A 144,179-nucleotide genomic window follows, 5' to 3' on the forward strand; every position below is an offset into this window, starting at 1 on the left:
ATGGACGTTTCAGAAAAGAGATTTTACAGTTGATCTATTTCCAAACAATTGCGGACGCCATTTTAGGTTATTATCTAATACGTATATAGATTCCAAGTAATTATTGTTTTTTATCGGTAGTAAAATTTGAAACAGTTCCCATTTTAACACTGCATTTCAAACATGCATCCAGATTACATGTACAAGTACAAAAAGTGCTCACGTAGCTTGGCTGTCAGTATTCATATTTGACTTGATTCGTATTTAATAGGAAATCAGGTTCATACTTAAAATGCGCTTAATTTAGATAATATGTTCCGTCCTGTTGACTTAATTGTAATTGCAATAAATGCATTTCTTTAATCATCCTGCTGTTAATATATTTTGAGTGGGTCAATAGTAGTCATTTGTACATATGATCTTGCCTCAATTTTCATTGCTTAAATGAACGGCCTTTCAGCAATTGCAAATATTTTCCGATGAACTCAACACATTCGGTAACGTTCGGATCGCGAATCATCGCATATTAATATACATGTAAACAGAACATTGTTTATCGTATTATTGTTTGGATTGTTAAATGTTTATCATGTTAGAAGGTGTTAATTAATGACACGTTAAATGTATTGTTCTCATTAGCGTTTAATTTCACGTTTGAAAGTGATTTGAAAAGATATTTTTTTCTCGCGTTATTGTGACGTATACTGACAAACTGTTTCCGGTTACGGTCAAGTCGTTCTATACACGGTTTGGGTGGAGAAAACATTCCTGTAAGGATTTCTGATATAAAGACTTATTAATTGAAGTCCTTTTTTAACAATTCTTAAAGGAAATAATAAACTGGTGTAAATATATATTCCAAAAATAAACCTTTTTGTTGGAAAGCGATACAAAAGGGTCATTCTAGATTATCTAATTTTGTAAAGATTAAATGTGTTCATGCATATCTAACTGTAACATGATTAAAACAGAACTAGGTTTGTTTATACCTGAATTAAGCATGGCTGTGTAAAATATTATTGAATTGAAATTTACTTCATTTTTAAGTTTAAACTGCTAACATGATGTTTTTCAAATGCTTTTAGGATTTTAAAATTAAAGGTATTTTAGAAGTTTAAGCAATCGATTTTTAGATTCTTCTGCCCTATTGTTTGTAATGAAATTAGTATTTTCCATTTAGATCTATACAATACATTTTTGTCATAGTTAACATTTTATAAATGTTTTAACTGGTTTCGGGTTATGTTATTTTCCACTGAGATGTTTGGCAGTTGTAGTGCCAGAGTTGCTCGGCTACATCAAGTTCATTCAAGTGACACTCTTATTCAAAATCAATACATAAACATATATAACAAACATCAACTTTGAGTGATAAACCTTTAACAACTTACTAAATAATCCCTTTATGGACAATATTATTTTTTGATTGTAACCGTGCATTTAATAGCAGAAAGCGCAAAAATATTGAATGATATTTAAGCATGTACAATCAATAATTTCTTCAATGTTTCGAGTCAGACATCCCTTTGTTTCTTTATAAGAAGTAATTGAGGAAATGTTTGGCCGTGATATGCCAACATTTCTTAATGGATATTGTCCATTTAATTCTAATAAAATGTGCAATTTACTATAAGATAATTTGTATTATCTTTTGTTTATAACATATTCTTCTCATGCTTTTGTGTACTTTATCAAATGCATAGTTGCTCTATTTAAGCTGATATGAGAAGGACAACTCAATGTTTGCTCATATATATTAGTATAATATATCGATCATAATGTATACACTATTATTGTAGATATGTCTGTGAATTGTCAACTGCAGGAAAACTGCTTGTTATTTAAAATGGGTTAAAACACTTCCAAGTTGCATTGGCAAACGTTTCCCTTTTACTTTTAGTATGTTTTACTTAGTCATTAAGTAAAAGTGTCCGGCAATAATACTTCAAACCCGTAGCGCCTTGGTTCATATTAAATTATTAAATCACCATAATGGTAGATATTTTCAAACTAAAAAGGGTTCAATTGAACACATTTGCGTAGGACAATTATGTGATCATCAATTTTCATGAAGGATAAATAGCAGAATACTAAATTATTTAAATACATTTACTCGAATAAAAAGTATTGCTTTGGTAATAGTGCATGTTATCCTAAGTAAATTAGAGTAGTGGTTCTTTCTTCACTCATAATAAGGAAGTAAATATCATCTTTTAAAATTGTATAGTTTTACAAAAGTTTAAAAGAACCGATAGTGTTTCATGCAATTTATTTCTCAAGATACATGAACTGAAGTTTGAATTAAAATATGTGTACGATTTTAACGGAAAGTGACTTTGATCAAGTTGAATCCTGGATCGGAACTGGACCAAAAACATTCAATCTGCTGTACAGCATAACAAGGGATGGCTGTGACACGAGTGTGTTTCATCAGAAATGTGACAACCAGGGACCAACACTAACAGTCTTGTACAACAAGGAGGGTTCCGTGTATGGAGGATACACGGGGTTGAGCTTGGAATCGGGTGCTGGAAACAGAAATGACAACTCGGCATTTTTATACCAGTTGTATTATTCTGGCCTGAACACGCCTAAGAAATATTCAGTTAAAATCGGACAAGCAGCCATTTGTTCAGCACCACACTTGGGTCCGTTATTTGGAAGTAATACTGCGTATGACGTATTAACATTTCATAGTATCGTTCAAAAGTCTTCTTCGGGAGAATACAATCTGAATGGTGACATGCAAACATACTTCGGTAGAAATTACGACACTGCGGGAATATCATCCAAGGAATTCAACAACGGACACATTAGAGTGACAGAGCTGGAGGTTTATGCCGTCAAAGGTAATGACTGTACTTTAAATTTGTATTTACAAATCCTCGTATATTTAAAAAGGGTTAAACAAAAGTGAGTCTTTATTGTGTTTTCTTTCCTATGTCAAAACTATATAAATATAAGATATTTGTACTGGTTCTTGCTGGTATCATCCGTATTTGTAATTGTTATTTTATAGGTTTTACTGTTCATGTCCATTCATGTGCAATATAGATACATGCACGTCGTTAAATTATTATCAGGTAGTTAGAATAAAATAAGTATATCCGTATATAACAGTGCACAAAATGTTCAGAATAAAAAAAAAATAATCGTTAACTTAGCTTATAAAGTAATAGAAGACAATTTAAAGAGGTTTTAATATATATTTTTCTTATTAGATGTCAAAAGAAAAACGCCGGCCTTACCAACTCCATGGCGGAAAACTGCTGAATTTGGGACAAAGGTAAATTAATTACGCCAGGGATAATCAAAATAACGTTTGTTTTATGGCCCAATATTTAGTTTTGATTTTGCTGCTTTTGTTGCTGTTATAAGTGGGACTTCCTCCGTTCTAAAACATGTGTAAATAATTTTGGAAACTGCAGGGACAAGCCCAATAGCCAAAACGTTATCAAAAGAAAACCCTGCTTAAAATGTACAAGTCTAATGTATAACATATATTAAAGTTGAACGAGAAACACACAACGTAGAAGCAACACAGACAGACCACATTTCAAAGTGAAAGGAACAAAATATAATTGACTGTCGGGGTCACCGAATCGGTCAGCGAATCAGGAGTTCAGTTCAGTAGTGTCTATGTCAGATAATTTATTCACATCACAAGAACTTGTTAAATATTTGTTTAAACAACTTATTTTAAACAACATCCAAATTTGTTTTACAAACAGCGAGGGATTTTCTATTATCGTTCTTCAAATTATGTGATCAGTATGCCACATTTATGTTCAGACGTATGCAGGGAGCATTGAATGCTACTTTAGAATTAAACATGCCTCATGGTGGTCAAATAACGTAAGATTTCATGCTCAGTAACAATTCGAATCATACTATCTTGAATCTTATGATAAGCAGCGGCATCAAAAAGCTTTACAAACTGTCAACAAGCATAGAACGTTTGACTGTATCGTTCCTATACTTAAGAATTAAACACTGAACAAAGTGACAATATCAAAAATGTTTGAAGTAGTTCGAAGAATAGCGTTATTCTGCTTTGAAGATGATAAAATGAATGTATGTACATGCGCTATCGAAGTCAGTAATAACACAGAAACGTTGTTTTTTGTAGATGTTGGGGTGCTTGAAAGAAGAAGTCAAAGGCATTCAACCGCCAGAAGGACTTGACGTGCCACATTTCAACATTCTATTGTTGGGGCCTTTAGGCTCGGGTAAATCGAGCTTCTGCAATTTGGTGGCTTCTGTGTTTCGAGGGAGAATATCTCACCGCGCAAGAGTAGGTGGTAACGCGCAAACCAGCACAACAACCCAGGTATTTTTATTCCCCTCAGGCGAAATTATTGATATAAGGCTATAGATTTGCGTTGTCCGTCCGTTCGTTTATCTTTCCGTCTATCCGTCTGGATTCATAACTATTGTAATGCTGGATATAAAGCAATATTACATATATACAAAAGTAATTGCCTTTTAATTAATTAACAAAAGCTAATGAGTCGTCGTCGGACGGTTCTATGTGACTATTTGTGGGAAATTAATGAAACTTGGGTGAAGTGTGTATCACAATAGTACGGTGGTGAATGCGCAAGATGCGTCTAGATCGGGTCAGTAACACAGGGGTTATTGCCGTTTAATTAGTGAAAAAGGCTTTAAAAATGTCTGTCCAGAGCCATTACTATGTAACTAACTGACAGAAATAAATATACTTATGCCAATTTTGTACGAATATATTGCAATGGTTCTCGTGCAAGATTCATCTCGATCAGGTCGGTAACACAAGAGTTGTTGCCCTTAATGTAATGGAAAACAGCTCAAATTGGTCCAACCACAGTTACTTATGTTAAACCTAATGCCATAATGTAATGAAACTAACATGAACTGTGTACACTCTTTGCTTGATGGTGCAATGATTTTTCAGTAACATAGAAGTTATTGCCCTTACATTGATAAAAGAAATCTCAAATGTTATATATTTATATATAACTAAATGACAGAAATTAGTGAAACTTACATATTTGTCAGTATCATCACTGTTGCCTTTAAAGTAATGCAATGATTATACTTTAGTTTGGCCCTTAGAAGGAATAAGTATTGCATTCGATTAATGTCGGTGCAAAATTCGGCAAAGAACGGCATCGGCGGCAAGACAATGATGAGTCACGCGCTGTGGCGTAATATGTTTGTATATATTTTATTGTACACCTAATGTAATCATAATTATGATATTTCAATAGATGAAATCCACAAACATTAACTTTACAAAATTATATCTTCAAAACAAAACAAAACAAAATAACCCTTAAAAGATGTGATACTGAAGGAAATTCTTGACGCATGCAGTGATTAAAAAATGCTGCGCGTCATGACGTCAGAAAACATCATCGCACGCAAAAAAAATGCGTTTTTCTATGTAAGCTTTCACAAACAAATGTAATGCAATATATGCTAGAAAAATCCGACCCTCGGATTTGCTGCGTAGCCGGTACCTCAGCAAGCCTCGTTACCTGGCATTTCGCAGGTACCCACGGGTCGGATTTTTCTATCCGGAACGGAAACACATGACAGATAATATTATTTCCATATCATCCCTTTAAAACAAAATGTGTAGCCATACGTTTCTGATGCATTGATGGCATAATTCTAACTATGGTTTTCTATATGAAATCGTGATGTAATAGAATATCACAGACAGATACTGGTCAACAAAGGTAGCCATGTTCACAGATAATTTAAATACGATTACAGCTTACGCCTTACACGTTTGGGGATACAGTCAGCCTTCAGCTCTACGATACGAGAGGCGTAGCGGAGACGGACACATTGGACCTTCTGCAATGCAATTTCATTCTTGACGGTCACGTTCCGGATTTTTATGAGGTAGATGTTATATTTATTTATTCTATCTTGAGATAATCAACTTTAACAAATGCATACTGATAATATCTAGGGTGATATCTATATCAAGTTTTAAATGTATGAACTACAGGCGCAAACCCAGCATATATTGAATTATTTGTTTAAAAATGATTAATGCGAACATTATCAATAAATGACAGTCTTTTTGCAATAAACATAACGAAAGTAATTTCACGTAACTTACTTAGAAAAACATGATTTACGGGTACTGAATATGATGGATGATGTTGTTGGGTTTGTTTTGCAGATGTCACCAACACATCTCTTAAAATGTGACGACGCCGAATTTCGTCATCAAGCCGCGTTAAAAAACAAAATCCACTGCGCTGTGTTTGTACTGGATGGTTTGATTGTTGGCGATATGTCCAAGTCAATGCTGCAAAAACTACTGTCCTATCGGGATCTATTGAACAGAAAGGGTAAAAATGATATGTATGGATAATTATAAACAAACTGTGGCTATCTTTTTGGAGAGTATCTGCATTTTTATATGAATATGAGCATTATACCTAATTCAGATTAATTCGTAGAAAGTACATTTTTATGAAAAATATATCAATAACACATTTGTTTTAAGATTAAATGTGCACTCTTACTCCCAAATAAGATTTACCGCAATAAATCATATTGTTTTAATATTCCAAAAAGGATTAATCAAATTTTATGTCGAAAACAATGGTTCTTATGCCGGATATCGAGTTTAAATTGAAAGAAATGAGCATAAAACACGGTATTTTTACCTAATGAGACTAAAGTAGATCAAAGTTAATCATTCAGCTTTCATTAATCATTTAATATTTTTGCGCCTTCTGCTATGAAATACACGGTTACAATCATATTATCAGTAGTTAATATTTTTAATAAATGCATTATTTATTAAGTAGCCAAAGGATAATCATTCAAAATATGTTTGTTATACATGTGTATGTATTGATTTTGAATAAGACTGTCACTTTAAGTTTATTGTGTATACATGCATAATGCATACGTGCAGTTATTTAAACTGAAGAAAAAGTTCATAATTACATGTATTTTACTTCTAGGAATACCACAAGCGGCGTTGATCACAAAAATTGACAAACTCTGCGAGCAGTCGGCTGAGAATATTAGTAACACTTTCCTTAGCCCAGCAGTCAAAGACCTTGTTTACAATGTTGCGGACCTACTGAACCTTCCACGGAACAGCATTCTGCCTGTTAAAAACTACGAGGAGGAAATGGAAAGCGACGAGAACATCAACATCCTTGCTCTGCTTGCTGTCAGACAGATCCTTTTCTTTGCAGAGGATTATTTGGAAAACATGAAAGATAAGCAAAGTAGAAGTAGGGGAAATGCAAATAGCGGTCAGGCTCATAGTGATGTGCGCGGATCAGACACTGCCTAAATATTTTCATAAACTAACGTGGAAAATGTTAAAGACATCAAATGATTAACTTTACTGAAAACGAATACCAGTAATGCTTTCTATATCATTCTTCAAATGGGATTGACGGTGAAGAGTTTGGAGCATACACTGCTTAAATAATTTGATGTATACACATGTTAACGTTCTTTTCACCGTCAAATACTTAAGGTGTTCGATATTTAAATATGTATATTTGGAAGGCATGGTTACCCCATATAAGTTTGGGTGTTCTTTGTAGAGAGATGAAAAAATATACCGAGACACCTTGTTATTGCAAAATAGGTCATTTCATATCCGATTTTAATTGAAATAAAGAAATAAAATAAGACAAAAATTACTTTATCTTAATGTAAGTTCGGTCATCTATTTAACATATCAGTAATCAGTAAGCAATTCTTTTCAAATGATACCAGCCATGAAAGGGTCACCATGCATCGAAATTTGATGGTACACGGGATTAAATAAAATCATCAGACAAATAGAATATTCGAATACCTTTAAATTTTAATTTCAACATGTAGTGTTGAGATAGTAAGAATTTGCATGTGAACACTATGGAAATTAAACAATGATTTCAAATGATTTTCAAATGATTTTGACATAGTTTGAATTTAAAATGTTACATAAGCTTTGTTTGAACAAGTGTATCATTTGCATACTTTTGTTTAAGACGTATCCATTTGTTATTACCTATGTACGTTGTAGATTGTTGAAACAGTATAAATTCATCATACTTTATCTTTTCATATTTACTTTGCGATATATCCTTAACCCCTTTAAACTACTAGTTAGCCTTGTTCTTTGCCACGAGATATCGAAAATAAACAAGACCCATACAGGGAAGCAGCTTCGCTTCAGCAATTATGCTAATTATTTGCATGTATGCATATAACCAACACTTATTCCCTGTAAACTTTTTTATTTTGAATACAAATAAAGTCCAGTGAAACTGGAAAGTCTCAGAGTTGTACTGCCCTCGACGTGGCTCCCAGAATGTGTTGCATCCACCCACACCTCGTCCCCCTGCTTCAGTTTCAAGATGACGGTGTTCCTGCCCTGAATGTCTTGGTATTGGTGGTATGTATCGACTGCTGCGTCAATCACGTTCGCGCTGTTAAGACCAAGCTCCGCCCACATGTAGTGATTGGCGTCTCGCTGGCCAATGACAAACGTGAACATGTAGGTTCCGCCTTCCGGGCAGGTGAATACACCGGTGTTGGGACTATAACCTGTACCGTTGTTGACAAGAACCTAGACAAATATTAAACGAAGTGTATATGTTTCCATTTTTAATCACATTTTGTTTACATTATGCGACAAAAATAAATTAAAAAATCACTGTGTCATGTCAAAACTTAGTAACTTCACATGTTCTAAAATAATATTCATAGCTTTGATACATGAAGAACGCTTTGAACATGTATATTTGTGGGTGAAAATATAGTTGCGTATTCAAGGAAATAGTATTTTTAACGTAAATTCCCATGCTATGGGTTTATGGTGGTGGACCATTATATTATCATTTCAGTAAGTAGTTTATTTATAGAGCTGTTTAAGTTGTCTATTAAACATTCTCATTCAGTCATGAGATGTCAATTGTATTTTAGGGCTTTTGACACCACAAAAGGCACTATCATAACAAAGACGTCAGTTTCAAGCCTAAGTAATTTTAACAGATAACCTGTTTTCTTTACAACATAAGGACACCTAAGTTTCATTCTTTGCGTGAAAGATTACTTACTTTGTTGAAGTGTCTGGTGTGTCATGGTCCGAATATGCCGAAAACGCAATACCACCGAACCATGTGAAGAAAACAATATATCGTATAAGTAATATATAAAGTGTATACATGTAATGATGTAAATTTGTCAAATTAGAAAACGTCTCTGAAAAGAGTCTGGTGATCCAGTTGACATCAAATGGAGAAGTAACAATGTCACTGCGAGCCTAAATAATCGGTAGGAAAATAGTTCACAAATGTATGACCACGGCAATTATTTACCACTAAGAACAAATGGACTTGTCAATGTTAGTTTAAAGATGCACTATTACTCAAAAATAAGGTTTGCCACAGATTGTACAATTGTTTAGATATACAGGATGAATAAATGTCCAAAACAATTGTTCTTATGAATGATTCCAGTCTAATTTGAAATAATTGTGCAGAAAAAAACGTTATTTCTAACTTATGAGGTGATAGTAAATTGATCACTTAAAAGTTATGTTTGTTATACATGTGCATGTATTGATTTTGAATAAGATTGTCACTTTAATGAAAGAACTGTTCTTCTCTCTTGCGTTAGGGGATTATAATAAATAATTGGTGGACCGTTACAACGTTATCTTTATTTTTTAATTCGTTATTTAAAGTACAAGAATTGATCAATATATGGCTAAAAAGGTAAATGTCTTCATTGATACCAACCTTGTCTACGGCGCGTTGATCGGTTGTGACGAGGTGTATTACTCCATGAATTGTCATTGCCATGTACGGGCGAATAAGGAAGAGTTGTTGTGTGCACATGAGTTTCGTGGTGATGGTGGCCATCTGAAGTTGCTGGACTTTGGTGATTTCGACCATCGCGTGATTCATTAGAGCCTGTGTGGCTTCGTTTTGTGCCATTTCGGTGATGATGATGTTGATGATGGTGAGTATGATTATATTGATGCTTTGTATGGTTTTCGTGCACACCTGTTTTAGTGGTCTAATCGATTTCTAATGAATGTGAAATGTGTCTTGGATGACTTGTAGTTGTGTGATCATTACCGAGATGAATACTGTGGAGGCCAGTTATGGCCATACGTGATAGTCTGTGTCCGGTTTGTGATGACTGTGAGTGTCTGTTCTGTGAAAAGAATGAATGCTTTGAGTGTGGTGTCCGACTTGTGACCCTTGCTTTTCTGTTCAAGTTGGATATATGTGTGTGCTGGTTATGCACAGTCCATCGGAGGTGGGGCATATTGTTGCTCAGTTCATTGATGTTATGTACTTTGATAATGACTGTCTTCTCTAACTGTAAAATTTTTGGCGTTGCTTCTCCTGAATACGTAATAATTCGAATGTGAATCAAATGGAAATTTTTCAATTGCCACTAAAAACGTAATCTCTTAAGTTTTAAATTGTTTATAGAAACGCGTTGAAATTTAACTAATTAAACTATTAACATGATGTTTGTCAAATCCATTTATCATTTTAAATAATTTAGGTATTTTAAAAGTTTAAGCAGTATTTATGCTACCATTTTAATATAAACAACACGTGATTTCATAGTTAACATGTTAACAGTTTTTAACTGATTTGGTGTTATGTTATTTTTCACTTCTAAAATATAATGACTGCAGTTGTTGTGTCAGAGTTGCTTGGCTACATAACGTTCTTTAAGCATGCACAATCAATAATTTCTTCATTTTTAGGTATTCATTTGTTTCATTATTAGAAGTAATTTAGTGAATGTTTGGCACTTATTTACTATTATATTTAAATTTAGTTTTGTCCTATCAATTCTACTAAAAAACTACGATTACTCGTATTGTAATATTCTACTGTACAATCATTATTGTTAAAAGATAGTTTGCATTTAATTTCTGTTGGTAACATATTTTTCTTATGAATGTGTGTACTTTATCAAATGCATAGTTGATCTATTTAAGCTGATATGAGTAGCACAACCTAATTTTTTCATCATATAGATAAGCATAATATATCATATATAATGTAAACACTATTATTGTAGATGTTGTGTGTATATTAATTGTCAACTGCAGCAAAACTGCTTGATGTTTAAAACGGGTTGAAAGACTTCGAAATTGCATTAACATATATGACAAATGTTTCCCTTTCACTCTTGTTATGTTTCACTTAGAGGCAATAAGTAAACTTTTACTACAAAGTGTCCACAATAATACTTCAAGCCCGTAGAGGCAGCGCCCTAGTTTATATTAAAGCACTTAATCACCATAAAGGTAGATATTTTGAAACCAAAATAGGTTTAGGTGAACTACTTTGAGTAGTATAACTATGTGGACATCAAACTTGATCAGGGATAAATGGCAGAATGATAAATTAATACATTTACTCGGATGAAAACTATTGCTTCGGTAATCGTGCATGTTATCCTAATTAAATAAGAGTAGTCGTTCTTGCTTCAGTCGTAACAAGGAAGTAAATAACGTTTATTAAAATGTTATAGTTTAGCAAATGTCTCATGCAATTTCTTTGTTAAAGATACACGAACTGGAGTTTGAATTCAAATATGGGTAAGAGTTTAACAGAAAAGGACTTTGATCAAGTTGAATCCTGGATCGGAACTGGGCCCAAAACATTCAATCTATTGTACAGCATAACAAGGGATGGCTGTGACGGGAGTGTGTTTCATCAGAAATGTGACAACCAGGGACCAACACTTACAGTCTTGTACAACAAGGAGGGTTCCGTGTATGGAGGGTACGTAAGTGTCAGCTGGAAATCACCACAAAGCCCTTTAAATGAACATGACGACGCGGCATTTCTATATCAGTTGTATTTCTCTGGCAATAAGATCTCGATGAAATTTCCATTAAAAAGCGGACAAATAGCTATTTGTTCATTTATCGGTTATGGGCCAATATTTGGTAGAAACTCATATACTGATTTATATACATTCAATCATGTAATATAAAAGTCTTCTTCGGGAGAATACAACCTGAATGGATCCATGAGTACAAACTTCGGTACGGACTACAAAACAGGAGGAACAGCGTCAAATGAAGTAAACAACGGACACATCAGAGTAACGGAGTTGAAGGTTTACGCAGTCAAAGGTAAAGTAAGGTATACGGTCGTGCGTTAAATTATACGTTATAGTTTATAAAATAGATTCTTTAATTATATATGATAAATGTTCTAATCAGTATTCAGATTTTGTTGGTAAATTATGTTAAGATACTTTTAGTTGTACCTGCTGTTGCTGATAGATTGTAATTGTATTTAGTAAACGTGTTTATTAAATAAATGAAACAATTATATATATATGTGTGTGTGTGCGTGTACTTAAACAAGCTATTTAACTGAAAAGATATTCATTAATACAGCACGATATGTTCAAATACTTTATTTGTAGATGGCCGAAGAAAAAACCCAGATTTGCCGAATCCATGGCGGAAGACTGCAGAATGGGGACCGGAGGTAAACTCAATACGCAAACAATGAACATCGATTTAATTTATTATTATGCGTGTTGTTTTTAATGCAGTTGTGGTTGTTTAATCCATTTCATTTAGTTAAATTCATTTCTATTTTTAGTATGCCAGATAACATTGACATTATTTTAACTTGTTTCATTAAGATTCAATTCTTATGTTTTTGATCAGTCGTATTTATGTTTAGAATTATGTATAGGGCATCGAGTGTTATTTGGCTATATGGATATCTCTATGAAAGTATATGAATAAACCCCGTTAACTTATCGGTGAAAGTTGGTTTCGGTTTGTTGACGCTAGTTCTAAATTTGTAAACGCAAAACATTTATGTTTTGTCTCTTGATATATCGTCTGTCCTCTTATAATGTACTCAGTTTATAGCATTTATGTTTAATATTATGTAGGGACACCGATTGTTACTTGTCCATATTAATATGTACACACACGCATAGTCCCATGTTCAATAACATTTGAATAAAACTTGCATCTGATGATAACTGCCAACAATTGAAAAACTAATGCAGCCTGAAGTGTACCTAGCACCTAAATTCCTATTTTGGATTGAAGAATGATTGTAAACTGAAAATTAAAAATGTATAAATCTTTGAAGTCTTTTGACACTAGCGTAGTTCTTTAGAAGGCGCCGGAATGATTAAATCGCTCTCGTAATCACTATTCAAACAAATATATTGTCGTTGGTTTTGTAGTTGCTTGAGAGTTTGAAAGAAGAGGTAAAAGGCATCCAACCACCAGAAGAACTTGACGTGCCACATTTCAACATTCTATTGATTGGGCCCTTAGGCTCGGGTAAATCGAGCTTCTGTAATTTGGTGTCATCTGTTTTTCGGGGGAGAATATCACACCGTGCAAGAGTTGGTGGAGACTCGGACATCAGTACAACAACCATGGTAAGACTTCCTTGATCAAGACTGCGTTGGAAAGGTTTAATATATATATATCCATATGCAATAAAAGAAACGAACATAACATATATTTACTTCGTATTGTGTCAGAAAGGATGCCATTTAAGAACGTTGAACGTTTAAATTACTGTATTATATATCCAATGCATAATGATATTAATGTTGATGAATCCACACACCCCTGCCCTTTTAGAGAAAGCGGAAATAAGTGGCGTTTAAGACAGAACTATTGGCTCAAAATGAACGAACGTTAGGGAAACGTATTTTTGTAAATGGTAAAGGAATATTCTTTCTTCATACTACTTTTATGGCATATAATATTTGTTTTAAACGTAAATCGTGAATGAAATCCGGAGCGATTCTTCAAACGGATTTTGTACGGTCCCATGCGATAGTCAAATTGTTCACATTTATTGAATGGCTTGTCGGTCAAGCCCATTTCCTGAAAGACCAGTGAACCAATGCACGAGGTCGAAAGGCCGAGGGCAACAGTTTTCTTGGTCCTTCCCCGACTATTCTTTACTTCAGAAATATGTATTTAAGTTTTCACAATAACAGTTGATCATACAAAGCCAGGGTGTGGTTCAAAGTGTACCTAGCACCTAAACAATTATACCTTATCTTGTTACTGGGTAAAATGTAAATAAACACCAGTTTCGTCAAATTAAGAAAACGCCTCGTTATATTGAAGCACATGTCTTTTTGAAATTAAAATGTTCCAAACAAAAATATTAGTATTACTTACATAAACGTTAAAGATACACACAAAGGTGTGTTTTTTCTGGATCATACGTTTTCTTTAAATCAAAAGTAATTGAATATACTTTCTGTTCATGTTTCTCCTTTAAATGTATTACTAATTTAGCAAAATGAAAGATAATAAAATAACCCAAAAGAAAAGATTGTCCAAAACAATTTTGCACATTCAACCAACTAAAGGGAACTATCGACCATATTCGTTGAAGTAAAATAAATAAATGATTTAATAGCATTATCATGTTCAACTCATTTGACTTTAATGATAATTACGAGAAATGCATTTATACAAAAGTCAAAGCGAAAATTTGGCCCTTTATAACTGGATATTTTGTGGCCACGTAGCTATTAATTAAAAAACGTATAACTTGAAGACCATTCAATGTATAAATAACTATGAAGGGACTAGAATAACTAGATTTAGGTTTTCTATGAACGAGTTCTAAGTACTTAGTACGTTGGAAGCAGAGAAGTTGTAAAATTTCGCACTGCACTATACGAAACAATACCAACAGGTTAGGGCTAACCATACAAATAAAGTTGATACTGAAATTTAAAAAAAAACATGACTCTTGTAGGTGTATGATTTAGGCCAATGCAAAAACATTTCTTTTCAGCGTATATGGATGTTCATGTTTAATTCATTTTACTTTTATGACCTACACAAAAAAGCCATATGATTTAGGAACATATAAAAACATATTAGCCTTCATAAAAAACCTGCGAGCCTATCCGCCGGTCTACCTGCCTAACTGTATACTGTCCTCTCTGTCTGTCTGTCCTCCTGTCTTTTGGTTTGTGTATATGTTTGTGTGTCTGCCTTTTTATCTGCTTGACTGTCTGTGTATATGACTGACTATCGGTATTTATGGGCATTTATCTGGCTTTTGCTTAAATGTTTGTCTGTCAATATGTCTGTCTGTCCGCCCGTCCGTCTGCATGTATGTCTATGACTATATTATGCTCACTAAACATACAACGTACAAAAAGGTTAACAGTTTTACCCGAACTAAATTATATAATTATCCGACCTATGAAATACAATTTTAGTTTACACCATACACGTTTGGGGACAAAGCCAGTCTTCAGCTCTATGACACGAGAGGCTTAGCGGAGACGGACACATTGGACCTTACGCAATGCAATCACATGTTGGAAGGTAACGTTCCGGACTTTTATGAGGTAAGCAAACAAATTTTAAAGGGTAACAGTCAGTAACTTTGACAACAGACAATGTCATTTCGTTCAGGAGAACTTAAAAATATTAGCATTATCATTATTATTAGTAGTAGTTGTTGTGGTGGTGGTGGTGGTGGTGGTGGTGGTGGTGGTAGTAGTAGTAGTAGTAGTAGTAGTAGTAGTAGTAGTAGTAGTAGTAGTAGTAGTAGTAGTAAACATACTTTCATTCATTTAATAAATGGAGGATTGGTAATTTGGTCATACATGCATGCCCTTGTCATGCATGCATGCCCTGTTTAATTTAAACATGTTTTCGTACATTAACGGTTATTATTATGAACATAGATTTATTAATAAATGTTTATTGACAAATACTTATAAAATATTTGCACTAAAAGCGAGTGAATAATAAACTATAGAAAAAGAAGAGGGTGTCGGCGGACTGGTAGCGGCGTAGAAAAACCCTCTATCCAAAAAATGTGTATTTAGAAAAAGAAGACACTCATAAAACTCCAAAAATAGGCATAAGAGAAACAGATGAGTGTTTATATCAGTGCTTCGCCACTGCTGTTTCTCAGATAACAATGTATGACACAATCAATGTTGAAAAGTCATGGCCATTATGGTGCCTTGATAACTCTTTTTGAGGCAAAGTTTAATGATTGAATTTGAATAAAGAGATTGCAAGAACAATCAAAATAGTATCATTTCTATCTAGATGGCATCGACGAGCCTGATATCAAATGACGATGCGGATTTTCAGCATTGGCCAAAGTTGAGCAACAAAACGCACTGTGTTGTATTTGTTCTGGACGGTTCGACAGTGGACGACATTTCAACGCCTATGCTGCACAAATTGAAAACGTATCGGAATCTGTTGAACAGAAAAGGTAAGGTATCTAACTCAGTAATTCGGATCATTAGCCATATTGTTTAACATGTATGTATGAATCGCAACGCTTTTTCAATGTACTTTAAAAGTGTCTGTCCAGTTGTCTCATCACACGAGGGATTCTCATCACACAAGGGATAAACGCGTTTAGCTACAATGGTTTAAAATGTAGATTCATGACGACATTATTGTTTCAAGCTACGAGGCGATAATCCCATCATGTATCGGTTAATTTTGTTGTCATGAATGTGATGTCTGATTTGATGTATATATTTGTGTTTGTGGTATCTATACGTTTGGGTTACTAGTTCATTGTCATTTGGTGCCATTGTCTTTTGTCTCTAAACAGTGTTTATATTTGAATTTCCGACTACTGGGATTTCCGATTACAGAAGCATCTTAAAGTAAAATGTTACCCTTACCTTAAATTCAACAATTTCCTTTGCTGTTTTGTTTTAATGGAAGAAATATTATGCTGTAGTTAGTGTATTTTCTGCAATTAAAATATAGACACTTAAGTTTTTTAGAAATAAAAACCTCAGTTTAAAGATATAGATTTTTAAAGAATTAAAACTATTTTAAATTTTCGACTAAAAAATGATAAACATGTCTTAAGATGCTTCTGTAAAACGGGCCCTGGTCTTGTGTCTGTACTTTTGATTGTATGATTTATTATATATCTGAGTCTGAAAAATATATTATTTGAACAATCCTTCAACCTTTCAGAGATACCTCAAGCCGTCTTAGTCACAAAGATTGACAAACTCTGCGATAAAACGGATGCTAATGTAAGTAGCACATTCCTCAGCCAAACGGTCAAAGAGGTAGTCGAAAAAGTATCAGAGCTGTTCAAAATACCACGGAACAATATTTGGCCAATTAAAAATTATGAAGAGGAAGTGGAAAGCGATGAGAACATCAACATTCTTGCTTGCTTGCTGTCCGACAGATCCTGTTCTTTGCAGAGGATTATCTGGAAAATATGAATGTGAAACAAAGTAGGAGAGTTCAGAGAGGAAAGACAAAGCAGGCTGAAGGTGAAGCGTTCGGGTCAGACACTGCTTAAAACATATAATGATATGTTTTTCAGAAACTGAATTTGTGTGGAACGTCGATATCAACTACGCATGCCAAGTTCTCAGATAATTAACTATACTAAAATTGTATAGCCGCAGTCTTAACAACGATATCGCCATCGTAAATGTGTATGATATGACTAAAGAATGACATATTATATATGCGATCGACTATTCCGTTTAATTTAAAACATCATTCATAATGCGTGTGTCCTTGAATTTTTGTTTGTTAAAATGTGTCCACATATTATTGCTAACAATCCTTGTAGATATCTTGGTACATTATGTTAAACTATACTTGTTTAAGATATTACCCATGCCAAAAAGTAGTATGTTAAAGGTGATGTGAAAATACAGTATGTCTTTAAAAGCATTTGTCATGTGTGCAAAACGAATCCAGATAATTAAATCACTTTGAAATAAAATCTAAGTTAAAACTTTTAATGAAATCAGTTAGATACCTAATGAAATGATCGCAATATTATAAAATTATATTAGAGCAAGCATGGTACGAGGTTTTTGGTATTACGAAATGGCGAAAAATAACACGACCCATGCCTGAACAAAAACTTCACTTCATCAACATAGCATTTATATAGGAATGGTTATTAATTATTGCATAAAATGTGTGTTTTCGGTCCGTTATCGTGGTGTGTTAAAACGCAAAACCTCTGGCGTTGTCGGTAGAAAACGTGCATTATTCAGTCAATTCACGTGCCGTTAATGACCGGCTTTTGGTTTTACATATGCGCTTCCAGGGCTAGCATCATAACAATGGCAACTGAGCGACCTGGTTTCTGACCGAAAGTGTGTCAACGATGCCAACTTTTGCACAAAAACAAATTTCAGCATATATAGCTGTATACAAACATCAACAAATTAAAGAAACAGCATTATAAGTTGTTGTTTATCTCCTACATTAACATACCAATGCACATACATTTAGTCATGTTAAAAACATCATTTTAACTTTATGTTTGGTACGTGTTAGTAACATATTTATATTTTATAAGATATATATATGTACTGTGTTGTTTGTGGAGTTTTGTGCTTTTGTTCTATGTTTGTTGTTTGCAATTATTAGTGTTTACCCTGTGCCATTAAACTGGGTCCATGTTTATACGTTTTGGCTACTGGGCTTGTAAATGAAATAAGTATGTTTGTAGTGCACAGTCAGTTTATGTCGCTTTATGTTGCTAATTTATTACACACGCATGTTTGCATGTCGTGACTGATATAGATAATAACAACTACACATGGATTTGTGTTACATGAGAGTACCAATAGCTTATGCAAACGTATTATTGTATTATTAAAAAATAGAATTGATTGCCATTCACATATTAAAAACTAAATTGATAAAATACTATAAACACTGCATTTTCCAACCATATCTGCATCTCGTTGCTCGGTTGAGACGTTACGTAGATGTAGCGCCGGATTTCTTATAATTAAGCACGGGTTGGGAATGTACTGCATTGATGCGCATGAACTTCTGGTGATGTTTGTTGTCATCCTAGATTTTATTGACTTTCGAGATGTTTGTTATGTATTGTGAATGACGTTTACAATAAGCTGTGGATACCTGTACGTGCCAATATACGATTTCTGTTTTAGCTTTGTAGCGACTGTCAACTGTGGGGAAACCGGCTTTCAAGAGCTCGACATCATTGTATAACTCACTATCGTATGCATTGAACTGCCTATTTCATATTAAATACAAAACATTCACCAGCGTTTGTGTTGAATGATCATGGCTCAAATATCCCAAAAGTACTTTGTTAGTGGTCAACCTCAATCTGAACTAGTTTCATTGTAGAAACGCATAGCATGATTCAAAATTAATAATGTTTTGCTCTTTTTGAAACCGCATAATGTCATATATGATATCGATTAAAAAAATTAGTCAACATTTTTTAGAAACATAATTCTGGAGGAAAAATGGTACTTGAGTTTTATTTACTGTTTTGAGTTTTTACTAAAGTACATTTTGTGCTCTCAAAACAAGTTTCTTTAGAATATTGAGCAATGATGTTTATTAGCAGAATGCATAAGAGAATGCCCTTTAAAAATAGTAATTTTTAATTATGCGATACCGTCATGTAGAAAAACTTTGTTGACCTAACGAATGAGAAAATACTTTAGCATTTTCTAGATATTTGCATTAATATGTTTCCGATCCCTATCATGCAAGTGCAGTTAATTGATATATCATAGTATACAACACTAATATTTATATTGAGGCATTTTTTTTTTACTTCAGTTCATCTTATACTTATGTTTTGACAAATACCCTTTCATATTTATTTTGTAGGCAATTTTATTGTTGTAAAACCAAGCCCAAATAATTCGTCGGTTCGATTCCCATCAACGATGGGTTTTCTCCAAATATCAAGTGAGTGGTTTTCACGGAAAAATCAAACCCGAGAGTGAATCATAGTATACAGAATGTACGTGAAGTAAACGGCCTAGCGGCGTGAAGTTAGCGGCCAAGCGGCCTAGAGGCGTGAAGTTCGCAGCCTAGCGGCGTGAAGTTGGCGGCCTTGCGGCCTATATTTTTCTATATTTTAAGCAATTGATCATGCGTTTTTTGGAAAACAATGATGAATCAATGTTTTTTTTTATTCATACATTAGCATTGCGGCCTTCAATAGTTTCCTATTCAGAGCATTTATATATGGGTTTTCTGTTTTAATGCACAAATTATCAATCTGAAGCGATTATCAACATTATTTCCAAAATGTCGATCAAGCAATTCAGCGGCCTAGCGGCGTGAAGTAAGCGGCCTGGCGACCAAGCGGCCTAAAATGATATCCTATTTCAAAACATGTATACATGCCTTTTCTTCTTTAACAATGATATATTAATTGTTTGTATGCACACATTATCACTCTGATGCGATCATCAACATTTTTTTTCAACAACGTCGAGCGGTGAGCTATTTCAAAGCATGTAAACATGCCTGTTCTTATAAAACAATGATCTATTTACTGTTTTTGCACAAAGTATCACTATGAAGCGATTATCAACTTTTTTGGAAAAAAAGTCCATCAAGCACTTCAGCGGCCTAGCGGCGTTAAATTAGCGACCTAGCTGCCTAGCGGCCTTAAATGGTTTCCTATTTTAAAGTATGTATACATGCCTTTTAGTCTTTAACTATGATATATATGTTCTGTTTTTGTGCACAAATTATCACTATGAAGCGATGTTCTACTTTTTTTTTTTCAAAAAAGTCGATCAAGCACTTCAACGGCCTAGCGGCATGAAGTTAGTGGCCCAGCGGCCTGGCGGCCTAAATTGGTTTCCTATTTCAAAGTATGAATACATGCCTTTTCTTCGTAAACAATTATATAATCACTGTTGTATGCACAAATTATCACTCTGAAGCGATTTTTTTCAGCTAATTTATCATTGTTTTAGAATAAAAAGGCATATAAAAATGCTCTGATTTAGAATAGAAAACAATTTAAGGCCGCTATGTAAATGTATGAATGAAAAACATGTATTTATCATTTTTTTCCAAAACAAAAACGCATAAACAATTGTTTTGAAATTGAGAAAAATTAAGGCCGCTATGCCGCTAGTCCACCAGCTTCAAGCCGCTAGGCCGGTAGGCCGCTTACTTTACGCCGCTAGGCCGCTAACACATTTTCATGTATACAGAGCTGTATTCAAAATCTTGCATAAATCAATAAATAGAAACTAAAGGAAAAGTTTAACTCGAGGATTCTCCAATCAATTTTATTTTCTGCTTGCTAAGATTATAAACATTTGAGATAATGAATGAACTACATGATATCTATTAAAGTATTAATCCACGCTGACAGTTCTTATTCAAATAATAATCAATTACGACTTTGCACATATACACGATAGTATGTTTAATCTGTATATGCATTCAAATTTTGAGGAAAAAGAATTGTCTGAATGGGGGAATGTATCTATTTTCTTTTCTGTCAAGTTGAAATATTGAAATATTTTAAAATCGATGAAACGGAACGGGTGTAAAAAATAAAGCACTCGGCGCATAACATTTCAACGATTTATTTCCAAAATAAAAAAGTGTTCAACGCATCTTGTCATAGTAGACAATTCCCTATTCATGAATGAAAATAATTCAACTAAATATAAACAACAAGCACATATGGTACTGGCAAATTGGTCGATGTTAAATTAGTGATGTACCCCTGCGAAATAATTTGTGATGCTCCATGGCTCTCATGGTTAACGTAACTGACTAAATATCAGCCGTGGTTAAATGAAATTATTCCAATCTCGCCCTTGCGACTTATATCTGTTGGGGTTTTTTCCTGTTGAATTGCGCCATAAGTTATCAAGCATTTTTACCATAAAGGCGGATATGTTCGAACCAGCTTAGGTTCAGCTGAAAAACTTTCCATAATACAATGATATAATCATCAAACCCCCAGTAAATTCACATTTTACTGACCGTTCCAAGGCGGTACCTAACAATCCTGATTTTATATGGTATATATGCACAGCGTTATTTGGGGAGTTTTGTGATGTTGTTCGATGTTTCTTGTATGTGATTTTTGTTTTTGTGTTCTATGTCTTTGGTGTTTACCCTGTGCCATTAAACGGGAAATTTATGTTTAAACTTTTGGCTACCGAGCTTGTTTCTGTAGTTTTTCATATAAATATTGATCAGGGCTTAATGACGGAATATACAATATATTAAAAGTTAAAACAAATGAAAACCATTACCTGTGTAATAGTGCATGTTATCCTTATTACGTTAGAGTTGTCGTTCTTTCTTCAGTTAGAACAAGGAAGTAAATACTGTTTATTAGAGGTGTAGATTTTGAAAACATAATATTATAAAATAAGGGCTATTTAAAGAGATCGAGATTGCTTGGTTATCTTTCTGAAGTTTGAATTCAAATATGGGTAAAAGTTTAACAGAAAAGGACTTTGACCAAGTTGAATCCTGGATCGGAACTGGACCCAAAGCATTCAATCTGCTGTACAGCATAGCAAGGGATGGCTGTGACGCGAAGGTGTTTCATCAGAAATGTGACAACCAAGGACCAACACTAACAGTCTTGTACAACAAGGAGGGTTCCGTGTATGGAGGGTACACAAGTGTCAGTTGGTTCACACCGACAACCACATCGAATCAAACTGACAATTCTGCATTTTTATACCAATTGTATTATTCTGGCCTGAACACGCCTAAGAAATATTCAGTTAAAAACGGACACACAGCCATTTGTTCAGTGTCAAACTGTGGTCCTGTATTTGGAAGTAGTTCCGTGTATGACCTACACACATTTTGTGGCACCATAGAAAAGTCTTCTTCGGGAGAATACAATCTAAATGGTGACATGCACTTCGGTAAAAATTACGACATCGCGGGAATATCATCCAAGGAAGTCAACAACGAACACCTAAGAGTGATGGAAATGGAGGTTTATACCGCCAAAGGTTAACACTTAACTTTATATTTGAAAATATCATTTCTTGTATATTTGAAAGAGTTAAATGCTTGTGAACGTCTGTGATATTTTCTGTCCTATTTGAAAAGTATGAACGTGTTTACTGATATTGATTGTACTGTTTCTTGCTGGTTTCGGCCAAATTTAGAAAAACATAATACATTGTTTTCCTGTTTAGGTTCATTTATGTGCAATATATATATATACTGTATTAAATTATCAACAGCTTATCAGAATAAGATTATGAAGTAAGTTTAAATGATATGGCCACGTATATAACAGTGCACAAATTAGAACGAAAAATAATATAAATCGTTAACTTTCTGTATATCGTAAGGTAGAATCAAAGTAAAATTCAAAGGTTTTTACACTTGAATATATATATATGTTTTCCTTTTAGATGGCCAAAGAAAAAAGCCGACCTTACCGACTCAATGGCGGAAAACTGCAGAATTTGGACCCACGGTATATAAAATCCGCCAGAGATGAAGAAAATTACTATCGTTATTAAGTGCCTGTTGTTTTGCTTGTTTTTATTGTTCTTCTTGCAATTAATAATTGTATTTAGAGTCAAGCAGCGTACAAACAACACAGACAGACCTCACATGCATAAAAAAATCAAATAAATGTTTGGGTAAGCGCCTTTAAACAGTCAGCGAAACCGCAGTTCACTTTGTAATTGGTAATTGATTGACAGAGTAACTTCCAAATATGTCAGTGTCACCGCAAAGGAATGGTCAGCGTAACAGGGTTTAACTATACCAGATACATTATTGACATCAGAGTTACTTAATTTAAATAACATCAAAATGTGTTTACAAGACAGCGAGCTTTTTTATTTATGTCCTTTTAAAAGTGTGATCAGTCCGTCACATTTATGATCAGAAGTATGCAGGTGGCATTGGATATGCTACTCGGCAAATTAACATGTGCATATAATACGTATAATGTCCTGCTCATTAAAATTTGAATCATTCTATTCTTAGTCATGTTATATTATTAATTTAACTTTTAAATGTCTGATTTAGTTTAAAGACAAGAGTGATTCAGCTTTCACAGTCCTTCATGTATGCACCGCCATGTGCATTCGTAGTCAACAATAACACATTGTTTACTTTAGATGCTGGATAGCTTAAAAGATGAAGTGAAAGGCATTCATTCCCCAGAAGGTCTCGATACTCCACATTTCAACATTCTATTGATAGGGCCTTTAGGCTCGGGTAAATCGAGCTTCTGCAATTTGGTGTCGTCTGTGTTTCGCGGACGAATATCACACCGGGCAAGAGTAGGTGGAAACTCGCAATCTAGTACAACAACTCTGGTAATTTTCAGTTATGCTTTATTTTATGCTTGTGTCATTGTGTCTTTTGTTTTGTGTATATCATCGTATACGATCAACAAGTGCAATTACCAGCCAGATCATACTATTCACAGTGACGCTATGGATGTGCATCTTGGATCGTACAATAGCTAAATCTAAAGTATTTGTCTTTGTGCTTATATTGAATAGATCTTTTTTTAACATTTTAAACGAAAAGGCCTCAAATATTAAGTGCAAGTGCTTAAAAATAATGATAGTGTATGGTCAAAGTTTCCAACAGTTCCAGGTACTTCATTTCGGTATTGGTCCAATTTGCATCCAATCAGAATGCTTAAATCCCGTATCGGCCCTATGCTGAGTGTTTTCAATATTAAATAGTAAATGATTTAAGCCTCACAAAAGGAGTCTGGTTAACAAAGGTACTGTATACATATTAACCGATCAATTAAAAATAATTTCAGTTGACGCCATACACGTTCGGGGATAAAGCCAGCCTTCAGCTCTACGACACGAGAGGAGTAGCGGAGACGGACACATTGGACCTTCTGCAATGCAATTTCATACTTGACGGTAACGTTCCGGATTTTTATGAGATAAAATATTGAATTGATCTTAAGAAAGAAATTAACGACAGCCATATGCGGTCAATATCTGAAGCATAACATTAATGAAATTACAGGGACAACCCCATCATATGCCGATTTCTTTGGCTCTTGAATGTTTGTGGACACAAAGATAAGATCCGCAAATATCATCCTTTTCGCATTAAAAATTCTAGTAATTATTTTTTGTTACGGTAACTTCCTTACAGTCTATTCGAATAAAACATAATATAAGTAATGCATAAACCATGTACACAAACAATATGATGGACAGTGTTTTTCTTCCAGATGTCACCAAGCCATCTCTTAAAAAGTAACGACGCCGAGTTTCGGTATACACCCGCTTTGAAAAATGAGACCCACTGCGCTGTGTTTGTTCTAGATGGATCCACTGTTGGTGCTATGCCCAAACCAATGCTGCAGAAACTTTTGTCTTACAGGGATCTGTTGAACAGAAAAGGTGAAAGCAATATGTAGTTTGCACTTGTTGTATACACCATTGTTAGTAATCTAGAACAATTTCACAGATATCAGTATACAATAACCTAGATTACTTGGTGTTTATCTGCGTCAAAGTCCATTATAAAATACCTTGAATTTAGAGTCAATTGTTGGATCAATTTTGGAACCGCATGGATGTTAGGCTGGTATGTGAACAACTAGACCAACTAATCCTTTCTTAGTATTGTTCCATTATTGCTTTTATAATGACATTTATTTATTTCTTACAGGGATCGCATGAAATGCATGTTCTTGCAAATGTTCAAGTACACGTTTGACTGTTGATACATAGTATTTCAAAACTGTTGTTCTGAGTAATTGGACTTAGCCCTTTGCCATTGCACGGGGTTCATGTTTAAGCTTTCGACTACGGACTTGTTTACGTAGTTTTTCATATAAATATTCAATTCAATACAATTGAAAAAATAATTTGTATTTGGAAATGAATTCAACTTTTCAGAGATACCACAAGTAGTATTGGTTACAAAAATCGACCAACTCTGCGAACAGTCTGCTGAAAATATGAGTAACGTTTTTCTCAGCCCAACCATCAAAGAAGTAGTCGAAAAGGTTGCAGACCTTCTGAAACTTCCACGGAACAGTATTTGGCCAGTTAAAAATTATGAAGAGGAAGTGGAAAACGACGAGAGTATCAACATCCTTGCTTTGCTAGCTCTCCGACAGATCCTGTTCTTTGCAGAGGATTATTTGGAAAACATGAAAGTGATGAAAAGTAGGGGAGTTAGAGGAAGCGTAGACAGCAGCCAGGTTGAAGGTGAAGTGCGCGGTTCAGACACTGCCTGATTTGTTTTATATATTAATGAGAAAACGTTAAAGACAAATACCAGCGGTGCATACATCATCATTATGCAAATGCGTTAAAAGGTGAAGTGTTCGGAATACTTACGCTTAAATACTTTGACATATCATAGAAACGTTAATTTCACCGTCAAAGAGTTAGTGTTCGAATCTTAAATATGTGTATCCTTTGCATATTTCAAGTTTTGTTTTGTTAAAGATTTATCCATTCATTTCTCACTACGTTCGTTGTAGATTGTTGTTACAGTACGATATATTGTTTTCAGCGATTGCTTCATACTCATACTAAACAAATACATGTAGTAAATTCTGTAAAGATTATAATATTTTTGATACCTTAATGACTTTGCTTTTTGTAACAAATTATCTTTACTGATTAACATCATTTTAAATTCATTTCAACTGTATTTAAACTATTCATGTTTACTATGCGATATAACCTTAGAGTGACACTCGTATTTAAAATCGATACATACACATGTATAACAACCATACATTTTGAGTGATAAACCTTTACTAAATAATGCATTGATTGAAAATATTTATTACTGATAACAAGATTGTAACAGTGTATTTAAAAGCTTAAAACGCTCACATTTAATAACGGGTGGGTCCTAAAATATTTACAGTGATCACCTATCGTCTCATAAGGTAGCAATACAGTGTTTTCTGCACCTTTCTTTCAAATTTAACACTGTATTCTTCATAAGAATTCTTGTTTTCGGTATTTATTTAGCCTTTTCGGTAAATTAAAACAATTTAATTAATTGTGGCACTGCTTATTTGGGAGTAACAGACGATCTTTAGCCCCATTATACAACTAGTGTAAGCATTGTACCAACTGTTTCTTTGCCACGAAATGGCGAAGACTAACTCAACTATAGAGGGAAGCAACTTCGCTCTAGCAATAATTCTTATTTTATGCATGTTTGCTAATTACCAACTCTAGTTCCCAGTATACTCCTTTATTATGAATACAAATAAAGTCCAGTGAACGTGGAAAGTCTTAGGGTTGTACTGCCCTCGACGTGGCTTCCACTATGTGTTGCATCCACCCACACCTCGTCCCCCTGCTTCAGTTTCAAGATGACGGTGTTTCCGCCCTGAAGGTCTTGGTATTGGTGGTATGTGTCGACTGCCGCGTCAATCACGTTCGCGCTGTTGAGTACAAGCTCCGCCCACATGTAGTGATTGGCGTCTCGCTGGCCAATGACAAACGTGAACATGTAGGTTCCGCCTTCCGGGCATGTGAATGCACCGGTGTTGGGACTATAACCTGTACCGTCGTTGACAAGAACCTAGAAAATTGTTGAACGCAGTTTAAATGCTTTCATTTTTATTTACATTTTGATATCATTATGCGCAAAAATGAATATATATATATATATATATATAAAAACACTGTGTCAAATCGAAATTTAATAACTTCACATGTTTTTAAAAAAATACTCATAGCTTTGATACATGAAGAACGCTTTGAACATGTATATTTGTTTGAGAAAATATAGTTGCGGAAATAGGAAATCAGGAAATAGTATTTTCAATGTAAATTCCCATGCTACTGTTGTATGGTGGTCGACCATTATATCATCATTTCAGTAAATAGTTACTATGTAGAGCTGTTCAAATAGTCTATAAAACATGCACACTCATTCATCGGACGTTTGAGATGTCAATTGCATTTTAGGGCTTTAAGGACACCAGTTTCATTCTTTGCGTGAAAGTTTACTTACTTTATTGAATTTAAGTGTCTGGTGCTGTCCTAGGGTGACGTCATGGTCCAAATATGCCGAAAACGCAATACCACCGAATCCTGTGAAGAAAACAATATATCGTATAAGTAATATATAAAGCGTATACATCTAATGCTGTAAATTTGTCAAATTAGAAAACGTTTCTGAAAAGTGCCCGGTGATCCACTTGACATCAAATGGAGAAGTAGCAGTGCCAATTCGAGCCTAAATAATCGGTAGGAAACAAATGAATGACCAGTGCAATCATTTACCACTAAGGAAATAAGGACCTGTCAAAGTTAGTTTAATGAAAGAAATGTTCTTCTCCTCTGCGTTAGGGGATTATAATAATTAATTGGAGGAACGTAACAACGTAATATTTATTGTTTATTCGTTTTTAAAGAACAAGAATTTATCAAAATATGGCTAAAAAGGTAAATGTCTTCATTGATACCAACCTTGTCTGCGGCTCGTAGCTCGGTTGTGACGAGGTGTATTGCTTCCTGAATTGTCATTGTCATGCACGGGCGAATCAGGAAGAGTTGTTGTGTGCACACGATTTTCGTGGTGATAGTGGCCATCCGAAATTGCTTGACTGGTGATTTTGACCATCGCGTGATTCATTAGAGCCTTTGTGGCTCTGGTTTGTGCCATTTTGGTGATGGTGATGTTGGTGGTGAGTATGATTATGTTGATGCCTTGTATTATCTTCGTGCACACCTGCATCAGTGATCTGATTGATTTCTGATGAATGCGAAATGTGTGTTGGAGGACTTGTTATTGTGTGATCTCTACCGAGATGAATACTGTGAAGGCCAGTTATGGCCAAAAAGTGATTTTCTGTGTCCGATTTCAGATGACTGTGAGAACCTGATCTGTGAGAAGAATGGGTGCTTTGAGCTTGGTGTGAATGATTAGACTCCCTTGAACCGCCGTGATGTACATGCCCGCTACTGGGACCAAACAGCTTTTTTAACCGGATCACAGCCCGACTTGTGACCCTTGCTTTCCTGTTTAAGTTGGATATGTGTGTTTGCTGGGTATGCACGGTCCGTCGGAGGTGGTGCATATTGTTGTTCAGCTCATTGATGGTGTGTGCTTGTGTAAGGACTGTCCTCTCTAACTGTGACAGTTTGGCGTTGCTTCTCCTGAAAAAGTAAGAACATGGAGCTGAATCGCATGCACATTTTGCAATTGCCACTAAAACGTAAGCTCTCGGTGTCTTTAATGGTTTATGGCCACACTTTTCAATAAAGCACAATGAAGTAAGGTAAAATATAAACATTTTTTTAATAATTAAATACAATAAATCCCCGTTGGCTCGAACTCGCTTGGCTGGAATTCCTCGTTAGCTCGAACTACATGTAAAAAGCCGATTTATTTACACTGAAGGTAAACAATTGGCTCGATTTTTTCGAGGCTTGATGTATTTTTGCCGGTCCCTTGAAATTCGAGCCATCGGGTTTCGACTGTACCAATACCGCTATATATATAATTATTCTAATGGAACTTTCGATCGTGACTGTGATACAGAATTAGTTGTATTCCATTTTTAAGGTTTTGTTACCACTACCGTTACGCCAAAATTGAATGCATATCGAAATATTTACCATACCTTGCAAAAACTTCCAAATTTTCGAGTCTCTTAATTACATCATTTCTTACATCGTCCTTTCGGGCAACTGTAGCATCTATGTTGAATGCTAGAAACTGTAAAAAGCAGCTAAACACATACAAATGGGCTTTCATGTTTATATGCCTGCCTTTAACATGGAAGAATTGATGTCTAAATGGTCATATGATTCCTTATCGCATAGCTATAATCAGCTTGAGTGATAACACAACAATACACCGTTGCAAGGAATGTGTGCTCTGATTTTCGTTCATTTTAAATTTGATATTTGAAACGTTTGGGAGACATGGATTTATCATTACCAAACCTCTTATGAATGAGAATGCCAACGACCGCATACCGGCTAGCCTTGAAGAGGTACGAACAAGTCATTCAAAGTCAACTATCAGACATAGCTCGCGTTAAGCTTATTTTTAAAAGATGTTCAAGTAGTATTCATTTTGAACAAGAGCGCCCCGGGGCGAATCCAACGCCAGTAGGTTTTAATCCAGTGAACCAATGGGGCATAACTCAATCAGTACTAAAGCGTATGGACCTTTCTTTTCATGTGCTTATTTCTCTGGCAAAATGGGAACAAGTTGTTGTTTTTTTCGAAAATCTTGAACAGTTTTCCAGGTAAAATGTTTTTGCTCTACGACTCTTCAATGCTCAACGGCACAAAGTCTACCACATTATCCCGAGATTGTTTTAAAACGGCGGTATACATGCACACACACAACGAAAACGTCTCCCTGTCATAATCTGCAGAAAACAGTAGGCTTGATCAAAAGGCATCCTGTCCATTAAATCATTCGGATCCTGTCGTACTTGCATTATTTGATGATTGCCATGAGAATTTAATGTTCAAATTACGCGCCAGTGATTTAAAATAAGACAATATTTATGGTTAAAATTAAGGCACAAGCTTTTACCTCAAAGAAAAAAACGCCATCCTATCAGAGGCATACATCATTTTTTGAAATTCAGTTCGCATATGGAGATCTCCCATATTATAATGTAAATACTTTCTTTTCGCCAAAATAACATTAGATTCACAGGAACAAGTAAATTCACACATCTTACTGGTTTTAAATTCTAAATATTCTTCCCAGTCAACTTGCCAAACAACAGGACCAAGTTCAGTAATGAATTGCTTAAAAAGAGCTTGGTTTTATCCAAAAGACTGATGGTGCAAGTTATTCGATCTTGCAGGTTATTGAAAATGTCAAAGATGTACCCAAAAAGAAATTACATAAAAGTTATTTGGTAAAATGTCGACATTTATACGGCCTGGACTGGTGTTCATAAAGTATAATCGAGTAATTTCCCCGAATTAAGTCACCTTCCTTATACAAGAATCTCATTGGTCATGTAATATATGCGTAAAACATTCTGAAATACATGGTCATTGACCTTGTTGAAAAAGCATTCTTTTGTTTTAAAAACAACTATATTCTTTTAAACTGACCATGATTTTTAAGAAATCGACTTCAGTTAGGAAATGACTGAAGATGCTTCATGCTTCATGAATATGGCCTTAAAACTACATTCCAATATTACTGTTAAACAGTATAACCAGGTTTGGTTAAGATTTGATTGGCTGCTTGAGCTGAAATCTTTGTGGAACCAGTCTGCCTTGCCTCCGTGAATAATGAACAAAGGCACCACAAGATCATCAGATGCCAATGCTGGTCTATTTTTTTAGTCAAAAAAGCAAGTAACCTGTTGTTTTTTCAGCATGTTCGAAAAGCTTCATGAATTTTCCAGTAATGGCCAAGGTTAATTTTTGCACGACGCCAAGGATGCACAAGCTATTTAAATACCTAGACTTTCTTCAAAAAACAGACAATGGTGGGGTTAAAACTGTATGCAATGCACTCAATGCCAAGTTTGCTGCACAGCTTATGAAATGGCCTACTGCAACTGATCAGTTTGAGAAGAGATTTTGTATTTAATATTTCATAAACCTCAACTGTTTTATCTTGCATGCCAATGGATTTTAAAGAGTTGCATAATTCGAACCAGCTAGTTATCAATAAGACAGAAGACAAAATCTTAGGCATAGTTTATTTAATTTAGACAGATTAAAATCGGAGTTTCTGGAAAAACCATCTGTTTTTGCCGCTCTTGTACCTGGAAATAGAGGGAGAAAATTGTTGTCAGACAACTGTGTGTAATATGCAGTAATATTGCGGTAACCAGGGCATTTCTGCTAAAATTTGAAAAATCTTAACCCCATACAGTTTCAAGCTCATTATTAAAAACAAGAGCTGTCACAGAGACAGCGCGCTCGACTATTCCGCCGTTTTTCGGTGTAAGAATTGATAAGTTTTGGCAAAACATGCATGGATCACTGTTAGATTAGATTTCAATGCAATACATGATGTGCTGAGGTATTTACATAAATTGAATTGGAAATTATTTGAGGTGGTACGCAAACTTTAACGTTAATTCCAAGTCTAAAAAGGGGCATAATTCTTGATAGAGTTACCTCCTCCTGTGTAAAGGTTGGGGGCATGATGGTGAACAAGTGCGCAAAATTTCAAAGCCATATGTCAATAGACTTCGAAAAAATTTGAGATGGTATGCAAACTTTAACATAAGTGGTTACGCTGACACTCGGGTGACTAGGATAGCTCACCTCATTCTTCGAATAGTCGAGCTAAAAATGACTGACAGAACAATGAGAAAGGTTTAATTAATTTTTGATTACATTATTATGAGAAACAAATCTCATTTTTTTTAAAAAATATTCTTTATTTTCAACGGGGAATTGCTAAATTTATTAACCTATTTCAGGGGTGAAAGGTTCTTTGTGAGATTAAATAAGGAATTCTCCATTTACATATTTTTGTTCATCCTTCACATGCTCGTCATTAAAATTAATAGCGATAAAGTTTGTCAAACAAATATGGTGTCTCCTGATTTCGCATTTTTTTCGATGCATCCAATCTATCGTATAAAGGTTTTTAACCTCATTGTTCAAGTATTTTTTTGCCTGCATTCTATCTACGCTAGTGTCCTACACAATACATACACAAAATAATATGTTACTGCTTTGCTTGAGATTGGTGAAAAAGCCTGGCTATTTCATTAAATTCTTAATTTTGAACATGCCCTTGAATGCATCACTTAGACAGTCGTGTATGGAGTTTATAAAGCATAGCTAGCATCAGATTTGTGTGGAAACAAATGACACAAAGGCTATGACAACACCTAGAGTATCTTTCTTCGACAAGCTAAATATGTTACAGAACAACGATCATGAAAAAGTATTTAACCGTTATTACCTCTCCTCGAGCTTGGCCTTGACTTCTCGCTTTGCCTTGCGCTTTCTGGCGGGGTCCTTGAAGGCATCTTTGTTGACTGCCTGTTTGTCTAATGCAATGTCAACTGAATATCTGCAAAACAAAACAGTATGTAAAACTATTTTGTTTGCTGATGAATGATTCAATTTTGGTTTGAATAATGATTCTTACCTTGGATATATACAAATATCATTCACATAAAAACAACAAAAATCTTGATAATACTTTTATCATGACAACACCAACTGTTCAATTGACTTATTAACGGATTTATTTTGTCAATAATTAATAAATGGATTACTTGAACAACCTCTGACAATCTAACAAGTCACCAGGTTGAATGAAAGTCCCACTTGCATCATGTGTATTGATTTCCATGATACTATTTATGATAGATATTGAACAAACGTTATGCAATAAAGGGTGTCTAACGCTTGGAAAGAAGAGAAGAGGACTCCCTCAAGGGATAATTGTTCCCATGATCAGAGCTCCAGATAAACTGCATATTCACATAAAATTATTTACCCAATAAAATTAACAGAAAATGCAAGTAAAATCATATACATGCATACAAGAACACATACAAAAAAAAACAGTTGATGAATTAGCATGATTTTTCTAGTTATAATAAAATGTCACTGGGACCCTTGAAAAGCAATGTGCATTTTAAATTTTGAACACAAGTCTAATATCATTTTCGGACGTGACAGTTTTGGATATTGGAATAAAATCAAACCACATCATGGCACACTCGTGTTCAGTCTTACAGACATTTGAAACAAAATACTGGAATCAACAGAGATTGCTGGACTACAGTATGTTAAGAATAATGTCACAGAGCTGAACTGGCAAATGTTTAAGAGCAAGGATGCTACCGAAAAGGTTACGTTAAGTAACTGGTTGCAAAGCTTGCAATGATCTTGGCTTACAGAACAATTCCTTTTAACCATGAAAATTTTCGTGGATGGATCAACATGTATTCAAATGTACTGAACAATAAATAATCTTTTTCACCATGTTAAGAATCTATTTAGTCATAGGTAAGAGTTTTCTAACGGTGTATAAAATTTTGTTGAAAGTACAGTAAAACTGCCATCGCTCGAGGTCGCCAGGGACCGAGACAAAACCTCGAGGGAACCGATGTTTTGAGCGACCCGATTTTCAATTTTCCAGTTTGATATGAAATATCTTTCAGTGTATTTTAAGTTTGAAGTCGTCAAACAGACTGTTTACTAAGACACCGATTCTTTCCTGTGAAGGACGTGTTGGTGTCTTGGTATAAGTAATGGGTCCTTCATAAGATTTCTCAGGTGTTTGACAATTATTTTCTTTCATTTGGGTGTGACATTTTGAAAGTAAGGAACCCGATCTAGCTATCCCCCCAGTCATGGGTCCTTCACTAGATTGCTCAGGTGTTCGACAATTTGTAAGTTCTTTCTCATTTGCCATATTGCAAAACAAAGTGACAAGAAGGAATTCTTTTCAGAGATTCCGATATTGGATCGATATGGTAGTGTTTTAATCATATTTTTATTACTCATTTAAATTTCTCACAATTAACTTTTCGTCATTAACTTGTCATAATTATCATCTCAAATGCCCATATCAAATAATATCGGTCATGCGTTAACAGTGATTAACGGTTTTTCACACCTTATCAAATTGCCTTTTAACTGTCATTGCAATTTTTACAACTTGCGAAAATTTTAACACCTGGCAATTGTTTATTTTGGAACACGCGTTCGGGAAAAAGTGTGAAATTATTACCTCGAGGAGCCATAAGGTTTTGTGCACGATTTGTGTACTTGGGACCGAGGATATTGCTCGATTGCTCGACATAATTAGGTTTCGAGGCAGCGTGGGTATATTTTATAAAAAAGTAGAAGGAAAAAAGTTCGGGACCAAGCTCCGACCTCGAGGGAACGCCGGTTCTCGAGCGACTGCTTGTTCGAGGGAACGCAGTTTCACTGTACCTAATTCATCTCAAAATGAGTTGATATCGAAAACGAAATACACAATTAAAATAGCTGTTAGCCAATGCAAATCAAAAGTGGTCGGTATTTACCCAATTGCCCTTAAAAGTAATCTGGTGATCTGTATGATTCAAAAGGAAGAAAGTGACCGTCATCAAAGTTTTACTTCGCCCATAAACTGTGTTGTATTGTAACTGCCTTGTAGAAGCTTCAATGTTGAGTACAGGGTTCGAATTTAGACTCGCATACTCGCAAAATGCGAGCGACATTTGAAAATTGCGAGTGACTTTTATTCAAGCTCGCAAAATTCTGCGAGTGGCTTTTTCTAGACCACAAAATGTTAAAAGAAAAGTAGAATAAACATGAACTTAACTCCGCTATGTAGTTGAGTGTAAACAGCCTATAAGTGGCATGTTTACACAACCAGTACAAAGAAGACAGTACGGAGTCACGCTCTAGTAAGTTTCCAAAATAGAACAAATACGGAAAAAGCCGAGTTTTATTACGAATCTTTCTGGGATGCTCCGAGGCATGCATAAAACAAAGTGAATTAAAATGATGTAATCGCCTAACTCAGTCATTGGCTAAATTTAGCCCAACTGTCAAAGTTTTTGTTATCAAAATGCGGCCAGCATCTGATGAGTCTTTCCATACTTCCCAGAAAGAATAAGCCATCAACAAGTTCTAGTAGTCGAGTCACTCAAGATTGATACTTTTTAATATTCATAATATGTCTTAGGTGTAAATTTCTACTTTAATTAGACAATATAATTATAAGGGAATAAAGCAAATGATAAAATTGCAAGTTGATTTTTCATTTTGCGAGTTGCCTCAAAAAGCACTCGCAAAATTTTGCGAGTTCTCCTCAAAGTTAAATTCGAACCCTGGAGTATAAAATGCATTTTACTTAAAATAAAAAATCGAGGTTCTTCTGTCAGAACGAGAGGTAGGAGAGTTTATTTTACGTTGAATTACCTTGTGGGCATCAAGTGGTTGTAGTTGTACACTCGAACAAAGGGCTTGACCTTGGACCTCTGCTTGATTTTCTTCTTGCCCATCCCCCGGGTCACTCGTCGTGGGTACCGCTCAATACCAGCCACAAGAGCATGTCCGTATGGTTTGTCTGATGTACCATCATCGTAATTCTGCATTACAAATATTGAAATAAGTCACATTTTGTTAACATGACAAGTTTATACTGTTCATACCGTATATTTTATTTATATTTTCACTTGGTAGCCTCTGTAGCCGAAAATGTTACTCCTTATGTTTGAAGTCTTATACTTAAGCATACACAGCCAAACTTTTAGAACTTTGTTAAAGCCATTTTTCAAAACTTTGTAAAAAATAACTATGTGATGAATAACGATATTGTAGTTGACTTCAAAAAGTTTAAATATCTTATCATGTGCGCATGAACAAAACAAGAACAGCTCAAACAGTTCTCTTCAATAATAACTAGCTCTAGAAATGATTTTACATTACTGCATGTTAATGTTACAAAAATACTGTAGCGTGTGTGTGGAGGTAAGAAGTAGCTGCCAAGTTTAACTACCAACCATGCGTTGCCACCGCGGGAGAGATTGCGTCATCGCTGTGTATCGCAGTGATTTATTCCGCGGTAGCCAATGCGGTGGTGTGTTAGCACCTTGTTCACTTGATTCTACTTTCGAAAACATGCATTCAGCATATGGTAGGGATGCGGCTTACAAGATATGCATGTATTTTAACAGGTACCGTTGATTGTAAATTGTACCATGCTCACAGAAAGGGTTTCACCCGATTGCGAAGGTAAACAATCACATCCTCAAAAATTGATAATTAGGTCGCTGGAAAATCGAGTGCTGGTCAAAGAATTTTCAGTAAATTGACAGCTACCTTAATTTAACACTTCACAACCCCATGCACAGCCTAGACTCTACGCAGTGGAACACAAGAAAATTTAAAGAAATGAACACGGTGGGCGTTAAGCTTATATAGAGGGATATAGTGAAAATTAGATTAAAAAGATTTTGCTACTGTAAGGAAAAATCGCAGAGATGTGCGAAATTTGCAACAAACTGACTGGTAGTGTATCTCAGTAAGCGAGCCTTGCAAGTGTTAAGGTAGTTGAGGTTAGAGCCACGAACAGAGCAATCTTTTCCTCAACCATAGTTTTCTGTTCAGAAGTAAAATGCAAGCATGCCTGGATTGACTTCACTAAATGCCTGGATTGACTTTTAACTAAGATCAGCTTTGAATTATATGTAGTACTTGTGGTACCGCCGGGTTAGCTTTGTAGGTAAGAGGGTTGTGCTAGTGTTTCAGCGGTTGTGGGTTCGATCCCACACTTGGCGCAATTGACAGTTTACCTTTCATGCATGCCATCTTAAGGATAACGCGTTGTGACAAACTTTATTAATGTACCTTGACAATGACGGCTTTTCGTCCAGCAAATCTTCCTCCAAGGACTAAGACCACCTTGCCAGATTTCATAAACTTGCCCATGGCTGAAAAATAAAGTGGTTGTTTTATATTCCTTTCATTTTCATACATTGTAAACATTTACCGAGAAACTATTACAACTTACATAAAAGCAAATAATTCGCACAGATACATATTAATGTTCCAACACTTGTATAAAGACAACATTTGCATCGACTTCCTATCGCCATAAAACGAATAAAAATCCTAACTAAAAAAATAAACAATAAAAGTTAACATGGAAATCGCCCTATTGCTTGACATGCCACGCATAAATAACGAAACTTTCAATGATAAGGGATTCTTTCCTGTAATTATGCCATACAAATTCGTATGACAAGCCTTGAGATCGGTCAATTACGTAGGATATTAAATGACTATGTTTCCATACTTGCGTTATGAATGGACGCTAACCGGAAAAGGAAGTGCAAGTAAGACTACTCGTTTTACATCCCGCGGTGAAACTACAATGCTAAACCGGTTTGATATTTAAATTTGATGATATATTGCCAATTAACTTTTTTTTAAGTCGAATATAATATTATTATTTGTGTATTTTACATTCTGAACCAAAGCTTTTGAAGGTGTTAATACACATCTGAAATAAGGTTGTGGTTGCACCAGCTAACATTTTGAATAGTATTAGTGAAACGTCAGAATTTCTATAACGAACAGATCAATTGTGTTAAAAAACTTAATTAAGCACATCGTAGTTAAGAATGGGAGTATGATGAATTATTGTTTATAGTTTGAGACATATGATATGAAGAAATACCATGTTAAAAAATCAAAGTATGGATATAACAGTAACAGTTCGGCACCTAACGTCGTACAAGTGAACATATATTTTAGGAAAATGTAAATGCAAAATTGAAATAACTCTAATAAGTAAAATATGGCTTTATTGTAAGCATATACGAATGTGTATTCTGACGGTTTTAAAACGAACTAGCTTATTGTGGGTGTCATTTGAAATGGTTATGTGAGTTGTGAATGCAGATGTAAAATATATAACGAAACAAATATAACAAACAAGCATTTTTGCCCTTAAAACAGTAAAATAGGCTTTTTCACGTCCGATTACAGTTGAAATAAAAAGCTAAATTACAATATATATATATATAGCTAAGTCTATATATATATATATATTGTGTTTTTGTTATTTATTTAATTTTAGGTTACCAGTAAGCTTTTCAATTATTAATACCAGGCATCAAACCTTTAACAATACATCCAATGGCACGTTAAAACGAAAATCGTATTTATACTTCCTATACCGTCATGTCTGAATTCATGTCTCACTGTCAGTCTTAATTTATGTGTCCACATAACAGGAGGACGTGAGTTAAAATCTGATATGCTTAACTCTTTTAAAATTGCATTCTCCCATAAATTATGTTCATAACAAATCTAAAAATCATTTTGCCTTTAATTATTGAATGAGAGCACTCTTTAATTGACTTTAAGACCTCTCTAATTCAATTAGTGACCTTTTTCTCGCGCCACAATCAAATATTTGCCACCAATGAATTTAATCAAGTCAGTATGTTTATTCTCTCAAATTCGTGTACAACATGAAATTTACAACGACGATGTTATGCACAGGCTCCACTGAAATTTTGAAAATATAAGATATTAACATTTTACCATATTTTAAATTCAAAATTTATATTAAATATATATCTATATGTAACCGGGTATATGATGTATATAGCGGCACTTATACTGTCTCGCTATAGAGCTAGCTTTTATAGCGACGCGGTATAGTGTCCGCCTGCAGAGCAAGAGGTCGTGGGTTCGAACCCCGACAGGTGCACATAGCAATTTGTGCAGTCTGTTACATATATAATATGTATAAGAGTTATTTAACAGTTTACGCAATCATGGCAATGAGAGTAGTCACTTGTTATCAATGTTCAATTCGAGCATCAAGTATATGTGTTAAAGAAAATATTGTTTAATATATTCTTTAATATAGTAATATAATACTAACATCAAATAATAATAAACCCACTTAAATCAATTAAAGAGGTCTTCAATTGATTTAAAGAACTCTGCCAAACATTTGAAGAGATCTCTAATTATTTAAAGAGCTTTTCACGTAGATTTGCTTATCAAGGGGGAGTCACTGCGGTTAGGATTGTAAATTTAATCGATAGTTTGTTCTTAAATCAAACGCAGATAATTTGGAAATCTTTTGATATCTCCATTGCTTCTCAAAGTTGGTTCCCAGCCTGGTTATAAATGAGTTGGGCCGAGAATCAAAATAACTTTCGATCTTGAGTCGGCTATTTACACAAAAAATGAACTTGTGGGAGCGGATCGGCTCCGTTATTTGGAGTGAATGGTTTTGGTTCCCCGATAACGCGACGTGGAAATCACTGGAAAATAAACCCGGCAGTGGCGTATATTACCCTCAGACATCAGATTTGCTATACTCGTTTGGAATCGCCATCTCTCTCTACATCATTCGGCTTCTTTACGAGAAGTAGGTCACGTGAGATCACACCATACTCATTTGTTATTTTTAATTAATTGTTCTGAGTAATGATTGTTAACTTGATTTCTGTAATGCTTTTGTTTTGTTTCTGAAATGCAGTGTATATCTGGGCTTTGCTATCAGTGGTTTGCCAGACATGTGCACTTCAGTTCTATAGATGTAGATTAATGTTTTTGTAATTTCCCCTCCCATTGTCATTATCATTATAGTAAAAGTACAGTACCTTTGAAAACACTGATCACAGTTACTACTCCTCCCCGCTGTTTCTACTACATCTTTTGACATTATCGGCCTCTTCCATTGTCAAATTTACTACTATCACACAAATCTGCTGTCAACTAGTCCAAATAATTGTACATGCCAGATATTTTTTTTTCGATTTTTTATATGGCAAATCCTTCACATACAAATTGTTTGGTGCCATTTTCGGCCATTCATTCTGATTGGGATCCTGGATTAAAGCATATTATGTCTATATAAGATCCTAAAAACAGGCCATATTACCGTTATGTCATTTCATATAAGTTACATGCATGAAGTTCACAGATGCAAAAGTGTTACCTGTAGGATACCTGTAGGATGATTTTGGGTTCTGTATAAGGACTTGTGCCCTTTTTAAACCCCTCTTCGTCTAAACTTGTTTCGTCACGATCTATCTTCGGAGCTCATAAAATCTTATCGTGTAAAGGTTGTTGGTAACAGTTATGAGTATATATGATTAAATTACAGCTGTCCATAGACAACTTTGATACAGGTCTCAAAACTGGTACAGCATGTCTCCTTGCCAGTGGCGGTCCAACCTTACTTTAAATGATTCTACATCTTCAGCATCTATCACATGTTGAGGCAAGTCATTCCACACTTGTATAACACGACGAGAAAACTGGTGCTGGCAGAAAGTGGTCCTAAATCTGGGTTTTTCAAGCTTTAAGTTATGCCCTCTTGTTGATGAAGCGTAGCAAAAGAATCTTTCAAAGTCACAATCATCGATACCTTTTACAATCTTAAAAGTCTGTATAGCGTCTCCACGCATTCTTCTATGAGCAAGAGTGGGTAATTTTAACTGCTTGAGCCTTTCTTCATATGACATATCTTTTAGAGATGGAATCAATTTTGTAGCCCTCTTTTGTAGTCTTTCTAAACTTTCAATATCTTTTCTCATATATGGGTGCCAAACCACATTCGCAAACTCAAGATGGGGTCGGACCATAGCTGTATACAACTTCATGAAAGTGTACTTATCCATGAAATCAAAAGTTCTGTTGATTATAGATAATATACTGTTTGCCTTGTTTATCTTTGTAGATATGTGTTTATGAAATTTCAAGTCCCTTTCAAACAATACTCCTAAATCACTCTCTTCTGTAGCAGATTCCAAAGGTATATTGTTCATTAAATACTTCTTTTCAGGATTATTATACCCATAGTGTATAATTTTGCACTTATCAACATTGAATGTAAGCTCCCACTTTTTAGCCCAATCACACAATGAATTCAGGTCATCCTGAAGGTTGTCGGAATCTGTTGTTGGGGCATACACTTTCGTGTCATCAGCAAACACCTTGATACTTGAGTTAACTACCTCTGTGATATCATTCACGTAAATGATAAAAAGTACAGGTCCTAAAACACTACCCTGAGGCACACCGCTATCAACATTTCTCCAATCTGATGTACATCCCTTGACCGATACACATTGTCGTCGATTCGCTAGGAAATCATCTATCCACATCAGCAAATTGCCCCTGATTCCAAGAGAAGATGTTGTCTGTGTCATTTATAGGTATGATTATTACCCATTGCGTCACCGTTGTTAACCCACCCGTCACTGCTAATAATCTCTACTGGGTTTGTTGTTACTTTCTCCAGTCATCTTTTACAACATCATACCCATTCTCCTTGTAATGTATGTTATATCAAACTCATTTTAAATTATATTGTTGTTGCTACGCCTTGTGTCGGTTTTAGGAGTACCTTTGTCATCATGACTTTTCTATCCTGAGGTTATTAAAATTATTAAAATTAATCCGCAAATATAGAAGATACAAATCCACTAAAGTGTTAGTAAAATGCACAATTCTTAGGCTAAAGATTTATTTTAGCTTACAATCACATTGACCAAGGTTTTATTTAGTCTCATTTGTTAATTCTAGCAATCTCTCAATAATCATAACAGTTTTTTGCGATATATTGTCACTTTTCACTAGAAAAAAAAACTGTAAGCCTACTCATGGATTATGTTTAGCTGAAGGAACGCTTTCCCTTGCATGCATTATTTACAAGATGGCTACAAATGCCAGATTTACTGAATAATTGTGTAGTTGTGAAATTCGCATTAAAAATAATAGAAAAAGCAAGTATTTTAAAAAATAAACAGGCAACAAAATGCATACAGAAAAGAAGGTTATGCAAATTCATTAAAATGGTTGCATAATGAATTAAAAAAAAAAAATTGTCGAATTCGGTTAACTCGCTTTGGAAAAGTTATTTTAACCTCAGTTAAAAATAGATCATGATTCATTGTTTCTGTGATAAGTGGATCATTTTCTGGAAATCAAAGGCCTCATCGTTTGATTTTAAAAAGCTTTCCATTTAAATTTTCATGAGTAAATATGATGCTGTTATACTTTCATAGACGGAGGCATGTAGAACTTGCTAAAAGACGATGGAAAATAGTAGTAAAGCCTCAATCAAACTCTTGATTATTTGATTCCACTGCGATCTGAGAAGTAAGTCTTGGACATCTTAGATGATTTAATAACAGACACTGTGATGCTTATGCCATAGGAGGATCAATAATTTATCAAATTGTCAACGAAATTTGTTATGGCAAGTCGAACGCATAATTTTAAATATCATACAGATTTATTTTGGTATGTGCACTATACAACAATTTTAAACATGTTTTGCATTATTAAGTTTGTACCTGTTTTTATTTTCTTATCAAGCTTATAAAAGACAATTGTTCATTGTTGATAATCAATTATATATGGGGTATTAGACACTTGAAAGTACTCATTAATAATGTGAAATAACCAATTTATTTCAAAAGTGTGGGGTGATACTCAATTTCATTGGACATCTTATCGGTGTTAAACTCTGCATGCTTTGCAAGTTAGGTTTTGGGCCAAGATTCCACATGATTTTTTGTTGTAAAAATCTGATACATTCATCAACTTAAAAAGCGCTGACAAACAGATTTTCATAAATTGTTCTTCCCCTGAGAATTGAAACTGTTGAAATTATTCTTTTTGGAAAAAAGTTGAATATTCTTGTCATTTTTTTACATAAAGCAGTCAACCATAGAATAACATTTACATCATTAAATTCTCTCATACATGTATGCGAGTTTTGGTAACTTGAAAACAGTTGGGGGCATTTAAATGACGTTTTCTACTGAAATATAAGTAGAATATATTTGTAGAAGAACTGAAATCTCTGATGTAACTTTGGATGCTCATCGCATAGCAGCAAACGAATGGTCGTTATGCTTATAATAATCTAAGACCAATAATTTATGAAATGGGTAAATTTTGTCTCAAAACCTGTATTTTTGTCAGAGTCCAGTCAGAATTAGCAACAAACGAAGAGTTGTTTTGCTTAATTATCTATGACAGATCATTAATGATAGCGGTAAATTATGTCTCAAAATCTGTAAGCCCGAAAGAGGAAACATAACTCTCTTTTTTTTTTGCCTTACAAGTATCATTGCACGATGTAAAAATGACATTATAAAACAAATAAGTGCGTTATTGAAGTGATGTTTATTACGAAATCATATATGTCTTTTAAGTCATTTAATCAGGCTTAAACCAGGAATGTATTTAATAAAAGGGTTATTAGTACTGCCTTTTGATCTGGAATGTCATTTTTGACTCTCATGGATGTTTGCAGATATTCATATACGGTATATGAAAATATCCAATACAGGTAAATAAAGCCGCCTGTCAAGCACAATGTTGTACAGTACTGATTACCTTATTATACCCCCCAAAACAAAGTTTGGGGGGGGTATACTGGAATCGGGTTGTCCGTCTGTCTGTCCGTCTGTCCGTCCGTTTTTTTTTTGTCCGGGATTCATCTTTGTCGTTATTGAACAAATCTTTTTCAAACTTTCAGATATTAATGGCCATGATGTAAACTTGCGCCTCTGTGAAATTGGTATGGGTCACATGACCCTGACCAGAGTTATCTCCCCTTGATGTGTTAAAGTAGGCAAAATAAGCCCTGTCCGGGATTCATCTTTGTTATTATTCAACAAATCTTTATCAAACTTTCAGAAATTAATGGCCATGTTGTAAACTTTCGCCTCTGTGAATTTGGTACAGGTCACATGACCCTGACTGGAGTTATCTCCCCTTGATGTGTTAAAGTAGGCAAAATAAGCCCTGTCCGGGATTCATCTTTGTTATTATTCAACAAATCTTTATCAAACTTTCAGAAATTAATGGCCATGTTGTAAACTTTCGCCTCTGTGAATTTGGTACAGGTCACATGACCCTGACTGGAGTTATCTCCCCTTGATGTGTTAAAGTAGGCAAAATAAGCCCTGTCCGGGATTCATCTTTGTTATTATTCAACAAATCTTTATCAAACTTTCAGAAATTAATGGCCATGTTGTAAACTTTCGCCTCTGTGAATTTGGTACAGGTCACATGACCCTGACTGGAGTTATCTCCCCTTGTAGGCAAAATTAGCTTTGTCCGGCCTAACTCCAGGGCAAACAACCTAGACATGGAGGGGTGGGGGGTATTCGTTAGCCTATGGCTTACAGTTCTAGTTTATTTAAAAACCCAGTAACAGCCATAGATATACATATACATACTCTTTAATTAAATAAGTTGTCCACAAATTTCTGAAACCATGGCAATGTAGATATGCAATTATTTTGACGCTTATATCCTACTGAGGAGCATTATTATTTTCCATAAAATGACAAAGGCTTTGCAAATTTCTATTTGCATCTACTAGGGATTTTCTTTACTAATATTATATCGACCAGTCTATAGATATTTCTTGTGTATGAGATCATATGAAAATCTTAAGTTTGATCATAGAATTGCTTGAAATGCAGAGCAGTTTAAAGCTGCACTCTCACAGATTGTTTTGACAACTTATTTTATTTTTTGTTTTGGAATGAGTCAATTTTTGCTTAAATGTCTGAAAAACTAGGGGTACGAGACTGCTGAGAAAAGATCAGATTACAGTTTTTTTCATATTTGTGTTTGAAAACTGATGTTTTATAATGGCAAAAAGCATTACTAACGCTTTATGAAAAAAGAATTTTTCGGCAGTTTTCCACACAATTGAGATGTCTTTTTTATTGGGAGTATAGATAATCTTATATGACTGAATTGAAGGCATTGATAACAAATCATCTGATTCTGAGACAAAAACTAAAACAAATGTCAAAACTGTCAATCTGTGAAAGTGCAGCTTTAAATTTACAATAGCATTTTATGTTAGGTTATAAAATCATGCCATGTTTGAACATACTCTTTTCATCCTCTATGTGATAGCATAATTATATACAATTGAATTCTAAATTTAAATCATCTAAAAGTTATAAATTTTTATTTCCCAGTCTGTTTAAATAACAAATAACACATACAAGAAAACCACATGTTGCTTCTATTGGGTAGGACAGGTATCTAATTGCTAAGTAAACACTTGGTACGTCAATGAATTTGGATTCTTCATTATTTTTATCCATCATTTCAATGCTCTCTCTATGCAAACTACAGACAACGGGAACCTCCCTTGCTCGCCCAAAACGAGCTAACCGGATAAGGCAGAATTTTAAGACGTTTTTTGTCTGACACCAAGAGCATGTTTCAATACAAAATTTTAAGTGCAATTTTATCTAACTTGCTATGTACAGATCACAATACTTTTTATGTAGACTAAAAGCTTACCATCTATGCCAGTGGGATCACCAGACAGATTTGCATTTATTAAGAAGAGGTCTTGCAATAAAAAATCCATTAAATAACTTGCAACTGCCTGTTTTTCATTTAGTCAATGGAAGGTTTTATTCATTGTAGTATGAAGAAGCTTGCGCATGCCTGCCGGCTTAAGAGTAGAGGCATTTAGTGCTCAACTCATAGTTATCATTTAATTTTGGTTTGCTAAACAATTCAATGGCGCTGGGCTGTGCATCCATCCTAACTGTTTAGAACATCAAAAATTAAACCACTAACTATTACTAATATATATAGTGAGAATTTGATTTTTTTTTTCCTCCAGTATCGATTCTAAAATTAGCCAGTTATTGTAAATTTTACCAGTTACCTTGTAACAGCGATGTACATGTTGTTAAAACTTCAGATGGGCATTTTGGTCAGAAAATTAATTCCTCAAAATTTTAAAAGAATGTTAATTGAAAATTAAATACTTAACTACTTAATTTTATATACTGCAGTTTCATTTGACTCTTTTAGTTAATAGATCATGTTATACTTATATTACTATCAAAGCTGCACGCACTGGTTTAATTAGATGTTACAGAAATGAACTATGGTGCTTCAGGTAATGAGTGTTTTTGCATAAAAATAAATTGAAAATTATAGAAATGTGAGGATTTTTTAATTCATTTCCTTCTATTAAATTACCCATTGAAGAAGAGCATAATGCGTAATAGCGTTCAGGCCGATCCGATTATGACTGAATTAATTCAGGGTCTAACTCTTTTCTGAACTTGAGGATATATTTGTATTAGAATTGACAATGTATTCTGTTTTTCAGGGTTGTGGTTGCACCGTTTGGAGTTTATTGTGGAATCAAGACTGATAGACCGAGGCGCGCCCCTCAAAATGACGTGCTGGAAAGAGAATATAAACACAAAAGACAACCAGACTTTTCACAGTTACAGGTTTGTGTCTTTTACAGGCTGTAATACACAAATTTTATTCAACTGATATGATTTGAATAAAATTTCAATTAAATTTATATGGTTTGGTTATAGGTGTTTTATTGTTGGCATTTAATTTATATGGTTCCGTTATCCGTGCATAGTTATTGGAGAAGGTTTCTAAATATAGCACACATTTACTTTTTCTTTGACTTGCATACAATCTGAGTTTCAAATTCTAAGACTATTTGGGGTTTAAAACAGTGATTTTTCTTGCTGAAATGTAATGCCCCATAAAACATTGTCCACTTTTCCCAAAAATTGAAAATATATTCCCGATTTGTTAGATACAGATTTCGTGAATGAATTAAGAACTTCGCTTGGTGGTAACGTTGTATCAGGATTCAAACAGCCCTAAATTAACAGAGGAACCCCAGAACCTCCAAGTCAAGTGCCTCAACTGTTACACCGTAATGTTTGGCAGAAAATTAGACAGAAACAGAAAATGCATGTTGAGTTCAAGCAAAAATTAATTAACGAATGACGGGGAAACAAGATTTTATTTCCTGATGTTTTTAGTGCTCATAGTTGATTTTGTGAGTAAAGTTTAGTTTTTAAAATTAAAACAATAGATGTAAAAGCTGATACTATAAAATGTACTTATATATAAATTGTTGATATTAGGTTTGTAAACTTTGTGGAACTACACATTGGTCTGTGGAAAGTTTGAGAAACCAGCAATCAATCGTCTTTTGACGTTTGAAATGCGCACTTTTTCATGATGTGCCTGAAGGGATATCCCTGTAACACACATACAACAAAGGCAAATTTTTGAATGTATACGTACCTGACTTCTCGAAGGAACACTTGATTTCAACTGATGGTGTCCTTTCGTGATCTCTTTAAAATATCAATCATTAGTGTGGAACCTTGAGGAAGAAATGTATATCTTGAAAACGAACAAGATCTTTACAAGACCTGCTGCAGATCTGATTCAGTTAAGTGCATGAATACAAAAGTAAAGCATATATATTTGCTGATTTAACAGCTATTTTGGCATGATTTTGTATTTAGTCAGAATCTTTTCCCCGATTTGAAGGTAAAGGCAGTTTAAATTATTTCCTAAACAATTGCTGAGTGAATTGGTCATGATGACATTTGAATTCTAGGAAAAAGTGTAGTGAAAGCTGTTCTGTGAATAAGGGAAGGGCAAAATTGTCATATAATTGTTACATGGACTGATGCACTTTAAAATAGGCCTGGATGAGTCACTTCAGCTTGCATATTTCATAACTATGATTGAAGCTTGAGCTTAATTCTGAGTCCCTGAAGGCCAAAAAAAATTGGTTTGGTTAGGGTTTCATCCTGTTCAAAAACAAGGAGGGTTACAGGGGCGGATCTATGATTTGATGTTAGAGGGGGGCGTAAGTTAGAGGGATGTAGGCTTTTGATTTGCCCCTCTCCCTTCAACTGAATTTTTTTTTATGTTTTGCAGCGTTTTTCCCATAAGAAAATTTTAACAATTTCTAGCCCGAAATGGTGCATTTTGGGCATATTTCATTACTCTCTTCTACATTAAAATGAAATCGAAGGTGGCACCTCCCCCCCAAAAAAACAACAACAACAACGGTATGGTCAACCCCTATTATTTCATAAATAGGGTCTGCATTATAATTTTTGTTCAAACATGACAAACATTCTGCTGCAGTCTTCGAAATTCAAATTCAACTGAGCAAGCCGAAATTCTAACCAGTGGTTCGGAATTAATACTCTTTGAGAGCTTTAAATGTGTTGGCATTATACAATTTTTTCAATCACGGCTGCTGAAAAGCTTAATTACCAGGGCAGGCCATAGTGCAGGGCTTGTTGGCATGTGCTTATTTCGATCATTGCTGCTGTCATTTATGATGCACAAACACTTTTAAGAATAATGGTAATGGATCCTTAGGTAAACAATGAGTACAATTATATGTCTCAAGATGCACCCACACAGCTACATGAATTAGTTTATTACAGTCAGCAATTTGGATTGAGCATCCTTCAGTGTAATTGATTTCATAGGGCATGCTGACAAAACAAGGCTAGTTTGGTAGGGAACTCATTTTTTTTATTTAATGGTTTTCCTAAGGCCAAAAAAAAATGGTTTGGTTAGTGTTTTTCAAAAATAGGTAGGGTAGGTAGGCTTTTTATTTTAATTTTTATTAGGCTTTATTTAAGAACGTTATATTCATCATTGGAAAATGGTGTAAAAGTAATCTTCTGTATTGTAGAGCGTTCAATGTTTTAAACTTCATATTAGATCACACTTAGAAAAAAAGTTTGGTTTTTCAATTTTTTTACCAACTGACTAGAAAAACGGTAGGATCAGCACCTATTCCATAGTTAGTAGTGTTTTAGCTAAAGCGGAATGGAAGGGCGGCCCGCCCTGCCCTTTTTTGACCCCGCCCCGTTGGCCCTTTTTACACGCCCTGTCATATTTTTCCCGCCCCCTTGCGCCCTCTGGCCATTCAGATCGTTGTTTATCACAAAGTTACGCCCTAAAAGTATTTCATTGGTCAATGTCTCCGTTTCCTAATCTGTCACAGATCAGTGCGTGCTAAGGCACACGACCGTCATCACCGCGGGTCGGATTAATGGTAATTCCCGCTTATAATCAGGGTGCTAATTGCTGTTCATTATGACACATTATTCCTTGTCTGAGACATCGAAGTTGTACCTTTAAATGTTGTTCTTTGATGCCGATGTTGTTACAAATTTAATAAATTTAGCCATTAATAATCGGTAATCTCCTAATCACATAATTGGGTCGTCTTTCATCCAATTATCGAAACGTCCCATGTTAACCAATCAGAGAAGACACTGGTCAAATTATTAAAAGTTTGTTAAATTGCGATAGAAAAAGCGAAGAATTGATGAAAAATGTTGTCAAGCATTAGTAAACAATTGATACTTGCAGTGTAAAAACTAGGCACACTTTTAAGAATAATGTTTCGTTTGAAGCAGACGGTCATTGAAAAACAGACGGTGGCGCTAAGAAAATCAAATACTCAAAACTTCATGACCAATATTTGATAGGTTTTGTGTTGAATGTTCATAATGAAAATTTGTTTTATAATCTCAAAACTTTTTTATTTGCTTTATATAGCGTTTACTTACAGTATTTTCCTCATTTGTACGATGTTTAAAATTAGAAGATTCGGCGAGTCACCGCCATTTTGTCATAACATATTTCGGAGTTAATTTCTCGATTTTCTAGTTCTATTATTAAGAGTTAGTGAGTTTTTCATGAAGGATAGAGATTTTAAATGTCATTTTGTTTTAAAATGTCAGCAAATTGAAATTTATTTAACCAAAGACAAGTAAACAACAGCAAAGCTGAATGTGACATTCATACCCTATCCTGATAGTACCAAAACAAGATTTGCCCGCTGCACTTAAATGTTTTTAACAGCTCATATATAACAATAAGACCATTCTGATTGTTTCAAATGGTATTTTTTTTTAAATGTCTTTGTTTTTATTTTAGACGCTTTTTGGAGGTAAACTATACATTGCTAAAAGGAGACTCTAGACAAGTACACTTTTGATAGCCAAAAAAGAACACGTTTTAAACATTCCATTTAGTACAAGCAATCAAAGTAAATGTGAATTTAAAGTTTTGTGAAATGGCACAATATTTATCTCAGGTTTTACAATAAGTATCTCTACTCCTTAAAGTCTCCCCACTTCTCTCTAATTTGACTGGTGGGAGAAGTGACTTCTCCCCAAAAAATCAGTCTTGTGAGAGCCCTGGTGACAACAACCCGAGATGTTAAAGAAAGTGTCTGAAGTGAAAATGAACAAGAAAGAAGAATCAAGAGTATTCTGTAGGAATATTACTACAATGTGTGCATGAACATGCATGTACTTTGATAAGGTACATGGTCGTTTTACAACAATACAAAGCTAATATTGTGCGCATTGTTTTCCCATTTATTAAATAAAGCACCATGCCCCTATTTTGGCCCACCCTGCCCTTTTTTTGGCCCACCCTGCCCTTTTTAATTCCTGGCTAAAACACTAGTTAGGGTCAGGTAACCCGAATCAAATGTATTTATTTTTTTAGGCCTAAGTATAAATTATATAGATGTAATGTTTACATATATATAATAATTGTGTTACATACTTTGTTGAATGTATCACCTTGTACCAATTAAAGGGTGATATTTATAATAGTAACCATGTGCAAGCGCTTCAACCTAATAAAATACAAATTGATGATAATTTTCTTTTATCATACATTTGATGACATTAAATCAGGAACTGCTGTAGTTTTGTAAACTAAAAGTTGATACTTTTTAAAAGATCTGGCAATAATTGTAGCCAGGTGGAATTATGACAAAAATTGCAGGGAAAATGGAATTCCATTATTATGGAACTGCTGTAGTTGTGAACAACTTCAAAAGTTGATACAAGAAGTCTGGCAATGGTTATAGCCAGGTGGCCTAGCTGACAGCGCAGCGGGAGGGGGGATGTAACAGAGTTATTCCATTATTATGGATTTCATTCCGAAATAAACCGCACAAGACTGGTTGTGTTTTCCTGGTGGGTTGTTCAATGTCATTGGTGGGAAATGTACTCAGTTCCCATGAGAATAAATACATCTGCGGCAGTGTTTAAATGTTTGATGTGTTCCTAAAAAATGTTGCCCAGTGTTGAACAGAATCTTGTATGGATATATTGCTGGAAGAATCAATATGTCATCGTCCCCACTATGTGAGTGGTAATGAACTTGACAAGCTTGCTAATATAGAACAGGAGGCAGTCTCTACTGTTAATATAATTCCCACCTAATGCACCAGTGAATTGTTAACACGGTCCCCCCAGGTCTGGGGGTATACCGGGGATAGCCGGGAAAATGGGCCATGTTTTTTCCTTCCAGTTGGCCCCGCAGTGCCGGGTGAATGCGGTGGTTTTTGACTTTGTGCTAAAAATAGCGGGCAATGCGCCTTACCCTTGGGTGTGGGGGCATTTGGCAGGGATTTTACCAGCTGGCCGTTTCTGCAGGGGACTTGACCCGGGCTTGGCTTGACTGAAAGTCAAAGTCCCTGCTATTCCCCGGACCTTGGGGGCTGTGGTTACAATTGACTGGTGCATTAGATCTTTTCTTTTTCAGGATTGTCTGTATTTCAAAGAAAACTTATCAGAGTCATCCTAGCCTTGGGTTATCCCTGTTGGCATGCAAAACCATTAACCTCACCCCTGGTTATGGTTCTTAAAGCTGCACTCTCACAAAGTTACGGTTTTGACCCTGCTCATTTTGGCATCATGCATTGACTTCAATCAGTCATATAAGATACCTCACAATAGAACAGATCTCAATTGTTTGGTTAACTGCTGGAAATTTCATTTTTCATTTTAAAGCTTGAGTAATGCTTAAAGCCATGAAACATCAATTTTCAATCATAAATATGAAAACTGGGATCTGCTCTTTTGTCATCAGTCTTATATCACTGGTTTCCCGACATTACTCAAAAATTTGTTGGCTTATTCCAGGACTATAAGTAAAAAAAAATTGTCAAAACAATAAACCTGTGAGAGAGCAGCTTTAAATGGTTTGAGATATTCATATGAAACTTGGTATACATTGTTGCCGGAGACATTAAACACTCCAGTAAATAAAGGCCCCTAACTCTGGTAGTAATAATTGTAGAGTAATGCCCCTTTTTGGGTGGAAATTAACAGGAGACAAGTGTTGGCTTTAATTGCTCCATCGCGCTCTTGTTTATTCACTACATTGTATTCTTGTTTTTTTATGTAAAAAGATATAATTAATGGTAATTAAATTATTGTTAAAAGATGGCATTAGAAAAGCAGAGCTCTGTAACATGATAGCTGACTGTGACTCCCCGTGATTGTTCAGAAATAATACTTTTTCCTCAATTATGTACAGAACGCCAGCCCACATGCATTGTCATTGATTAAACTAGTGTCTCAGAGACTTTCTATTCCTGGAATTCCAGGAATGTACAAAAAAGAGTTCCTATTTGAAGTGCAGTATTTACATGTACTATCTAGTGTTTTAGCTGGGTCTTAAAAAGCACGGTGTGCTGCAAAAGAGGGACATGGCAGCCAGTATATATCAGGTGCCAAGGGTGATTAGGACACATTGTCAAAATTAATAATTTGGCTGTGAAGAACTTGGGACATTTAGGGCCATTTTACCATGCCGTAGCTGATACCCAGCTACTTCCTCAAGGGTCAACCCTGTTTGGTTTTTTTGCCTGAACGGCGTCTGAAATTCCCCATTTTAAAAATAAAATAAAAAATATTTAATCTTTAATTTTTTTATAAATGAAGTGTGTGTGTGATAAATTTACTTCTTTATTGGTATTTTACTCCATATATTCCCAAAATGGTTTAAAAAAATAGCTCTTGAATTTTTTTACTCAAAACTAAAAAAAACATGCTTGTTAAACCATTGCCTCGAAGCATCAGCCGAAAAAAACATCTGCCAAAATTAATATTACTTAATTTTGTTTAATATTTCATTTATAAAGATGAACAGCCATCTTATTGAGACATTAAGATGAACAAACGCAAATTCTTACTCACTGAAGTACAAGGCATCAACCTTATTATCAACCAGAATTTGAGCCAGCTTAGACAGCATTTTACCAGTGAAGGGCTTGAGGGCTTGCACATAATGTTATCAAAGAATTATGCTTAAACATAGCCTGAATTTTGATAAATATTAACATGGATATCAGATAGGTTAAACATGATGCATGCTGTGGTTCCTGTTACCTGACTGAGCCCTGTTTTAAAATCCCGACCCATTTTTTTTTACGGGGGGAGGGGTATTGTTTCTGAAAGAAATACTTTAATCTTTAACTTAAAGTGACTTTCAAAATAGTAGATATTTGAGAACACACATGATATATTGTTTGAAATTATTTTTTTTTTTGCCAGCATCACTAACACCGGGAACAGCAACATTTTTTCTCTTGGCTTTGAAACAGATTAGTTTACAGATTTAGTTTTGAAATTCTTCCGGTCTATATAACTATATCTATAGTAATAGCGAAATAGTTTCCTGTCCCTAAACATAAATCTGATCTTCAGTTTACTGTATACTTTTATTACACAGCGGAAATGAAATGTTAATTTTAGGTTAGAGCTGTGAGCACTCCCGAGGTTTTTAAAGTCAATTGAAATTTTCATGAGTCAAGTGTTATAATTTTAGGACAGTCTTTTTTTAGTTGAATATATATAAGCTTAATGCGGGGTCTTGTTGTCCGCTTTACCTTTTGAATATGTATATAAATGTTCTACATTTCTACCAACCATGACACCCAAATAAATAATGTTTAACTGCATGAAATTTTGGTGACAAATCCTTTTAATTTGGATGTTTTCACGCAGCGTGGGAAAGATGAATCGAGGGAGTGGCGATTATATAAAAACCAAATAATAACTTTGTTTGATTTGATGTAAAATACATTGAACTTGTTTCGTATTCATCTTAAATTGATATTTGCTCTTAAAGGACTTGAACATCTCAGAATTTATTTTGGCAACATTTTTTTCTTTATTTATGTGTCTTGAGTGCGTTTACTTTACTAAATTACTAACACCGACGAGGCAATTTTCTCCAATGGGTTATTATAATGTACCTGTTACCTGTAATATTACAGTCTTATAAATTATGAATTAAAAGCTGCACTCTCACAGATTTACCATTTTTACAACTATTTTTTGTTTTGGAAAGAGCAAATTTTTGAGTAAATATCTGCAACCCAATAATATAAGATTGCTGACAAAAAATCAGATCTTAGATTTTTATATTTCCGTTCAAAAATTAATGTTTTATGGTTTAAACCGTTACTAACGGTTTAAGAAAAATGCATAAAACATCATTTTTTGAACTTAAATATTAAAATCTGCGATCTAATTTTTTTCAGCCGTCTTAATTATAACTGGTTTCCATGTATTGTCTCAAAAATTGGCTCGTTCCAAGACAAAAAATAAAAAAGTTGTCAAAACATTCAATCTGTGAGAGTGCAGCTTTACAGCACAAGTTCTGAATTTCGATACCTGAGGACAATGCCAGCTCAACCCTCTATTATAAGTTACAGGGTTAGTAGGTGACCTGATATGGGATATATGGGGCAAAGGAATTTAGGAAACCATGTCGGATGATAGCGATCTGTATATATTGTGTTGAAAACCTGTTTATATTGATCATCTTGGATGCCAATACTATTTTGAAAATGTTTCATTTATTCATCAGCAATAAACCTCATTCTTATACTATATATAAAGTTTATATAGTGACCCTATATGAAACAATATGGGCTGACCCCCTGACCACTCCTGTTGGGTCATTCATGTTGGAAGCATGATATTACAATTTACACGAAAAGAAAATCGAATTTTTCACTATCTCAAAAACAGCTTGACATTAAGCTATTTTGCCTGAAGCTTGTGCCAATTTTGATCTGACACTGAATATAAAACAACAGTCATTATATGCATAGCTGATGTTTGTATCTCTGAATCTTTACTTCTTGCCTGTCATCTATGTGGAAGTTATGTGGTCAGGCCTAAAAAAAAATACATTTGGTTCGGGTTACCCGACCTTACCTACGGAATAGGCGCCGACCCTTAGACTGTTTTTATAGTCAGTTTGAAAAAAAAAAAAAAAAAATGGATTTTTTTTTTTTATTGCTTTTCAATATATAGTTTAAAACCTTAAATGCTAACCCTAACCAAACAATTTTTTTTTTAGGCCTCAACAACAATGAGATATTTTGTACTGATATTCTTGCATGGCTGAATAACAGATACAGAACATAATTGCACTTTTAATAACATGTTTATATGCACATTTTTTTTCTCCAATAATGGCACATACATTTACTCTGGTTATGTAAAAATGTCATGATATGGGATACTAGATTTTTGAACCATTTGATATGGCTCCTTTGAAGTATGTTGATGTGCTGCTGAAGAACTGTTCACACAATTAATAGAATGGATGAAATTGATTTGATTGTGGTTTGAACTTAAGCCACAAGTCTCAGGTTGTTCTTTGACTTTAAATCAATAGAGCTTGTTCTTTGAACTAAAATCAATAGTGGTTGTTCTTTGAACTGAAATCAATAGTGGTTGTTCTTTGAACTGAAATCAATAGTGGTTGTTCTTTGAACTTAAATCAATTGTGGTTGTTCTTTGAACTTAAATCAATTGTGGTTGTTGATGGACGTCTGTTGATGTGCCCATAGAAATTTATGAACAAAATTATATATTTACTATAAGTAAAGTGGTTTAATCACTTGAGCCCTCTCTCAACTTAGGGGAAAGGGGCAATAACCCATAGAAAGAGGAATTTTGAACAGATGGTCAATTTTTCAGAACATACTTTTATTTATACTCATGATATTGTACTTCTTGTGTTTACGTTTTATCAAAAAAATACCATTGCCTCTTTGATTCAATCATTCATACTAAATTCACATAAGTAATTATATTGAGGCATTTATTTTGAGTCTATAAGAGAATAAAAGAGGCCATATCCATCTTTGAGCCAGTCCACCCTAACTCCTGAAATATTACATTTTGCTAAACATGTTCAAATTTACATTCAATGTAGAGGAAAAGTAAATTTATCATGAATGAATTATGTCTGACCTTTTAAACCCCAGTTTATTTATATTGACAATAATAACTTACTTTCTGTAAAGCTATCATGAATGTATTGTATTTGACCTTTAATGTTACAGTGATATCGTACTATGTGTCAACTATATAAATTATGTGCAAAATTATCATTATAGATGCCTGTACGAAAGATAAAATGATAATAATCGCAAGCAATCGATAACCTTAGTTTATTACTTAAAATTTTAGTTTATAAATGATGTACATAATTTCAAGGTTACTTTTTTCGCACCCATAGTGGGCGATGTTAGCATTAGCTGTCTGCAAGCGTTGCACTGGTGAAATACTTTCTAATCTTGCATTGTATAAAGCTGGGCTTGTTGTTTTTTTATACTCATTCACCTGTATTATATAAAAATAAACCTCTCCCCCAAAAAATGTGGGTCCGGCCTTAAAAATAGGCTATGTCTGGTAACTGGAACCACAGCATTTAAACCCTTTAATATAACTGATATCCATGTAAATGTATATCAACTTCAATGTATGTATAATTCTTTAGAGCGTATAATGATGTTAGAATTCGAGCTCTTCATCCAAATGTCAAATTTCAATGACGGTCGGTCACCCTTAGACTTTATACTCACAATAATCTTACAAGTAACCATATACCATACCATAATACCAGTTTGTTTGAATGTCAACCACATTTAGATGTCGTATTAACATGCATGCCCTAATAGATGTGCCATGGATCTTTTTGTAGGTCTATTTTTCTGACAGTTATTTTTTTGGTGCAATTTACCGCATTCTAAGACTATTTCCCCTTGCGAAAAACTGTTTTTTTTTCCAAAATTTTATATTTTTTTTCCTAATATTATAAATGTGCATCATATTAATGAATAAAAAAAGCACTGAATTTCTTTAAATATAAACAAAATCTTTACAATACTTACTATTTTACAGTATAATGTATGCATAAAAAAGTTAAAACATGTATATTTTCCATTATATTAGCTATTAATTGGCCTGATTTTGTATTTTTCCCAAAGGAAACATTTTTTCCCAATTTGCAAGGCGCAGGCGGTAAAAATAATTAAAATCCCTGTCTGATTCTGTGACATGAACAGCGAATAACTTAACCTTTAACTCCAAAAAATGTGAAAAACTACAATGAAAAGCATTTCTACAGCCATAATTTTAGGGCACCTGCTGACATCATGTATATATGGTAAAACTATACCCTATTGTACACTATGACAGTTGTGATAAAATTACCGAAATTTGTGTATTGATATATTGGAGACATATATTTAGCGTATTTTGAAATGTTGCTGATTGGGAAAAAATCATGTTCTTTTTTGTGCTTTGGTTTCTCAAAAAGAGTCATCAGCCCTGCATGTGTAATAGGACATGTACGGTAATTAGACTATTATAGTCTTGTTGGTAATGCTAAAGGTTTATAGTATGTATTTACCAAAATATATGATCTAATGGGAAGCTAGACATTATCATTTATTTTGGTAAATGCATAACCATTATAATTACCCTTGAATCAGCTTAGTGGTCTAGATTATATTTAGTCTACTGGCACAGCTTCTGTTTAAATCAACCTATTCAACTCTTTAAGAACTTTCGGTCTGGTTCACGCTGTCAGAAACTAGATTCAAATACTTGTAATTGGAAAGAAGAATTAGGAATTTGGAAAATTATATTATCGAACTAGCGTGCATCCCTTTCAAAATCCCATGCGTTTAAAAAAGTACAGACAGTACTTGAAATATGTTTATATACATGTTCAAGTAGACAATCCAATCGGATGACCTTGGCTATTTTCCTTCTAAACATCCTGGGATATAAAGGTCATGATTTACAGTGTCAGAATTCTTTACATTTCACTATGCTTCAAGATGATTGTATAGTAAATAAAATTTAGAGTAGAATACTTCCTACATTTTCAGTCAATGGAATTGCAGATAGGCAAACATTAAATACTAGGCTTAATCAATAAGAATTTCAACTACTGCTACTCATCCGACACCTACTTCCTTGTGTCAGAGTTTGCGTTGACAATGTGTCAGCCAATGAGAATGTAGTCAGTTAGATGACCTGATATAAAATCATAATGATTAGGAAGGGCTTGTTTGCTACATTCACTCTACCCATTCTTTATCATTAAGATTTTACTTCATGTCATTTTACTATTATTAAATCTAAGGAATTAAATAGATTTATGCAATAAAACACATCACTTGGATGTTTTTATGAACTTGGTAATAAAAATTACACATTAAAATACTACAATTATATAACATTATTATTAAATAAAAAAAAATCGAACTGCTTTTACTAAAGAGCACCAGCATAAGTACATCTGAAGCTTGTCATGTGGCAGAAATAGCTGGTCGTTCTGCTTCGGATACAATCATTTGAGTGTAAGTCCCACACTCTGCATACAAAACTTATTGAGTTATGCCCCTTGACTTACTGAGGAAAATGACGAGCATTGGCTGCCAACTTTCATGTTATTGGTAACCTGAGGAGCTGTGGAAGATTAGTGAGGAAATTGGCCATATATTAAGTAGACACCATCTAAAAATAAATAAAAATTGTTTGTATATTTTAAGCCTTATGAAAAAAATGAGGTGTTTTTGATTATATACATGTATGGACTGAAAAAAGTATGGGCTGTATAAGGTTGGGATTTTTTCTTTAAAAATCATGTCCAATAAAGCAGTTGTCCTTATAAAAAAAAAACACACCCTGTCGGTTGGCAGCCTGATTAAATAACAAACAAATATTACTTGATCCCATAATTTTGAGAAGTTTACGTATTCTTATCAGCGATATGATGCCATCCATTGAAGGTCTTAGTCTGAAATTAATCATGATATAAGAATCGATTCTGTCCGAGGTGTTATATTTTAAAAGCTGGTTTAGGCTTTGTTTCCTATGATTATGTACACAACACAGAAGGATTTAAGCTCCAAAGTATATATAAGGATTTGTTTGAACATGGCCTAAATATTCTTTCAATCAAAGATGAATTATGGATTTATGTTTTTTACCTTGTAAATCCATGCTTATCATTTTCCGACATATTTGCACTGATATTTAGAGAATATTGATTTAAAAAAGGGATTTTTTTGTCTTTCTGCATCCTGGAACTTCGGAAAGTCCAAACGTTATCTCATGGCTAGATGACTCATTTATTCATTTAATTGGTTGGTAGTTATAATAGCATATATATTGACCATTTAATAAATGTTTCGGATAACGTGGAAAAAAACAAAAACTTGACCGGTTTTATGCAAACTGAACCCATCGATATATCAAGTGTTCTAAAAGCTGGTTTCGCGTGTTTATTAACACAGAATATTTAATTTGTTTTTGATGTTTTAGGTCTTTCATTGATTAACTGGTGTGTAAGAAAATAATCAGCGTTTATTTTATGAATCTCCCTTGACAAACTTTATTTTTAAATGAAAATTAAATACAATAAAAAGCACAAGTCAGAAAAATAACAAATACTAGCACCAGGTACGGATCCCAGATTTTTACACAGCCAAATACTGTCAAATGCTTTTCAATGTGCCAGGAGCAAGGCTTCAAAATGCTTTAGAATTTAATGTGAACAAATTGTATAAAATAAATTATAGCCTACCCCATAGTTCTTGAACAAATAAACTTTAAAGTTTCATGACAATTATGTGAAATCTTGCAGGACAGTCCCTCAAATTTACATAGGTCACCAATTGTTCTGGGTAGATGGTCTTGGTGGTTGCTCACCTGATTAAAAATGTGTGTCATGCCCTCTGTAAGGACTGCGAAAAGATTTATCATGTCTGCAAGTTATGTCAATAACAAATGGCAATAGAATACTAGGTCAATACGTACTCGTGTTGGGTTGAATCTAGGGTATACTTTAGACAAAATTAAAGTACAAATTTTTATTTTAAAAAAATAAAAAATTATCTTGTGCCATGTTTAACCCCCATGTTATCAGAATGTTACCAAGGAGGTGGAGCTTAACTGTTCAATAACTAAATAACAATGTTATTCACCTGTACTGCACACTAGTTATTGAACAGTGTCAATGACAACAGGGTACAAAACCACAATGTCACCCAACAAAGTGCTCGTGTATAATTTAAATAACTATGGTTGTGTTTGGGATAACTATAACTAGTGATGTTCCGATGATCGATTACAATCGAAAATCGATTGGTTGGGCCTGAAATCAGCAACAATCGATGTATTTGGTTATAATCGATCATCGAAAAAAAAATGAAAAAAAATATACGTATGTGTTCAGATGTTATCTTTAACAAAATGGCTAATGAAAGCCACAATGAGCAAGTAAAAATGAACTATTTTTTATATAACACTTAATAACTTTAATCATAGACATAACGTATATATGCATATAATGAGCATGAATAAAACTTCACTTTAGGTTTTATCTAGTATTTTAAAAAAACAATTGTACTATCGATAATCGGTTACTTGAGTGGAACCGATTATCAATAGTAAAATTGGAACCGATTCCCATCACTAACTATAACATTATTATTTTGTCTTACTAAATATATTTATAATTTTTTTTGTATATTTACAGATATATGCCAAGCGGACAGACATGGAGGTTCGGCAGGTGGAGCGGTGGTTCCGTCTCCGTAGAAACCAGGACCGACCCTCACCCATGAAAAAGTTCACAGAAACTGGGTACACTTGCATGTTCTGTTGTAAATATCAAGTTTTCAAACTAGCCTGTTTTTGTTTTGAAAATGTCTTAGTATTGCCATAGCCCTGGCAGTCACAAGGGTTGGCAGAAGTAGTATACATATATTGCAAACACATTTGACCTTGAGACCGTTGGCTATGGTTCTGCCTCTCGCCTAACAAGTTGTGGGGTCGATCCCCACCAGGGGAACATTCCCATGGCTTTCAGTACTAATTCCCACCCAGGATATGGACTCAAGGGTGTTTCGTATCTGCTGTCAGTTGTCTTCATAAACAAGCTGGAATTAATTAGACTGCTCAAGACTTTTACATGAAACTGGGTGCAAGTGTTAACAGTGACAACTTGCAAGTTTATCTGACTGTAGCGAGCCTATTGCTTTCTCAAAAAGATGCTTGTTGATTTATGCCTATTGATTAACTGAGAAAAATGCACTAGCAGATTCTCTCATTAACTGAAAGAAATGCACGGGCCCCTTCATGAATGAAAATAAAATGACTGAAAATGGTTAAGAATTGAGTCAAAATCCACATTGGTAGTGTTTGGTTGGTGTTATGAAATTTTCATAATTTATCAATCATTGATTGGTTTCAGTCTCCAATAATCGATCATAAATTATATGCTGGATTTTTTACCCAGCCCGTCCCCTCTTCTGCCTTCCCTTTGATTTTAATGACTTCAATAAATATGTTGAACTAGGGTCTGTATTTCTGTATTGGTCGTATACTGTCCAAAAACGGCGTTTATTCATACCTACGCTGTCGATGTAAACATTCACATGTTAAAGGAGAATTATTAAGATCATGTTCGTTGTTCGTCTAGAAACACAGTCATGATTATGGCCCCTTATGGTCCCCCGCCCCCCCCCCCCCCAATTAAAAAAAAAATGGATGAAAATCTAAGGTATAATTTATATTGGCCTAATAAGTTGGTTGGTGAAATTTCCAACACTAGGAAGTTGGAAGTCATATGAAATCAGACTCAACAAGAAAAAAGTTGATGCATAGCATCAAGTCGGCGCAATGAAATTAGAAGAAAAACTTGCATGCAGATAACCAAAAATGGTTATTATTTCAATGATAATATTTTGTTTTATGTTGGGTGTACATATGCTCGAAGGACATTATGGTTATTTTTTCCCCAAGCTAATCCTCCGGTTAAAACTGAATAATAACAAAAATATACATACGTTTCTTCGGATTAAATAGAGTCAATGGTCTAATACATAGATTTCAATAGCATGAAATTCACCTTTTATTTGTACCGGCATGTTCTGTGAATTCCTTGCTTTATATTTTGTACAAGTTTATGTAACACATTTCACTCATATGAGTATATAGAATGGGGGTAAAATACTATATATCAAAGGGGAATTATCTGGAGTTCATTCTTTCGAATGGCATTTTCAAAACAAACAAATAAGCTCAAGGTTAATTTTTCAAAACTCGGTATTTTTGCTGTCACCAAGGGAGATTACTGCGTAGGAGGTTTACAGACATAAAGGAGATTTTAATAGTACCGTGTAACCTTCATCAATATCAATCGGAACACCTCGGCCTGTATCTATCTCGGAGATGGCCGAGTTGCTATGATTGAGTTGGTATTTAAAATCAAAACAATAAGCAGGGCTATTATAATTCAAGGTTTCATGATCAATTAAAGTGTAAAGTTTTATAAAACAAATTAAACTTCATATTTTATCATGCAACGTGGAAACTATTGAAAGCATTGTTCTGCAATATATGAACTAGTCCCTAAGTTGGAATATTTCTAAAGTAAAATCAAATATAAGAAGGGCGCCGACTAATGAATGCTTCTTGATTTAATGACATTATAATTGCAAATTGCATGTCCATGAACAAAAAAGTTGAAACTCAGGAAATTAAATAAAGTACGTCTGAAATTAACACCATAACTTACTTAAGGTGCTCTTTATAAAGCCGGAACTTGGCTGCAAACTGTGACAGATTCTATTGATTATATTTTTGAAAAAAGATTTAGTTATTTGGGGTGAAAATCTTCCTTGTTTTTTCTATATTATTTTACTCAACAATTTTAACATTATATTATACATCTTATGTTTAAAATGTTTAAATCCATTTTAAGCCATTAAAATTCTTCAAGCCCAGGAGCTTTAAGGGGGCTTTATTCCCATGCAGTAAGACCTCACCAAAACATTGCCCTGGACTCCCCAAGGGGTCTTATTCATCACCCTGGACCCTCAGTGTAAAGTTCAGATTTTTTTGCCTTGGTTGATCATCCTGTTCAATAATCTAAATATTACTGTTTACTTGTGGTTTGAATTTGTAATTTCTCTAAGTTTAATATGACTTGTTATGATTACAAAGTAAACCTACATTCTTTTGATCTTTCAGTTGGAGATTTACCTATTATTTCGGTATCTGGATTTACGGATTATTAGTCCTCTATGATGTAAGTATGGCGTACATGATTTTGAAGTCTTCTGGTATTAATGAACCAGAAGCCGGCATTATTATTTAAAGTTATTACTAATATCATGTTTGTTTTTATTTATGTTTACATATATTTCTTTATCTTTAAGCTTAATTTCACTGCAGAGGGCTTAACCTATCTTTTTATATCCGAAGATTTGCCCCTGGGGTAAAATCCCTCCTAGTAAATCTTGCTGCCTTAAAGCAGCAAAATATTGATTTGCAAAGCAGAAGATGTGAAAGCTATATATGGATGTTTGTCCAAGATTTGGTGCTGTGGGTAAATTTTCCTCTGGAGTAAATTTTGTCCTATAAACGCATAATATTTATGGGAAGCAAGAGTACAGTCTCTAGCGATTTTATTGAGAAGCTGAAGCTGCACTCTCACAGATGGACCATTGTGACTCTTTTATTTCTTGTCTTGAAATGAGCCAATTTTGTGGCATAAAAATATCTGAAAACCAGTGATTTAAGACTGCTGATCAAATTTTTTCATAATTTTATTTACGCCCGGAGATGTTTTATGGCTAAAATCATTACTAACACTTAAGAGAAAAATAGGCATTTCAGCAGTTTTCCACACAATTGAGATCATGCTGTTCTATTGTGAGTTGTCTTACACGACTGAATTAAAGGCATTGATGCAAAAACAATTTGATTCTAAGAGATTTTGGGAAAACATGTCAACAATGTTTATCTGTGATGGTGCAGCTTTAAAAAAGAGATCCCATGATTAAATGAAATAATCTTGGTAAGGAAACAGACCAAAAGTAGCTCATTGGGTGTCATCCAGTGTGTTTTTTCTACTTTTATGGAAGTGGTGGCGAGGCCCTTTGATAGGGGAAAAATCGCCTCGTTTTGGCCAAAAGGGGAATAATACTAAAATGATTCATATAATGTTCAACTGGTTTTCAAGCCTTTTACTTAACAAACCTATGGTAATAATCATGAATTGCACTATATTGCTACAATTGCAAACTATTAAGAGGTCAATGCTCCTCAAAAGGAAAAAAAACCTTAAGGGTATTTTTTTTTTACCTGGGCAGGGGAAAAATATATATATTTTCAGGTGTGCCGAAAATAAACACTGGCGTACTTCCCATCTTAAAAAATTTAGTTTTAGGGTAAGAGGTTTTCTAGTGGTAAAGGTGTCCATGCTCGCCCAAAAGGTTGTGGGTGTGATACCCACCAGGGTTTTGTTCACTCGGTCTCTCAAAAAAACAAACAGTTTTGATACCTTAACAGGAAAACAGACTTGAGGGTGATTGATGTCAGCTTAAAGCCGTCTTTTCAATGAAACTAGAATAAATTAGTATAAACATGTATAGATTTTAATCTCTTCCCATAAAATGTTAAACTCTTACAGGTATACTATAATATTATTATTGCTTATTCAAAATAGTTTCTGAATGATTTATTAACGGGTTATCCATCCATCCATCATTAATACAAAAAAAAATGCTACTGGTGCTTTAACGTTTCAATTTAAGGTAGTTTTAATGCCAACGTGTTATCTAAGAAAAACATTAATTTAATTGCTAAATAATTATGGAAATATTTTGTTGATTACCTACCTTACATATATCGTAATAGTTGCATCACAATGGTGTTATTCAAAAATGTTATCCAGATATATATAAAAAATAATATAACGGTAAATCAATATAAATTTAACATTGATATAATCTTGATGTTAATGTCTGAACTGCACTAACATATTGTTGCATTATATTGATGGATGGCTTTCCTTAAAATATTTTCAGTGCAGAAAAAAGTTCAACAGACATAAAATACCTTGGAGTTTTTTTTACCCTTGTAGTGGTAATTCAAAATTAAGCTTTGATGAACATTATGATTTTGAGTGAAGTAAGGGGAGCTGAAATGATTAGGCCGAATAAAAAAATAATTTGGTTCAGGTTACCAAACCTTAAACATATGAAATAGGCGACTACACTACTGTTTTTGTAGTCTGTTGGTAAGAAAAGAAAATCTAAGTTTGTTTTTCAATAATGTAGTTTAAAACCTTAAAAGCTTTATTCAGAAGCTTTACCACAATTCTCCAACATCTATAATGTTCTAACATAAAGCCAAATAAAGAAAAATAGAAAGAAAACCCGTTCACTTCCTGTTTTTGAAAAAGGTTATTACCCTAACCAAACCATATCTTTTTTTTGCCTTAATGTTATGAAATAACTTCTTAAATTAGCACTAGAAAAGTTTTATATAATGTTGTTATTAAAACTTAAGATATTACCGGTAGATTAATTTGTTTCCTGTTGCAATTTGTGTTGGCAATAAAAATATTCTATATGGGGGACTTGAGTCTGATACTTTAAACTTCAGTTATTTTGCAAAGATTGGGAAGAGAGCTGTATTAAGTTATTATAAGTAACTTTTTTTGGCACAATAATATACAATAGTGGTATTTTGTTGTGGGGAAAACCAGACCCACTTGTCTGGCTTGGTGATCACCTGCCAAACTCACATGCACCCAGGTCGGCAATCAAACACCAGGGTTGCCTTGGAGAGAAGCAATTGTCCGCTAACCGGACAACCCTTAAGTCTTAAGTTTGGATTCGATCAGTGTACAAATATTGTTGAAGCACAGGTCATTTGGTTCACTTAAATAATAAAGTTCAATGACTCGCAGAAAATCCGTAGAAGGCCGCATAATGCCAAAAACATGAAGCTCACTTTAAGCTGCTCTCTCACAGATATACAAAAAAGTATGACAAAAGATCAGATAGCAAATTTTCATATATCTGTTAATGTTTCATGGCTTAAAGTGTTAAACTATTAAGTGGTTTTAGAAAAATGCATAAAACACCTATTTTTTAACTTTAATATAAAAATCTGCAATCCAATTTTTTGCCAACAGTCTTATATATAACTGCATGGTGTCCATGCATTTTCGCAAGACAAAAATAAAAAGTTGTCAAAACATTCAATCTGTGAGAGTGCTGCATTAAGACATTGTAGCCCTGAATATTTTACTAACCCAACTCATGATTAATGTTTACCAGACATGAGACTTGTGCATTTTACCTTTTTCTGCTTAATCAATGTCAATTATACAAACAATGTTTTTTCATTAGTTTTAGAAGTTTAGAAAAAAAAAGCACCAAGTGTGAAGTACTTGAAAATGATTAGGCGAAGTAAAAACGATATTGTGGTTACTGCTCCATGCTGCAGGCTAGGTAGGTAGGGGGAACAATTTTTTTTCAAATATATGTTGTTCAAATTATGTATTTGGTTGTATTGTTTACATGCATACATATTCTGGCATTAAGATTGCCATGCAAGTAACATAATACAAGCTGTAGCACCTTGTACAAATAATAGTGCCACATGGTTTATACTGAAATAATGTTTTATTTAATTTCCTTAAAAATGATTGGTTGGGTAACTGGCACCACAATGTTATTTTTGTATGGCCTTGTACAAAACAAAAAAACATTTTGGAAATGTTTAGAAGAAAGCACTCCGATCAAACATGATTTTTCCTTGTGTACCAAATGAATACATCCAATATGTTTATAGCTTTGCTTGCGTGTTTTTTTTGGGGGGGGGGGGGTAATTCGGTGCCAAAATAAGCGCCATGGCAATGTCAAAACAAAAAAATGAAAAATTACAAATTTCTATGTTGAAAAAAACATTAAATAAAAAAGAGTTGAAAACTGATTTCAGTAAGACATTTTACCCCCAAGGTTTCGTTATGTGAAGATGAAATTCAATGTTTGTATCATAAGGAACAGACCTTGTTAAAATCTATTACTTTCTCTGTTTTAAGCCATGTGGAGGCTTTTATGGGATTGCACTTGGGCCCCCATTGGTCAAGGTCACTGTTACTCAAAATAGAAAAAAACAGTTGAAAATGAATACATTTAGTTCAAGTTGCTATTTTGACCTAAGTTGGAGTTAATGGAGACCTTTTATGAGATTTTGCTTTGGCCTAAGGTCAAGGTCATTGTCACTTTTTCTAAGAATAGAGAAACTGTTGAAACTGAACATGTTTAGTTACTTTTCATTTATTATATTATAACTAAACCTTATAAGTTATGGCAAAGAGGGTTAGCCATGCATGCATGGCAAAGGTGGATTTGTTCATGCATTAGTACTGAAAAGTATATTGTCAACAAAGGAGGCTTAGCCATGCATGCATATTTGTTCATGCATTAGTACTGAAAAGTATATTGTCAACAAAGGAGGCTTAGCCATGCATGCATATTTGTTCATGCATTAGTACTGAAAAGTATATTGTCAACAAAGGAGGCTTAGCCATGCATGCATATTTGTTCATGCATTAGTACTGAAAAGTATATTGTCAACAAAGGAGGCTTAGCCATGCATGCATGGCAAAGGTGAGTTTGTACAGATACTCGATAAAACAGGACCACAAATGTATGAACCAAGGGTATTATCAATTTTCAACTTCATATCTATACTGAAAAATACCTTCTTATCTTAGATTTTATGACTTATACTCATACATTGGCCGAACCAAGAAAATGTTAGTGAAACTGCATGTTCTCTAATTAATGTCATATTCCGACTTCAGAAAATAGACTGTTTAACTGTTAGTAAAATACAAACATGTTTTCTACCGAGTCATATTTTACTGTAACAGTTTATTATTGAAAACCTGGTTTTGTTGCATTGTATTTCCTGGTTTTTATAGCATTAATTTTAATTTCTAGGAAAAACAGGTATGTCCAAATTAAGTCCAAACAATGGATTCTTTCCAAATCAAAATGACCCTGACCCTCTTCCCAAAATGGTGGCAAAAACCACTGTGCTGAAGTGATAACAATATCCATTTATTTTAAATCAAAGAAATTGTTTTTGTTGAGTGGGATTTTGGGCCCTCTTTAACAAGATAATATTTTGAATGATATATAGAGTCTGTTAGCTCTGAGTGGTAGAGTAAACAACATTACCATAATATATGATAGCATTTATTTTTGTCATGGACTGGTTCAATAGGAAGGTAAACACATTAGGTTCTAAATGATGTTGTTTTTTGTGTTACAATAAACCAGTCATGAAGGTTTTATTGATATATCGGGTCATTTACATGCATATTCCATGAGTTATTGTTTTCATTTCCAACTTACAATATTAGGGGAATGCCTATGTTAGGAGAATTATAGGCCATAAATATTAAGTGAGAAAGATCTTTGCTCTTCCTTAAGTTTTTTGTTTTCATCGAGCAAACAATTGGTACAAGCACTTATGTAATAAACATTCTTACTTGTTTATTTTATGGACAATCGAAGGGCTATGTAGTTGGACTTGAATCGTTTATTTATTAAATAAGGATGCATTCTTCTCACAAAACGGACATACACATCCGGTCGTGTGATAACTGCTAGAATATAATGAGTCATGCGCTTGCACAAAGCATTTGATAATATGAACAGGTTTATAATGTCACTGAATAGGGAAGTTAATATATATTTGAAAACAATGTAAATGTCAATAATATGCATAAATGCCATATTATGCTGAAACAAACTATGTTTTTATTTTCATGCAGATATTTCATTAAAATTGTTATTAAATTGACATATAGTTAGAAAACTGCACCATATTTTAGCTTAGGCCTAAAAAAAGACATTTGGTTAGGGTTACCTGACCCTACCTACGAAATCAGCGTGGACCCTATACCGTTTATATAGTCAGTTTGAAAAAAAAAAATGAAAAACTAATAAAAAATAAAAAAAAATGTTTTTTTAGTGCTTTTCAATATGTAGTTTAAAACATTTAATGCTTTATACAGAAATGACTTTAACACCATTTCTCCAATGATGAAAATTACTTTCTTTTATAAAGCCTAATAAAAATAAATATATAAAAAAATAATAAGCCTACCTACCCTACCTATTTTTGAAAAGGATGTAACCCTATCCAAACCATATTTTTAGGCCTTAATGTCATTTATTTTGGTGTCACATGCATATATCATGGGTATAGGTATCATGTAGTCTGGGGGCCTTTTCCCACAGCCTCTATGGTGTCAAACTTACATGTCTGCTCTCAAACTCAATCAAGCAATTCTGATCCAGTCTTTACCAAACTTAGTCACAGTTTATTATTGGTATAATATCTCGATTGAGTTTGATCAACAACTAGATCCCACAATTCACTTGGAAGAGTTTTGGCCCCTGAATTCGACCAAATTCATTTCATCCACTCTCTAATTTGAGCATTTCTTAATCAAATAGTTACCAAACTTGGCCACAATGGCATTATAGTAGACCTTTATTGTCATGGAAAAATAGTTGTCTCAGAGTGGTGAAATGAAATATTTTATTAGTTTGAAGCTGGGTAATATGGGTCCAAAACTAGGTCACTAGGTCAAATCTAAATGCTATACTTAATTTATACTGTATCCTTTTATTTCAAACAATTGCAAACAAAACTCACATTTCATACCCAATGCTAATAAGTGTCACTTACTCAGCAGGCATATTGCTTGTTTCGATTGAAATATTTCACCAACACTTGATTTCCATTCCATCTATTTTGCCTTATCAGGCGGGCGGATATCAAATCAACGAATTTGCTTTTGTCAGAATGTTATAAGCACTGAAGTATTCCAGATAACATTTATAAACAATAACTAATTATCATTTGTTATTTTTATTGCAGAAAGAATATCTCTGGGATAACAGAAAATGCTGGGAAAACTTTCCACATCAAGTAAGTATGAAAATGTTATGCAATTTCAAGGATCTAGTTAGTCGGTGAAAATGTAAAGCAAACTTCAAGTAACAAGTTAGTTTGTGAAAATGTTAAGCAAACTTCAAGTATCTAGTAAGTCTGTGAAAATGTTAAAACAAACTTCAAGTATCTAGTTAGTCTGTAAAAATGTTTTGCAAAAGTGACCCCGGGTATATTCTGGTTGTATCCTGTATTTCCCTCTGTTTCAGGACGTGACCCCCCGGTACATTCTGGTTGTATCCTGTATTTCCCTCTGTTTCAGGACGTGACCCCCGGTATATTCTGGTCGTATCCTGTATTTCCCTCTGTTTCAGGACGTGACCCCCGGTATATTCTGGTTGTATCCTATATTTCTCTCTGTTTCAGGACGTGACCCCCAGTATATTCTGGTTGTATCCTATATTTCCCTCTGTTTCAGGACGTGACCTCCGCTTTATTCTGGTTGTATCCTATATTTCCCTCTATTTCAGGACGTGACCCCCAGTATATTCTGGTTGTATCCTGTATTTCCCTCTGTTTCAGGACGTGACCCCCGGTATATTCTGGTTGTATCCTATATTTTCCTCTATTTCAGGACGTGACCCCAAGTATATTCTGGTTGTATCCTATATTTTCCTCTATTTCAGGACGTGACCCCCGGTATATTCTGGTTGTATCCTATATTTTCCTCTATTTCAGGACGTGACCCCCGGTATATTCTGGTTGTATCCTATATTTTCCTCTATTTCAGGACGTGACCCCCGGTATATTCTGGTTGTATCCTATATTTTCCTCTATTTCAGGACGTAACCCCCGGTATATTCTGGTTGTATCTTATATTTTCCTCTATTTCAGGACGTAACCCCCGGTATATTCTGGTACTACATTATAGAGCTAGGGTTCTACCTTTCACTCATGTTCTCACAGTTTCTAGATGTCAAAAGAAAAGTAAGTTTGAGTTTTAAAGTACAAATAAATAATTTGTAATCTTGTCTAATGTTTTGGAGAAGAAGTTGATACGCTGTCGAGTTGTTAATGTCATACACAAAATAAAACACTGGGCAAAGTTTAAGAACAGTTCAAGATGATCATAAGAAACTTAGTTATCAAGTGAACTTTGATAATATGCGCAAGTGTAGCAGGACCCATGATATGTAAATGAAATAGACACCATTTGAATGTCTGAAACATTCAATAATTTTAGCCTGTTGTCATAACCCTTGTTAACCGTTGATCTCACAGATCGAAAGACTGCTGCCACTTTGATGAACTGGGTATTTTGAAATATGTGACTCTATAACTATTCAAGGGATTTGATCTGTCCGGGCAATTGTGGAATTCAGCAATTCTAATGGCTCCTTGGACCCCCCCCCCCCAAAAAAAAAGCCAATTTTGTTTCTGCGGCTGAGTGCTTCAACCCCTTTGGACCAAAAGCTACATGGAACCCATCACACAAATGTTCAGTGTCAGCCCTTCAGCAGCCATATCAAAAATAAGATCCTTTTATTTTCAAAACAGCAGGAACTCACACAGTCGGTTACTGTCAAAACCTTTTGAATAAGTCAAACTGACTGCGCAGATGTGTCAGGGTTGTACCATTAGACCTTCTCCTGTGAAATATGGTACAATGATTCAGAACGTGTTTAATGTTTAACTGGTTGACATTTATTTGCAAACAATAGTAATATTATGCACATGAATATAGAATTTAAGTTTCCCCCCCGAAATCCGGATTGAGATTTTTTATCTTCAGTCGTCAAGATTGTTTTTTCCTTGGACAATCATAAGCAACAATTAAACAGAAAACAGTCTAGTAGGAAGTACATTGACATTAATATAAGTGACTTTGGAAACATTTTCAAAAGGTGTCTAAGCCCCTTCAACCATCTTTTGGGCACGAATCCCTCATATTCAAACAGTCTGCCACTGGCTATCTTTTCTGATTGACAATTATCAGCTGTCTGAACCCCGGAAAATATTTCCTATGAAACATCTGATCATCAATACTGATCTTTACTGTATAGTAATTATTTTTTTAACCTTCGCCATATAAAAAAGTCAAGGCCATTTGATGTGAACAACATCATGTTTAAATCTGCACTCTCACAGATTTACCGTTTTGACAACTTCTTAATTTTTTGTCTTGGAATGAGCCAATTTTGGCGTTAATATCTGCAAACCAGTGATTAAAAACTGCTGACAAAAGATCAGACCGCAGATTTTCATATTTCCGTTCGAAAATTAATGTTTAATGGCCAAAAGCTTTACCAACAGTTTTAGAAAAATGCATAAAACATCAATTTTTGAACTTAAGTATGAAAACTGTGATCTGATTTTTTGTCAGCAGTCTTGTATCACTGGTTTCCATGCAATTTCGCATAAATTGGCTCGTTCAAAACGTTCAATCTGATAATGCAGCTTTAACATTATTTTAGCATCCTCTTCTTCTTTTCCTTAAATATGAGACTAGGCCATTTGATGTCAACAACATGTTTTGTATCGCTCGTGGCATTGGTGATGTCGTTATATGAACACAGTTTAAACATGCTGTAAATAATGAACCTTGAGTAAGATTGATTTAATAAACTATTTGTCTGGGAGCGTTATGATAATTTGAAACTGGAATTCTGAAAATAAGGCATATTGAGAACCTTATATTTAAATAAAACAATAAAATATAGTGACTATGGCAACTGGCAAACACACATTAAATCAAGACTACAGATTTATTAAAAGATGCCTGTCACTTGTATCATTTTGAAAACAATTATTTTTACAATCAACTCAAGTCCCTTGACTTAAGTTCTGTATTACATTATTGTCGTTGAAATCTATATAATTTCTTATGTTTTGTTGTTCTATGATTTATGTGTGCATCTTTGCGTAATTAGTAGTAAAGAAGATACTTCAGTTCATAATTGTTGCTTTCTGAAGAAATTCTGCAATTTTTTGCTTAGGCCTAAAAAAATATATATGTGTTTAGAGAAACACGACCTGGCAATACCCCTTGACCCTAGAGGTGTTTTTTTTTTCGACCATAGATTTAAAAAAAATCTGTTTTGTAGTTGTTGTTGACCATTTGTACAGGTTACAATTAAAAACATGTAAAGTATTTATTAGTAAAATACAATTTACTGATAATATCACATTAAGGCCTAAAAATATAATAAATTTAGTTTGGGTTACCCGATCCTACATATGCAATCTACCGTTTTTATAGTCAGTTGTAATTGAATTGTAATATGAACTGTCAAAGCTAAATTTATACAGAAGATGACTTTAATACCATTTCAAATGAAGACAGGAATATGATGTATATACAAACCATTTTTATTTCTTTTGCTTTGTTGTTTTAACTGGATTTATTAACGAAACAAACCAACAACTACTTTGTCCCTGCACTTGTAACCTAGCATTTTTGATACCGTTGCCCTAAACTCAGATATTTTCTAAGGCCTAACAATTAATTTTAAAGTCTAAAAACACATGTTTCCATGTAAACATAATTTCCCATGGTGATAATGTTGAACCTGGCACTTAAAAGAGATGTTGAATGATTTGCTATACTCTTGTACACATGAGAGGAATAAATGCAATTAGGGGTATATATTTTTATTTGTTATGATCTAGATAAACATATTTTCCATGAAAATAAGGTGACAATTAGGTAATATTTGAGAATGAAGAATGTTTAAAAAGAGCATTGAGAAGGAATTGAAAAACGATTGATTTTCAGAAATAATTAAACGGATTATTGATTTATTATTAAAAAATCTTAATTTCACAAAATAGTTTAAAGTAAGTAAACCTAACAATGAACAAAATTGAAATCAAATTGGGAGTTTAAACATTTGTAGATTTGATTGTTCAGAGTGTTGTTAACGTTAACGACGTTGTTAAGGACATTGTTGTTGAATTTGAAATCTTTATTGCTATGAAAGTTTAATGGATACACATGTGATCTGCCGTATTTTTAACTAGATTTGAGACAACTGTTTCAGCTGCACTTGTTTTATTCAAAGATATGAGCAAATGAAAAAATAGTTCAACTTTAAAATTAACAACGGTGAAGTTATTAACGATTGTAACTTTAACAAAGTTCTGAACAATCGGGCAATTCGTTCGGGCTATATCATTATTTCATTTGATATGTATATATGTATTTTATCCAGAAATTTAATGAATGTCATTGCATTATTAAGTATTCAGTTAATATCAGTTTTTGCAAAAATGTTTAATGTTTCGTAAAACACTATTCGACAGAAAACGGAATGATGCAGAATTTATTTTGTTTTAATGAGCACAAATTTGTAAGAACCTAGACATACAATACAATGTAATTCTTGTAAAATTTGCTTAATACCCTTTCACAGGCATATTATTAGTTAACAAACTATAATAACGAGCAATTAGCTGTTTTGAGATAGAAGATGAGAGATATTAAACCTCAATAACTAGTTATTACGGTGAGATGTTTTTTACACGGCATTTCAATACTAGATTACAGGGATGGTTAAATTCAGTATTAATCCTGAAATGAGGAAAGAGAGCCTCCAATTACAGACTATTCAACAGTTGAAATGCATTAGATAGTAAGAAGTATTATTAAATGGATCTAAATGGCCTTGAAAGGGATTTTAACAGGGGTCTTAGCCCGTAAATTCTGCTTTTGGTCTGCGAGTGTAATCTTAAAGCCAAAATATGACATTCGGATGTTACTTGTCTTTAACTTAATTTTAGACAATGGGCTTCTTGACTGTTTAAAACATCACAATATATCCACGTATAATTTGGCCCTATAGTTTCCATTCTTTTACTGGTACACATATTACAAGAGAAAATGGGCTCATGACTGTGTAGCAAGGCCCATAACTCGGACTTCAATAATTGTTATGCCCTGTTTTGACTGAAAATCCCACAGAGGAGAGTATTGGGTGTTTTCTTTTGTAGTTCTCTTGTTATTGTTAATTTTATTTATTTTTTCCAGGACTTTTTTGAGATGTTTCTACACCACATAGCGACAGTGTTACTCCTTAGTTTCTCGTACATGGGCAATTATTTACGCGTGGGAACTCTCGTACTGTTGATACATGACTGTGCCGACTTCTGGGTGGAGGTGAGTGGAGCGTTATTCCATATTAATAATATACTAGCGGGCGAAAAAAAGAGAAACTGTGCAAGATACGAAATCTGTCTGAAGTGTTTGTAAGTTATTCACATGCTGGTCTTCATTAAGGTTGAAGGGTACTATCAAAAAAGGACAGGGTGATGCACCCTTCTATAACTTTTCACTTATTTTGGTCTTGGTCGTCCAGTTAACGCAGTCACTCTGGTTAGCGCACTTACTTCTCTCTTTGGCGACTGAGTTGGTTTTCCAGCCTGGAATGATGTATCGCAGCAGTTTTCCTCTTCCTTGCACTGTTCGTCTGTGTGATCGTCATAAAGTGTGTATATTTAGCATCTGGATGTCACATGATGAGTGATGATAAATATACCCAATTCTAATTTTAAACTTACTGGGTATTACAGGGTAGACAAACCCAGTAGATTTCAAAATTGAAAAATAGGTAAAAACTGCTTAAAAATAAATGGGTCATAAGCTATGTGATACATCAGTAAGCAAGATTCACTGCGTTTTACTCAATGATATCAATTTTATGGAAGTTTTTTACAATTTTCTTTTTTTCTTGTATTTGAATTATCTGGTGTCTAGTCCCTTTAAGTTGTGTTTACAGACTATCCAGAAGTATGAATTAAATAACAAAATAAACACAGTCATTTAAATAAGATATGCATTAAAGTTCGTATGAGAAGATCTTTATATCATACAACACTAACAATAAATATTGAACCTTCAACATTCTCCCTTGTATTATATGTATAAAACTACTGATAGGAAGGTGTCAAGTTTTTATCAGTAGTGATAGTATATCATATATGTCAGGTTAAAACCTCGGCCAAGGTTAACCGACTCAGTTATATTCTGTTTCCCTTTTTTGCCATTGTGTGATATATATTCATTAAACTCATATTTTCTACGCCATTGTGTGATATTCAATATATTTTCAGGCTGCAAAGTTGGCCAAGTTTGCTAAGGCCAACCAACTCTGTGATATTCTGTTTGCTGTTTACCCCATTGTGTGATATATATATATATCTAATATACCTCTATATTTTGAGGCCGCAAAGTTGGCTAAGTACACGAAGGCCAACCGACTCTGTGATATTTTGTTTGCTGTTTGCGCCATTGTGTGATATATTCAATATACCTCTATATTTCTAGGCTGCAAAGTTGGCCAAATACGCTAAGACCAACTGACTCTGTGATTTTCTTTTTGCTATTCGTGCCATTGTGTGATATATTCAATATACCCCTATATTTTCAGGCTGCAAAGTTGGCCAAGTACGCAAAGGCCCACCGACTCTGTGATATTCTGTTTGCTGTGTTTGCTATAGTCTGGTTCATCACTCGCCTTCTACTGTACCCACTGAAGTAAGTCTGAGTTTAGAGACTGTATTTAGTATACTGTATACATACTAATTTACTATAGCTCGATTGTGACGAAAGCTGTAGCTTATAGAATCACTCTCGAGTCAGTTTCCTGGGCAGAAACCAGGACTGGTGTCCATTTTGAGAGGCCATGAGAAAGTACCCCGGATGTGGATCGAACCCACAACCTCTTGGTTGAGGAGCGGACACCTATACCACTATATTACTCTCACTAAACTTTGTTTGAGAATAAGAGATATAAAAGAGTATCAGCTTACAAAACATACCTCATACTTGTGTTTGGGGCAACTGGAACTTAACAGGAAAAAGGTTTTTTTTACCCTAGATAAAAAAAATAAAAAACCAACAACTTGCTGGTCTGGTCCGATTTTGACTTTACCGGACCCATTTCAGTAACAGAAACAGCTAAAAAGTCAGTCCGAAAATTGTTCATTTTTTTCAATTTTGGGCCAAAACAGCTAAGTATGTAAAACAAGAAAGAGATTGTAAAACACAAACAGTATTTGTCAGACCACATCCCCAAATACCAGGGGACATCCTTGAGGGCGATAACATCACTAACCACTGACATCATCGCATGCACAATTTTGAAATAATTTGACATTTAAATATTTAATTTACATCATTTCTTTATGCTGAGTCTATAAATAGAACTTTAATGTATATTTTGTATGCATGAACTACTCTTTTTTTTCCTTTTTTTGAGCCTATAAATAGATTTTTAATGTATAGTTTGTGTGCATAAATAACAATTTCCCTTTTATCCTTTTTTTCAGAATCTTAAAGGCGTCATGGATACTCAGCGTTGAGATTGTAGGTTTTTTTCCGTCCCTGTATTTTTTCAACGGCTGGCTGTGTATCCTTCTGGTGTTACACTTTTACTGGTTCTCCTTGATATGCAGGGTCGCATACGATGCGCTGACGAAGAGCTCAGAAGTAAGTACGAAAGATGTAAGTGCATGCCTCTTCATGCTCTGGATGTGCTCTGGGGTCGTATTCAAAAAGCACTTCAACAGCATCAGATGGGGGTATTCTAACTTTGTGTGTTGGTGGGTTGGGGAGGGGTTTCGAGACCATATATGCACATGTAAAGCAAGGCCGATAAGTTTGACTTAAATAATTGGAGCCTAATGCCTCTTTTTTCGACATTGATAAAACATTCCAAAACTTCAATTTCGACCGTTACTCGTCATGTCGAAAATTAGCTCAGTGAGTTTCTTGTTAACACATACCTGACTTAAAATAAAGATTCTTGTATTTCTTATTACTCACAAACTGTTCAAGATATTTAAATGAAACTTGGTACACATGTTGCCAGAGACAATATATAAAAGTCAACAACTTTGACTTTCATAAATGTCGAGTAATGCCCTTTTTTGATCTTGCGATTTTTTTTTTTTCAACTTACTTTGTCAATCACTAAAAACAGTTCAAAGATATTCAAATGAAACTTGGTACACATGTTGCCAGCGACAAAGCACATGGGTATAGCGGGGCAGATAACTTTGGTCTGTATAATTGTTCATCAATGCTCCTTCATGGCAAACACAACAACAAATAACCTTTGGCGTTTGCTACGCAGCGTTCTTGTTAAATACTATTGTAACGTAATATTGACTTGATAGCATAGATTTGAAAACACACATTGTGCTTGTGAAATATCACAGCTCAGGAGATTGCAGAATATTTTAAGGGAAAGATCAAATGCTGGTTTTAGATGCTTTATGAATACAGCCCATGGGATAAATGGTCATTGAAATATTGCTGTAGCTATTAGAGACAACACATGTCTTAACTCTTGCACAATTTTAATGCATTCTAGTGGTTATAGTGTTTAAGGACAGGCAGAGGTTATTAGTTATACTTTGATTGACTTGCAAGACTGTTTTCTGCTGACTAAGTGATATATATTTGATTGGCTGTTCTGTGTACAGTTTTGGTGGGAAAAAATACAACTTGGTTATGAATTAGAGAACTTTTTCTTCATAATTTCACTTTTTGAAAAAAATAAATAATAAGCCGCAAATTGATTAATGTTGGATCCACAGAACTAGCTACAGCACTATTAAATGGCTTTTTTGATGTATTTTAATTGTAAAGTCATGTAAAATGGTGTTAATAGGTTTACTAACAACATTATGAACAATTTATATGTGTATTTTATATGGCTGTGGAATTTATAATTTGTTTCATATTTCTTTTGGAAGAGGATTATTTTTCAAGACATCTAGTACATGACATTCACTTGATAATGGCCTGATTTTTTTTTGACTGACAACATTTATTGACTGTTAAACTTTTTCATGTTTTAAAGCTGCACTCTCACAGATTGAACGTTTTGACAACTTTTTTATTTTTTGTCTTAGAACGAGCCAATTTTTGCAAAAATGCATGAAAACCAGTTATATAAGACTGCTGACAAAAAATTAGATTGATATCTATATAATTTAAGTTAAAAAATTGTATGTTTTATGCATTTTTTGTAAACCATTTAATATTAACGGTTTAAGCCATTAAACATTAATTTTCGAACAGAAATATGAAAATCTACGATCTGATTGTTTGTCAGCAATCTTTTACCATTGGTTTGAAAATATTTACGCTAAAATTAGCTCTTTCCAAAACAAAAAATAAAAATGTTGTAAAAATGGTAAATCTGTGAGAGTGCAGCTTTAAACTTTTTTATGTTTTAATTATCTTATTTAATAAAAGCTCTTTTTTAAGCAGATTTTATTGAACGTTTCATAACATTTCATAGGATATGGAAATAAATATAAAATCTTGGTTGCCTTGATTTCGGTAAAAATTGTAAGTTATATTTAAAATTTGAGAATAATATATTTAACATCTAAAAAAAAATGATACCTCAGGTGGACGATGTCAGGAGTGAATCGGAAGAGCCAGTTTCAGACGAAACCGAAAATAGTCACATGAACGGGAACTGTATAAAAGCCCAGAACGACAATGCTATGGGAAACCATGTCGACGTGGGAAACAACAGCGTCAGTAACCACAACCACACCAAGGCAGGATGATTGGGCGCCACAGGGGTGTAGAGACTGGAAAAAAATGAACATTGAAACTGTGCTGAGGTGCACAGGGGTGTGATATCGAAAATCGATCGACGTCAGAAAAAATGTAATTTAAAAATTCCCTGATCTCTGTCGCTTAATGGCATTGATTTTAAGGTTCTTTTGCGCGATCTTCTTCTTTTTCAAGGGATTACAGATTCCGTTGATGTCCCTGAGGGCACAGTGAAAATGACCAGTTGATTTTTAACAGACGTGATCAAATGCGATTTTACTGGAAATCGAATAATTTAGATTGTAATCTTAAAAGACCTACATTGTAGAAGTAACATTAAGTTACGCATGAAAGATATTGTGTAATTGCGTGTATTAATTGTTTTTCATAAAAGTCCTGGTAGGATAATTTATGATTATTTTTTCGGTGTTGATTTATGTGATTAAGTGTGAATTACAAATGAATCGGCATTTGTTATCACAAACTTCTAAAATGTCTAGATATTTTGAAAAATACTAAGATAGGTCTTTTGCCGGGATTTATAAATGAACGGGTGCTGCAAAAGAGGGTCAGGATGCCAAGGGTTAAAAAGTGCACATTAAATCAGGCTGATAGAAATTGAATGTTATGAATTTGACTGAAAATATTAGGGATTGTGTTTAATTGAAGTAATGTTACGTTTCAACTGCCAAATATGTAAGTTTGTATGTATTTATAGTCATTTAATCAGTTTAAATCAAAGCAAAGGAAATGTTTGACACACCTAAGTAATGAATTCTATGAAGGCAGAAGCGTCCCATGCTGGTCTCCATGAGGGCAAAAGGATGCACCAAAAATAACAGGGTGCAGTAACCTTCCATAACTCTTAAGCCCAAGCCCCACTAAGATAAGATGCTAAAGACACTAGGAAAATACGTTGATTTAATGTATTTTTGTATAAATCCTTATTTATGTACCAATGAAGCGCTGTTGTTTCTGCTTTAAATGGCTTTAAATGTTGTGAGTATAATGAAATTAAAACAAATGACAACAGCACAAATTGAACAAGTCTTACTTTTACATGTATAACCAACAGTTTTTGTATAACTTAGGCCAAATAAATAAAACATTGATGGTGGAACATACACCTGAATAGGCCAGGAAGATAGGGAAAAATCATTTTATTCTGACTATTCTATTGTAAACAAAGTATGCATATCATAAAGTGTATGCCCTTATAGTGCCTCAGAGTTAATATTTTAAAATCCATAATATATCTATAAAAAAAAGTACCAATACCATCATAAAGGTTGGGCGTCGTAAATTTGGGCAGTTGACTGGTACCACAAGGTTGTATTTGTTTTGCCTGATTTATGGTATAAATACATGTATTCTAAGCCTTTGAAAATATACATGAAAATAATTTAATGTTATTGTCATACATATTGTGTAATATGAAATATACTATGTAAAAATTGTACAAATTAAAAGTAGTGCATCTGTTCAAATCGCAGATAAATGTTGTTGACTATTCAGCCATTGTTGTTGCTAAGTTACGATTAAAACTGAGGCCAATTTAACAAACAATCCTCTTATTTGATTGGACATGATAGCAATCCTATCAGGTAGCCATAAAGTCTTGGGTAAACCAGTCTGTTACTCAACGCAAGATCTTATGGGGAACCAGGGGCGTTATTAGATATTATTCTTTTCCTTATCCTTAGATATGCCTCAGTGATTCCATTCAGTCTATTGGACAGTTATTTTGCAGTCCAATCAAAACACTAGGATTCTACTGTTAAACTTAAGTTAAATCGAAGTTGGTAATTGAATAATGGCCCCAGACCCTGATTTGTTGTGCTTCCTAGCATTTTACAGTACATTTCAAGTAATTGGAAATACAATTTTTTTACTTGAAATTGAATTGTTTGCGAAGGGAATCACTAATGTTTTTGGACTTGGTTTTGTGGTAATGCATCTGAAAACACTTAGTCTTAAATTATCATTATTTTACCTCAGATATCAAAATCGCAGAAAAAATACAATAAGAGTATAAAAATTAAGTTTTAGTGGGGTGCAAACCCATACAAGTAAAGTCAAGAATTTTTTTAGGAAAAAAAAACGCCACACTACCATAAAGACTATTACACCAGTAGATGGATATCTTAACTTTTTAAGAATACATTAATAACATCGTGATTATGTCAATCAGGCAATCACACGACAATGAAGTTGGTCTATGCCATTATAACCTAATTGAAAATTAAGGTCCTTAAAGACGATATTTGAGCAAATATCAACATTTGCTGAAGAGTTCCAGCTGTCAGTATCTTCGTGTAAACACTCCTAATGATTTGCCACACTTTATTTTGTAATATAAAAAAATTAAATTGTACAAACCATGAGCAAGTCCCTTTAAATGATCAATAAGGATACATTACACTAAATAAGAACCACCGCATATTTCTCCTTAGTGATAAGCGATTTTTCTAACTTGAAAAAAGCAAAGATCAATTCTTCATTAGATTATATAAGCAGACAAAAGACATTACACTGTAATAGTAATGGGCATGTCATCAGTTTCAACGGCGTTTAATGAATACTTTTACCTTGGCAATAACTCACAAATCCATTAAAGTCATTAAATGGAAGCCAAGGGCCATAACAGTGGTTTTAATGATTGTTGGGTAATGCCTGTTTTCCAAGGAAGAAAACAGTAATGCACCAGTCAATTGTAACCACAGCCCCCCCAGGTCCGTGGGTATACCGAGGATAGCCGTAGAAATGGGTTGAGTTTTTACCTGACAGGTGGCCCCGCAGTGCCGGGTGAATGCGGTGGTTTTGTCTTGGCACCAAAAATAGTGGGGAATAGGCCGTCCCTGAGGTGCGGGGGCATTTGGCGGGGATTTTACCACCAGTTTGTCCCCGCAGGGCAGGGATTTAGCCCAGGCTTGGCTGGACCGAAAGTCAAAGTTCCCGCTATTCCCTGGACCAGGGGGGCCCTGGTTACAATTGACTGGTGCATAAGAAGAAGGCTAACATGCACTTGCAGTACAATTGCTTAAATAAATATATATATATATATATATATATATATATCAGTGTTAGGGTTAAGACGCATCATGAAAACGACCCTCTCGGTTACTGATTATTGAAATAGTGCTTTAGTTAAAAACGTAGACAAGAAATTTTATTATAGCTTTTAAGTGCTCGTAGGCCACACCAATTCAATTTTTTGTTTGACTGATATTGGCAGCTAAAATTTGCGCACTGTTTGCATTACATTAAAAAATAGTTTTCCTTTTTAGTTTTAATACTTTATATAAGTAATATTATAAACATTGATATTGTTGTTGATATTTTCTGAAAAAAAGGTGGGGTAAGTCCGTCTAACAAAACATGAAATTGGTGTGGCTTTAGTTTTTTTGGTAGAAGAGTTTTTTGCTATTTAAATGTCATCTTTATACCCTATTGAAATTAGATTAAAGTCCATCATTGTAACTGAAGTGACAGTTTATGAACATTTTGAATAAACATGTATATTTTGCTACAAGGCATATCAAAATGAAATGTGTAATCAAAAATCAGAAAATTTGATAGAAAAAATAAATTAAGTAAGAAAATGACTTTAGATGTTTTATAAATAAAGGGCCTGTTTTGTCTGTAGGAAACAAATGTAATTGTAAATAAACGGTTAAGGTTTTGTATTTTTACACAGATTTCTTATCGAGAACATGTATATTTATAGACAAAACATCTTCCTAGTGTCTCGTATATTTTATTTATTTCCTTCATGTATACCTTTTCATTCATACTTGTCATGAAAAAATAAAATATGGTTTTGTAAAAAAAATATTGTCATTTCTAATTTTACTTCATAGAAATTCATTTTCATCAGAGAATATTGATTTAGATTCTTCATTTTAAAATGATTTCAATGCAAAGAATTGGAACAGCAACAACTGCAATATGGTTTATAGGTCCATGTTATTGCATGATAAATCGACAGCCATATTTGTGGATTGGATATCTTTAAAGCCCTTGTTCAAACTTTGTTAAAGTTAACAACGGGATTAACGCATTGTTAACTTTTAAAGGTGAAATATTTGACGATGTGTTGATATATTTAAATAAAACAAGTACAGCTGAAACAATGGTCTCAACTCTTGTTAGGAATACTGCAGATCGTAAGTGAATCTATGAAACTTACAGAGAAATATTTATTTGTAAGTTAACAATGATGACGTCAACAATGTTGTTAACTTTAACAAAGTTCTGAACAATCGGCCCAGTGTTAATGTCATCAATGTTAACTTTCAAATCTTTACTTCTCTGGAAGTTTAATTGAAACACTTGTGATCTGCAGTTTTTTAACAAGATTATAGACAACCGTTCAGCTGTACTTGTCTTATTCAAATATGTGAGCTCATCTTCAAATAGTTCATGTTTAAAAGTTAACAACAATGTTGTTAATCATGTTGTTAACTTTAACAAATTTCTGAACAATCGGCCCATCATGTGTGTTTATTTTTGTGACAGATTATTAAAACTAATACTCTTGTGTGAAAAGTAAATAAAATGATGTTTATGACATTGTTGCAAAATAGAAGAGAAATGTCATCACCTTTACTAGAAATATAATTTTTCACATGATTCATTTGAGCTATTATTTAGATTTATTAAGTGTATAAATGTACCAAAAGATGATATGTTTTATGGTTAGATGTATTAAAAGTGGCATTACAACAATGTGCAAGCATTTATACATCTCTGTATGGGAACAAAATGTTTGATTTTTTTTTTCATCTTATATTAGGGTTAATATGCTTAATAATTTGCATAAGCCGTTTTTAAACACTAGACTTGAAATAATGACCACATAATCTTGGATAGCTCTGACAAGTGCATGAATTGTGTATGGTATAAATTCATAGGTTGTATTCTGTCTGAAAACAGTGGGGCATTTCTCTATGGTGTTTGCCCCTATGTTCCTGAAGAGGGAATCAGCACTGATGTGTCAAAGTCAGGGTGAGGGAATCATGTGACTTAAAGGGGTTTTCACAAGTGCCGCAAGGGGTCACAACAGATGGAAACAAACAAGTGACATCAAGTTTTAAATAACTTTTTTTGACAGAAAAGATATGAAAATATTTTGTAGCCTATAAAAGACTATGCTATTTTTTGCTTGTCAGAATTATGTATCTGGATGCAAAGCTTGATATTTTAGCCAAGGATTGCATAATTAAAATACAAGCAAGTCTAAAATACTTGACATGTGTAGAAGCAGAAAATAGCATACTGGTGCTTTTGTAGGCTACGAAATAAGTTCACATCTTTTCTGTCAAAAATTTTATTAAGAAATTAACATCACTTAAACGTTTGTTTACATCGGTTGTGACCCATGTGAAAATGCCCCCGTTGAAGTCACGTTAATCCCCACCCTGTAAGTGTCAAGGTTCTCAGTGAAAAAGAAAGAATCTTTTCCCTTCCACCCCTTGAAAAGATTCTGATTGTGAAACAAACCTCAAGTATCCTAGACTGTGCAATATATTGTTGTCAAGTCGCATAACCTTGCCTCATTTTTGTGTGTGGAGTTGTGTCCCTTTGTTTGAGAAGTGAGTTATTTCCCTTTGATTACCATTTTTGTTCATTTTTTTTATCTCCTTTCATCATTCACACTCCTAAGTAAACACATCACTGTAGAATAACTGTTTTATTTTTAGAAAATTTAGAGCAAGGATAAATGCAACTCATTCGAATGTTCGGAGCCTTTAGCTCAGTGATTTAGCATCCATAGTTGTACATACTTCGTCAATTAGTTCATGTTCATTATTGTAATGACCACCATTTAAAAAAAAAGTATTTTACGATATTTTTATTCTTAAGAGCAAATTAAGAAAGTATGTAATAAATACATATTGGCATAAGTTTTGTTTTGATTTGATAATGACCAGGCCCCAATTTCTCGAAACTTCTTAAGCTTAACAGGCTGAAGTAGCTTATTTCAATTAGTCAAAATACATACTGAAATTTAATTATTATAAATGAAAAATGATTTATTGTGATTATCATAGGTAATTTCTATTTTAAGTATAAAAACTCTTAAAGAAGTCAATATTACGCGATTTATTGAAAACCAAAAATAATGAGATTAGCTTAATCCTGTTATAAGGGACTTAAGAAGTTTCGAGAAATTGGGGCCAGTTGATTGTTATAAGGAAAGAGTTAAGAATGAACTGAAATCAAAATACGGCAGATATATATACTTTCCATTGAAAAGTGTTAAATTAACTGTTTCATGCACCAGTAGAAATGTTATTTTAATAACATCATGTACATGTATAACATAATATGATATGTCCGTTTATGTTGTAAAACTACAGTATATCAATTCTGATACACTCCATGCATAGATGAATGGTACAAATGGTTAAATGGTATGTAACATAATTGGACACAAGTGGGTATGCAATGACGACTATCCGTCTGTCTGTCTTGCATAAAAGAGTTTGATGAATTCATAAACATGATTGTGTTTTTTACTGGTATGGAATAGTGTACAAGGATTGATCCATACTAATGTGGATTATTATAATTTCGCGAGGTCCTTTTTTCAGCCATTTTTTTAAATTTATAGAAAATATTCAAACTTAGTAACTTTATAAATTATTAATAATGTTTTTTTTTTGGGGGGGCAATTTTTATCCCCCGCCTATGAAATAGGGAGGGGGATATTGAAATGGCGTTGTCCGTCCGTCCGTACTTCCTTCCTTCCGTCCGTCCGTCACCTGCGTTTTCTCAGTAACTAGCCGGTAGAATTTCATGAAACTTAAAATAAATATGAACCACTATACTGGAATGATGCCCGTCCAAAAAAAAAATTGATTGGTCAATTGTCCTTGGAGTTATTGCCCTTGATTTTTTGAAAAATGCACATTCACAGCCATTTCTCAGTCACTAGCTGGCAGAATTTCATGAAACTTAAAATAAATATGAATTACTATACTGGGATGATGCCTGTTCATTTTTTTTTTGGATTGGTCAATTGTACTTGGAGTTATTGCCCTTGATTTTTTGAAAAACTCTCATTTACAGCCATTTCTCAGTAACTAGTTGGTAGAAATTCTTGAAACTTGAAACAAATATGAACCAACATACTGCGATGATGCCTGTTTATTTATATTTTGGATTGTGTAATTTTTATATGAGTTATTTGCCCTTGTTTATAGTTGTGTTTTCAGTAGGCCTTTATTAAAGAACTCGATATCTGCTTTGATTTCTATATGCAGATGTCAACTTATGTTATCAAATATGACATAGATCTGAACATTTAAAAAAAACACATCAAAGTTGTAACAAAATTAATTTCATAAAAATATTCAAACGAACAAAAATTACAATAAGTATTAAATGTTGCACCGGCAACAGGGATCGGACCAGGGCCTGTGGTCTGCAGGCGGGATCTAGAACCACACCCAAGTTGACTGCAGATCATGAGATCAGTTTATGAAAAATATAAAATAGGGAGAATTCGTTTAAACATTTGATGTGTTGACATTGTTTACATTTAATATTTATGTTTATGGTCTGAAGGTTACTTGGACACATATTTGAACAATGTTCTCCTTTTTGTCAACTGGTTACACTGTATTTATAATCATAAAGTTAATAAGGAGTGTTAAAAGGCTTTATGTAACCAGTATTTCATTTCTTTATTCAATAATGTAATGTTTCAAAAATACACAGGTCAAAAAAGAGAATGTGCCTTTAATATCCCGCTAGGTTTTCAATTTGCGACCTAATTGATTTGTGAAATTTGACCGATCCACTGTAGTGTCCGTGTTCATGGGATGATTGATTGAATGTTGCATGTATTTTGTTATTTATATTCATTTATATGACTTAGCAGTATTGCGTTTGTATTATTACTGGTAACACATAATTATACATTTTGCACTGTTTCTATATTTTATCTTATTGATATAAGTTACTCAATTGACTGAAACTTTATTTTATTTCGCTGTTTAGGAAAAGCATGTTGATTTTTACTCGGCCGGTCAACAGTTTTGATATTGTTGGATGTAAAAATGCAACGATTGTTTCTAGTCTACATTTGTTTATATGATAAGTTGTTATTCCCCGGCAGAAAGCTTTGATGGAGCGATATAGTTTTGGCCCTGTCCATCCATCTTTCCATGCATCTGTACGGAGCCATTACTATATAACTTACAGACAGAATTCAATGAAACTTATCTTATGTCAAGCATGTTTAAACCATTGTGCGCTGGTGCATGCACAAGATTCATCTCAATTAGGTCAGTAAAACAAGAGTTATTGCCCTCCATTTAATGATAAAGGCTAAAAAAGTGTCAGTCTCTAGCCATTTCTATGTAATTTTTGGAGGGAAATGAATGAAACTTAAATCACTCTTTGGGGAACTTTACTTTCATTGCAGTCTTCAAATCTTTGGTTCTTTAGCAATGACCATCATCTGGCGGGGGATAGCAATTGTCGAATAAACTTGCTTGTTTATTATGAGCTTTACTGGAGCTTATTGTTGTCATGTAGATATAAAAGAGAAGAATCATCAAGTAGTTGTCAACACTGGTTTGAAATATATTGACATGTTCTTGACTAATATTCTAGTTTTCAAATTATTATATGTAATATTTCGTAACATTTTTCAACCTTTGGCTATGTTTGTATACAACTACCATAATAGACTAATAATTCCTTTCAAGCGTTGGCTAAGATTTTATTTACATTTACCGTAATATAATGATGGTCACTTTCAAGCTTTGGCTAAGATTATATTTACAAATACCGTAATATAATAATGGCCACTTCCAAACTTTGGCTAAATTTATATTTACATTTACCGTAATATAATAATGGTCACTTTCAAGCGTTGGCTAAGATTATATTTACATTTACCGTAATATAATAATGGTCACTTTCAAGCTTTGGCTATGATTAATTTACAAATACCGTAATATAACAATGGTCACTTTCAAGCTTTGGCTAAGATTAATTTACAAATACCGTAATATAATAATAGTCACTTTCTTTGGCTAAGATTATATTTACAATTACCGTAATATAACAATGGCCACTTCCAAACTTTGGCTAAATTTATATTTACATTTACCGTAATATAATAATGGTCACTGTCAAACTTTGGCATAAATTATATTTACAATGACCGTAATATAAAATGATAAGATTCTTTTCAGTTATTGGAATAAGCTATAAATAGTGTGTCTGTATATTTCAAAAAGTGTTGAAATTTTGCATGTATTTTTATGAAGCTATTTGTGTTTAATATGTATTTTCTCCATAAATTTGTACAATTTAATGTTTTACCCAAAGACGTACATTTTGTAAGCTATTATGTGTAATTTAAACTTTGTGTATCAAGATCGGACCGGTATTTTTATGTTAATATCATCTCTTGTATTCAAAATAAAGATGACAGCTGTCAAATGATGTTTGTACTCTTTTCATCCTTTTTAAAACAAGAACACAAGCTCAGTGTGTGTTTACCATGAGATAAATTCCATCATATTGGTACGTTTGAAATCAACATTTTGCCTTGAATGAAGACTTTGTACAAAAATAACTTTATTCTTCACCATTTTAAATGAAACATAGCACAGTCTTCGCCGCTAACAGACCTCGCCTCTGTCTTTTACCAGAGTTTGATTGGGAGTTTAGTTTCTTAAAACACTTCAACAAACCTTTTTACAAAACTACCGCCTGATGGAGCACTCAAAAATCTATTTTGGAAACAGGTTTGTCAAAGTGTTAAAGCAGAATAGACTGCCCTTTCATTTAAAACGGTCAAAAAAAAAGTTATCATTGTATCAACTATTCGTTCTTAGCAAAAAGAAAATGTTGCCTTACGATGTAGCATTTATGACAATCACTTGGTATACACACACAGAAACTGTAAGAGAAGAATTCCCCAGAAGTGCCTTCAAGCTCAATAGACAATGCACATGCCAGCCCCAATAATTGTTGACATCAAGTGTGGAGTACGAGGAAGGGTCATTAGTCTTGCACGCAACACATTGTCTTTATATATACGGAACACATGCGTTAGCTTATATAAAATCCCACGGTGTATGACAAAGGTACAGCCCAGACAGGACCAACAAAACGCTATGCATGTAAGCAGCATTCCATAATGATTAACCTCCAAGTGTGACCTTGACCTTTGAGTTAGGTTTGTGGGTCTTGCATGCAAAACGTCATCTTTGTATAAGTTAATTTATCTTAAATTCTTACTGTACATTGCAAAGTTACAGTCCACAAATGATCAACTAGACTGAATATGATATAAGCAGCATTCCATAATTATAAACCTTTAACTGTTGCCTTGACCTTTGAGGTAGGGACATTGGTTGCAGTCAACATGTCGTCTTTATGTGGGTTACATGTGCCATCTTATTTTTAAATCCCTGACTGCATGAAAAAGTAACAGCTCAGACACAGAAAATGCGAAGGACAATCAAAGCAACTTTAACATGCCCACCTTTGAGCCGTATTGTATTTCAATGAATATTTATTCAGAGAGCATCATTGAACGATGACACATTCACATTTTTGCTTTTGTTTCATTGAAAAAAAAAACTATGACCTATTCATGTTTATATTAAAAATAATCTATCTTTCCAAAAGTGCTATTTATAGCTCGGTCAAAAAGTTATATCGTCGCCTTAGTGCAAGAACTCAATATCTGCTTCTCTATCTATATGCAGTTATTGAGTTATTGCACTAAGGTGACGATATACAACATTATAGTCCATGTTCATTTGGAGATAATTCCCCCAATTTTTAAAGAAAATTGCAATTGACATAAAGTGAGCGAAAGCGTGATTTGAACTTGTATCGTTCGATATCAAAGATTCATTTGTTTTACTAAAATTTGTACCCTCTACCTGCGGAGCTATTAACCTATGGAACAATTTTTGAATCATGGCGAGACAGGTAGTGGTGATCAGTCACTACCTAGTCTATGTTGGCCATTTAGGCGGTGCACCGAAACACCCAGTGACAGATGGGCACTCGGCTAGGACGTTTATGTTAAGCAGTACATCTGTATCTTCACAATATTTTAATCATAGCGAAACATTGACTAAAATTCCATCACGGCTACTGACTAACGGTAAGAAGACCTCTGATTGGCCGCCGAAAAAGGTCACCAAAAGGTGACCTGCTTTGGCTGAACCACAGATCCTGATACAGATTGTATATTTCAGATAAGATTTAAATCAGATTACACACTAAGACCAATCTCGTTCACCAGAGTGATGATACTATGTGTTAGATTTATCATTATCAAAACTCTGATGAATGAGAATGACATCAGATGACTGAAAATGACCTCTGATGACTGAGAATAACCTCAGATGACTGAGAATGACCTCTGATGAATGAGAATGACCTCTGATGAATGAGAATAACCTCAGATGACTGAGAATGACCTCTGATGAATGAGAATGACCTCAGATGACTGAGAATGACCTCTGATGAATGAGAATGACATCAGATGACTGAGGATGACCTCTGATGACTGAGAATGACCTCTGATGAATGAGAATGACCTCAGATGACTGAGAATGACCTCTGATGACTGAAAAATGACCTCTGATGACTGAGAATGACCTCAGATGACTGAGAATGACCTCTGATGACTGAGAATGACCTCTGATGACTGAGAATGACCTCTGATGAAAGAGAATGATCTCTGATGACTAAGAATGACCTCTGATGAATGAGAATGACCTCAGATGACTGAGAATGACCTCTGATGACTGAGAATGACCTCAGATGACTGAGAATGACCTCAGATGACCTCAGATGACTGAGAATGACCTCTGATGACTGAGAATGACCTCTGATGACTAAGAATGACCTCTGATGAATGAGAATGACTTAGACTGAAAGAGAGTTGTTACAATTATTTATTCTGTAATGCTTAAAAAACATACTAGAAGCATAACATACATAAACATGAAACAGATATCAAAGTACCTTTCTTCTTAATACAAAACATTAAAATTTGACTAAAACAACTAATTATCAATCTTATCACCACCATTTCTCATATTTAACACAATCTGGTTGTACACCAGCCGCTGTCAGAATGTTTTCCATATCTGTCAACATTGGCGAGGGCCCACATAGATACGCCACAGTTTGGTCTTTCCTCAACCAATCAAAACACTCGGCAATATCTTCTGGTCCAATCCTGTGAGCTGCCAAAGAAAAACAATTTATTAAATGTCCTTAAATGCTTTGAGTGGGACTCGAACACAAAACCCTCATGGTGGACATGCTTTGCAGCGAAATAAACTTTTCAACTGAGCTTGTTGGCCATCCCAAAATAAGGTTTATTAATTTAACCAATATCAGGCAGATGTTCTGTCTGGTTCTATGCATTAGTACATTTTGCAAAAAGCATCAAAATCAAAAACAAAACCTTATATTCTTCAATAAAAGATAGAATGTTTGTACTAGTTTAATAACCCTCGTGAATCTACATTATTGCTGTTTTTAACGAAAACGTGTGTATAATTTGCAATCTGAATGCTAATATGATGAACTTAAAAATGAGACAAACTTGAAATCCGCAATTCCAATGGGTCTCATGTCATGAGTGCCCATATAGATCACTTTGAATTACTGATCATAAACAAGTGTGACAACTCAGATGAAGCCAGACAAAGCAATCTCTGTGTCTGCCATGCTTTGCAGAAATCACAAAAAAAAAATTTGACAAAAGTTAGGAAACTATTTGAACTGTTTTATGAACTCCGGTCTTAAAAATTGAATCTTGAATAAGGATTTCACTTACTTTTCACATCCTGTGCCTGTTCCCGAGTGCTGTAGAAACCACACATAATATTTTCATGGTCAACTGTTGATTGCTTTATATGCTCCTGAAACATGCATGGGTATCAGCTTAAATGAGTGCAAACAATGTCTATGGCACCATCCTATCAACACTAATCATATCATTGCTTTGCAAAACATATTAATTTTCTGAGTATTAAAACTGTTTCTTTTTTCCTTTTCAGTGAAATATATAGAGTGTTATCTATGAAATAACAACAGTGAAAATATTGGTTTATTAGGTCACTAGTGAAAATATATTGTTGTACGCTCATTGACACAAGAAGTTTGAACTGTATTTATATTATTGTATAATATTCATCAACCAAAATTCAAAGAAAAGTCATGGCTCTTGAAAAATACAATATCCAGAAAAGTGTATTTTTTCTGCAAATTCAGGGCCGTATTACTACCTCATTCCCAATGCTGATACATGTACGTTTCTCCCCTTTTTTCATTTTCTCATCAAATCAATTAATTGGACACCAACTGATTTTGTATGGGAGAGCTGGTGTGTCCTTAAAGCAACATACTTAATCACATCCTTTTATCTCTCTACTGGCAATGGTTCTGGTTGTTTTCCGGCAAATTTTAGAATTCCCAATTATATTCAAAAATATGCATTTCCCCAAATCAGAAAGGCCCGTTCGAGAACAGGCGTTCCCTCGAGGTCGGAGCTTGGTCCTGAACTTTTTTCCTTCTATTTTCATATAAAATATGCCCACGCTGCATCGAAACCTAATTATGTCGAGCAGTCAAGCAATATCCTCGGTCCCAAGTACACAAATCGTGCACAAAACCTTATGGCTCCCTAGAGGACATTATTTCACACTTTTTCCCGAACGCGTGTTCCAAAATAAACAAATAATTGCTAGGTGTTAAAATTTTCACAAGTTGTAAAAATTGCAATGACAGTTGAAAGGCAATTTGATAAGGTGTGAAAAACCGTTTTTCACTGTTAACGCATGACCGATATTAGTTGATATGGGCATTTGAGATGATAATTATGAGAAGTTAATGATGAGAAGTTAACGCTTTAGATGTGGTCATAAGGTTCTTTGAATTCACTGCCGATGCTGACCGTGATCTTCAGACGCTCTGTACGCTGCCACGTCACATTATGATTAAACAGCTTCGCAAGACCGACAAGATGCGACAATCAACAATCCTTGATTTTGCGAAACTTAAATCTGACTAATGCCACAATATGTACTGTCATTCAAATGTTGCTTGTTACGAAAATGTGCTTTATTGTTAAAATAAACATTTATATTTATTCATTTATTGTTTTTTCTTTTGCGGTTTACATTTAGTTTACGTCAACCTTTGAACATATTATCGATTTTCCACAACGCAGCACATAATCAGTGTCTTATAAACAGTCTGTTTGACGATTTCAAACTTAAAATACACTGAAAGGTATTTCATATCAAACTGGAAAATTGAAAATCGGGTCGTTCGAAACATCAGTTCCCTCGAGGTTTTGGCTCGGTCCCTGGCGACCTCGAGCGATCGCAGTTATCAGTGTTGAAATTTCTTACAGTGTGTCCCCGTTGGTTCCAACTCTTATGGACCAGCAAAAATATATCAAGCCTCGGGGAAATTCGAGCCAAGCGAGTTCGAGCCAACAGAGTAAGCGTGTTTTGTTTGTTGAAGAGCAAAAAATTCTTCAGTATTTAACAGCAAACTGGCTAAAAATATTTAGACACTAAAGTTAATTACCTTAAATATCAATTCTTCCTCCGTCTTAGCACTATAAAGGAGCATAACTCTGCTTTTCTTGATATGATCACTATTAGGATTGTCTCCCTTACACTGGTCAGCTACATGGTTGAAAATAGACAGCAGGGGGTTTATACCAACCCCACCCGCTATCAACAAGAGGTCATGACCCTCAGAGGTGATGGGGTCGTAAAAGAAATCTCCGCCTACTCTCACATGCACCTGACTGCCCTCTTTGCACTGAAATGGAAAACATAAAATAAATTAGTTATTTAAGTGACACTCGTAATTAAAATCAATACATACATGTACACATGTATAAATTTTGAGTGATAAACATTTGACTACCTATTAAATAATAAATTTATGGAAAATATAAATTTCTGATAACAAGATTGTAACTGTGTATATAAAAGCTGAAAACTCACAAACATTAATTAACTGGTGGTTCATAAAAGATTAACAGTGATCACCTATCATCTCTTCAGGTAGAAATACGTGTTTTCTGCACCTTTCTTTCAAATTTAACACGGTATCCTTCATAAGAACCATTGTTTTCGATATTTATTCATTCTTTTTCGGTAAATTAAAATAATTGTATTAATTGTGGTACATTATTACCGTATTGTACATCTTATAAGGCAGTAAGAGTGCATCTTTAATATTTGAAATATTATCAATAATAGTATATTTAAAAGTAAAATCCTTGTTATTATATAGATCCTGTGTGGCAGCATGTCTCATGATAAAAACTTGCATAAATCTATATGTTGTATTTTGAAGACCTATTTGAATTGTAAAAATCTGTCTTAAAATGCTAAAAATATGAAATTGTAACACACAAACAGAGTTTGTCACATCGAATCCCTAAACATTAGGGGACATCCTTGCGGGTCATAACGTCTGTGTTAATTGACTTGTTTATTATTTCATCAAAGAGATGCCAAAATCGCTGTCCCTTTCCCATGTAAACAATCGTCACACTTTTGCAACGAAGAGCCATTATCATCGTTATTATGTCAATTTTTTTTAATGGGGTGGGTTCGACGTCGACGGACCTGGACCAATTGAGATTTAAAACTTTAAGAAGCCCTGTGTATAAAAGAAAACACAGAAAACACATTCCATTATGGTACAGTATATAACTAAAGCATAGCCAACCTGATTGTGGACCCAATACGCTGGTGGATGATTGCTGAACTTCACTGCCAGGTCCATCTGCCTTGTGGTCTGCAGTTTACACGGTGAGCTATACATGGAAAATCCTCCGACAGTTGAAACTCCAGGAATAAACATGTCCACCCTGGAAAAGAGAAGAAAAATACCGCTACTGGTTAAACATCAATTAATTTAGGTTTGAAAATCTTTCTACACTTGACAGATAAGGAGTAAACATGACTTTTCACTCTGTTAAATGCTTGAGAATTATGGGAAGTTGTCATGGTAATCGCAGGTAACAGGCTTTAGCTCCACATTAAGAACTTCCAACAGTAGAAACGCAAATCAGCCCTGAAACTTGTATTGTGAAATCCTTTTTTTTTGTTCACTATAAAAGCTCAGTTACGTGCCTTTTATTTACCTGTTCATGTGTTACGAGGGTTGGGCACATCCCTTCGTATAACTTACAAATGATGTGTTATTGTTATAAATTATAATAAATGATAAAGTTCATGCAATAACTGTGACTGTACATGTTCAAGTAGAAAAAATTCTTTACATACTTACATTAGCCTAGTTGTTTGTGTAGAGTATAGTTACGATCATACTGTATGAACCGTAACAGATTACGCCATTGTTATATCAGTACTGCGCTCTGATTAAAAAAGTGTTATTTAATCAAAGGTACCGGTAGTCTTTGATCCAATAAATGTCTACAACTGTATATTGTTGATCACCTTTCTTTTTAAATGAAATATGTTTCTTGGTTTTCTTCGGTTGGATTTTGTCTATAGATTAACTAGATGTATATTTGAATGGTTACAAGTAGGAGGAGATTAACCAAGATATAAGAACTGTGTGAATAAGTAACAATGCTGTTCACGTATACAAACATTGTTATTGAATGTTGCCCTTGACAACATGAAATAAAATAGCTATTACACACATAACCATTGTGATTGCAATTATACAACTCCTGGTAATGCACCAGTCAATGATAACCACCGACCCCGAGGTCCAGAGTGGGGACTTTGACTTTCGGTCCAGCATAGCCCGGGTAAAATCCCCGCCCTGCGGGGACAAACTGCTAGTAAAATCCCTGCCAAATGCGCCCGCACCCCAGGGACCCTAGGCACAGCCCATTCCCCACTATTTTTGGCGCGAAGACAAAACCACCGCATTCACCCGGCACTGCAGGGCCACCTGGAAGGTAAAAACACGGCCCATTTCCTCGCCTATCCCCGGTATACCCCAGACCTCGGGGGGCCATGGTTACAATTAACTGGTGCATAAGTGCTAGTATATAAAATCAATAACCCGACTGGAGGATGCAGTAACCATTATTTAATCAGTTGCATTAAGTTTAACTAATTTTTAGTTGTGATGAATATTTATTTTACATGAAAATGTTAGGATTGATCACATATTTTTCTAATGTTCATGTAGTGTGAATGGAAATGCTACATGTAACAAGTTAACGAAAAAGACCGACAGCCCTTCATGGACTTTTTCCAAGTGCTCTCCTGCGTTCAATCTTAATAAAAAAACAACAACATTAATTCTCAGCAAAATATACTATCATCCACAAACCATTGTCCGGCTTTGAAAGTTAGATCACCCCTTTCTACTTTTAGAGTGAGAGATTTAACTGTTCTTGACTCATCTCTCATTCCTACCACTGTTGCCAGACATATCACCTGAAAAACAGGATAAGGTAAGGGAACAAAAGACCAAAATTATGTTAAAAGGTATAAGATAGGGAGTTACTTAGGTTATTTTAAAATAATTGAAAAAAAATAGTTATACATGTTAAATGAAATGTGTAATTTCCACTTTGATATATATATGGAACAATTTTGATTTGATTTTTATATTTTGTAAAAAATAATTTTTAGTCTAAGCATTGCACATAGTCCAAGCTTCTTAGACTCTTTTTCGCTCATGATGAGGTTCCTTTCAAGTCTAAGATTGAATCACAGCACCTTTGTGGTTCAACTCCAGCCTTGATGGTAATTTTATTATATATAGCATACTTTTCATAGTAAACAATTTTAATGGAAGGTGTAATTTAGGCATTAAGCACATGTATGTTTTTTTCTATAAAACACCCTAGTCGGTAATCATAAAACATTTTAAGTAATTTCTTAACTTATGTTAGTTTCTTCAGTTAAGTATTTCACTGGTCATATGTAATAGTTAGATGATCTGAAGTAAATTCTTTATGAATAAGAATGGGCGGAGGGAGCGTAGCTTATAAACAACCTCATTGGCAGATACATTGACATTGCAAACTCTAACACAGGGAGTATGTATCAGATAAGTGGCAGTAGGGCTGAGTAGGCAGATCTTTAAACACTTGGGAAAGGTGAAATTCTTGATGATTAAGTCTAGTACTTAATGATTGCCTCTCTGCATTCTCATTGTTTTAAAATGTAGGTTGTATTCTTAGATATAGAAACATTATACAATCTGAAAAACTTTATTTTCATTGATTTCATTACAGACCTATAAAGCTGGTTTAAAGGTCCGTGCTTTCATTGAAAAAACATACCTATGTTAAAAAACACTTAAACTTTACTAAAAAATTGACTTACAGTAAATTAACAAATGACTTAAAATGCTTCATGATTACCAGCCTGTTTTACTAGTCACATCCAAACTCGCTCTGGTAGCCATTTACACTGTATCATCATCATCTTTTGAAGGTTTTTATGAGAGATGACTACCATACAACATGACTATAAATGGCAATCAGTCAGAGTATAAAAAGCTATAATTTTTGTGAATCCTCTTTGATCCGCTGGCACGTGCACATCACAGAGGACTACTAAGATTACAACTTAAAAAAATAGTCAGCGGCTGAGACCAGCGGTGAGGTCCTAGAAACAGCAGCCTTTAAATTGTCACCACCATGGGACAACTCTAGATGTCATTCATCGTGGATCTCATTTTGGCTTCAAAGTTATTTCTTTGGCATAGACCCCACCAACCAGTGAAGGTAAATTTCCCCTTTCAGCTTAAAATTTGTTTAAGTCACTATCGGGATGTGACGGGGTCAAGCCTAAATACCCCAGCAGGCACACAACGTTGTTTCAACGTTGAAATATAGTTGAATATTGGTCACAACGTCGATCAACAATATTTCAACGTTGAAACAACGTTGAAGCTTCAACGTTGAAAAATTGTCGACGTTGAAACGACGTTGAAATACGGTCGATACCTCAACATTGAGGATGGTTGAAAAATGGTTGTCATATTGATGTTGTCATGACATTCATAGATCGATATCCTGTTCTGATTATATTAATATTTCCACATTCAATTTTTATAGAGAGCCATTCATGCTTGACGAGTAGACTTCCTTTTTTAGGCTGTATGGCCATCTACCGCAATACAGAGTTACCCCGATTGGAAAGTTCGAAACGAGTGCGCCCCTAGCGTATTGCGTAGTTCCGGTCAGTTTTCAAAAAATATCGATTGTGCAGATCATCAGTAACAGCAGAGCTTTAAAATTATCGTTAATTCCATTAGTTCAAGCTAACTTCGTGTAGGAAGTGACAGTCGGTTCCATTCGAGTAAGTACGTTTGGTATTTATTTACAAAATGACAAAAAAATTTGTTTTTGAACGAATTATTTGTTGAAAATCATGCATTTCGGACACGACGGGATTTCGGATACGATTTCCATTGTTCAAATTATGGTGAAAAATGTTCATATCAAGCGGTGATCTTGCATTGTTATCAACAATACTCTTCTTGCATCTATTATGTTTATAAAGGATGGTTTATTTACATTTATTGTTTTAATCTTTTACATTTCAGCATGGACGAAGAAAAGGTGGCGCATCGCATTGTTGATACCAGTTTGGGCAGTTTTTACCATTAACATGTACATACTGTATAAATGTAGTCCAAACAAAACTGTGTTCTTTATAGTTTTCACCTTACCTTAACCCTTCAGCGGTTTAACTGCAACGTCTATTCAATGTTGAAACTCCAACTCTGGTTCAACCAAATTTCAACGTTGTTTCAACCTCATTTCAACGTTTAAACCGCAACGTTGTTTCAACGTTGAAATCACAACGTCAATACAACTTTCAAATACAACCATATTTCAACCTTTTCTCAACGTTGAAGGATGACTGTTGTTTCAACGTTGCTTCAACGTTGTTGTGCCTGCTGGGTATAGTCTAAAATAATAGACGTGTTATACGGGATTCTTCCAATCCCTAACGTCTAAACGGGAATGTGCAAAAAACGGGGGTGTTTTAAAAATATTGAAATTGTTTTAAGTGAAGTATTTTATGGTTGAAATTGATCATAAAGAGTTATATTCATATTTTACCATGTAAGTGAAATGTTATTTTGCACTAAACAAGCATTAAGTGCATTAAAACAAGTTGTTTACCTTTCCAATAAAACGAAAGTTGACTGACACAGACAACAATTATGCGAAGGGGAACAACTCAATACAATCGTAATAGCTCGGCCTCCTCCGACAAAGCTTCGAGATAGACCTCGTTATACAATCGTAACAACTCGGCCATGGCCGAAATGTTCCGAGCGATTTAAAACTGTGCCCTAAAACCTTGCAGGTGCCCTTCATGTATATATCGTTATGTTTTGACAGAATGAAATGAAAAAAGCCGTCAAACTCATAATTATAAGTTGGATATTTATTTTTTTGTGTACGGAACTAATATAAAATAACATTATCTGGTAATATTTCTTGTTTTTATGATATTTTATAGACGCTATATGCTTTAACCCGGAATCCAGATCGGAACAACTACCCACTTTTGATACTAAACAATTTGTACGTGAAGGATTTGCCATATCAAAAATCTAAAAAAAATCCGTCAACGTACAATTATTTGGACTACTGCTGGGTACAGCCATTAAGGTGCGGGAAGACCATTATAAAGAAGAAAAAGATAATCATGACTACATTGCACTTTAAACTGCTTGTGTATACATGTACCTCATTTCTAGTATTTTCATGGGTTCTATCCAAATGATCAGCCATTGATCTGGAAGGGAAAAAAAGAAGAAACAAGATGATTGGTGGAACAGAACAAATCCGCCCACCCCCACCATCCCGCCTAAATTTGTTCAAGTATAATTTTTATTTCAATAAAGAAGACAAAATATAATAAGAAATTGTTAAATTTATTAAGGGAGTACCCCAAAACTCCCATGCCAACATCTTAGTAAAAAACAATATTGGTTCTAAGGGAGAGGGGCAAGTCAAAAGGTTACGCCCTAAGTTATGCCCCCTCTTATGTCAAATCCTATACCCGCCCCGTATTATAATGTTTAAGAAAATCAATGTGCTCTAACCCTGTTACTCAAATCTGACTGGTTCGTTTAAAATAACTCCTCTTTCATGTTGAAGATGGTTGACAAATCATTACCAAAACGTGCTGGTTAAGCATTTCATAGCAAAATGTCAAGAAATCAAGCATAAAAAGGAATGAGTACCTTTTAAACAATGATTTTGGGTTATATTTGCGCAGTGGAGATAAAAATCGCAAAGATAACATGGCCAGCGTTTCGTAATCAACCGCCAACTGTCATATTCCGGAACTAGAATTATTACTAGATACTATTTCCCGGTCTCTCTTCGTAAAATCCGGTCTCATCCGGTCTCATGATTCCCGGTTCACAACTTTTGGCCACTGGCAACACATTGTATTGCCGATGTTTGTTAAACTACTTTGACAATCTAATTTGCTTTTATATGTAACAAAATGGGATAAAATATATAATTATTATGTCTTTATTTATGCAATGTGTTATAGGTGTAGAGAAAGATGCGATGGCAATAAAATGCTCATGTTTTTTTAAACAAAATATTGAGGACGGCTAGAGTATGAAGTAACATAAAACAGTAGCTATTAGTTTGTAATAAAACAAGCTAATCAGTTTATCATGTCATAAACGAGGGACAGGCGCTAATCTCTGTCACGCGTTGTATAATAATCCATTGACACCTTTCATGGAATGACATTACTGTGTATTGTCATAAACCTGTAATGAAGAGTTCCTTGACAAAATATAATTTGTACAATAATAATTTATAAACTACTGCATGAATTATTCGGTAGGCTATTTTACAAATGAAATATCAAAGACTGTCTCAGTTATTTGGGCCACTTACACATGAACGCTGTGTCGTCTGCCATACAAAGAAAACAATTTCCGCAAATGAATGGTCTGCAGGATACATCTACAACGCCATAATATGTTGAACAATTAAAATCATGGAGTACAGGAAAAAAAATCTCCAGACAACAGCCAACCTTAGTTTAAATTCACATTGATGGCACAAATCACTAGACAACTAGACTGATGTAGACGATCAGAGACACTGATAGCAGTTATTACTTTGACAGTTTGTGTGAAAACATTAAATTACTCAAGAGCAATATTCAAATACACCTAACACAAATTTGTAAAAGTAAAAAATCTCAGATAATTATTAAAGTTCCGCGAGTTCAACAACAAACCAAATGGGCATGACTGTGGTGTCTTATTTTCAATTGCGATTGCTGCAGAATTTTGTTTGAAGTTGGCTGTGTAAATACAAATGTCAATTTCGTTGTAAGTTAAATGAGGTAATATATAATCATCTGTCTAGATTTAAAAAAAAACAACAAAAAAAAAACATCCATTCCCTGAAAAAAATGAAAATTCGCGATCGGCAGCGTTTTCTGGTATCCCTTTCAAAATAAAACATTCTATTTATGTGAAATGCCAGATTTCGTCGATATTTTAGTCACCTGTATATTTTATCTTTGCCTTAGTTTATTATTTGTTTTATTGATATAAAATATGAAATAAATGTTGAAATACTTATCATCTTATATAAAAAAATATATTTATAACGTTAGTTTTCTTAGCACGTCAATGAACTGTAATATTTTGTAATCCTATTACCCCCGTGGACATTCACACCTTCTCGATCACGCACGATAGCTGCGGTACAATTTTGAAAACAGAGACCGGATGAGACCGGGACCGGGAAATAGTATTGCCCAATATCACTCCTCCAATTAAAGAGTGTGGTTACATTGCACCATTATTCTCACAGCGAAATCAGTCGGACAGCATTACCTTCCCTTTAGTTATGGAAATGAAAAAGACTCAATACGATGGGTTTGGGGTTAAGGCAATGATAGAAGGAAATCCCGGTGTTCATTATCAAGTACCAAAATAGTTCAATAATAGTTTGCTGTACTTATTTGGTACGTATTTGTTTGCTATGATGTTTAAATTTGGAGGTGTACTTCCGGCTAATTTTTGCAAATATTTGCCAGACTGTGCAGATCTTTGTAAGAGCACGATTATCAACGTCGTTAACCCTCATCGTTGCTAACTGTCAGATATACGAGAAATATATATTGACATTTATTTCTAAATAACTTTTTTGACAGAAAAGATATTAAAATATTTCTTGAATTTCCATAGTATACTTTAATGGTGCAATATTTCGCCAAAATTTCGGCATTGCAATGTTCTACAAAATTCCGTTAAGTTGAAATTTTAATCTTTTAATTTTAAGTAAATCTAAAATATTTCCTACGTGTAGAAGCAGAAAATAAAATAGCCTTTTATATGCTTTTTTTAGTTATTTAGAAACTAACGTCACTTACTTATTTACATCGGTTTTGACCCGTGGTGATCCATGTTAGAACCCTTTAAAGTCACGTGACTCCTCACCTTGTATATACCTGGGACTAATCCTACTCCCTGTATATACCGATCATAAATCTGCAAGCGACACATATTGCAAAATGCGGTTGTCCATATTCCTATCCAGTGACGTCACGTCATAACAAGCATTATTGCACGATGCTCAAATGGCTTCACAAAACAAAATTGTGGGTCATCAAAATGTTATTTATTATGTAACAACGTGTCTTCTGTGTGATTTTTTCCTGTAATGTATATAATAAAAGGATTATTAATACTGCATATTGATCCGAAATATCGCATTCGACTTTCATTGAGTTCAGTTTCGTATTTCAATCGGCTGGCCCTCATGGACTCCAAATTAGCAAAACTCGACTCGAATATAGCCTTACGCCCTAAAACGCAATTGTATACATTTTCATGGAGGCCAAGGGCATGTCACATACATGTTGTTTTAGTTTAATTAAACTCTGTTTTTTTCACATGTTGTATTTTCATAATTTAATTAAACTCTGTTTTTCCCATGTTGTATATATATACTATTTTCAACAGCCATTCACAAAATACTTAATTATATTTAAACAGGATGTTTCAGACATAGGCTTTACTTTTAAATTATAAATGTAGTTTTAGTGTCCTCTAAATAGGCGGTAGATTGACGCAAAAGAAGACTGAATTTAAAAAGGTATAGCTGGTCTCGCGTTAACAATGCTATGTTTCGGGCTAAATAGAAAATATGTTTGGGGCAAAAGAGTGTGGCTAAGGGATACGTGTCCATGGAAGTGAAAAATTTAAGAAAAGCAGTCAGCGATAGAGGATAACTGCATGGGTACATCAATAACACTACAATGAAGTTGTCGAACGTTAAGAATCTTTGGTACTTTTGTACAATTCTGAAGATCTCAAAGTTAAAATAATAGTATAATGATCGCCACCAACATGGAGCATAGCACCATTACGAAGCGGAAAGTTCCGGACATTGACAGCTGTGTGTGTGTTGATGTGTGATGGTGTGTCAGCGATGGTTACTAACTCTCGTCCTACAAAAAAGATGACGAGAATTAGTGACTTAGGCATCTACACGGCCTCTAAACGCCAGCTCCACCACTTTACGGTGGTGCAAAGAAAAAGAGCTGTCGAGACTTCCGTGGTGGAGCTGTGCCCTATGTTTACATGAACAAACGTGAGTATGATTTATATTTTATTTGATAATTTCATTTTACGGACATATTTCGAAAATCGGAAAATGTGGTACCATGTATAAACACTTCTACTGCAGGCTGGTTACTATTTCGTTTCAATATTGAGCAAACTGTGGTGCCAGAAGCTTTTCTCCCGAATCGGACTTGTGCATATTTTGAGATCTGATTGCATAGCAAGTGCATTTCGGTGCTTACACACCCCGTAAGAACATTCGCACGCATGCAAACATATTTGTTATGTATAGTACCTATGCCAGAACACAACAAAACTAATAAGCACTTCTTAAAAAGGAAAAATGCACATATTTATAAAAGTGGTGGCGCTGTTGCCCTAGTGGTGGCGCTGTCGAGTAGGGCACAGCTCCACCACGGAAGTGTCGACAGCTCTTTTTCTTTGCACCACCGTAAAGTGGTGGAGCTGGCGTTTAGAGGCCATGATCTAGCTATCTATTCATTATGAGCAGAAATCCCTTGATCGCATTTCTTTTCAGATGAGGTAAACAAAAATACAACGATGTGCGCATTAGTTTAGGTTCTGTATTATTTACAATGATCGCCACCAACATGGAGCATAGCACCATTACGAAGTTGAACGTTCCGGACCTTGACAGTTGATGACAAGAGTTAGTGACTAAGGCATCTACCTATTCAATGTGAGCAGAAATCCTTTGATCGCATTTCTTTTCAGATGAGGTAAACACAAATATAACGATGTGCGCATTAGTTTGGGTTCTGTATTTTTTCTATTCGAACATTGATTAGAAATAGATGGGGAGGGCGTTCTAAGTTTTCTGAGGAACATAATTGACATTCAGATTTTAAGAATAACTAACCGATTGCAACCTGGGCGCATCGTATATCCTATTTAAGTGTTTTAGAAGCTTTGATTGGTAATTTTATTAGTTTGACTTTATGTATGTGCTACGTCTTCAAATAGTGTTACTGTCAACGTGAATGATGATAGTATAAAATAAAAATCCAAAAGAGAAGATGATCGAGAATGGACCCATGTGAAACACCTGGCCCCAATATCTCGAAACTTCTTAAGTCCCTTATAACAGGATTAAGCCAATCTCACTATTTTTGTTGTTCTATAAAATGTGTTATATTAACTTCTTCAAGATTTTTTAGGAATTATGTAGGAATAATCTGTATGATTATTAGAATAAACCATTTTTCACTTACCAAAATCCATTTTCAGTATGTATTTTGGCTAATTGAAATAAGCGACTTAAGCCTGTTAAGCTTAAGAAGTTTCGAGAAATCGGGGCCAGGCTCCGGATAAACCCAATCAGACAAAGATGCAGAGGGAACAGCACATTACCTGCGTTTTCGGCGATAATCATGCAACCAAACCAATTTCCCCCTGACCCAAGTTTCTTGGAAATTGATCAAGAGGTCACTATGCCAAACTTTGTCAAACGCGTTGTGAAGTCCTATGACCATGTACGATATATGGCTCTTTTTAATTAAAAAATAGAAATGGAAGAATCAAAAGTTATTCAAGTCACTTCTATTCAAAATTGGGTAATTGTGTAAAAGAAAACCTAACGCGAATGAATACAGCAATGAATTGATCCATCAGATACACTTAAAACATGAACGTTTGTCTCTGGATCAATGCTCTACTTTTGTGAAACTAGCGTCGACGAAAGTTCAAAAACACAGTCTAAGGCCATACAATATTGTTTTTATATTACGGGGAAAAATAATACAAAATGAGTGACATCTTATGTATATTATAGACACAAGAGCCCCCTGAAGTCCATGTAGGACCATTTATTAATTGTAATATAGATTTACACTGCAAAATGAATTCAAATAAAACTTGTATTTTATTGATCATGGGAATCACACGGAAAGCATCATTGTTCTGAAATCAAATGCAAACATTACAAGTTCAAAATATGAAGCATGTTTCTCACACTTGTGTTCTGTGGTCGGAATTATATTAAAAGGAGATTGAAAATATTCAGTAAGATAAAATCATGATCATATAAAATCTGGTTTTTTTTTCGATAGGGAATCCTAAAACCTATCCGTCCGAGGACGCTAAACATAGAAACGATTTTGAACGGCGTAAGATTCTGTTCAACATGTTGCCATCATATCGACGTAGGTCTCTTTGAAGTGTTTGCGATGTTTTCCACCCTATCTATTGTCATTAAGATGACATTTCGATAACAACGGATATAATAATGGAAGGATGCGAAAATAATATGTTGTAATAATCACGAAAGCGCGTGCCTCTTTAAGATTCAATTGATTACAAAATCTAAATGGCGGCTTAAGGTGAATTAATTATCACATTTTGACACATGAACCGGATTAAGAACAAAATAAGCGTGTGCATAAAAACATGTTTCAATGGTTCAAACTTTCTTAGCATTACCAATATTTATGGTCAAAATTACGAGCTGGTGGAATTTCATTGCTATTAGTTGTGTAAGATAAACCGATACAATATCTTTGTTGGAACCGGGTATTCGATATGCATATAGCGACACTTATACTGTCTACGGTACACAGCTAGATTTAAAAGCGACGCGGTAGACTGTCTGCCAGCGGAGCGAGAGGTCGTAGGTTCGAACCCCGACATATTCACATAGCAATTTGTACAGTATGTTATGTGGCGGATCCGTGGTATATCGGTAACACACTTGACTATCAATCGAGGGATCGCAGGTTCGATCGAGGAACGTTAAATGGGGGTCATGTGTGACAGTGCTATACACTGGTGCACGTTAAAGAACCAGGGTAGCTCTAAGCAGGGTTACAGTCTGTCTGTGCACTATGCTCTAAAAACTTAAAATAACTAACAAATTTTACGGAGCACTCGCCGAATGGGCAAGGCCCGAGTGCGGGTATAAAAAGCTTACACACCACACCTACATCATGTTACATTCGTTTAACGATTTTAGGTGCTCGTGGAATGACCACCATGCCAAACATTTCTTTAACCAGACCAAATATACCATTTTTTTTAAAAATGATACAAACACCGGTGTGTTTTTTTCACAAGGCTTTTGTATTTAGAGACTTAATGTTCTATTTATGGTCAGTATAATGATATGCGGAACTACTGTCTCATCACTTTGATTGTTTATATACTATGTGTACTTTCTATGTATAGCTTGTGTTTTGTTCATACCTTGTTATCATAAAAAAGTATGCACGCATTTATATATAGTGTGACCAACGATCGAGTGATGTATGCTCATGGGCCTTTAGGCATTTAAATAAACTATGACACTATGAAACATTAAAACATGCTTTGTGTAATTAAATCTTGTTACATGCAACGATTTTTGTATTTAATAAATCATGCTTTAACGAAATCCATTTATTCGCGTTTCATTGTCAAAGACACACGCTGAAAATTTTCTGCATGGTACCACTTTCGTCATTGTTATGGTTTTTTGCAATTGTTTTGAAATGTTATACATTTAAAATATGATCGTGTGACAGACCCGCATGACAATTATTTCGGTTATTCTACACATTCTATAGTAACAAGTTCAAGGCCAAATATCAGTTACCTTAGAGCCACGTGTTTGATAATTAAAAGAGTAAAGGTCATTCATATCATACTATGGAAGATACAGTGATCCAATCCTTAGATTTTGAAATGGATCACACATGATAACATGTATACATATAATTTACATTTGCCTTATCGTATGTATAGAGAATACTTGCCGTTCATATTGTATAAGCACGCAAGTTTGGCGTCATAGTTTATTTCAGTAATGCGCTTTGATTGAATATATATCATACGGAACTCCTCGGCCATTTTCCATCAAATACGACCTCGGAAGTATGCTGGTTCATCAGAAGAAGTAGTTCGTAAAATAAATACTATTAATTAATAGTAGTTTTAACGCGTATTTTGTATTACTAAGTTTAAATCGATTGCCAGTGATGTTTAAAATTGCATAAATGATTAAGATTCCCTAAAGTAAAGTCATAAAGTTTAACTGCTAAATTGAAATTACTACGCGAATCACTTGCAACATGGTTAAACTGTATAGATTTCTGACATTGTTGACCGTGCATATACATCGATAGTTATTAAAGATGAAAAATGGCCGGGGAGTTCCGAATGGATATATATAAGCGCAATTACTCCTTTAATATACAGAAAGCAAAGAGAATTCAACGATAGACGTTCCATTACTTTGCTAAATTATCAATACAAATCGTGGCGATAATTGAACTCCTTCGACTTGCAAAGGAACTTATTCGTTTAAAGCTCGCCTTTTATAAAGATAAACATAAACATATGGGCATAACCTTGGCGTCGTCGTAGTCGGCTTCGTCGGCCTGTAAAAACAATTAAAAGAATGAAACTTGGCACGCTTGTTGCAAAGGCAATACGCACATGCTCATGACTCCTGCTTTAATAACTTTCCGTGCTCCTCGGTCATTTTCTATCTCTAAACTCGGATGTATATGGACGGTTACAATGTCAGAAATATTGACATTTAACTACGCAGGGCGTAGTAATTTCAATTTAGCATTTAAACTTTCCTCTTGTTACTTTTAATTGTTTATGCAATAATACACTTCACTGGCAATGAATTTATACATCTTAAAACAGTACAGTTAATTAATACTTTTATATAAATTTTTACTACTTCTACTGATGTGCCGACATACATCCCAAGTTGTGTTCGATTGAAAATGGCTGATTAGATCCGAATGTTGCTTTCGAAGGAAAATGGCCGAAAAGATCCGAATGTTGCTTTCGATGGAAAATGACCGAGAAGATCAGAATGATGCATTCGATGGAAAATGGCCGAGAAGATCCGAATGATGCCTTCGATGAAAAATGACCGAGAAGATCCGAATGATGCCTTCGATGAAAAATGTCCGAGGAGATCCGAATGTTGCTTTCGATGGAAAATGACCTGTGTTCCGAATGGCTTTAATAACTGTCGAGTTGTGCCCCCTGTCCGATTGTAAGAAAAAACCCAACAACGGACGAATGATGGCGTGCGCTCAGTGGCGCTCTTGTTACTCAGGGCATACATATGATACTTACCGGTACATATCAGTTTCTGCACTATAACAATCTCAGTAGCGATGCTTAACAATACCCCCCCCCCCCCCCCCGCCTACTTATCTTAAGTACCCGGTAAACGATATCCAATAAACGAATATTTATGGGAAGAAAATCTGATGCACCGGCGTTTTAATATAAACGAATCATCTTTAAATCACTGCATTTAATTTATTGATAATATCTAGCTTTAACGGACAATGAAATGAGATATACTCATCAGTTCCGGTTGAGAACTTCAATGCGCATTTCCTGTGCGTGTTTTTTGATCACTAAACTGTAACATACAAGTCAGACGGAAGCAATTTATTTGTATCTTTTAGAAAGAGACAAGAATTGTCCATAATTAGCATCAATTGAGACTTGTCGTCCAGACTTTGGAGACAATGGTCATCTTTTCAGAGTATAAAGTTGCTTTGAAGTCGAATTTTTGAGAAATTGAAAATTGATGACATGCATTCTGATGGATTGTGTTGAATATTTAAACTATTTTTCTATTTCAAACAAATCTTAATATATTCTCTGTCGACCTATTTTGCCGGTATAGTACAAGGGACTTTATGAAAGTAAATTATGTGATGTCTATACACTAGTTCAGCCAATGAATATTGCAAACGATCGAACAAAATAATCTGATGGTTTAAGAATGTTTTATTGTACTTATACAAATGAAATGGTTTGATGCCATGGATTCGCATACTAATCTATTTTGTGTAAATACATTCTAACAATCTTTTAGTTTTTAGTGGTCTACATTATATTGTATAAACTACTCAACTTTTGCCCATGTATACGGCTTCACCTGATTTAAATTAATAACGGCTAACTACTGATTAACTGGAATGAATTTATTGGAAAACTTGGGAAATACTGCCTTCGCATATTACGAACTATATTGTTTACCACTAGTCTAAATATATTTAGAAATTAATTCAAAGCTTTTAAAGTAAAGTAATCAAGGCATGTTGTTTTTCTGTTTACGATCTGGATCACTTATGAGTTAGATTTTTTTACCAGTTTCTTCCCCAAATATAACTCCGACGCTAACGGGAGGGGTTATCGTGTTAGGATTTTTTCTACCACCAGAAAGGGATCAAAGCCATTTTATCGCTTCAAGCATAGTGTTTTCCTTCCCAAGAACATTGTCTATGATAATGGTTGCGTAAAACGGTTACCCACGTCTTTGATAGCGTTATTAATGGCATTTCATCGTCGAATAAGCGACAAATTACACGTACTTTAATACCTGCAAAACCTCAGAACATCTGCAAATGTCCCAGACACCTTCGACGCACGGACCCAGACATAAAAAGTAACTTACCAAACGGAAAAAGGTCCCGTACGGCTTATTTGCCATTCAACATTCGCTTTCAATATAAACCCTAACATCTTCAACCGCTGAACAGCGACGCTTCATTAAAGCTATTCTGTGGCTTGCCCGCGAGTTGGAAACATTTCAATTCTTGGCTAGGGATCAGAAAATTTGTTATTCATAAAAATTCGTTTCGTCTTTTGAGCTTTGGGTTAATTTTACAATCATCTTCAATTCTCGGGGTCATTAAAGTGCAATTTGTGTTTTACATTTGGCCGCAAAGGTGGGACTTTTTCATAAAAAGGAGCACGCGACTTAAGTAGGGTTTTTTGTTATTGCACGTGGGCAGGAGCTTATGGTATTTTGCATATTGTAGCAAAAGACATAAAATTTAAAGAGTCTCTTTTGAGTTGCTAGGCGATACTCGGATCAGCTCGCGCGAACGTTTATAGTCGATATAAAACAGCAGTTTTTTGCTCAATATTTGAAAAGACAAGTAATTACAGGAGACAATTTCCCTAATAAAATAAATTCTAATAAATGGTTAAGACGCTGCTTGTCCTAAAATTGGGGAATAATTTATGCTCGGATGTGCCCTTATTTCAGGACTTAAAGGGCACACTGATTTCTGTACAGATATAAAAAAATATATTAGCGAGATTTTGGCGTGTTTTAATTGGGGAACTTGTTACCATGTATATAGCTATTGTTTGAGACTCTTTTTTATAAAGGCTATTGCTTTATATCTGGACGCAAATCTTATTTTGTATTTTAACATTAAAGTTTAATGATAACGCATTAAAATTAAAACAAACACACACGCACGCACGCACGTACGCAGGCACACACACAAAAACACAACAACACCATTGTTTGCATCAACATATTTATTGATTCAACATATTTTGTCTTGCGTGTTTCTTATTACCCTACTACCCTCAGTCTTCCGACCGTACCGAAAAAAAACTCGCATGCTTATTCGAATGTTGCGTATCAATATAATAATAGAAAATACAACAATACCAAAGCATGAAACAAAAGTACGTATGTATACCGCATTTCTGCGTCCCACATGTTTTAATTATGCACTCTTACTTCCAAATAAGATTTACTACAATTAATACAATTGTTTAAATTTTCCAAAAGGATGAATAAATGTCGAAAAGAATGGTTCTTATGAAAGAAACTGGGGTTTAATTGGAAAGACAGGTATAGAAAACACGGTTTTTATACATTATGACACGATAGTATCACAGTAAATCTATTTGCTCTCACCAATCATGTATGCTTTTTCAGCTATTAAATACACGGCTACAATCTTGTTATCAATAATTAATATTTTCAATAAATGCATTATTTAGTAAGTTGTTAAAGGTTTATCACTCAAAAATTATGTTTGTTATACATGTGTATGTATTGATTTTGAATAAGAGTGTCGCTTTAAAGGACTTTGAATATAACGCGTATCCGTAAAAGGGATTTGTGTTGGTGATGCTGTCCTCTCCCTCTTAAATTAAATGGATTTGATTTTAGTTTCCGGATCCGGATGTAGTGGGGGCGTGCACTGCGAGATTCACCATTTTAAACTAATATAAATGATTTTTCTTTTTAAAAAGAAACCCATACAAAATGCAAAATGTGTATATGTTTGGTTTTTGTTACAAAGTCTTTTTGCACTCGAGATAACATAATTAATATACTGGCCCGAATTTTTCGAAACATCTTGAGTTCGTTTTAACAGGATTAAGCTAAGATCACTATTTATGTTATGATAACATTTGTGTAATGTTTAAGCTGCACTCTCACAGATTGACCATTGTTATAACTTGTTAATTTTTTGTCTTGGAAAGAGCAAATTTTTGCCTAAATAATTACAAACCAATGAAATAATGATTGCTGACAAAACTTCAGATCGTAATTTTTCATATTTCCGTTCGAAAATTAATGTTTTATGGCTTAAACCGTTACTAACGGTTAAAGAAAAATGCATAAAACATCCATTTTTGAACTTGAATATAAAAATCTGCGATTTGATTTTTTGTCAGCAATCTTTTATCGATGCTTTCTAGAAATTAATGCAAAATTGGCTCATTCCACGACAAAAAAATAAAAAAAGTTGTCAAAACGTTCAATCTGTGAGAGCGCAGCTTTAACATTCTTCAGAGATTTTCGATTTTAAAAGGACATTATCTTGATAATACATGTAATACATGTATACTAAAAAAAATAAGAAAAAAAATCAGGATTAAGTTAGGAATTTGACTCAATGAAGTAAGTTGCTAAAGCTTCGTATGCTTAAGAACTGTCAAGAAAATGCGGTCTGGGTTGTTCTATTAAATAAACAATGCAGTTCTGACATGACTAACATATGTATTTACAACATAAAAGTTCCTGTCATTATCACTTTGCTATATAGAACGCCTCAGAACCATTCAAATATCGTATTTACTGTATTTCTATTTTGTATGTTTACCGGATGTTGCAACCGACGCACAGAATAAAGAATCTTTTAGAAATCAAGATTTTCCGCTTTTTGTTCGTAAAAAAGAATCAAAATGCAAATAAAAATATACAGGTTCAATAAAGTCCGCCGTCGGTCCTAATCCCTTGACCATTGACTGGACTTCAATGCAGACACGCGTTTCATTTTTCATGCCAAAATTATGTTTTGTATTGAAATATGAATCCCAAATTATTCCATATTTGATAATCAATATAACACCGATTTAATAGAAATCCTCGATTTATATTAACTGACCACACATGAGCCGGATGTTCATACTCTCGTAAAGTAGTCCGCCCTAACACACGTTTTATTTATTCTTTCAACATGCGTATAATTTCAAAATTATTACCGCCACGTGCACAATGCAGAGCGCGGCTGTCTAACCTATCAACTGCACGGTGACATTTCTCCATGCAATATTTATTTAGACTGGTTAACCTTTGACAAGTCAATGGCTTCGTGACTTGACACGCATTTTTTTCTATTAACGCAAAATCGCATATAAAGTTTAATGAAATTATTGTTTTCGAGTGGTCGTTTAGAGCTAGCCTCACACTTTTTTATTTATTGTTTATTTTCTGAAGTCTCATACGAGATTAATTAACGTTGATAAAATTGATACTACAGGGGAAAACCCATCAGATGACCCACTTTAAAATATCCGACCCACAAAAAGGTGCTTTGGTTATTACTGGCCCCAATTTTTCAACCCTTTGTAAGCATAATCTACTGTTAAAACTCGTTATGCCGAAGCCGTTGGGATCTTGAAAAATACTTCGAGATCTTGAATATTCGATATAACCGAAATTCAAAAAGTGTACAAGAACATTGAGATAACAGAGTTCGACATAGCGAGTTTCGAATATATCTCAATAAGCCAAAAACATATCTTATTTGATTAGGAAAATGAAAAATGTTTTTTATTGTCATAAAGATAATTTTTATTTAAAGTCTAAAATTATTAAATTATTAAATAAGTTAATAAAAGGCTAATTCTAGAAAAAAAAATCATGGGCTTAGCTTAATCCTGTAATAAGCGACTAAATAAGTTTCGATAAATTTGGGCCTGGTGACCGCATTACTTGTTCTGGTATCGTTTGAAATGTTTATGTGTGCAGAAAAAGAAAATGTAAAAATAGACCGAGAAAAATATAATAAACACTGTTTTTGAAGGGCTTCATAGTTTGTAAACTATTAATGTCCAATTTCAGTTCTTATAAATAGCAAATATACAAACCGTATTGAAGGTATTTATGCTAAATCAGGGGCGGGTCTAGGAAGTGACGTTAAAGGGGGCGTATGCTTTTGACATGCGCCCCTCCCCCAGAACAGAAATATGTCATGTTTAAAATGTTGGCAGGGGGCTTGTGCTACTTCCCCAAGAATAATATAATTTCTAGTCCGGAATGATGCATTTCGGGCTGATTTTATTACTTTTTTTAATTGTATTGAAATACAAATTAAAACCTTGGACGATTTTAGGGGGACGCGCGACGGGTGCGTCCCCCACCTGCACCCTCTAGTGTTAACTTACGATCATTTATTTTATATATTTGTTATCACCAAGCAAATACCTTTCAAAAAAAATTCCAAAATTATTTTGAGGTCACCAAACATCAAAATCTAACACTATAAGGTTAGTAAAGCTATTAGAAAAGTAGCCTATTTTGTGGGTCAGATTTCTTAAGTGCACAAATGTTGAGGCCGAACTGACACACATCGCCAAAAGACACTAAACAAACTCACAAAAATAAGCATACAAATCCATTGTGTTCGTTTACTATTCGCCCACGAACACCGCCCTACTTATCGTTAACATTACAGAACCAAGCCCATGTTTAAACAAAATACGTGACTGTATATATATATGTGTTAATAACCACTTAATAAATATGGAAATTTAACAGTTAGAAGACTTTTTTATATCAGAGTTATTCAACTATGTTACATGACATTTGAGAGGCTATAATGTCGCTGATCTACCTGCCTGTTAATATTAAGATGACCTTGATAAAAACAGATAAATGCAAACCTATATTTTGATAGACGTATTTTTCGCAGATTTTGAAAAAAATATCATCAATAACATACTATAAAAAGTTTTATCCTTTTAGAACTGATTGTCACGTTTATTTATGTGTAATATGAATGAAAACTGTATCCGTTTTTTCATTGTTCGCTTTCATAGTTTTTTTTAGTGCAATTCAAGTTCAATGATGCCAAAAACCTATACGTATCATGCAATTATTTCACAGTTAAAATTCATTTCACATATGTTTCTAGACCACCAACGAGAAAAAAATAAAACCACAAAAACAATAACTGCAGCAATAAATTAATATCTAATTAATACACAACATTTATTTCCGAGTAGATGGACAGTAATTAATACCTACCTTGTTAGTGCATCAGCCGGGACATGTACCATATGTCATACTGATCACCCCTGCTTTGTGGACGTATGAAAGTTGACGTGTGGTCAGACTCGACGTCTCTGGGCTGACCGTTAGGTTTGATGTATGGCCATCGGTTACTGGTCATATGAAACGGTATTGTTTTAAGTCTTATTTATTTTATAAAGAAGCCTTTTTGAAGCTGCACTTTCACAGATTTACCGTTTGGAAACCTTTTTTCTGTATTAAAATGAGCCAATTTTTGCGTAACTATCTGCAAACCAGTGATATAAGACTTCTGACAAAAGGTCAGATTTTCATATTTCCGTTCGAAAATTAATGTTTCATGGCTAAAAGCGTCATAAATGGTTTAAGAAAACTATCAATTTTTAACATAAATATGAAAACCGCAGCGATCTTTTTTTTTGTCAGCAGTCTTATACCACTGGTTTCCATGCATTTTTGCATAAATTGGCTTGTTCCAAGACAAAAAAAATGTGTGAGTGCTGCTTCAATACAACTGAGAATATTTTTTTACTAAAATAAATTATGGATAGGATCATTTTCTCTGACCATTGGAAGAATGTAAAATACAAATCGTCCACGGTCGGTATTCATAAGCCATTCATGATAAGTCGTTTCTTAACTAAGGGCCGATTTCCTAGAATAATTAAAGACATAAAAAAAGTTGTAAAAAAGAATTTTACATTAAACTATGAAGTAATCAGGAAGTTGATGCAAATAAAGTATTTAGAATATAATAAAGATTTTTTTATCATATGACCAGTGAGATACTTTGGATGTGACATAAATTAGGAAATTACGTCAAAGTGACACTCGTATTTAAAATCAATACATACACAAGAATAAAAAACATAAATTTTGAGTGATAAACATTTAACTTTTTACTGAATAATGTATTTATTGAAACTTAAATATTAATAACAAGATTGTAACCGTGTATTTAATAGCTAAAAACGCACAACTATTAAATGATTGGTGGGCCCTAAAATATTTACAGTGATCAGTTATCGTCTCATAAGAAAGACATACCTATTTTCTGCACCTTTCTTTCAAATTTATCTCAATATACTTCATAAGAAGCACTGTTTTCGGTATTTATTTATCATTTTCGGTAAAGTAAAACAATTGTTTAATGTGTGGTACATCTTATTTGGTTGTTATTAAGAGTGCATCTTTCAAGCTGTTTTATGAATACCGACTGGCGTGAATAGATCTCTTTTGTTGTTGCTCCTGCTAAAAGCAGCAATAGAGCATGTATTTACAGGTGAGGTCCAGTCATTGAAAAATGTTTCAATTTATAATACTTTATTTTGCTAAAGTTTGCTTCTGTTAAATTCAGCAATAGAGCATGTATTTTCAGGTGAGGTCCAGTCATTGAAAAATGTTTCAATTTATAATACTTTATTTTGCTTAAGTTTGCTTCTGTTAAATGCAGCAATAAAGCATATATTTTCAGGTGAGGTCCTGTCATTGAAAAGTGTTTCAATTTATAATACTTTATTTTGCTAAAGTTTGCTTCTGTTAAATGCAGCAATAGAGCATGTATTTTCAGGTGAGGTCCAGTCATTGAAAAATGTTTCAATTTATAATACTTTATTTTGCTAAAGTTTGCTTCTGTTAAATTCAGCAATAGAGCATGTATTTTCAGGTGAGGTCCAGTCATTGAAAAATGTTTCAATTTATAATACTTTATTTTGCTAAAGTTTGCTCCTGCTGAAAGCAACCATAGATCATGTATTTTCAGGTGAGGTCCTGTCATTGAAAAATGTTTCAATTTATAATACTTTAATTTGCTGAAGTTTGCTTCTGTTTAAAGCAGCTGTTGATCATTTATTAGCAGGTGATCTCATGTTCTTGTTGTTAAGACCTGGAAAAATATGGTGTTAGGTCAAATAATTCCATCTTCCAATACTTCAATTTGCTTAAGTTGATAGTGACGCTGTTTGTGGTTAACTATCTTCATATGATAGCATTGGGCCAAATCCTGTTGTAAACACTTATTCGGTATGATTGCGTGGTCCAAGTTGCAATAAAGGTCGTCACACTTAGATCGTACATTTGCAGGAGTTTCATAAAAATATGGTTAGACCATTGTTCTCATAGATTCTACCCGCAACTATAAGGGTTTTCCTTAGCCTAGGGTATGTACCAATGGTTTATAGGGCCGTGAAAGTTTACGACTATATATTTACATATGAACAGATATTTGTATAATATATATGTAGACATTTGCTTACTGCAGATAATTTCATAAGCTAATTATCTCCCTGGTCATAAGATATAATAACGTAATAATACCGTATGTCATCTTTATTTTCATTGATTTGTTTAAAAATGCACCATTTTATTTGAAAAAAATAATAACACATACACTTTTCTTTTAATTGAAATATGTTTTTTTTAGGAAAGTCATTTAAGGCAAGAAATGTCTTAAGATGTTCTTTAATTAAACATTTATTTGACATTTATCTTTTTGACAGCGACATAGCCCGCATCCATCGCATAGCTAGAATTAAAGGAGTTATCTTGTAAGGCACATGCGCATTGGTTCATTATTTGCACAAATAATCTAAGTTGATATCGAGGTGTTCTTGCGAACCATAAAATACATGAGAAAACGTGTTTTTCCGTTATACAGGTACGCTTATGCATGCCAAGATATTTCCTTATATTTCAAATAAAAAAAGGGTATTACCCAATTCGTAATAAGTTAAATCCCTAAACCATATCATCTGAAATTTATTTTTAGACATTCTTTTATTCAATGTATGCTGTACTTATCTTTAATATTCAATAAAATTTTGTTAAGGATTGCACAAGTAAAAAAATGATCGTAATGGCTTGACCGATAATTCTCAAAGATTGATTAAGACTTTAGTTCGATGATCCATCCCTTACCTATATATATACAAATTTGGTCCGTTAGGGACACAAACAACATACCCAGCATCAGATACTTAATTACATAAGCTATATTTGATTACATGCCATCATAGGCAGTTAACAGTTGACCTATAAAATCTGACAACCTTTCCAGCCCAGCCGGCCCCACTTGACTTAATGGCATGATGTACAGCTTGGTAATGCCTTCCATCATGCGAGTTGTGCTCCCTTGACAGGCTAAAACATAGCCCGTTTAACAGTTGCACTAAGACTAGTTAATACCATGTGTTGCAACTGATTAGCCTGTTACCAGAGTAGCGATCGCTGTGAACGTTGTCACTATTTGCCCATCTTCTCACAGAAAGTTAGACTTTTTGGCAACTGTTGAAATGGCCTGGCCTAAAGTCGTCTGGCTGGTTAAAAAAACAGTTTTCTATCCCCTATTTATTGGCCTGGTGTCGCAGCATTGTAACAATGTTCTTGTGTATTGTGAAAAGCCTATTTGCCATTGAGGGCTATGTTCAAAGAACAAAACAATTGCACTAATTATACTTTGACAGATCAGTATTCATTGATCTAAGATCCAATCGATAATAACAGGCAAAAGAGGGCAACAAATATTAGGACCATTAACAAACGTGGGTCACTAGTTAATTGATATATATATAATAAATTATATTGTTTTCGGGGTGGATGAGGGCTTATACTGGCTTTTAAGCAACCGTCGAATGGTGCAGTGTTCCAGAAAACCGAAAACTGACTAAGCAGCATATATGGAATACATTTGATGGCAATTCGCGTGCCTAATTTGATACATTTCTAAAGAGGCTAACTGTTTGCTTCCAGATCACTGTCATGAATAGTATTTTGATTGTCTGAAATATTGGCAAGTAAAAGTGATAAATCTGTTTCTGAAATGTATCACATTTTTGTGGCATTAATGCGGCCTCCAGGCGCAAAGTATAACGCTTCTTCATATACAAAAGCTATCAATAATGTTTATGTCTTTTCTGCGGCGCAAATAAAACGCATATTCACAAACAAAAAATATTGATAATGTTCATGTTAATTTTTATGTTTAAAAACAAAGGCCGCCACCTTTAATTGTAAAAGATCATGACAGATCACTAGATTAAATAAAACTGAACGGACGGTCTAGCGCGTAAGTCACAAGCCTTTTCGCGTTAAAATATTCGGCAGACTCCTTGAATGTCATATCAGGGCGCGCAACAACCCGCTTGTCATTGTTACGTTGCTACGACTAATTGCCGATAATAACAAAATTGTTCATAAATTTATTTAAACTGACATGTACTCTGTTTATAATTGTATTGCATGACAGGAGCTAGCTTTGGGTCATATTAATCAGCACTTGCTTCACAATGAGCTGAAAGAAAACAAAAATAAAGAAGTATAATAGAAAGAATGCGAAAAACTACCTGTACGTGTACGTATGTAATAGCCTAAAGATGAAAAATGACTCTTAATAATGGCATATCTCTGAGGTAGTACCTCTCTGTATCACAGTTACAGGTTTGTCTGAAATTTATTAGGTTAACATATTGTTATCATCAAAAGATTTAATGTTGCTTGGTTTCTCTTTTTACGCTAGCATAATTAAACATAAACATTTTTTTTATAAGCTTTGAGGTAGTACCTCTCTGTTACACAGTTACATTTATGTCTGAACTTTATTACGTTAACATAATGTTATGATCAAAAGGTTTAATGTTACTTGGTGTTTGTTTTCGCTAGCATAATTAAACATAAATATTTTTTTATGTTTTCATTGTGTGGTACATATGCATCCCTGCGTTCAATAAAGGTGTCTGCGGATGATGTCTGCGATTTCGTTTTTTGCTACGACGCAACAGGGATACAAAAACAAAATAGTTAGCTAGTGTGACCGACTGTTAGCCATAACTGAACTCAGGGATCCGTATTTAATTCAACAAAACATTCTTAATGATACAATTTAGAATCTTCTGATAGAAAATATAGTCTCGGCTGGGTACAGCTGAATACATGGAATAATAAAAAACTCCTTCGTTTCATTAGATTTACGACATTAATTACGATCATGGATGTTTCTTTTTCAAAGGTGCCAAATGGTTGCTTTTCTAGAAAAAGTCGCGTTCGCCTTATTAAGTATGTTTACCAAAGATGTTTTTGGCAATTTCCAAATGCGTGGTGTTGACTTAAATCCCATTAGTTGTACTCAAACGAACTGTATTGTGCCATGAATTACTCTAAGAATCGGCAACATGAACCTAAAAACAAAAGCTCGATTGTGCAGATTTTAAGATTATGAAAAATCGAATCAAAATTGTACGTTGTAAAACCAATGACTAAATGCAGGTGGTTAGATGGGAAATGGCTCAAGGGAATTGGAACAAGGTTGTCGAAAAGTAAACATAAATGTCTCACATCTCGTCAAAAGCCAAACAAATTTGCTTAATAGTTCAACAAATTAACAATTAATCAATTTAATTTCTCGATCAGATTTCTTAGTTGCGGCTGATAATGATTGCTTAACATCTTAATTAACTTCGTAAATTTCCCGCTTCCAGCTATCTAGTACCGTTTTGATATTTGAATTTAATTGAATCTAGAATTTCCATTTTGTTCCCAAACCCGCAATCATAGCTCTTACAAAAAGTGGTTATGACTTTTAATAGGACATTAATTGAATAAGAAGATGGTACTTCAATTACAGGTTTAGTTACAAATCAAATACTTTTGGTTTTGGATCAGGCTATGAATTTATTGCGCTTTCAAACTTATGATTGCTGCATCATACATTGTCATACAAAAGTTCTTTAAGTTGTAAATATGTGTATGTCCACAATCCCGACCGACCTAGAAAACTGATAAATTCCATATATGTATTTGTGTATTTAAGTATCGCGCTGTTCGTATTCAAGAGTGCCAATTACGTTAATCATATAATAGGTAACATGCATATGTTAAAGTTACCTAATAAATATATTTGAATCTTGGATTTTGAACTTTAGTTCTGTTTCATTGAAATAACTACTTGTTGTTACGATTTGTTATGGCCATTGGAATAAATATTGTTGTTGATTTTGCTTTTACTGCAGCTGTTGTTGCTGTCGTCGTCGTTGTTGTTGTTGTGGTTATGCTTAAACAAGGGTTGTGTTTTGCCACAATAGTAATGAGCAATTAATTTGATAGTGGGTTTGTGGTTGTTTAGTTTTGGGTAAACGAAAAAACGAAGCAACTGATTAACACTTTAATAATTATGACAGTCCCACATTAGAAAGAAAAATGATTGCAACCTATTTTATCACTTTATTCTTTAGATCTGCTATTGAAATGATTCATGGTGACTTTAATTCATCTTCCAATTGAGAAAATGTCAAAATTTAAAATATATGACCCTATAAAATTCACATTAAAACGTTGTGTCTGGGACAGTATATTTAATTTATTCTAAGTTATGCAGGGAATCAGTATCGGAAGAAATACCACCTATTAAGGTATTGTCATTTACACCCAGTTTCAACGAAACTTGGCCGACGTAATAATTCATCATATTTTTCTGCAATTTCATTGAAGTAAAATAACGGTGAAAGAGCTATACTTAGCAACAAAACAAAGACTATACAAACAATAACTTGAATTGACTGACTTGAATTTTATTATCTGATAATATTCTGCATCGACGAAGTTCTCTCCACCTTGGTGAGTTACAGACTACTTATTAATGTCATTACACATTTTAATGAGAAAGTACCATTTCTAGCGTTTTGCGTATATAACAACCATACATTTCAACAAAAATCAGTACAAATACAATTCATTTAACCCATTCAAAAGGTATGTCACGTTTCTGCTTGGAAAATTTCACACACTTTGAAGTTAAGCGCTGTTATATTTTCATATTATCCATTTTGCATTGTAAAAAGAAAAAAAAATCCAGTTGAATAATGCATATATTTATCTCTGGGAGATTCATGTTTATTTCTGTTTGCAGGTATTGGACCGAATCCAGAGTATTAAAACAATTAATAATTTGAATTACCAAGACTTAAACAAAATATTAACCTAAAGTTGCATTCACAATCTTAAGTATAGAGAATACACATCCGTACACCTGACATGTAGTTATAACATTTTTAGGGTGTATCACTAAATAAAAACATTTTAGATCTTAAATGGTAACATTTGAACATGTTAACTCCAAAAATGCACATGTTTTAGGAAAATACGAAAAAGAATCCACTCTAGGGCAAAAAGCCGTACGGTCGGGGGGGGGGGATAAGGTCGGTCGGGATTGTGGACAATAATATTTTTTAACGGCTAAAGGAGCTTTTGTAGGACATTGTATGATGCAGCAGCCATAATTCTAAAAGGGCTATAAATTCATAACCTGGTCCAAAACCAGAAGTATTTGATTTGTAATTTAACCTGTTATTGAAGTACCATCTTCTTATTCAATTAATGTCATATTAAAAGTCATAACCACTTTTTGTAAGAGCTATGATTGCGGGTTTGGGAATAAAATGGAAATTCTAGATTCAATTAAATTCAAATATCAAAACGGTACTAGATAGCTGGAAGCGTGAAATTTACGAAGTTAATTAAGATGTTAAGCAATCATTATCAGCCGCAACTAAGAAATCTGATCGAGAAATTAAATTGATTAATTGTTAATTTGTTGAACTATTAACAAATTTGTTTGGTTTTTGACGAGATTTGAGACATTTATGTTTACTTTTCGACAACCTTGTTCCAATTCCCTTGAGCCATTTCCCATCTTACCACCTGCATTTAGTCATTGGTTTTACAACGTACAATTCTGATTCGATTTTTTTTTTGTATTTCATAATCTTAAAATCTGCACAATCGAGCTTTTGTTTTTAGGTTCATATTGCCGATTCTTAGAGTAATTCATGGCACAATACAGTTCGTTTGAGTACAACTAATGGGATTTAAGTCAACACCACGCATTTGGAAATTGCCAAAAAAATCTTTGGTAAACATACTAAATAAGGAAAATGCGTCTTTTTCTAGGAAAGCATGCGTTTGGCACCTTTGAAAAAGAAACATCCAAGTTTGTAATTAATGTCATAAATCTAATGAAACGAAGGATGTTTTTGATTATTTATTTCAATGTATTCAGCTGTATCCGGGCGAGACTACATTTTTTATCAGAAGATTCTAAATTGTATAATCAAGTATGCTTTGTTGATTTGAATACAGACACTGAGTTCAGTTCAGGCTAACAGTCGGTCACGTTAGCTAACTGTTTTGTTTTTATATCCCTGTTGCATCGTAGCATGAAACGAAATCGCAGACGTTATTCGCAGACACCTTTATTGAACGCAGGGACGCATATGTACCACACAATGAATTCATGAAATATTGTTTATTTTTAATTACACCAGTGAAGAACAGAAACCATGCAACATCAAGCCTTTTGATGATAACATTATGTTTACCTCAATTATCTTAGACATACATGTAACTGTGATACAGAGGTACTACCTCAGAGCTTATGGCAATTTTCAGAATTAAGTCATATTAAAAAATGACTATTTTGGGGTTATTTCAGAACTGGTATAAAGTATAGTTTCTTTCTTCAGCTAATACATTAAGGGGAACTATAAGAGATAATGCCAAACCCGAGGAAAATGTGAAACGTGTACGTTTAGCTTCACATATATGTGTACTTTGCGGTTACGATTTAACGTCGTTTGCAAAAGTTATCTATTAACTTGTACATTTGTATTCGAGACTCGCTGTTATCCCATTGATCACTTTTCTCGTGATATTGCTTATGTAATTTTGAATTTGTACACTATACACATGACTGAATGACGTATTGTACATTATTTGTACACTAAACACATGACTGGATGACGTATTGCACATTATTTGTACACTAAACACATGACTGAATGACGTATTGTACATTATTTGTACACTATATACATGACTTGGTGACGTATTGCACAACATTTGTACACTATACACATGACTGGATGACGTATTGCACAGCATTTGTACACTATACACATGCCTGGATGACGTAGTGCATATTATTTGTATACTATACACATGACTAGAAGACGTATTGTACAGCATTTGTACACCATACACATGGCACTCGATGCCGTATTGCACATACGAAGTCCATACATACACGAACATGTAGTGTTTCGCAATCGTTCTTTTATCTTTCATATGTGTTTTCTCTCAGCTCCTTGTGAAGCATGTGCTAATCTATATGGTTAATGGTGGCGCATGTCAATGAAATACAATTAACAACAATGTACATGATGAACAATTTCGGTGTCATCGGCAATTAGTCGTAGCAACCTAACAATGACAGCGGGCTGTTGCGCGCCCTGACATGGCATTAGAGGACTCTGCCGAATATTTTAAACTCGAGCGAAAACGCTTGCGACCTTCGCGCTAGACCGTCCGTTCTGTTTTATTTAATCTAGTGATCTGTCATGATCTTTTACAATTAAAGGTGGCGGCGTTTGTTTTAAAACATAAACACTGGGTTTATAAATTAACATAAACATTATCGATAGTTTTTGTTTGTGAATATGCGTTTTATTTGCGCCGTAGAAAAGACATAAACATTATCGATAGCTTTTGTATATGAAGAAGCGTTATATTTTGCGCCTGGAGGCCGCATTAAAGCAAAAGATATGAGGTACATTTCAGAAACAGATTTATCACTATTTCAGACAAATCACCATACTATTCATGACAGTGATCTGGAAGCAAACAGTTAGCCCCAGTAGAAATGTATCAAATTAGGTACTCGAATTGCCATCAAATGCATTCCATAGATGCTGCTTAGTCTGGTTAATTCCTCTGTATTTCAGGTACACTAAACCATTCGTCGAGTGGATAAAGGTCTAGTTTAAATTATGTTTAAGGCCACCCCAACCCCCTTACGATGTGAATAAATGCAGTACATATATACAAAACTAGGGACCCACGGTTGTAAAATTGCCCTCTCTTACCTGTGACTATCGATTGGATCTCAGATAAATGAATAATTATCTGTCAAAGCATAATTAGTGCTATTCTTTGTTTCTTTGAACAAAGCTCCAAATGTCAAATAGGCTTTTCACAAAACAAGAATTTTGGAATACTGCTGTGACACCTGCAGTGCAACAGATAGTAGATGACAAGCTGGTTTTTACCAGCCAGACTTTTCTTAAAACAGGCCTTTAACCGGTTGCCAAAAAGTCTAATTTTCTGTGAGATGACAACGTTCTCACAGCGATCGTAGTTTGGTTACAGGCAAATCAGTTGCAACACATGGCATTAGCTCGATGTAGTGCAACTGTTGAACGGACCTTATGTTTAAGCCTGTCAAGGGACCACGACTTGCATGTGTATGTCGTTAATCACTTTGCTATCTATCAATAAATTATGCGTTCTGAGTTCGGCCCCTTAATCCAATAAATTGTTCTTTAATATGTGTGCTTAGTTTTAGCGAGGCCACATTTTAAAAGAAACCCTTCCCGAATGCTGAGGTGTGGGTAGCACCTAGGTGTTTTTGTTAACTTCAAAACTCCTTTATTCCGTAGTGAAAAATGAAAAATAATATTAAGAGTGACGCAGAGGCTTAAAAAATGTTTTGCATGATAATCCCCTGCTGTGCATCTCCTCACATTAGGGGTCAATTTAATGTGTATTCGTGTATTGGTCCAGGGCCATTTAAGGTCCATTTCTATAATAAAACCTCCAAAACTGCACAGCAGGATGCTCAGATCGGAGATCTGATAAGAGGGATCAAGGCAAGTAAATTTAGGCTTAAAATAGGCCTTTAAACAGATCGGGCCATGTGCACTTCTGTGGGTCGATGGAGTCACGCCAAACAAACAAGAATATTAGTTGCGACCTGATTGGTATTTAAAGATGCACTCCTAAATAAGCAGTGCCACAATCAATGCAATGGTTTAATTTATCGAAAAGGATGAATAAATATCGAGAACAATGATTCTTATGAAGGATACCATAATTAATTTTAAAGAAAGGTGCAGAAAGTCCGTATTTCTACCTTTAAATATGAGACGATAGTTGATCACTGTAAATCTTTAAAGACCCACCAGTCATTTAATATTTGTGCGTTTCAGCTATTAAAGTACACGGTTACAATCCTGTTATCAGTAATTGATATTTCCATAAATGCATTATTTGTTAAGTATATAAAGGTTTATTACTTAAAAGTTATGTTTGTTGTACTTGTGAATGCACTGATTTTAAATACGAGTGTCACTTTAATATCCATTGACTAGTACTCTGCATGCTCACAAAATGTGTTCTTAATTAGTTTTTGAACATCTAAAACCTTTAAAAAATAATAGCTAATTTGTCTTATTACTGTGAAGGTGTTTAACATACTATTCACGTCTTACCACTGGATGTGGCAACTACCAAGTTTGATGAGAATTTTTGAAACGGTTCTAAGGTATGGGCCAAGTTTAAATTTTGCACACGAGTAAAACGAAGCCTTCAAGGGCAACACCAGGCCCGGATTTCTCGAAATTTCTTAACAGGCTTAAGTCGCTTATTTCAATTAGCCAAAATACATACTGAGAATGGATTATGATAAATGCAAAATGGTTTATTCTGATAATCATACAGATTTTTCCTACATTCTTGAAGAAGTAAAAATAACACATTTTATAGAACAACAAAAATAGTGAGATTAGCTTAATCCTGTTATAAGGAACTTAAAATGTTTCGAGAAATTGGGGCCAGAATATTATGTTATCTCGAGTGCAAAAAGACTTTGTAACAAAAACCAAACATATACACATTTTGCATTTTGTATGGGTTTCTTTTTAAAAAGAAAAATCCTTTATATTAGTTTGAAATGGTGAATCTCGCAGTGCACGCCCCCACTACATCCGGATCCGTCCGTGATGTGCATGTGTAACATAACTTATTAAAATTCTGTGAGCATTCGTCTAATCCTAATTCTGAATACATTTACAGAACGCGCAGAACATTCTTCTTAATCGCTATCAGGTGTGGCTTTGATACAGCTAAAATATGAACGAAATTCGCGGTGACCCGCGTTGGCGACCTTAATGACTTTTTGACAAGGTTTGTGGGCTGCTTATTATAAATGCTCACCGTAATTAACAAACCAGATAATTAATCCATTGAGCAAGAGGAGGAGAAGATATGAATAATGCCCGTAGGAAAATGAGATATGGCCAGTATGAGTGAGTGTTTTAGACATCATGGCGATTCCAAGTGAGATAATGGAAGACAAGGCCACGATGCGGGGACAGCCAGACTCAAAACAAAACTCACTAACGTAGTTTTACAATAACCAGCTATTGCCTATCGTTAAACGTAGATTTCAATTCATCATCTGCATGTAAAAAGACAACGGATGAAACTACCGGCTGGAAGTGCCTGGGATGTGTTTTCAGTCTTCGGAAATATGCATAATTAACCACCAGGTTGAGAGCGTAAAGGTTTTATCAGCGTCTTAACTTTATGTAACATCGAACATTTTCGATTTCGCGACTCGAACTCCTTTTTGATAAACAACCCTATTGAATACCCGGCAATTAACAGCGGTGTAAAAGTGTCAAAAGGTGATGGAGAAGGTCTCGATGCTTAGACATCGTTGATTGACAATTTTGAAAAGCATCCTGCATTTTAATTTTTAATCTTATTATCCGTTTTCTATCAACAAATCAACAAAAACACGAAGAATACGTCATCGTTTTCCCATATCCAGGAGCGGTTTAAATGTCTTTTAACTAGCATAACGCAGTTTTTGTGAATGTGTGTTTAAGTTTTGAAAACAAACAAACATAAAGCATTCGCACGTTTGCATTTCGTTGACGTCACCAAAGGCAAAGGGGCAGAGTTTGGTTGTGCTAGGAATTACGACAATGACAAGTAAATTAAACTTTAGTTCATGATTCAACGTTCGAACGAATCTTGTTGGTAACTATTTGCAATTAAACTTTGTTGAAATTGGGTAATTTTACTTAGTTTTACGAACAAACATCTCATAGCAACTGGCACATGTATTTATTTCAACATAATTTGTCAATCCAAGCCTAAAGTAATTCAATTTTCAATATCGTTAGTTTAAACATTATATATTTTACAACGATTGTGAAGAAAGTTATGATAACTTATACTAAGTTATTCTTGTTGGTACGATATTGCGCGAGAGAGTGGTCTTGTGTTAAGGGAAAACCCGGAGAAAACCCACTTGTCCAGCTTTGTGACTACAAACCAAAATCACATGCGCCTAGGCAAGGAATCGAACCCGGGTCGCCTTGGTGAGTAGCGAGTGCGCTAACCACTGTGCTAACCAGACAACCAATATCGTTACTAACACTAAACGGCAAAATTGAGTATTCGGTGACATTTTTAAGAGCGTTTTTATATCAGAGAGTGCAAATGAACTTCTAATGATGTTCAGTTATTGAAATTAACATTTTAATCACATTTCACACGATTCTTTTAATTTTTTTTATGTCAGATCCTCTTAAATCTGAACGAGACTTAAATATGTCCTAGATACAAGAAAGGATCGATATAGCAGTCTCGTTTCATCGACTCCGATGTTAACCTCATCTAGCACCTGTTTAAGGGCTACTGTATCTTAAAGAATGACTAAGATGTATTCATTGACCCCGAAGACCTCAGAAAATGAATACGAGCACAGAACAGAATATTTATTTTGACTTAAGCATTGCAAGTGCGTCGCCTTACAAACAAATATACAAACAAAGCAATAATTACTCTTTGGACGTTGAACATAACAACACATAACATATTAGAACGGAGCATAGCAGAATAGAACAGAACTGAAAATATAAAAACAGAATAAAACAGAACAAAATAGAAAGGATCAGAAAAGAACAGAATATAATTTAAGAGAACAGAACTTAACAGATCAGAACAAAATAAAACAGAACTGGATAGAATGGAACAGAATAGAATAGAACGAAACAGACCATAACAAAGTTAGATGTATTGTTCACGGGCGCCACACGACTACTACCCTTAACTGTATTGAAAAATAAAAGTAGAAGAGAGATCCTTAAGAAGTTTAAAATATAATGTGCATACTGTTTTTTATTTGAAACGTAACTACCATTCTATCTAATAGTAAAATCAATCGGTTGAACAGTTCATTGCCCGGGGATATCAGTAATTTGTCTCATTGTCAAGCAATAACACCGGTCATTTAGGTACAAAAATAGAGCGGAAAAAATCATAAAAAAATTAAACTCTTTAAAACCAACAATGAACTACCAGTCGTGGCAAAAGATTCAGTGCACAGTCATGGACCAGCACAGGCGCTCTCTGCGGCTTACGGGGAGAAAAACAACCTAGACACGTGTGTTTCAGTGTCCAGACAGATATTTTAGCTTACGGCAGTTTTCGTAAACGTGCCGCGAACGTGAGGGTTCCAGTGTGGTACAGCTATGTGCACAAATGGATGAGCACAACGGCAAATGTTGCGTAAGAGCACGTGGCCAAGTATTGTTCAATATTTGCCGCCGAAACTAATGCAATTTTACGTAAATTTCGAAGCATTTTTAGAGGATTATAACTCGCGGTTCTCTTGCGGTTTTCATCGAAGTTTTGTCGGCTGACGGGGTGCTTCTACAAAGCGAAATATTTCTTCCGATGATCCTGCTAACAATATACGCATCCTGTTAAAATGCACGTGTATTTTGTTTATCCTTTGACAACATTTAACGATATTTTCCGGCGCACGCGACAAATAGCAAACAAAAAATTCCGGTTACCCATACGCGAACGGTGTTAAAAAGAAAGGAGTTGAAAAGGGTTATTAGATTCGTGGTCGACTGATCTTTAAGTAAGTGATTTGTCGGCTAGCAGTTCATAAGCATGATGGGATTTATAAGTGAATGAACACTGCTCCTCTGACCGCAACAGACGTTGGTGAGGGCTTTTCACTAAAAGCGGTCGAAACAATAGAAAATAAAGTGCCACATGCATTCAGTTTTCATTGAAAACCTTAAAGTACGTTCGTCGGCATAATCGTTCGTCGGGTACTATTATACTCGTCCATGGGGCTGGTACCTTCATTTCATTCGCCGTCAAGCACTCTCGAGTTGGGTTTGAAAAGATGTCGCAAATAGAGTGATTATGAAAAGTAAGTCCGTACCATTAGGAGATAAAAGTAACGCCGCACTAGTTGAGTAGATAAAGGAGTCAATACTGGATACTGCAGGTAATCGAAACATGGCGACGCATCACCAAGTACTTTAACGTTCTTATGTACATATTTGAATAAAGCAAATGACAAAAAAAAAGCGATATAGCTTAAAGGAAAAGAATGATTACGCTTTGAGGGTGACACATATACACAAGCGTAGCTAGGGGCAATTAGGGATTAAGCAGATCGATGCATTGTGTGCATATTTACCCCTTCACCCCTACCCCCATCAGATTTTTTTATTTCAAATTCCGGGTTTTTTTTGTTTGACAAAAACTTCGACCTGTCAAAATTTCATGCCGCAACTGCGTATTTACGTATAGATTGATAAATGAATGATATTTAACAACTGCACGCAAACATTTTCAATATTACAACCTTGAGCGCAATCACTACCTTATGAAGTCTGATATTTTATAGAAAAAACATAAATGCCGTCTAGTTTACTACGAAATCAAATCAGTCAAGTTTTACAGCACGTGATGTGACATATAAATTTAATATGGGGCACGCGTATGCATGGCAGAATGATCAATACATATCCTAAAAACCCGAATATCGTTTCTAATTTGGCAGCCGCAAAGGATCAAATGTAACAAATATATCATTAGACCATCACGTGTTTGGTTTAACGATAAGTTTTGCGGCAACTTCCCACAAAAGAGCAATTAATTAATAGTATTACATGTCATTATTGTGTTCGTTTATATCTCCTTCAATTGTCCTTTTCTGAATGGTAGGTGAGGAATCGTTATAGAACAGTTGAAACAAAAAAATAGTGAATATTAATGATCCTTCCACGGCACGCTCGCCAGTGGTGTGCAGTACCCACTAGCCTTTCAGTTTAAACACTGTTAAATACGAGAGCGATTTCTATTTTAAGATGTTATCGCCAAAGGATTTATGCACTTTAACATTGTGTTTATACCACGTGATAAATTACATCATAGATGCAACGTCGGGAGGCATTTTTTTTGCTTCGAATAAACCCTTAAACCAGAGATAACTATTTTTATTCGCCATTTTAAACGAAACAAAGGGCAGTTTATGCCGCTTACAGAGCCCCGCCTTCGTGTTATCATAGAAGTTTGATAAGATGATTAGTTTCATCAAACACTTCGATAAACCTGTTTTCAAAATACTGTTTTGACAACGCTCCGTCAGACGGCCTTATTGTGAAAAGGTTTGTCGAAGTGTTTTAAAAACTAAAATCTCAATCAAACTATTTTAAAAGACTGAAGGCGGGGCTCCGTGAGCGGCGTAGACTGCGCTTTATTTCATTTAAAAAGGTGAAGAAATAGTGAAGTTATCCTTGTTTTAAGACTTTATCCGAAGCAAAATATTGCCTGCCGACGTAGCACTAAAAATACTAATGGTGTTCAGGGAGGGACGCTAAATGGGGGTCCCGTGTTACAGTGCTATACACTGGTGCACGTCAAAGAACCAGATAGCTCCAACCAGGGTAATATTCTGTCAGTTAACTATGCTAAAAACACACACTAAAAATCTTATCGGAGCACTCGCCGAATGGGCAAGGCCCGAGTGCGAGTATAAATCAGCTTACACACCACCTTTTTTATAAAATCATTTACAAATGTCATACCATTTACGTGTTTGTATATTGTTTTCTCTACATAATATCATAAAGCAGTGTTCTGATTTGTAATTCTTTTTGCCAACGACTTTAAGATTGTTGTCAAAAGGTCACTAATCATTTTGAATAAGCAAAAAAATAGGACGTGCCTTAAACAAACAATATTTGAGTGATACATCAATTTACCTGATGAACGTCATTCTCGAACAAATGTACACTCTCCTACCGCTAACGGTAAAATGCAACACGTTGTCGCAACAGCTGGCTTGGTATGGAAATATCAGAAATAAAATATGATGGCCCTTCTCCGATCGCTAATCAGATAGGTCCTCACTGATGCCTGTTGAAAATCCGAATCTGAAAAAATCTGATATCCTCATATTTGCTGTAAATGATCTATTCAAAGTCCTATTTAGATTTTGATTTCGAATATGCTTGTTAATGATATTGTTCTGCTATTCATGTAGACGCTGTTGATTGTTTCAATTTTGCACCCATGTGTGATAAAACAAACGCTAGATGCATAAGCCGTTAAAGTTTCCTTTGATAACAAAAACCGTAATCCACTCCAAGGTAGAAAAAAAATAAACTGAAATAGTTTATCGCTACTTTAAAGAAAAGTCATTATTAACTGGGTCTTGAAATTTGAACGATAGGTAAGTTACTGTTGCCTTAGGATCCATTTTCTGATTCATCCCTATATAGATTCATTCGTTTTCAGAAAATAACTAGTTGAAAAAGGGTCCGTTTTGATTAACATTCCATTTAAACGACCGCTCTTAATCTTTAGTTTAAAAGTAGGAATACACCTACACATTGGGATAAAATCACCATTGGCATGACCATTTAAAAAAAATTAATTTCTATAGCCTAAAATATATATTATGTCAGGTTTAACCAACGCGAGAGTGTGGTCTTGTGCTGACGGGACACCCGGAGTACCCGGAGGAAACTCACTTGTCTGGCTTGGTGACCACTAAACAAATCACATGCGCACAGGCGGGGAATGGAACCCCGGTCGCCAAGGTGAAACGCGACACTTCATTTCAGTTTGTCAAGTAAGCGCAGTGGTTAGCGCACTCTCTTCTCTATCTTATTTTATTCCTTTCCTATAAGCCTCACTCGAAAAACTGCGAAAAATACGAGAAAGGATAACAGCACAGAATAGAACAGAAGTTTAAATGTCTGACATGTGTGTCCGGCCCGGTGCGCAATGTCCGACCCGAGTGCACGTAATCGTGGGGCCGGTAACGAGGCTGTTAGCTTGATTTTACTTTGAGGATGTCCTAGCATCAGAAAAAAATAAAGTTAGACCTGTAGAACATAATATAAGATGGACACTCAGTAACTTATCAACACGTCTTTAAGTTAAGATGCTGACCTTTCTAAACGCCAGATATTATAATTATATTGGGGAGGGGGGAACCGGAGAAGAGGCAGAGGGGTGGGGGGGGGGGGGGGCGGTTAACTATTATATAGTAATTGCAAGTATGTTTTCATAAGACAACAATATTCATTAGTCATGTAGACCTCGTCGATCGAATATTTCCTACAGCACATGATGTTACCAAAGCTGTTGCCACGGGATCAATAGTTTCTACTTAATTACAGTGGTGTTCGACGATACTTGCAATGCGTATATTTTATCTTTATATATTTTGTTCATATAGTTGTTATACATGCACTATATTGCCGCCCTAAACCAGTTACAGAAACAATTTTAGTAATATATATGAACACATATATGCTTATATAGTTGATGCTGTGTTAAAGGGAACTATCCCAGTGATCTCTTTATGTACATATAATGTTCATATAGTTCTTAAAAATGTACTATATAGCTGGCCTTAAACAGTTAAAAACCTTGTTCTTATTAATACATATAGATGTACACGTCTATGCTTAGAATATGCTTTGTTGAGGGGATCTATCCCAGTGAACGATATAGTATCTCATGAAAACCCAGTGCTTCAGCCAGGATTTTAAAAGGGCAGGGTGCTAGGTCAGAAATGACAGTTTTGGTGCGCATGGAATGAGCCTTAATGGGGCACTCTATCAAACAAAAGGGCACAGCAGGGTGTAGTTATGCACCAGTCAATTGTAACCACGCCCCCCAGGTCCCGGGGGTATGCCGGGGATAGCAGGGGAAAGGGGCAGTGTTTTAACCTTCCAGGTGGCCCCGCTGCGTACCTAGTGAATGCGTTTTTTTGGTTTTCGCGTCGAAAATAGCGGGGAATGATGTCTCCGGGGTGCGAATGCATTTGGCGGGGATTTTGCCAGCAGTTTGTCCCTGCAGGGCGGGGATTTTACCTGGAATTGGCTGGACCGAACGTCAAAGTCCCCGCTTTTCCCCGGACCTGGGAGCGTGGTTATAATTGAATGGTGCATAAAAAAGGCAGCAGGGTGCTGGATAAGGGCTGCGGGGTACCCCACCCTGCTCTTCAGGCCTAGCTTGTGCACGGAAAACATTATATTCATGGTATATTAGGTCAAGGATCAGAATTGCCACACGCTTCTTCAAGCCCTGATACAATTCATTTGTAGATTAACTTGTGTGAAAATCATATGCCATCATTTTCAAGCTGTTTCCATTGATTAATAAAACTATATTCTCAGGATCTTAAACAAGTGTTTTAGTAATGGGTAAAAACAGCAAACCCATGAGACTGGCCAAATTCTTGTAACAAAATACGAATATTTCCCTTTAAGTTACTATCAAACCCTTTATATCTAAGGGAATTCCCGGTGTTATGTTTGAAGGTCGGTGAACCGGAGCACACAATGGGCCAAATTTTCAGAACTTTGTTATTCGTTAAAGTTAACGACGTGATTATCGAGAGCGTTGTAAGCTTTTTTAACGTGAAAAGAAATAATGATGACCCCATAAATTTAAATATAAACAAGTACATCTGAAACAGTTGTCTCAAATCTTGTTAGAAATACAGCAGGGCTGGTATAAAATATTGGTCTTAATTTGATCTAAGAACGATGTAGCTAATCGGATAACTTGTTATTAGTAACTGACCAATAGAGTAAATGAAGTCAAAGATGTATGAACCCTAAGATTTACTTAAGTTGTATGTTGAATACCACCCTAGGTCACAAGTGTAGCCTTTAAGCTTTCAGAGGCAGTAACATTTTGAAAATTAACCACGATGACGTTTACAACTTTGTTAACTAAAATTCTGAACAATCGACCCAGTGTCACATCGTTCAGAGTTTACAACGTTTTTAAATAAAAAGAAAGTCCTTGGAAACTATATTAAACATAGCCTGTTGCTATACAAAAGTTACTAAAAGATCTTCTTTCTTCTACACTTATTGCCAGTTTTTGTTTTTACTTGAACCAAGAAATATTCTCGAATTAACTCCGAGTTAATTATTATAATTATTCGGGTGTAGAATCTTTGGCCGTTGTTTCTAAATAACTCCAGATTAATTCGAGGCTATTGTTTAAATAATCCTGCGGAATAGCTGGATTATTTGAATGATATGTAAAATAGTTTAAAATTAGAATTTGTATTAGAAAAATATACTTCCTGTATAAAAAATGATAAAACATGTCAATAAAATTTCATCAACATTATTTGCTATAGAATGATTTTTTTCTATAAATGTTGACCAAACATTGTAATCAACATAATGAATGCGCTTTTGAAAAGAGTAAAACATACAATTTTGAATCATGCTATGCGGTTCTTTGCCTAAGGGAGTTGAAATTGAGAATTGACTTAAATAGACCTCTGTGGTATCGGGGCCCGCAATTCAACTATTCACTCTCTGACTATCTTTCATATCACGGGAGTACGCGTGCCAACTTCTTTAAATGGAAATGAAATGGTTTTTGAACATATTAATAAAATATTATTTTCAATGCAAACCTCGCTGTCATTTTTAATCTTGTAATAAAACAGTCATCTAACAAACAATTTGTTAAATGTGAACAGCAGCTTCGTGTTGTCACTGGTGAATGTGAAAAGAAGTCAATTGGTTGAGCAATTTTCAAACCATTTAAGGGGCTCGTTATAGAATGATGCAGTTAGTTTTTGTTATGTGAATGCATTATAGCGTTTAACTGATTTGACGTAAAAAATTCACCATATTATGATTTATGACCAGAAAAAAACATATTAGCAATATTTTGGCGCTTTTTCAACAGGGAGATTTGTGACTGCGTAGCTATTAATTGAAAAAAACAACAACAACAAAAAACAACAACATCTATAAACGCGGCTATCTTTTTGTCTGTACAAAATTAATGTTTTTTTTTTAATTGATCATTAAAGTCAAATGAGTTAAACATACAATTGAATTGAAATACAACCCCCCCCCACGCCCCCACGTCCCCCCCCCCCCCGCCACCTCGGTCACCAGCTCCCAATTTTGGCAACAAGCTTTATGTGCCCCTTTAGTAAATAGAAGGCATTATGGTAAATGGCCTCCCTATCTTTATTATAGCTAGAAATTGAAATGCTAATTTGGATTTCACTTTTCATTCAAACGTATGGCATTAGCCATAAATAAGTGTGTCTGTATTGTATTTACGTTTTAAAAATGATTTAATTAAAACGTTATCGTCTTAATCGAACATATAATCTACATAAAAACATAAAATCAAAATTTGATATCAATATTAAAACCGTTATTCCGAAGTATTTTTGCATAATTCTGTTGAATTTATTTTTGATACCTATGTAAAGCGAATGGCACGCGTGATTACTACATGAAGATTTGTATTCTATTATATGATTATATTTTATATGATCTAAACATTCTGGGGTTGCATCCTTTAGCTAAAGAGTTATGAAAGAGTGCTTCATTCCGTCTTATTTGGTAGTACCCTCATGGAGACCAGCATGGGCATCTATCTGCATTAATAGAATGAAATACTTAATACTGTCAAATATTTGTTTTATATTTATTAAAACTTATGATATGATTATGAATGCATACAGACTTAACAAAATGGACAGTTGAAACATACCATCCCTTAACTTTAATACAGTTCCTTACATATTTTGTATAAATTCATAAAGTTCAGGTTCTTTACAGCTTTATACAATGTTCTCTTTTCTTCAATAGCACCCGGTCCGCTTAAACGCAGCCTCCTATCACCCCGTCCTTTTTAATTAAAACCTGGCTAAAACACTAGTTATAGTAACGCATACAGGAAATTTCATCAAAATCAACTTCAGCAGTTTCATTCATGGGACGATCAATTGCATTTTAACAGACTAATAAACTGGACAACCAAACGATATTGCACATCTTTTTCGATGTGCATTTTATTAGATAATTCAAAAGCTAAAATCCATAAAAGATGTCGGCAAAGATCAAAGCAGATTAATAGTAGAATTTGTTTGGTTAACGGTAAAATGCGACACGTTTTCGTAACAGCTGACAACATGGAACCACTCTAATAACAACAGGTATTCTTGGGCATTGAACACGGGACATTTCTTGAAGAAATTTCATTTACTTTGACCCAGGTGTGGTTTCAGATTAGAGCATCGAGCTGTTTCCCTATTTGGTGTGAGGAATGCGGTGGTTAGGTCTAAATGCAGTAATTTACGGGCGTACGGTCGGTGAATTATTCACTCGTGCCGTTCTGGTGCATGATTTACTCGTGCCGTTCTGGTGCATTTTTTACTCGTGCCGTTCTGGTGCATTATTTACTCGTGCCGTTCTGGTGCATTATTTACTCGTGCCGTTCTGGTGAATTATTTACTCGTGCCGTTCTGGTGCATTATTTACTCGTGCCGTTCTGGTGAATTATTCACTCGTGCCGTTCTGGTGCATTATCTACTCGTGCCGTTCTGGTGTATCAGCACTCCTGTCGTTCTGGTGCATTGGTCACTCTTGCAGTTCTGATGTATTAGCACTCTTGTCGTTCTGGTGTACTAACACTCGTGCCGTTCTGGTGTATTAGCACTCTTGTCGTTCTGGTGTACTAACACTCGTGCCTTTCGGTGTATTAGCACTCTTGTCGTTCTGATGTATTAGCACTCTTGTCGTTCTGGTGTATTAGCACTCTTGTCGTTCTGTTGTAATAGAACTCGTGCCGTTCTAATGTACAAGCACTCGTGCCGTTCTGGTGAATTATTCACTCTTGTCGTTCTGGTGTATTAGTCACTCTTGCAGTTCTGATGTATTAGCACTCTTGTCGTTCTGGTGTATAAGCACTCTTGTCCTTCTGGTGTGTTAGCACTCTTGTCATTCTGGTGTATTAGCACTCTTGTCGTTCTGGTGTATTAGTCACTGTTGCCGTTCAGGTGTATTAGCACTCTTGTCGTTCAGGTGTACTAACAATCGTGCCGTTCTGATGTATAAGCACTCGTGCCGTTCTTGTGTATTATGCACCCTTGCAGTTCTTGTGTATTATGCACTCTTGCAGTTCTGGTGTATTAGCACTCTTGTCGTTCTGGTGTATTAGCACTCTTGTCGTTCTGATGTACTAACACTCTTGTCGTTCTGATGTATTAGCACTCTTGTCGTTCTGGTGTATTAGCACTCGTGCCGTTCTGGTGTATTAGCACTCTTGTCGTTCTGGTGTATTAGCACTCGTGTCGTTCTGGTGTATTAGCACTCGTGCTGTTCTGGTGTATTAGCACTCTTGTCGTTCTGGTGTATTAGCACTCTTGTCGTTCTGGTGTATTAGCGCTCGTGCCGTTCTGGTGTATTAGCACTCATGCCGTTCTGGTGTATTAGCACTCTTGTCGTTCTGGTGTATTAGCACTCGTGCCGTTCTGGTGTATTAGCACTCTTGTCGTTCTTATGTATAAGCACTCGTGCCGTTCTATTGTATTAGCACGCGTGCCGTTCTGGTGTATTAGCACTCTTGTCGTTCTTGTGTATTAGCACTCGTGCCGTTCTGGTGTATTAGCACTCTTGTCGTTCTGGTGTATTAGCACTCTTGTCGTTCTTATGTATAAGCACTCGTGCCGTTCTATTGTATTAGCACGCGTGCCGTTCTGGTGTATTAGCACTCTTGTCGTTCTTGTGTATAAGCACTCGTGCCGTTCTGGTGTATTAGCACTCGTGCCGTTCTATTGTATTAGCATTCGTGCCGTTCTGGTGTATTAGCACTCGTGCCGTTCTATTGTATTTGCACTCGTGCCGTTCTGGTGTATTAGCACTCGTGCCGTTCTATTGCATTAGCATTCGTGCCGTTCTGGTGTATTAGCATTCTTGTCGTTCTGGTGTATTAGCACTCGTGCCGTTCTGGTGTATTAGTACTTTTGTCGTTCTGGTGTATTAGCACTCTTGTCGTTCTGGTGTATTAACACTCTTGTCGTTCTGGTGTATTAGTACTCTTGTCGTTCTGGTGTATTAGCATTCTTGTCGTTCTGTTGTACTAACACTCGTGCCGTTCTGATGTTTTAGCACTCTTGTCGTTCTGGTGTAAAAGAACTCGCGCCGTTCCGGTGTATAAGCACTCGTGCCGTTCTGGTGTACTAGCACTCGTGCCGTTCTGGTGTACTAGCACTCGTGCCATTCTGATGTATAAGCACTCTTGCCGTTCTTGTGTATAAGCACTCGTGCCGTTCTGGTGTACTAGCACTCGAGCTGTTCTGGTGTATAAACACTCGTGCAGTTTTGGTGTATAAGCACTCTTGTCGTTCTGGTGTATTAGCACTCTTGACGTTCTGGTGTATAAGCACTCGTACCGTTCTGGTGTACTAGCATTCGCGCCGTTCTGACGTATAAGGACTCGTGCCGTTCTGGTGCATTAGCACTCGCGCCGTTCTGGTGCATTAGCACTCGTGCCGTTCTGGTGTATAAGTCTATTTTGCCGTTCTGGTGTACGAGAACTTGCGCCGTTCTGGTGTATTATGCACTCGCGTTGTTCCGGTGTATAAGCACTCGTGCCGTTCCGGTGTATAAAAACTCGTGCCGTTCTGCTGTATTAGGCACTCGCGCCGTTCCGGTGTGTAAGAACTCGTGCCGTTCTGGTATTTTAGCACTAGTGCCGTTCTGGTGTATTATGCACTCTCGTCGTTCCGGTGTATAAGCACTCGTGCCGTTCTGGTGTTTTAGCACTCGTGCCGTTCTGGTGTATTATGCACTCGCGCCGTTCTGGTGTACTAACACTCGCGTCGTTCCGGTGTATAAGCACTCGTGCCGTTCTGGTGTTTTAGCACTCGTGCCGTTCTTGTCTATTATTCACTCGCGCCGTTCTGGTGTACTAACACTCGCGCCGTTCTGGTGTATAAGCACTCGTGCCGTTCTGGTGTTTTAGCACTCGTGCCGTTCTGGTGTATTATGCACTCGCGCCGTTCTGGTGTACTAACACTCGCGCCGTTCTGGTGTATAAGCACTCGTGCCGTTCTGGTGTTTTAGCACTCGTGCCGTTCTTGTCTATTATTCACTCGTTATATCGTTGTCCGTGTGTTTAAGACGGTGTAAGTTAATAAAACTGTGAACAATAGAATTATAAGTTACAATCAGTGTACCAAAAAAGGTAACTTAAGACATTTTTCAATTTTTTTGAGGTCTAAAGACATATTTCAGTTTTATGAGGTCTAAAGACATATTTCAGTTTTATGAGGTCTAATGACATATTTCAGTTTTATGAGGTCTAAAGACATATTTCAGTTTTATGAGGTCTAATGTCATATTTCAGTTTTATGAGGTCTAAGACATATTTCAGTTTTATGAGGTCTAAGACAAATTTCAGTTTTATGAGGCCTAAAGGCACATTTCAGTTTTATGAGGTCTAATGACATATTTCAGTTTTATGAGGCCTAAAGGCACATTTCAGTTTTATGAGGTTTAAGACATATTTCAGTTTAATGAGGTCTAAGACAAATTTCAGTTTTATGAGGCCTAAAGGCATATTTTAGTTTTATGAGGCCTAAAACAAATTTCAGTTTTATGGGGTCTAAGACAAATTTCAGTTTTATGAGGTCTAAGACAAATTTCAGTTGTATGAGGTCTAATGACTTATTTCAGTTTTATAAGGTCTAAGACCCATTTCAGTTTTATGAGGCCTAAAGGCACATTTCAGTTTTATGAGGCCTAAAGGCACATTTCAGTTTTATGGGGTCTAAGACACATTTCAGTTTTATGAGGTCTAAAACAAATTTCAGTTTTTATGAGGTCTTAAGACATATTTTAGTTTTATGAGGTCTAAGACAAATTTCAGTTTTTATGAGGTCTAATGACTTATTTCAGTTTTATGAGGTCTAAGACCCATTTCAGTTTTATGAGGCCTAAAGGCACATTTCAGTTTTATGAGGCCTAAATGCACATTTCAGTTTTATGGGATCTAAGACACATTTCAGTTTTATGAGGCATAAAGGCACATTTCAGTTTTATGAGGTCTTAAGACATATATGTTTTCAAATTCTTAATCTTATTTGGGTATAGACAACAGCCGTGGAACCAGGGCGTACCCTAGTGCCCTTGCTGGTACAAACACCAGGCCAATATGAAAGGTACAACACAACAATCAGTTTGTTTTAGACGGATATTATTTATCTTCAATAAGACTTAACTTTTACCCAGTTGCGGAGCTAATGCGATATAAATTACACCTAGGGCCCTTGCCTCGCGCTTTATTAAAAAGAACAATTTAGAAATATAGCCTCAATAGCATATAAACAGATCCTGCAAATTGTTGCACCATCTGTATCTTACAGCACTGTGTTCCCAGACCTTACAAGGACAAATATCTCACTTAGCTGGCGCCCGAATAGGTGTGTTTCCGGTCAGGAATAATGCGACAAACCTACATGCCCACAAAAGGTCACAGCATGAGTTCGAATTAGGTAAGTGAAGACGATCGTATTGTCAGTCGCGGTGTGCAAGATTTGATTGATCTTAATGCGCTGCTGCGACATTTGACGAGGGTTCGCCAGACTCCGAGCAAATATAGCGAGTACTTATTTTGGTAATTAAAATTATGTAACTTTAAAGACATATTTCAGTTTTTACGAGGTTTAAAGACGTATTTCGCATTAATGAGATTGAAAGATATAATTATTTGTTTTTTAACCATATTACACTAAGATTTGCTATGAAAGGAAACTCGCGGAATTGAAAATTATTTATTTTGATGAATTTCCATGACATCTACTGCAGATATTTAAGTAAACAAGTCGCTATGTACTCGCTTATGAACTTTTATAATCATTGAATGCACGTGTATATACATATCTCAACTTAACTCAACTTATCTCATCTTTTTCAAGATATCAATTGACTCTTTTGTCAGCTTAAATGTGCAATTCTCAAGTCTTTTAACTTTATAGTCTGATATAACTTCTAGTTTCAATACATATAACAGCTGCTTATCATTGGTTGTAAAGATGAGACTTTAATAAATTGTCAAACTATGATGCTATATGTAACATTGAAAATTACATAAAATAAATACAGTTAAAAAAAATCACTATGTCGAAATCTTTGGGGCCTTGGGAAACACTTCCTGATAACGAACATTCGATATAACCGAATTACAAAACGTGTAACTCTAAACCAAACGCATTCGAAATAAGTTCGACATAACCAGAACTTCGATATAAAAGCGTTCGACATAGAGAGTTTCGACTGTATGCGTGTATTTGTTAGCACGATGACACCCTTACGTTGAACAGATGGTCATATTTATGTCAGCACAATGACAACCTTTCTTTGAATAAGAAACATTCTAAACAGTCAAAACTCGCTTTGTCTAAGTCGTTTGGACCTTGGAAAATACTTCGAGATAACGAACGTTCGAAATAACCGATTCATAGAAAATGTATAACTAACCCACCTCATTCGAAATAAAGTTCGACATAACCGAAACATCGAGATAACAGAATTCGACAAAGCGAGTTTCGACTGTACTTACATGAGAACAATGATTAACTGGTGTTTGTTATTATAATTCATTTGAATCCAATTCATTCTAAGTAAAGATGTATCAAATTGCAACGAAGCGAAACGAAATGAATGTGTATTATGGTATCAATCTTTTTTGTTAGATCTACTAAATACAAGTCCAACCTCAAATTACTTGTGTTAACGCTTTACTTACATGAAAGAATTGTTCGTCTTTTCGTATGAAAAGATATATAACCTTATTTAAGCTGCAGTCTCACAGATTGACCATTTTAACAACTTTTTTTTTGTTTCTTGTCTTGGAAAGTGCATTTGTTTGCTTAAATATCTGCAAACCAATGATATAAGATTACTGACAAAAATCAGATCGAAGATGTTCATATTTCCGTTTGAAAATTAATGTTTTATGGCTTAAACCGTTACTAACAGTTAAAGAAAAATGCATAATACATTTTTTTGTACTTAAATATAAAAAAAATGTTGTTTTTTTGTCAGCAGTCTTATATAACTGGTTTCTATGGATTTTCGCAAAAATTGGCTTGTTCCAAGAAGACAAAAAAAAGTTTTCAAAACGTTCAATCTGTGAGAGTGCAGTTTTTGGTTTCATTATCACTCGTTTACTTAATATTTATTTCTTTAATTTAATGTATATAAATCATTGGTTGTCTAGTGATCGTCAAAATTGTTTATCATATTAACCATGTGACAAGAAACATTATAGTCTTACTTCACTTAATAAATATGTTTGAATCTTAAATCTCGAACCATGCTCAATCAAAGAGTATAGAAAATACCAGCTGTTGTTTTTGTCCGATTATTGTAATTAAAACAAATCCAAATAAAATTAACACTGGTTTAAAACATGTCTTTATCAGTTATATGACTTAGATTCACGAACTTCAGTTAGAATTTCACTAAAATTGGTACTGCTTTAACAAAAAATCAGTAAGGAGTCAGATTTGCTTATTCATATAGCAAGTATAAAATAAAAAAAATAGTTTCTAGGAAATTAGACTCCATTTAAAAAAAACAAAAGATCAGCCCGAAGTAAACCCCAACGCATGTTTCTTTAAATCGTTCAAACGACAGCAAGGGTCGTAAATCTTCTCTTAAATAAACAATCTTAAATGAATCTGGATCTTCCTGGTTTCACCAATTAATCTTCTTTGCAT

The 144,179-nt window shown here is 34.6% G+C and overlaps 8 protein-coding genes across 9 annotated transcripts; 4 read left to right on the forward strand and 4 right to left on the reverse strand.

Moving 5' to 3' along the window:
- The first annotated feature begins 2,166 nt into the window (after positions 1-2,166).
- Positions 2,167-8,289, forward strand: LOC128233290 (interferon-induced protein 44-like). Its single transcript, XM_052947003.1, has 6 exons — positions 2,167-2,828; positions 3,201-3,265; positions 4,109-4,309; positions 5,740-5,871; positions 6,158-6,329; positions 6,954-8,289. Exons 1-6 carry the CDS (start codon positions 2,288-2,290, stop codon positions 7,292-7,294), a joined length of 1,452 nt encoding a protein of 483 aa, XP_052802963.1. The 5' UTR covers positions 2,167-2,287; the 3' UTR covers positions 7,295-8,289.
- On the reverse strand, positions 8,234-9,938 carry LOC128226930 (complement C1q-like protein 3). The gene is made up of 2 exons (XM_052937051.1): positions 9,741-9,938; positions 8,234-8,566 (listed from the first exon to the last, which is right to left on the reverse strand). Exons 1-2 carry the CDS (start codon positions 9,936-9,938, stop codon positions 8,234-8,236), a joined length of 531 nt encoding a protein of 176 aa, XP_052793011.1.
- A 1,645-nt stretch (positions 9,939-11,583) lies between these two features.
- On the forward strand, positions 11,584-19,050 carry LOC128233306 (interferon-induced protein 44-like). The gene is made up of 6 exons (XM_052947004.1): positions 11,584-12,115; positions 12,415-12,479; positions 13,201-13,401; positions 15,223-15,354; positions 16,070-16,241; positions 16,970-19,050. The coding sequence occupies exons 1-6, from the start codon at positions 12,010-12,012 to the stop codon at positions 17,227-17,229; spliced, it is 936 nt and encodes a 311-aa protein (XP_052802964.1). The 5' UTR covers positions 11,584-12,009; the 3' UTR covers positions 17,230-19,050.
- A 3,068-nt stretch (positions 19,051-22,118) lies between these two features.
- On the forward strand, positions 22,119-26,020 carry LOC128233274 (interferon-induced protein 44-like). The gene is made up of 6 exons (XM_052947002.1): positions 22,119-22,764; positions 23,176-23,240; positions 23,896-24,096; positions 24,558-24,687; positions 24,985-25,158; positions 25,660-26,020. Exons 1-6 carry the CDS (start codon positions 22,224-22,226, stop codon positions 26,001-26,003), a joined length of 1,455 nt encoding a protein of 484 aa, XP_052802962.1. The 5' UTR covers positions 22,119-22,223; the 3' UTR covers positions 26,004-26,020.
- A 966-nt stretch (positions 26,021-26,986) lies between these two features.
- On the reverse strand, positions 26,987-29,520 carry LOC128233322 (complement C1q subcomponent subunit B-like). The gene is made up of 4 exons (XM_052947005.1): positions 29,367-29,520; positions 28,210-28,899; positions 27,752-27,831; positions 26,987-27,316 (listed from the first exon to the last, which is right to left on the reverse strand). The coding sequence occupies exons 2-4, from the start codon at positions 28,475-28,477 to the stop codon at positions 26,987-26,989; spliced, it is 678 nt and encodes a 225-aa protein (XP_052802965.1). The 5' UTR covers positions 28,478-28,899; positions 29,367-29,520.
- A 1,896-nt stretch (positions 29,521-31,416) lies between these two features.
- On the reverse strand, positions 31,417-37,570 carry LOC128205073 (60S ribosomal protein L27-like). Its single transcript, XM_052906526.1, has 5 exons — positions 37,499-37,570; positions 37,051-37,133; positions 35,620-35,789; positions 32,654-32,764; positions 31,417-31,496 (listed from the first exon to the last, which is right to left on the reverse strand). The coding sequence occupies exons 2-5, from the start codon at positions 37,129-37,131 to the stop codon at positions 31,448-31,450; spliced, it is 411 nt and encodes a 136-aa protein (XP_052762486.1). The 5' UTR covers positions 37,132-37,133; positions 37,499-37,570; the 3' UTR covers positions 31,417-31,447.
- Positions 37,571-39,351: 1,781 nt separating this feature from the next.
- LOC128225445 (ceramide synthase 5-like) lies at positions 39,352-81,041 on the forward strand. 2 transcript variants are annotated; one of them, XM_052935396.1, is made up of 10 exons: positions 39,352-39,595; positions 46,352-46,478; positions 60,715-60,821; positions 63,213-63,270; positions 69,942-69,992; positions 70,848-70,940; positions 74,980-75,108; positions 76,379-76,485; positions 77,280-77,454; positions 79,374-81,041. In XM_052935396.1, exons 1-10 carry the CDS (start codon positions 39,411-39,413, stop codon positions 79,536-79,538), a joined length of 1,197 nt encoding a protein of 398 aa, XP_052791356.1. In that variant the 5' UTR covers positions 39,352-39,410; the 3' UTR covers positions 79,539-81,041. The 2 variants fall into 2 exon arrangements, with proteins under 2 accessions (XP_052791356.1, XP_052791406.1); XM_052935446.1 differs by having other exon boundaries at positions 39,354-39,595; positions 77,280-77,439.
- Positions 81,042-91,454: 10,413 nt separating this feature from the next.
- LOC128234469 (oxidoreductase NAD-binding domain-containing protein 1-like) lies at positions 91,455-100,863 on the reverse strand. The gene is made up of 7 exons (XM_052948733.1): positions 100,765-100,863; positions 100,265-100,313; positions 96,874-96,980; positions 95,287-95,428; positions 94,126-94,365; positions 92,366-92,450; positions 91,455-91,766 (listed from the first exon to the last, which is right to left on the reverse strand). Exons 1-7 carry the CDS (start codon positions 100,824-100,826, stop codon positions 91,600-91,602), a joined length of 852 nt encoding a protein of 283 aa, XP_052804693.1. The 5' UTR covers positions 100,827-100,863; the 3' UTR covers positions 91,455-91,599.
- Positions 100,864-144,179: the final 43,316 nt, after the last annotated feature.

The sequence above is a fragment of the Mya arenaria genome, chromosome 1 (assembly GCF_026914265.1).
Source record: "Mya arenaria isolate MELC-2E11 chromosome 1, ASM2691426v1".
In the NCBI taxonomy this organism is placed as follows: Eukaryota; Metazoa; Mollusca; class Bivalvia; order Myida; family Myidae; genus Mya; species Mya arenaria.

Excerpts from the sequence above, each read along its gene's own strand:
- LOC128205073 (XM_052906526.1), bottom strand. The coding sequence starts at position 37,131 with ATGGGCAAGTTTATGAAATCTGGCAAGGTGGTCTTAGTCCTTGGAGGA. Across the intron at positions 32,765-35,619 it reads AACCACTTGATGCCCACAAG|ATATTCAGTTGACATTGCAT; the intron begins GTAATTCAACGT and ends TTTGTTTTGCAG. Across the intron at positions 31,497-32,653 it reads AAGGCCAAGCTCGAGGAGAG|GTACAAGAGCGGCAAAAACA; the intron begins GTAATAACGGTT and ends CTCTATTTCCAG.
- LOC128233274 (XM_052947002.1), top strand. The coding sequence starts at position 22,224 with ATGGGTAAAAGTTTAACAGAAAAGGACTTTGACCAAGTTGAATCCTGG. Across the intron at positions 23,241-23,895 it reads CTGCAGAATTTGGACCCACG|ATGCTGGATAGCTTAAAAGA; the intron begins GTATATAAAATC and ends TGTTTACTTTAG. Across the intron at positions 25,159-25,659 it reads GGATCTGTTGAACAGAAAAG|AGATACCACAAGTAGTATTG; the intron begins GTGAAAGCAATA and ends TCAACTTTTCAG.
- LOC128233306 (XM_052947004.1), top strand. The coding sequence starts at position 12,010 with ATGAGTACAAACTTCGGTACGGACTACAAAACAGGAGGAACAGCGTCA. Across the intron at positions 12,116-12,414 it reads GAAGGTTTACGCAGTCAAAG|ATGGCCGAAGAAAAAACCCA; the intron begins GTAAAGTAAGGT and ends CTTTATTTGTAG. Across the intron at positions 12,480-13,200 it reads CTGCAGAATGGGGACCGGAG|TTGCTTGAGAGTTTGAAAGA; the intron begins GTAAACTCAATA and ends TTGGTTTTGTAG.
- LOC128225445 (XM_052935396.1), top strand. The coding sequence starts at position 39,411 with ATGAACTTGTGGGAGCGGATCGGCTCCGTTATTTGGAGTGAATGGTTT. Across the intron at positions 69,993-70,847 it reads GGGAAAACTTTCCACATCAA|GACGTAACCCCCGGTATATT; the intron begins GTAAGTATGAAA and ends CCTCTATTTCAG. Across the intron at positions 76,486-77,279 it reads CTTCTACTGTACCCACTGAA|AATCTTAAAGGCGTCATGGA; the intron begins GTAAGTCTGAGT and ends CCTTTTTTTCAG.
- LOC128233290 (XM_052947003.1), top strand. The coding sequence starts at position 2,288 with ATGTGTACGATTTTAACGGAAAGTGACTTTGATCAAGTTGAATCCTGG. Across the intron at positions 3,266-4,108 it reads CTGCTGAATTTGGGACAAAG|ATGTTGGGGTGCTTGAAAGA; the intron begins GTAAATTAATTA and ends TGTTTTTTGTAG. Across the intron at positions 4,310-5,739 it reads AAACCAGCACAACAACCCAG|CTTACGCCTTACACGTTTGG; the intron begins GTATTTTTATTC and ends ATACGATTACAG.
- LOC128226930 (XM_052937051.1), bottom strand. The coding sequence starts at position 9,938 with ATGGCACAAAACGAAGCCACACAGGCTCTAATGAATCACGCGATGGTC. Across the intron at positions 8,567-9,740 it reads ATCAACGCGCCGTAGACAAG|GTTCTTGTCAACAACGGTAC; the intron begins GTTGGTATCAAT and ends ATATTTGTCTAG.
- LOC128233322 (XM_052947005.1), bottom strand. The coding sequence starts at position 28,477 with ATGCAGGTGTGCACGAAGATAATACAAGGCATCAACATAATCATACTC. Across the intron at positions 27,832-28,209 it reads AGCTACGAGCCGCAGACAAG|GATTCGGTGGTATTGCGTTT; the intron begins GTTGGTATCAAT and ends TTTTCTTCACAG. Across the intron at positions 27,317-27,751 it reads AGACACTTAAATTCAATAAA|GTTCTTGTCAACGACGGTAC; the intron begins GTAAGTAAACTT and ends ACAATTTTCTAG.
- LOC128234469 (XM_052948733.1), bottom strand. The coding sequence starts at position 100,826 with ATGTTATCTTTGCGATTTTTATCTCCACTGCGCAAATATAACCCAAAA. Across the intron at positions 96,981-100,264 it reads ATGAAAATACTAGAAATGAG|GTGATATGTCTGGCAACAGT; the intron begins GTACATGTATAC and ends CCTGTTTTTCAG. Across the intron at positions 94,366-95,286 it reads CGTATTGGGTCCACAATCAG|TGCAAAGAGGGCAGTCAGGT; the intron begins GTTGGCTATGCT and ends TTTCCATTTCAG.